Source organism: Scylla paramamosain, unplaced genomic scaffold (genome assembly GCF_035594125.1).
Source record: "Scylla paramamosain isolate STU-SP2022 unplaced genomic scaffold, ASM3559412v1 Contig124, whole genome shotgun sequence".
NCBI lineage: Eukaryota > Metazoa > Arthropoda > Malacostraca > Decapoda > Portunidae > Scylla > Scylla paramamosain.
Genome location: NW_026973789.1, coordinates 63,953 through 200,000, shown reverse-complemented (window position 1 = coordinate 200,000; position 136,048 = coordinate 63,953). Strand labels below are relative to the sequence as shown.

At 33.2% G+C, this 136,048-nt stretch overlaps 1 protein-coding gene across 1 annotated transcript; it reads right to left on the bottom strand.

The window, feature by feature from the left end:
- Positions 1 to 20,909: 20,909 nt before the first annotated feature.
- Positions 20,910 to 81,145, bottom strand: LOC135099400 (C-signal-like). The gene is given in 5 exon segments (XM_064001731.1): positions 20,910 to 21,903; positions 21,905 to 22,026; positions 28,133 to 28,324; positions 80,759 to 80,840; positions 81,027 to 81,145. Coding segments are annotated over 5 exon segments (612 nt in total). The 3' UTR covers positions 20,910 to 21,806.
- Between the last annotated feature and the right edge of the window lie 54,903 nt (positions 81,146 to 136,048).

Genomic DNA, 136,048 nt, shown 5'->3' with positions numbered 1-136,048 from the left:
AGCTTCTTGTGCAAGGTGAGACTCATAGGGGCTGGTTTCAAGTATGTGTTAATTTGCATTACCTTTACTTATTTTCATGGTTTACTTACTGTTATCAACTATGCTCATTCTGTAACATAACTTTTACTTGTTGAATCTTCTTTTCCACTTTTTTTTTCTTTATTTTCCAAAGGTGTAGATATCTTGCCTTGTTTCCTATATTCTTAATTCTTAATTTACTTACTTTTGGGAAAACTCTACAAGAGAGTGCACAAGTCATGGGGAAGTGTGGAGCACAAAAGTTTAACTTTTGGGGAAACTCTACAAGAGAGTACACAATTGTGAAGTGTAGCAAGATTAAACCCCTTGTAACATACTAGAGATAACATGATGATAACATCAGCTTGTAGCTTATTGTACAGCAGCTCTGGTTGTTACTTACAGTAGCTTCCTCCATTACCTTGGTCATTTTTAATTTGTGAACTATGACAGTAGGTAATTTCTACTTTTAGTAAGAAAATAGAACAAAATAAGGGAAGTCATGGAGAAGTGTGGAGCACAAAAGTTTAACTTTTGGGAAAACTCTACAAGAGAATGCACAACTGGGAAGTGTAGCAAGATTAAGCCCCCTTGTAACATACCAGAGATAACATGAGGTGCAGGTAAAGTACTCAGGCAGTCATTATATCTTTGACTGTTTGCGGAGATGATGCTTGTGATAAACTTCAAACAAGAACATTATACTTGAAATTATCACATTTGAGACATAGTTTATTAGCAACTTTTCTCTAAGAAAGTTGTTACTACCTTTATGATTTGTTTTCATTATACCCTCATATATTACTATTTTCCTTATGGTCTTTTCTGATGACCCATATAAGTTATCTACCCACATAGATGCAGCCAGCCACATATTCATATAGTCAGTAGTAAGGAGGTGGCATTTTGACATTTGTTAAGGCTGCTGTCTCTCACATGCATGTTTCCATTGGCCTGGTAAACTTTCAGTTCCCTTATCTATTAATTTTGTGATACCCACCTGGATCTCTCTTCTGGTATCTATTAATTGTGTGATAACCTAGTTATTGTTGTTGATGATCTGCTGATAATCTTTGGCTCTGGTATCTATTAGTCATGTGATAACCTTGTGGATCTTGTTGTCAACCTTGGTAATCTTCTATTGTCCCTTGTCTATCAGCTGGTGATAGCTTCTCATACTCTTAATAACTGGTTTTTGTGTCTTTGTTCATTCATTTTTGTCTCTTGCTGTTTTCTATTTTTTTTTTTCAGTGACTTTTTGTTCTTATATCTTCTAAGTTAGTATTTTTCTTTTTATCTATTTTTACATCTTTTAAGTTTACCACACATCCTACTGCTTGAGGTTGGGTTGGGTGGTGACATGTGGCAATTCTCCTGGTGTGGTAGTGTGGGAATTATGTGCTGCCTTGTGCTGACTTGACAGCATTGTTGTTTTGGTTTGCATCCTCCCAAGATGTCACTTCTTGTCCTTTAGTTCTGTACTGTATATGTTCAGAAGGAGGTAATAGACACCTACTGAAATCATAATTACTCCCAGTGAGGTGTGAAGCACTGGATCAGGAGGTGCTGTGAAATTATCAATAACCCAGCTGTGACCTCACTGTCTCACAACATAAAGGGGCAGTCACAGCCTGCCCTCTAAAGACAACTCTTCTTTCACATGCACCTAATTACATGCACCTCCTTCACTCAAAATTCAAAATTAAACATGGTGACTCCAACACAAGCCTCGAAGTTCCCATCTGGGGAATGGACCAGAAATGTCTACAAGTTGGACTGGTATCAACCCTCATTTTCAATCCAAAGGTGGATGTTGCATCTATGTTTGCAATGACTTAACCTTCTCTCATGCCTATGCTTTTGAATCTTCCAAATTTTTTAACATCTGGCTATGACTACAGAGTCACTCAGACTAAATTTATCTGTGCTGTATACCTCTCACCTGACTCCTCTGACTTTAAAAAACATTTTTTGACTACTTAACTTCCAAAGTGGAGCTTAATCTGACTTTCTTCCCTTTTGCAGAGATCTCCATTCTTGGAAATTTCAATGTTCACTACCAGCTTTGGCTTTCACTGATTATCCTGATGAACTAGCTTTTAACTTTACTACCCTTCATGATCTAAAGCAATTATTGCATCACTCTATTCATATTTCTGACTGGCTTGGAGATACACCCAATATTCTTGACCTTTTCCTAACCTCCAGTCCTGCTTATGCTGTCACTCTGTTTTCTCCATTGGGCTCCTCCGATCACAACCTTATATCTGTATTTTGTCCTATTGCTCCAGTCCTTCCTCAGGATCCATCAAAGGAGAGGTGCCTCTGGTGTTTTGTCTCTGCAAGTTGGGGAGACCTGAGGAGGTATTCTGATTTTCTTGGAATGAGTACTACATGCCAAGCCTTGGTTTAACGCAGCCTGTTCTCACCCTATACATGATAGAGAGTGGCCCACAAAAGGCACTTGAGCCTTCCATCACCTGAATCTCATGCACTTTATATTTCTGCCTGGAATCATGCCAAGTCTGTTCTCCAAGTAGCCAAAAATTCCTTCATTGATAGGAAGTGTTAAAATCTTTCAAGATCTAATTCCCCTTGTGACTTCTGGCACCTAGCCTAAAACACCTCAAATAACTTTACTTTTTCATCTTTCCCTCCTTTATTTCAACCTGATGGCACCGCTGTCATCTCATCTGTCTCTAAAGCTGAACTCTGCTTAAACCTTTCTTAAATACTCTGCCTTGGATGATTCACAGCTTGTTCCTCCCTCTCCTCCACCCGCCAACTGCTTCATGCTGCCTATCAAGATCCTTCGCAGTGATGTTTTCTATGTCCTTGCTGGCCTTAACCCTCAGAAGGTTCATGGACCTGATAGGGTCCCTCCTATTGTCCTATGAAACTGTGCCTCTGTACTTGCACCTCGCCTGAACAGACTCATCCAACTGTTCCTTTTTGCTGGAAGTTTGCCTATATTCAGCCTGTTCCTAAAAATGGTGACTGCTCTTTCAGACTGCCATCCTATTGCTTTAATTTCCTACCCCCTCTAAAGTTTTTGAATCTATCCTCAACAGAAGATTTTTAAACATCTATCACTTCACAACCTTATATCTGATTGCCTGTTTTGGTTCCACTGATGCTGCTCTACTGGTGATCTCCTGGTTTTCCTTTCTAAGTCTTGGTCATCCTGTTTTAGCAATTTTTGGTGAAATTTTCACTGATGCCTTAAGCATATCAAAAGCTTATGATAGAGTCTGGCACAAAATTTCAATTTCCAAACTACCCTCATATGGCTTCTGTCCTTCTCTTTGTAACTTTATCACAGGTTTCCTTTCTGACTATTCTGTTGCTGCTGTGATAGGTGGTCACTGTTCTTCTCCTAAATCTATAAACACTGGTGTTCCTCAGGGTTCTGTCCTGTCACCCACTCTCTTCCTATTATTCATCAATAATCTTCTAAACTTCTTGTCCTATTCACTGCGACACTAATGATACCACCCTGCACTTTTTTTTTTTTTTTGATTGGGGCAGAGTAAACTTGGTATTGTTCATTGCCTCAAAAACTCAATTACTCCATCTATGAACTCAGCACAAACTTTGAAATAACTATCTCCTCTTCTTCAATGTCACTTAACTGTCCCCTTCTTTTACACTGGACATACTTGGTCTGTCCTTTACTTATAATCTAAACTGGAAGAAGCAATCTTTTCTAACCAAAGGTAAAATGTCCTTAAGAGATTCCATCTTGAAATGAATGTATTCTATATACTCATTCAAACTCCAAACATCCAAACACTGCCATCCTTCTTCCGCCTAGGAAAAATATGTGAGCAAAAATCTGAGGAAACATCTTGTTTCCTCAACAATATGTTCATGAATAAAGCCAGTCATGGTTACATCTATGGCTTGTGTATTATCATTAGAAAAAGGTAATGGAAGAGAAATACAGGTCATTAAATGAAAACAAATTTTTCCCTGAACTGTATCTCTTTTTTCAAGGATCACTGGAAAATTTTTTCCCAAAGTTGAAGAGAATACTTAATTTTCTCTCCCTGAAAATCCTCAGGAATGTTAATCTAAAGTAAATCGCTCTGGACAAATATCAACTTAACCTTTGGTACTGGACAGTCTCTATGAACACCCTGCCCATCAGGCACCTCATATTGACCTCGTCCCCTGCCACCTCTCCCTTTTAAATTATCTTTTATTGTTGGTATTCTCAAGACCCTTGCCTCCTCTCCAAAAATTCTTGTTTCCCTTAACCTGTACACTGCTGTGCTGTGTCATAGTTAATTGCATTTTTTTTTTTTCTCATTTACCCCATAAAATGAGGAAAAAAATAAGTTTATATATATATATATATATATATATATATATATATATATATATATATATATATATATATATATATATATATATATATATATATATATATATATATATATATATATTCCAATTTCATGAATGGAAGTGTGGCTACCATACGATTTTGATTCTTGGATTTTTCCCTTCTCAGACCTTTTGATATCAGTCTGGGAATGCAGAATTTTATGTTTATATATTCTTATGACTTTTAATCTCTTCTTTACATACACTTTCCATAACCCTATAGTGTGTGCAATAAATAAGTATTTTTTTACATTACAAATAAATAAACAAGAAAATCAACAAAATGGTTGGATGTGCATCTGGCAACACCCTACCTCTCAAGGTTCTGGTTACTAAACCTGCAGTTCTCAAAGAAACAAACAAACATATATTTTTTTTACTTTCAGTTTTCCTTTCCAGTTACTCCAAAGTCTCATTTTCTATTTATGCTTTATTGATTATATATTTGAAAAATAACTTTCTGGGAGAAAGTAACTTAGCTTTTTGTCTGATGATTTTTGGGGAAACAGCAGCCCGTCCTGTGTAGCTAACACCACACAACAATGAAAGTGCGCCAAAACATTTATAAAAATATTATTCCTCTCTATTACCATAGCTTTCAACTTAATTTCATTGCTTTGATATTAATGCAAGTTGAAGTATACATCACAAAAATAAAATAACCCCCAAATATGTTTCATTTCCTACAGAAGTAATCAGTCCATAATAACTCTGAGGTGTGTATATATATATATATATATATATATATATATATATATATATATATATATATATATATATATATATATATATATATATATATATATATATATATATATGAAAACATTCACTCCCGACTTGTCAGAATATTTTTTGTTACTGTTAGTGACAAGTCATATATATACAAACAAAATTGAAGGATGTAAAATTGCTCGAAAAGCAAATCATATATATTATGCCGTGTGGATAACACGCCCACCCCTCACTCCGGGCGGGCGTGTTATCCACACGGGCACGGTTCAAGAAACAGGAGCAGCGGGGCCTCAAATAAGTCACACTCTGAATGCCGGGACAAGGCACACACACACACGAGGCCAGGGCACAAGGGAAAACACGGGCACTATTTCCTAGGTTTATTACATAAGAACATAAGAATATAAGAAATAAGGGAAGCTGCAAGAAGCGACCAGGCTTACACGTGGCAGTCCCTGTATGAAACACACCTACCTATTTCCATCTGTTATCCCCATCCATAAACTTGTCTAATCTTCTCTTAAAGCTCTCTAGTGTCCCAGCACTAACTACATGATTACTGAGTCCGTTCCACTCGTCTACCACTCTATTTGAGAACCAATTTTTCCCTATCTCCTTCCTAAACCTAAATTTTTCAAGCTTGAACCCGTTATTTCTTGTTCTACCCTGGTTGCTGATCCTAAGAATTTTGCTTACATCTCCCTTGTTATAACCCTTATACCACTTAAAGACTTCTATCAGGTCCCCTCTTAACCTACGTCTCTCTAAAGAATGTAAATTCAACAGCTTCAACCTCGCCTCGTAAGGAATACTCCTCATCCCCTGTATCCTTTTAGTCATTCTCCTCTGTACTGATTCTAATAGACCTATATCTTTCCTGTAATGTGGGGACCAGAACTGCACCGCGTAGTCTAGATGAGGTCTGATCAGCGCCAAGTATAACTTTAATATTACTCCCGGCCTTCTACTTTTAACACTCCTAAAAATAAATCCTAGTACCCTATTTGCCTTGTTTTTGGCTTCTATGCATTGCTTCCCTAGACTGAGTTCAGAGCTAACTATAACTCCTAAATCTTTCTCGTACCCTGTACCTACCAGAGTTTGGCTGTCTAATGTGTACCTATTGTGTGGGTTTCCTCTACCTACGCTAAGCACTTTGCATTTATTGATATTAAATTGCATTTGCCATCTATCCGTCCATTCATTCATTCTATCTAAGTCTGTCTGCAAGGCGATGGCATCCGATTCTGACCTAATTAATCTACCTATCTTTGTGTCATCCGCAAATTTACTAACATCATTACTAATTCCACTATCCAAGTCATTGATATACATTAGAAATAACAATGGCCCTAATACTGATCCCTATGGCACCCCACTAATTACATGACCCCACTCGGATTTCGAGCCGTTTATTACCACTCTCTGTCGCCTGTCACTAAGCCATGACTCTATCCTGCCTAACACCTTCCCATCTATCCCGTGTGCCCTAACCTTTCTCAGGAGCCTTTGATGGGGTACCTTGTCAAATGCTTTACTAAAGTCCAGATATAAGATATCATAACTATCACCATTATCTACTGCCTCGTACACCCTACTGTAAAAACTTAACAAGTTTGTCAGGCAAGACTTCCCCTTCGTGAAGCCATGCTGTTGACAAATCCTCCGCAAGTACACTGCTTTACAAGTTCACGGGGGCACCACAAGTCTCCCAGGGCACGACAGGCACTCAACAGGCAGGAAAACACTTCCAAAGCAGGCAGGCACACGCTCGCTTCCTCTCGGGCCATGCATCTCCGGTCTCTCTGCCTTCCCGCCTCTCCCAGTTCTACCACCTCCAGCAGTGCTGTCACCCGCACCCATACCCCTGGTGTAACAATGCTAAACACCTCCCTAAGAGGTACATATATATGAGGGCATCAGGACCATAGGGGCTGAAATGCCACCTCCCCAAATATGGAGTTACACATATCAAAAGAATTGGCAACTCTTCTTTCCAGCTGTGACATTTGCAATACTGTTTTCCAGCTTCCATATGGTTGAAAGTCCTGTAGTAGCAAGTGGAGTCACGACTTATTGACTTGATATTCACATGCTGTGTGCGGTGATTGAGCCAAGGGGCACGTTCATTCAGGACCAGCTGGGCTCAAGTCCAGTGAAAGGGAGCCACCCAGTGAGAGCCTGCGACATAGTGCATAACCATCTCTCGCCTAATCAGCTTTTTCCTCCCTAAGAAACATGTCACCTGGAGCCCATCACCACGCTACTTATTAGCCTTCCTCACGCTTCCTTCCCCAGTCCTGCCCAAACCTCCTTCATACTCAGTCTTTTCCTCTGACTAACCAGTGCCACCTGTTAATCATTTGTCTTACCATCATTACTAACTCATTATTTTAATGACTCCCACTAACATAATATTTATTTGCCCTTCAATTTTTTGCTTTAAGTAACTAATGTATTGTAGTATCAATACTAGTATTTTCTCCTATTTTTTTTTCAATACTCTGAGCCTATGATACTTTTCCTTCATGTAGTATATTGTATTATTGCTATCATTTCTATAATAATAATAATAATAATAATAATAATAATATTTGTTGGGGTGTGAAGGGTAGCAGAGACACCAGAATCTTGGTTGCGTTTATTTGTGGAGCGAGAGGGTACAAGGCACGCCATAACAGAGAGAGAGGTCTGGACTGACTCCTTGTTCCCATGGCGCCTGTATATATATATATATATATATTATACAAACATATCGTACCGCGCTTGGGTAAATACAAACTCCTACACTCTTCCCCCAATTACACAGGATGGTGTAATGATATAACTTAAAATATAATATGCGCTGTGGGGAGCAAAGGAAAAGTAAACATAATACATATCCTTGAATGACACAGTGAGTGAACCTACACAGGAGAGTTCAAGAAATAATCATCAAGGTGCCTTGGTGCTTGCTGGGTGCGACGGGGCCGTGGTGTTGTGATGCGCACAGGTGTAGGGGATTCATTCGAGTCATCCGACAGCTGTGGTTCACCAGTAAGAGGACGAAGATGACATCTATTCCGTATGGACGCTCTCCCACTGCCGTCTAGTCGTAGAAGATACTGACGGGGTGCGGATAGCTCGAGCACGGTTCCCACGGTTCCCACCCGATCCCACCATCTGCTAGATGGGTTTTGGATGCGCGCTCGCTGCCCGGGCCTTAAGGGTGTCAGACTGTGGGCTTGCTGGTCGTGCCATATTGATGAGTTGACTGATGTTTGGATCATGGCACGTTCCCGGTCGCGCAGTGTCCTGCCCCACTGCTCGTTGATGAGGTAGCGGGAGCTCTCTACGGGTATGGCGTCTCGCAGCTGTCTGCCTGTCAGCAGCTGTGCTGGGGATGCGTCGAGGCCGTGCAGGGGTGTGTTCAGCTACTGAAGGATCGCTCTGGCAGCGCTGTTGGTGTCTAAGGAGCCCCCGCGAGTTGTGTTGCCTCTTAACAGCCTCTTGGCCGACTTGACAGCTGCTTCTGCACACCCATTAGATTGGGCGTAGTGGGATGATGAGATTCGTAGGGTGACGCGCCAGTCCTCCAAGAACCTCCTCAATTCGTGGCTGGTGAGGTTGGTGCCCCCGTCTCATGAGAGCTCTTCAGGGATGCCGAAGCGTGTGAACCACCGCCGGAACAACGTGATGAGGCGGGAGCTGGTGGCTTCCCCAGACAGGTGTTCCACTTCTAGCCAGCCTGTCAGCCTGTCGGCGTATGCGATGTACACATTGCCTTGTAGGTGAAACAGGTCGGCCACGGCTTGTTGAAATGGGAACTGGGGTTGTGCGGTGGGCAGGAGCGGCTCGGCTGGTTGAGAGGGCGTGTGCGTCTCGCACACCTGGCACTGGCGTCATTTTTGCTCCACTTCTGCATCGATGCCGGGCCAGTATACAGACTGCCTGGCTCTGCGAAGCATTGAGTCTCTGCCCTGATGACCAGCGTGGAGATTGGCGGGCACGGTGCGTCTGAGGGTGGTTGGGATGACAAGGCGGGGGAATCTCTCATCGCTGGTGTAAAGCACAATGTCGCCTTGACATGACAAGTGCCGCCACATCCCGAAGTACGGGCGTAGCGTGGCCGGCTCGGCGTCCTTCCGCTCGCCCCAACCATCATTGGCCACGCACTCATGGAGGAGCTGATATTCGTCATCTTTGACTGCCTCCTCCTCCACATGACGTAGGTCTACCACATGACCCATGTCGTCTGTAGTGGCTTCTGCTGCCGCGGCGACCATGACAGTGCACACTACTTCATCGTCAGCCTTGTCTGAGTCCTCTGGTGCGCTTGCTAATGCTGGGTAGCGGGAGAGAGCGTCCACAGCGCAGTTGCTTTTCCCCTTGATATACTTGACACGGAAGTTATACATCAGGGTCCTTTCTTTTATGTTTAGGATGCGGGGTTGTGAATGTCCTTCAGCTCCTTGTCACTGAAGATTTTGGTGAGCACTTTATGATCGGTGATGAAGGTTAGGTTTTTGCAGCCTAAGAGGAACAAGCGGGCCTTCTTGAGACACCAGGCTATCGCGAGTGCCTCTCCCTCCAGTGTACTGTAGTTCTTTTCGGCCGCGGTCAGGTGCCAGCTGCCGCAGAGGACTAGCTTCCATCCGTTTGGGCAGCACATTGGTGCCTCCAGGGACACGCATTGGCAGTACTGCTGCGACACGATGAATCCTATACCTTGCCGGCTGTAATCAGTTAGGACGACTGTTGGGCGTGAGGTATCGTAGAACTTGAGACCTTCTGCTGCGAGATTCTTGATGGTGTCCTTCGCTGATGTGAAGACGGCGTCGAGTGTGTTGTCCCAATAGACTGTCTTCGCGGCTGGCTTCTTCAGGAGCTCACTGAAAGGCTCCATGATGGGGGCAACTGCTAAGAAGGGAGCCACCTGATTCACCAGGCCGAACCACGACCGGATATCCATCAGTGATGGGCTTGCAGGCATCGTGAATTCTGTGATGCTCTTGATGAGGTCGTGACTGGGCTGGTAGTCTTCCCAGCCGAGGAGATACCCGGCGAAAGTGATGTTTCTCTTGCAGAAGCTGAATTTATCTGGCCTCAGTGTTACCTCGTTGTCGCAGCACTTCTGCAGAAATCCATGCATGTGCCAGAAGGCTTCTGCCACACATTTGTCGTGCAGAAGCGTGTCATCAACACACTTGATTTTCCTGGGCACGTCACTCATGATGTTGTCGAGGCGCTTCGTGAAGGCGTCCTGCGCCGCACAGTGCCCCATGGGAGTCCTGCGGTAGCGGAATCTTCCCCAAGGGGTGATAAGTGTCGTTAACTTGCGGCTTTCACTGTCCAGGGGTATCTGGTGGTACCCGGAGTACGCGTCGGCAACCGTCTTGAAGGTGTGCTTGGGCACGCTGGAGATGAGATCAAAGGGAGTCCTGGTGTGGTGAGTCTCGCGCAGGCAAGCTTCGTTGAGCTTCTGGAAGTCCTCGGTTCTGCGCGGCTTCCCGTTTTTCTTTGGCACCACCACCATGCGCGCGCACCACTCGGTCGGCTCTCCGGCAGGCACTTCCTCTATGATACCTCTGGTGATGTCGTTGTCGAGCTGGCGCCGTACCTCGTCGTAGAAGTGGTATGGGACTGTGGCGGGGACGTGCACTGCGTGGGGGTGTGCGCCGGGGCGGAGGTGGATGTGGTGTGGCGGGCTACACATTTCTGATAGAGGCGTACGCTCTGTTGCGAACACCGTGCATCCAAACTCCTCCAGGAGCCATTTTTCTAGACGCCCCACGTTCTCTTCTACCAACTCGTAGGGTGGTGACAATGGGTGGACCGAGGTCTTGAGAGACGCAGGGGCTGTCAACGCGCTGATTCTGATTGCAGGGTGGGGAAAATCTTGCGGCACCAACTGAAGGGCTCTGCAAGCTCCGAGTGACAGGTACAGCCGCTGCACCCCTTCAGCTATGTATACGCACTCAGATGTGATGATGGCCCCCGCTGTCACCTCGCACATGAGGCTTCCCAGAAGCTTCACCCCTCCACCGGCGACGTGGCTGACTGTCCTGGGTGAGGCGTGAAGTTGCCCTGGGGGGATACCCAGACTGTCCAGCAGGGGCCGGCCAGCGATGCACACCTGAGCCCCTGTGTCGGCTACAGCCGTGGTGCAGCACTCCGCCTGCGGCCAGGGGCAGACAATCCGCACTGAAAAGTCTGCCGTCGCCACCACGCCTCCTACAATCACTGCGTTGGAGGTGGTGGGGACCCTGCCTGGTGTGAGAGCGCGGCACATACGCCAGAAGTGCCCTTTGCACTTACAATTGCGGCATGTGGCGTCGCGGGCGGAGCACTTATCAGTACCGCCACACCCACTGTCCCCGCAGCCCTTGCACCGCTTCCGGCTGCGCCCTGGGCCAGCACGACCGGGGGCGCTGCGGCTCCAGGCGCGGCGCTGGTGGTTCACAGCTGACACCTTGGTGGCGGGGGGTTGGGGGGTTGCGGTGGGTGGGGGGTGGACGCTCGTGCGTCCACCAGGGCTGCCACGTTCCCTGTGACCCGCCGCCCCGCCACTTTGTCTGTGACCTCTACGATCTCGCACTGATTCACTACATCACTCATGGATGCCAGGCGAGGGAAGCACCATAACACCTCAGCTTTCATGTTGCGATCACTAAGCCCCATGACCACTTTTCTGCTCATGATGTACTCGGTCAGTGAGCTATCACACTCTGGGCAGCGAAAATTGCAATCGGCTGCCAGGGCATGGCACCTCGACACGTATGCGTCGACACTATCTCCCGGCTCCTGGGAGTTCTGAAAGAGATCGGACCATGCACCTACCTCGCACCGCTGTCCAACCACCACACTTCTCACCACCTCTACCGCTGCACTGGTTGAGAGCTGCCAGAAGTCCTGCCTGTCGAAGCATGCGTCAATGCGCTGCTGGAGACTGCCGTTGCACAGGAGACCCACGTATGGGGCGGCGAGGGGCGGGAACCACCCGCAGATCAGGCCGTAGTCTTCGGCGCTAACGGCCCATGCCTCAAACGCCGCCGGTGACATGCCTTGAGTTGCTGTCCCTGGACCAGACGGGGGAGCCGACGGACGATGTGATGGTGAAGTTCCTTGTGCGCTAGGTGGTCGTGTTGATGCAGGTGGGGTGAGGGGTGCGCTGAAGGGCCCGGACCTGGGAGCTGTGGCGGGAGGGCTTGGTAATGGCGGATGAAACTCCACATGGTCTCTTGCCGGTGTGCCGGTGACTACTTCTTCCAGGGTTGCTTGCTCCATTTCTGGATTTCCTCTGACGCATCCTGGTGCCTCACCCCAGTTTAAATGATACTGCGCCATGTTGGAGTGTGAAGGGTAGCAGAGACACCAGAATCTTGGTTGCGTTTATTTGTGGAGCGAGAGTGTACAAGGCACGCCATGACAGAGAGAAAGGTCCGGACTGACTCCTGGTTCCCATGGTGCCTGTATATATATACACAAACATATCGTACCGCGCTTGGGTAAATACAAACTCCTACAATATTATTATTATTATTATTATTATTATTATTATTATTATTATTATTATTATTATTATTATTTATTTATTTATTTTTTTATTTATTTATTTATATTTTTTTATTATACTATATTCATTTTGTTGTGATATCAGGAAGGTGTTAAAAACTTCATTATTTACTTCAGGTAAAACATTTTATTAAGGTTTAAATCCCAGGTCATGCAAAAAATTGTACAGAAAGGGGGCTTAGATTTTACATGCTAGTGCACATACGCACACTACATTTTTTTTTTTTTTTTTATCTGAAGAGCAGGGCTTTCATCTGAAACTCAGCTGAAATTGATATCTTCTTAAAAAATGGTGTTGTTGATAAACTTTAGATGCAGTTTTCTCAATTTAAAAAAATAGCACTTGAGCCCCTATGGCCCTGATGCCCTCATATATGTACTAACTTTGTACGAGTTAACCTTGAACCATTTTGGTTTGATATGTTTCTTGTTCTTAAGCTGTTTGATGATATCAATGATATTAGTCCCAAATAACTTATCAACCATCATGTTTTTATTCTTAATTATCTTCTGAAGCATCTTTGCTTTGAGTTTGTCAGTAATAAGATGTTGTCTCATCAATTTAGATAATTAAAAACTGGCAATAACTTGTAAAGGATGTCATTGACATGTTTTTGTGAATTCGCATGTTGGTCAACAAATCTAATTAGTGGAATTAGTGCCTTCCCTAATAAGGAGTTGGTTTGGGATGACTTGCTCTCCATCCTCTGGCTTTGATAGTGAAGAGTTGAAAGGGCATTAGCATCTGATTCTGGGATCTTCAGTTCTTTAATATTTGATGGAATACCCTATTGTTCAGTTAGTGATCCTTTTTTTTTTTTTATCATCAGGAGTAAAATAAAAATAACCTGTGTAAGTAATAGTCAGTGACCACAAATTCATTTGAGAAGCAATTTGAGAAGGATTTATTATATTTTGACATAATACCACATTATCCAAACCATGAACCAAATCCTGAGACAGAACAGCTGGATTGACTATTTGTGTAACACCAATGACATTGTCCACATTATCTCCTTGACAACTGTTGTCACTCTCAACTAATTCCTCTAATTCTGAGCTGACCTTGTCATTTCTGAAAGCTTCCACTAAAGCTGTTAGAATTTTCTTGACTACTTAATTGCAGAAAGTATCATGGATTGGCTGGCGCAGGCCAGCATGTCATGCACAGTTTTACTGCCTCCCTGAGAAGTGCAAGAGGTACTGCTGTCATGCTAAACATCACTAATGTCATGTGATGAATAAGCCATTGGCGGGAGTAACTATGACTCCTGGAGGTCCCGGGATGGTGTCATGCTGTGACTCCCCGAGTGACGTGAAAAGCCTCCTTGAGACTTAGCTACTGAGGAAGCCTGCCTCCTAGTGGCGCCCGCTGGAAATGTAGGCACAAGCCTACCGAGGCAGGATTGGGCCTACGGCTAAAGTGCTTCCCCGCGAGATGAATGTGAAGCGGGGAATTGGACAAATATTCCATCCTCCCTTCTCAATGAACGTTCATAGAGTAATGGGGTTCCGCCAGGCTTCGGAGCCCAGAACAGCTTCACTGATCTGGAGTCCTTCTGCTCCTTCGAATTCTCTACCTCGTTGGGGTGCTGGGCCATCAGGGTGATTTGCCGAGTCGGTGGGTCAAACCCACTTACCCTCGACAGTGGTAGTAACTCTGGCGTTTCCGGGATGACGGCCCGCTGGTGGGGGGGTAGCGCTCTTCCTGCCCTCAAATACCAGTGGGTTCATGGCTTTGATAATGGGGTACACGGGGTGGATGGGGTCCCATTCCCCCCCAGGTCCAAGGGGCGTGCATAGAGCCTCTGTGCACGTCTTTAGGACCCAGGGCGTCCTAGCAGAGCTCGTAGTCTGCAAACTGATGTTTCGTGCTGCGGCGGGCCTAGTAGCTCAGGTAGCCAACTGCCTGGCTGAGGGTGGCGTCCTCAGAACCAGAATCCTTTCGGGGGTGACCTTGGCAGGTAGGTTTCGCATCACCTGTGCCGTTGAAGATGGTAGGTGTGAGTAGTGCTGGCTCTGCCCACTACCCTGTCGTCCCCCAAAGGGGTTGTCCTGGCCGCCGGTATCGGCTGCTTGGTCACCAAGCGCCGGTAAACGGCGGTCAAACAAAGCATGACTCGATCAAGGTAGCCACTGTCAAGGCCTCACTGTCGCCAGACCCAGAGAAGGATTGCCTACAAGCACTCGACAACTTAATTTAATCTCTGGGTTTAAGAAATCGTTCTCTGGGGAAGAGACGATAACCAGCATGACAAAACTGCATGGTTTTTGACAGCACATATTATGTAAGACAAAGTATTATGGGACAAGATATTAAAAATTGAGGATAAAATAATAGTAGTAATTATACATACCACCAAGAATAGGGATTTTGTGAAGTTTACAAATCACAGGCAGCTGCACAGTCACCTTGAGGAAATACCTTGAAGGTGAAACAGCCCTGATACCTTCCCCTGTTACTGTTCTTGCACACTGCACAATTACACTCTGTATGTGTTTCATAGAGCTTATAATGACACACCAATGCTATGTCCTGCACAGCCCAGTAATAGGCAACTGTGCAGCATGAGACACCAAGAAAACCACCATATGTAATAACAAATTGCAATGCAATCTGGTGGCCAGCAGGAAAAGGCCACATCTGAATACTAGAAATGCACACCAAATAGTGAATACTGAGATCATCGCACCATCAGTTATGCATTACACTGCTAGACAGCACAGCTGTGGAAGAATAGAGCTTTGTTCCTCAATAGATGTGTACAGTTCAGGTTTGCAGACTGTCAGGGCAGCACATGGAGTCTGATGTGAGTTTTGTTCCTGGATAGATATATACAGTTCTGGCTCACAGGCTGTCAGGGCAGCATGTGGAGTCTGACGTGACTTTTGTTCCTGGATAGATGTGTACAGTTCAAGCTCACAAACTGTCAGGGCAGCACATGGAGTCTGATGAGAGTTAGTGCTCACTACTGAATGACAGCTGGGCTGCCCAAATTGAGGCAGGCTGGTTGTTGGATATTTCTCTACTGTTCTGTTGTCCCATGGATATCACATGCACAGTGGTGCAGTGTATGCAGTAAATTCACTAAACAGCGTACCAGGCACTGTTAACATTGTGACCCTTTATAGAATCTTTAAGGTCCACAGGATAAGAAATACCTGTTTCTTATTTTCAGTTCAAAATCCAGGAGTCACTACAAACACACCAAGCAGTGTGTGGTGCAACTGGTGAATGGTCCCTAACTGACCATCAAGCTTAGAGTCTTTAAGTAACTAGCTCTCACCATGGAATGTGGAGCATGACAACTGTATAATATTCATGCAAACATTTAAATCTTCATTAAATGAACATAAAAAATATGAATCCAAACCAGAACCTTGAGCCCAAATCACCATAAAAACTAGTCAATGATACTGTATTTGCATTATCAATGGGTTCTGTACTTTACTCAAATGTGATGATAATGCTTGCTGTTCCCATGGTCATGATGAGCCTCTGGACATCATGACACTGCAAAGTTTTAAAGGGACTCATTTTTAAGCATGTAACGTGCATTTGCATCACAAATAATTATGGTAGTTCAGTGATGAAAAATTGAGTATTTTCACAAGAATTATTCATAATCATTTGGGTTTAAACAAAAAAAAGAAAAAGTGGTCATGTAAATAGTACTTGGTTGTTGGTAACCTACACAACAATTTTGAACTTGTGAGTAAGTAGAATTATGAAAGTGTATTCACTTTCACAGAATAAATTTGTGATCTCAGCATCAAGCAATGAATTATACCTGTAAACAAATCATTTGATAATTTTTCTTGTACTCTTTACTTCAAAATTACAATTACATCATTATGGAGACAACACTTATTACCAAATCCTGCTGTTTCACTCATAGGTGGTGAACATGCACTGCTTCCTGCACACATCATTAACATCACCCCTCTCATTTCTGATCTGGTTGGCTCACTTGTATGTGGTGGATTCAAGGAGGCAACGGCAGCATGGTGAGGAGCAGAGAAGATTGTGGCCCTTCTAGTTTGTAAGAGTATATTTAGGCATGAGAAAGGTGCAGTGCCAGGACAGCCCTTTCAGTTTGTAAGAGAAGTTTCCTGGCTACCCATAGCAGCTTGAGGGAAGGTGGTGAGAATGATGAAGTCTGTTAATTCCTGGTGCCCCAAACTTCACCCTAATAATGCCTTCCTTATTCCACAACACAATTGGTAACTCTGCACCATACAGCAAACACAACATATAACAATTAACAACCACTTGCCTCATTCAGCCTTTCAGACATGTGAGGCAATCAGTTACACTAGACTTATCCCTACTAGTACTACTACTATACTATGCAGTTGAGCTTTTGTTTGATATCATTCAAATGAAAAAAAAATATATCCTTATGTTTATTTTGTTGGGGACTGGAATCCAGATCTGCTTAGATTAGGTGATCCAGTAGTTGTAGATCTCTTTAATTTAATGAATTCACATGGATGTTATCCCCATACAACTGAACCTACAAGAGTGACTTACAATAGTCCTTCCTTGAGAGATCACATTTGGGCCTCCATTCTAGAAAGTAATGTAAAAACTATCCTTTACATTGATTTAATGGATCATTTTCCAGTTTTCTCAATTTGTAAAAAAAAAAGAAAAAAAGTCATTGAAGTGCCAACCAGAGGTGTGTGGTTGGCACAAACATCAACAAATTCATAATGATAACAAATACTAATTTTAATATTCAAGCCCCAAATGAGGTATTTGATAAAAATTCTATAGTCTTTACATTGAAAATTTTCATAAAAGCCCTCACATTGCAACAGGCCTAAGAAATGACATTACTGAAAAGCACAGACTGAGTAGGCTGGTGGCCAAATGGCCTTTAACATATGGAAATCAGTATAGAAAGTACAGAAACAAGCTTGTTTCCCCCTTCTTTGTTTTGCCAAAAATAATCATCTTAAAGATCAACTTAAATCTAGATAAGGTAATTAAGTCAGCTTGGACTGTTATAAACAATTTGAATGGCAGAAATAACAGTTGACAAAGTGATGAAATCAGATTACTAAAGGATAATTGTCCTGCTGTAAATATCTTCCAGGGACTTGCAGTTAGATTCCCATAAGCAATATTCTAATATTTCTACAGAAATATTATTATTCCTATATCCAACTACCACACAAGAAGTTCAACAGTACCTCAAGTCCCTGAAAAACACAGCACCAGGCCAACATGATATTCTCCCAAACTTCCTGTGACACACTGCCCATCCACGTCCAACTCAGCTATGTAATCAGTTAATGTTTTAGGGGAGGATGTTTTCCAGATAAATTAAAAATTACCAAGTAATTTCCACCAATAAATCAGGAGATAAAAACAATTATCAGCCAGTACCAATTTTACCATCATTAAGAAAAGTGCTTGGAAAAAATATTGTAAAAAAAATAGTGAATTTTTAAATTTTAGATTATTATCAAAAGATCAGTTCCACTTCTGTAAAAATAAATCCACAGAAAAAGCAATAATAAAACTCACAACAGTGCTTATTGGGAGTGGATGAAATTGGCTTGCATTTGCACTTAGCCATGCATCAACACAAGGGCAAATCACCTCCCTTCATGATTCTTGCCTTGTGTGGACTACCAGATGGAAAGTCAAGAAAAAGTGGTAGGGAGCAGCTTTTAAAAGTGTTGCCAAATAATGTTTAAAGCATTTCTCTATGTCTGGCACATAAATGCATCACCTGTTGTGGCCCTGAGATGCACATCACTGCATCACCTGTCACTTAGTGCTTAATATGAATAAATAGGGACTATAACAATCCTGTCATCAGTGGCGTACCCATAAATTTGAAAAGGGGGAGCAGGGGCCATTTATATATATATATATATATATATATATATATATATATATATATATATATATATATATATATATATATATATATATATATATATATATATATATATATATATATATATAAATCAGTCACAATCACTTGGTGACTGAGCTTGTAAAAGGGGGAGGGTGGGCATGGCTGCATGGCCCCCCCTTGGTATGCCACTGGCTGTCATGATTGACACATAAGGATGTTGTGTCCCCATGATGTGCTCACTTGACATAAATCAACAAGTTGCCTGGGCACCTGTGAGGCCTGTTGTGGCCAATGAAGGAATCTCACTATGGCTCATCATGGACCTGCCTGTGGATAGCAGTGATGTGGGATAACATCTTTTGTGAAAAAATGTTTGCCTTTGACTGGAACTCTAAATTGTCTTAGCTCAATCCAGCCACTGAACTTCACTTTTTTGCTAATATAACCATATTGTAAATATCCATTATCTTGTCTTGATGTGGTGACAATCATCCCAGTATATTTCCCTGCACTTATTATCTAAGGCAGTTGGTGATTATTGTATCATTGAAGATTGTGAATTCATAACTACTCTACATTCAGCAACTTATGCATACAGAACTCCTGCTAATGTGAGCATCACATTGCACAAACTGGCAACTCACTTCTTGGTCTGAAAAAATCTGCTGGGAGAAAATAACTACATGGCAACTTAGCTTAGCTACTCATATCTTTTTAAAAACATGGAATAACAGATTCAGTGTTTGACATATTGACATAAGGGAAAGTTATCTTTTGTGACTGCTCCTTGCTTCAGCTAACAAAACAGCCATGTTTTTTTTTTAAACAGTTTTATACTGAGGTGATGTGTGATGCCTGGAAAATATACAGGCCACAATTACATAGTACGAATGTTAGAGTTTCACTAGAATGGTGAAATTACTCTGCATAACTTTTGTCAGTGAAATGACTTTGAGTGCAGTGATAAAGAAAGGGGGTGATGAGTGATGTGAGGATGTGCTTCACCACAAGCATGGTGGTGGGCCATCCCAAAATCTTTGTTTTTTTACTTGTTTTGCTGTAAGCTGAGGATATACTTTTAACTGTCTTGTGTAAAGTGATCAAACATTTTGGGGCAGCTCACCACCATGTTTGTGGTGAGGCACATCCTTACATCTTTAATCACTCCATTTCTTCACCAATGCACTCATAGTCTTTTTATTGGCAATAGTTATGCAGTGTATTTTTCAGTTTGTTTCACCATTCTAGTGAAACTAACACTTATACTATGTAATCATGGTCTGTATATTTTCCAGGCATCGCACATCAGGTCAGTTTGTCATTTTGTTTAAAACAAAAGCAAGGAGCAGTCACAAAAGATAACTTTCCCTTATGTTAATATGTCAAACACTTAATTTCAAAAACATATGAGCGGCTAACCTAAGTTTCTATGTAATTATTTTCTTCTGGCAGATTTTTTTCAGACTGAGAATTGGCAAGTTGCCAGTTTGAGCAATGTGATACTCATGTCAGCAGGAGTTCTAATCATGAACGTCACTGACTGTACTTGAGAATCTTTGGAAGAGCAAAAATTCAAAGTGTAATCACTAATTTTAAGAATTAGGCAAACATAAGATACAATGTAATGATTTTGCATAGCTTTGAAAATAACATATCTTCTTAACTCCTCAGGTGTGGCAAGGGTTCCTGATACAGCAGCTGATCAGTGACATGAAGAAATCATTTAGGACAGTGAAGGTTGTGAAGCCACCAGCAAGTAGGGGAGATTCATCTGAAAAATTCTTGGTTGGGAAAGAATTATTCTATGAGCCAGACACATGATACAGTATGTGACAGTGCATAAAGGGCCTATCACACAGCAAAATTTCCATTCTTCAGTCAGACCCAGGATTACCGCTGGTATGGTCCTCATTATTGACAATTGACAGGGTATCCATAGTCTTCTAATGCTATGGTAGATTTCACCAGAGGACCACAATTTTTGTTTTGATATCCTGTTGAATACTGATGACTAATATAAACAATATGACTAATGAGAGAAACATGATGCACCATGAAAATGCTTGATGCAGGTCACTGGTGTTTTGCTTAATATTAGTTAGCCATGGAGTATGGTAACATGTCTGCAAAGGTCGTGGTAAAGTCATGCTTGTTTCCCATTTAATGATATTTGTGTTTAATTTACATCTAGAACAGCAGCTGTTTCATTCAATTTAAAAACATTGTTTGGCACACCAGACACACTATTTGTCTTTTTTTATACCTATATTGGGAGGTGTAGCAGAGAAGTAAAGGGTAAACCTTGGTTAGTCTGGGAAAATAGCTAATTTAGGACAGCTCTAGAACAGAGCCTCAAACTTTTTTTTTTTCCTTTTTTTTTTTTACTTAGTGATGCACTAAAGGTACATTTTGGATTTTGACATCCCTGTAGTTAGTGTAGTGTGGGTCTACTAAAAGGCTCAAACTTAAGAATACATACCTATCAAGGAAAATTAGGCAGCACGCTTTAGTGATAATCATGGCTCACAAGTATCTTTGGCTCTTAGAGCCAAAGATACTAAGTTTTGATGGCCAACTAGTATTGCACTGATGAATACCTTTAATTTTATCAAACATGCCTTGTTTTCTTATATGCTAGAAACTGACTGAAGAAAATGTAAATTGGCAGTTCTCATTCTATGGGATTAAGAGGTCATTCAATTTGAATAAAGTATGCTTTTCTCTTACTCACTTATCTGACCTAATTTATCTCCTGAATCTAACAGTATATTTTGTGTGTATGGATGTTACTAAATTAAATGTTACAATTTCTATTATATATATTTATTTCAGTATTATGAGATACCGTTGCTACACTAAAAGTGACTTCTGTTTTCATTACTGCTAATTGTTTCCCTGGATTACATGATTAAAATATTTTAAAACATGGCTGAAATTCACTTAGTCTAGTTGCTTGGTAAGGTAATAATGATTCTTCTTAAGTTCATGTATTTTAATAGACATCATGCTTTAAATGACTGTCAACCAATGGTGTACACAATACATTGGTTGGTTGGCACTTCTAGAATTGACATTCTGATGTTATTTGCATTGTTAAAATTAAGATGTGTTAAGATGATATGCAATACACCGTTCTTTATACAAGTAATACATTCTAGTTAATGGCAATTAACACTTGCTATTTAACTGAAACTTGCCAAAAAAACAAAATTAATAATGATGATGGTAATGGTGATATTATCACCAAGGCAGTTTGACACCATCATGTTGATGAAATTGCCCATGGTGGGTGTCATTCATGGTGTTAAGAAGATGCAGAACATTAGATATGCTCTGGAGTAAGAGAAGCATTCTTGCCACCCATATCTGTTTGTGCCCATCCAGGACATATGCTGCTCACCAAGATGTTTGAGTTCCTGAGATCAGTGCTTAACGATTTGGTGATGGCATTCAATGCAGCCTGGAAAAAAAATATTAAAATAAAAATAAATAAATAAATAAATAAACATCAACATAATAAACATGAATGTGGAGTACACACAAAATTATACCTCATGCCTTTCCATATATATATATATATATATATATATATATATATATATATATATATATATATATATATATATATATATATATATATATATATATATATATATATATATATATATATATATATTTTTTTTTTTTTTTCCAGTAACACTCAAATCTTGGCTTTAACTTAATTGAAAAAGTTAACTTAATTTAAACTAAAACAGTCAGATTTAATGACACAATAAACTCTTTAATTCTTAGGACTAAAAAAGAGGGGAGGTTGTTTGAAAAATCTGAAGATTACAATTTTCCAGTGTGAGTTTCAGTATATTCAATTCTGTGTTATCACAAGTGTGTTATACTACTGTGTTATGCCACTATCGAAGTGACTGGAAATTACTAAATCATGTTTATCATGGTTCTAAAATTGTCACTGAAACTCTTCTGATGGATAACCAAACAGAGTTTACCTTAGTCCTAAACTCATTATAGCAGCAGAAAATAATTAACCAGGTAATCAAATAATATTTCTTGTCATCCTAACCTTATTATAATGGTAAAAAAATAATGGCCAAATTACTATAATGAGCAACAATTGCTGGCCAAATATTCATCATTTTTATCCCCATCTTATGATCACCACAGTACTTGAGAAAATTCCTGCCCATATAATCAAAAACACATTTATACAATCGCAAAATCACACCAGTGGCTTAGTAGTAGTGTAGTTAAATTGCCACTGATCAAAATAATATCAATGAAGGATACTTATAATATGGTGTCATTACTAAGGCACAGTGAAATCCCTTCAGAATTAAATGTTCCTAGAGCTGAAGTGAGGATATCTATAGCGCCTTGAAAGAAGATGTTTATTTTTTTAAGATAGGTTGTCAGATGACCTAAATTGGACTTACAAATTTTGTCTACTTGATATGCAATAATAATATTTCAGAAAATTGCTCTGCAGAAGTTAACAGCATCATAAAGATAGTAAATGAAGTTGTAGACCTACATGATTTTAAGGTCCAGTTGTGTTTAACTTGGTGGGAGTTATGGGAATTACATTGATAAAAAAAATAAATGAAATAAAATAAATAAATAAATAAATAAATAAAAGGTTGAAACAGCACTTAGTGGGTACATTATTTAATAATTTTAACAATATCACTTATGTACAGAAGCTAGCAAGTGTTCAATGGAACAAGGAGGGAAAAAGAGCAAGCTAGGCAAATATTGTGGCCCATGTGGAAGACAGTAAATAGATCAATATTAGTCATGTGAAGTCTTTTTTTTCTTTTCTGTCTTCTTTATTGTAACTTGTTTTCACAACATTATTTACATCCAGTGTTATCAGCATTGTATCTATGACTATTCCTATGATCTTCGATAAACAACCCTTGGCCTGCTTCCCTACTCTAGTGGTCTGTATGTGACATCAACACAGCCTGGGATGTGGAGGTGGACTGCCTCCTGCTCTCCCTGCTGCCTAGATATTACCTCAAGTTGGCTTCACGTTCCTAATCCTGCAACACCACAGAGCCCTAAATCAAGGGGGTTATCAAACCATTGTTGGTGAAATCTCTTAGTTGAACTTTACTAGTGGTAGCTGGCATTTCTATAATAATCATAACACCTCCCTGCCAGCTGAGGCTTGCCTGAAGCTATTCAGAATCTCTTATTATCTGTAGTTAATAGCAATCATCTGTTCTATTTCTTCTCACATCATCAAGTATCAGAGTGGTTCTCTGTTTTTTTTCCCCTTTTTATCTTTTTTTGTTTTTGTTTTTTTGTTCTTCAGCTGAGACAGGAACTTTGGCACCTCTCCTGGATTTGCATCCTCTTCTATGCCATGATGAGAGCATAACTGACTGATGTGTTGACACCACACCTCATTTGGTCTCTTAGCAAGAATGTCAACACTATGTGCACTGGAATCCATGTGGTTGCTTGTTATGCTTCAGGCCAAAGTACAATTTCTACCACTGTGATCCCATCACAGAGATGAATCCTCTTGGAAACTAGTTGACTGTGTCCCACTCATTGCTTGTTTCCCTTAAGAAGTGTGAGAAAAAGGAAAATAGCATCCAGTTTGCATCAAATCTGGCATCTGTTGAGCAGACTGCTGAATGAGTGCACAGAAACCAGTGGCATACATCTGTATTGTAACAACAATTCCTCTAGTGTAATCATGGGCAGGAGTAACAATTTACACAAAGACTGTTTGAATGGCTGTATTAGATGTTCAACAGCGCTATCTGCAGTTGAATGATACAGTGCTCCTGTGAGGTGCACGATACTTACCTCATTCCCTGTATCGAGCATAGATTTCCTCAGACATGAAGGTAGCAACATTGTCTGTAACTATTGTGTGAGGATATCCACAGTGGCCAAAATCCTCCTCTTACAAATCCATTATGGCTCTGTTCCATGCAGAAAGTGTTGGCTGTATGCAGGATATTTAGAGTGAGTCTCTATGAGAATCAATTAGTTTGTACCCAGGAAGTTGATGACATGATCCACATGTAGTCTGCTCTAAGATTTCTCTAGTAGCATCCATGGATGGTTAGCTGACTTGGGTAGCATAAGCTGTTCAAGTCTAGCATAGGCTCAATGTACACTACCATGCATGCTTGTTGCTTCATTCTCTGTATCCCAAAATGGCCCAGGTGTATTAGTTATATTACTCTACTCCTCAGTCTGTCTGGAATGATGACCTTTGGTCTGAAAAGAAGACAACCATTCTCAGTAATCAGAGAATCCACCAGCTTTCACTGAAGCACCTCTTAGGAATTCATATTATGTAGCCATTCTTCCTTAATGTACCACATAATTGTAGGAATGAGTAGATCTCTGCTGGATTCCTTAGCCAACACTCCTGTCTGTAGGATTCAGCTGCCTGCTAATAACTTGTATAGTGCAGACCGCTGACACATCTGCTGCCTGCTTCTCATCGAACTTAGCATCCTTTCCTGCTGGTAGTCAGCTGAGGATATCTACATTACTGAGGTCCACTGTTTGCCTGTACTCATTGCTGTAGTCATACTGGCTTGGTGTGAGGGCCCATCAAGCAAGTTACTTGGTAGCTAAAGCAGGTGACACACTAGTGGGACTAAAAAAAGTGACACCATCAGTATGTGATCAGAGATAACTTTTGGCTGTATATGAACAAGTGAAACTTGTCTAGGCTGTAGATTATTGATAATACCTCCTTCTGTATTTGATTTTGTATTTGATTGTAATGATGCCGTGTATGAAAGTCTTTGAAGCATGAGCAATTGGACATTTAGTGCTGTCAGCATTGTTGGAAAGATATTAATTCCTGACAAAATATTAATGTTAATGTTGTTAATGTTAAATATCAAATTAAAATTAAAAATCCACCTCAAAGAATGGGTTAAATGGCAAGAATCCAAACCCTTATCCCAGTGCTCATAAGCCCACTTTCAGCACTTCCCAAAATCAGTTATGCACCAGCACAGCAACCAACCACTCCACACATCAGCCAACTCTCTACTATCACACAGACAACTACAGCTATCCTTACTCAGGCCTCTGTACTGTTAAATGCTTAGTATTATCAAAGGTCTGCATGTTTATATGGTAAACACCATATATAACCTGGGCTTGGTAACACATACAGTGGTACCAAGTCTCCAAAATTGGTTCTTTGAACTGGATCCTCATTATAATGAAACATATCTAAATATTTATGCCTGCCCTCATGTGCCTCCAAACCCTTTGCTGTGTATTGCTAAAGTCTATCACAGCAAAGGCTGAGGCTAAAACTTACTTCCAAGTTATCATAGTGAGAGGGGGATGTTGAGTGCAGGTTGAACCTTGCACCTTGTTGCCAGCAAACAATGAAGCTGTGAACCAGAATGTGGTCATTTCGGTCATATGTAGCTACGCGGCCAATCTATATCCAACACCAAAGATAATTCAAGCAGCACTTACATTCATAATAAGTTTACTGTATCAAGTAGCAGCAAAATCTATTCACTCAGCTCAGTGGTGCAGCTTGGCAGCAACTTGTTTGCTGATATTGGTACTTTGAACAACAATTCACATAAATACTCTGATCTGTGTTATATTGATGTATCAGATATCTGCATCTGCAGTGAGGATACTATTAGCTTTACTATCTGCATCAGAATTTTAGTACAACAAAAGATCTGCATCAATATCTCCAACTACATTTTCTGATAAGAAAAAAAGCTCTGCCTCCACCTCCACCTCTGTAATGTAGAAATGTGGAGATTGTGGACCTGTGTGTGTGTGTGTGTGTGTGTGTGTGTGTAAGTATGAGGTGAAAGACTGATTGAGAGTGTGAAGAACACTAAAAATGTAAAAGAGAGAGAGAGAGAGAGAGAGAGAGAGAGAGAGAGAGAGAGAGAGAGAGAGAGAGAGAGAGAGAGGGGGGAGTCATGAACATGTGACTTTAATTAGTTGAATAAGTGAGAGTGAGAGTAAGCATAAATGAGTTGAACAGAAAGTAAGCATGAGTGAGTTGAGGGATTAATAGCTAGGGTAAGAATAGCTGTGGATAGGAAGAAGTAAGTGAGAAAAAAGCATGAGTGAAGGAAATGAAGGAAATGTAATGGTGAATAAGAACAATCTTGAGGTTTGATAAACAGAATGACACAGAATAGGAATAGAATTATTCAAGAGGGTGTGAGGGAGTGAGGAAGGATGGAGAGTAAATGTTATGGCAATGATAGTCAACCTGGGTGCATGGTTCAACCAAGGGTGCATGAATTTTTCAAAGGGTACTCATAAATAATGGGGTACATGGAACAGTGTGTGATGTTTTAGAGAGAAAATTGTGTTTCATGTACCATGTACATAATATGGCCAGTGTGTATGTACAAGAGTGCACAATAGGAAAAGATGTTTTCTGGAAGGAAACTGTGTCATGTAAGTGTATTGCCAAGGGATGCGTAGGGACTTGAAGGGATGCCAAGGGACCCCAAGGGATGCCCAGACTCCAGTGGAAACTTGTGGCATTGGTTACCCCTTCACCCTCAACATCTCTGATGAGGCCAGGTGGCCACACACCAGCCACCCACCCTAGACCCTAGACCTGCCTTAGAGGAATGCTGTCAGCTGCATCTTTGCAAGCGACATGCTCATCCATCCCCATTGTTACTGATCAGATAAGCATGAACAGGATCTCTGAGTTCCTTAGGGTAGTGAGGCAGGTAGCCCCACCTCCTAGTAGGCAACAGAAGGGAAAGAGATAGGTAGGGATTCTCCTCAGCCTTGCCAAAATTAAGACTTCAATCTTGTGAATATGACAAAATAATGGGACTTCCCTGTATGATTTTATGCACAAATTACTGTTGTAAAAGTTTAAAAAGGATTAATCTATTTTGTATTGATTCCTATGGGGAGGAAAAGTTTCAATTGCTGAATATTTTTGATTTTAGATGGCATTCAGGAATGAATTAAGTTTGAAAATGAGGTTTCACTATACATATATAAATATGATATATAAATTATAAATAAGTTTCACATATCAAAAGAACTGGTAATTAATGCTACTTGTACATTTACACCTACTACTTCTTTCCCTCCCCTCCCCCTCCTGCTCCTTGTAGCTGGAGCCACAATCAGTCAGTACTGGGCCACCCACTCTTTCCCCCACTAACCCTGGGACTCCTCTTTCTCTCTTTTCCCCCTACAACACTCCCCTTCACTCTCATCCAAGGGTTGATGGGGGTAAGAGTGGGTGGCTTGTTCAAGCAAGCCCCCAGTACTGAATGGATGTCACTCTGGACTGAAGTAAAGAGGAAGTTAAAGCTATGAGGATGGAGGTTTGAGTTGGTTAAAAATTTGCTTAAGAGTGTAAGGATCTGAGTGATCTCTGTTAAGTAGCTCAGCTAAAAGTTTTGAATTTATGTCTAAATCTGTTTGGTAAAGACAATAATATTCATCACTCATAGCATTCTCAGCTGACTATCAGATGGGATTACAGTCTCAGTTACAGGAGCATAGGATAATGAAAGAATAGGTAACAAGTATTTTAAAAGACATACCTTGCTGGCTCTATAAGGATAGATACCCCCTTTGTCATTCTTCTCTATGGAGCCGAGCACTGAGGAGATGTTGATGATGGCTGCTCGCTTTACAGACAGCCCACTACCTTCTGCCTGTGTGGCTGCAATCTTCAGGATTGGTAAAAGTGCCTGAAAACAGAAACAAACACTGTTATAAATGTATTTCCATAGCTAGAGTATATAAAAGAGTCATGAAGATACTGGCCCTTGCAGTTGAAAGTTTGAGTAAGCAATGCAGTGATTCTTAAATTTTTATTGTGATTCCAATTGTTTTCCAAGAATTTTTTTTCCTTATTTAAGGATGGTCTATTATTTTGCAATAATGTTTGTTTGATAATAGAGGCACATGGCCATGAATATAACACTTATAGGTGGCTCTTACTTGCTGGCCCATCAAAAGTAAGGTAAAAACAATTCTACTCCACAATAGAAATAAGTTCCTCTCTGTTTCTGTGGCTCACATGTATCACCTCAAGCTAGGGCATTCCCAATGATATTGCCTCAAACAAGGACATAACTGTTAGGGCACATAAGTTGTGACTTGCTTATTATTAATATATATTTATTTCTCTCCTTGCTCCTCTCCTCTGGTCAAGAGGGGAGTTGGGTGATTAATATTCATTGTGCATTTTGTGTTTGCTAGTATCAGCAGGTGAACCAAGAGACTTGTTAGCTTATTCTAAGATTAACTACCACATTCTCTGATGTATCAGGTTCACTTTTTTCCTCTGCTCAGAAAATCACTCTACACTTTCTATGCTGAAGGTCAAGCTTTGGGTAGGCTTGGGCTACTGACAAGTGGTAGTTTCAGTGTTATAGTAGAAGAATTTGTACTGTATATGAACTTCATACATCTTGGAATATACTTGCCTTTAAGTGTTTTTGAGCTCCTTACATACCAAAACGCTAAAACGCATGTAAAACATCCTTTATGGAGAAACAGAAAAACATTACCAAAAACATGTTTTTTGAGTGTTTTTGATCATGTTACCTATAAAAACGCTTAAATGCATGCAAAGAACCCTATGTTTGGGAAACGAAAGGACATTACGAGAAACGTGTATTATGAGTGTTTTTAAGTTCCTTAAGTACCAAAAAGCTAAAACCCTCAAATAACACTCTTTATAAAGAAACCAAAGAAAAAAAAAGTAAAATGAAAAATATACCAATTTTTTTTTTATCTTCATAGGTACCGAGATGCCAAAATTCTGTTAAAATTCAGTGAAATTATGTGAAAAAAAGAACATTATCGAAAAAGTTAATTTTAGCTTTTTTTTTCGGACTGTTATGTACCAAACCATAAAGTGCATGCAAAGCCATCTATATGAGGAAATTAAACGATTTTCCAAGAAAACTGTCTTTTGAGTGTTTTTCAACTTGTTAGGCACCAAAACGATAAATAATATGGAAGTCTCTCTATATGGGAATGTAAAAGAAAATTACTGAAAACGTGTCTTTTCAGTGTTTTAGAAAAACGCTAAAACGGATGCAAACCAAACAATATCAAGAAATCGAAAAACATTACCAAAAAGGTATATTTTGAGTGTTTTTGAGCTTGTTACCTACAAAAAACACGAAAATGGATGCTAAGCACTCTATATTGGGCAACAAAACGATATTACGAGAAACGTGTATAATGAGTGTTTTATAGTTTCACAAGAACCATAAGGCAAAAAACGCAAAAAACTCGTTTGTATGGAGAAGTTTCTTAGATACCAAAGTGCTGAAACTCATGAATATCACTATTAATTGAGAAACAGAACAACCTTACTATATGCGTGTATTTTGAGTGTTTTTCACATTCTTAGTTACCAAAAACCCAAAATTGCATGCGAAACTAACTTTATTTGGGAAAAAATGATATTACCAGAAAAGTGTCTTTTGAGTGTTTTTGAGCGTGTTAGGCAATAAAGCACTAAAAAGCCCGGCAATCACATTACATGGGGATAAAACCAACTTTTACCAAGAACTTGTTTTTGATCTCTTTACATACCAAAACACTAAAACGCATGCAAAACACCCTTTATGGAGAAACAGAATAACATTACAAAAACATATATTTTGAGTGTTTTTGATCATGTTATCTATAAAAACACTTAAATACCTGCAAAGAACCTTATGTTTGGGAAAGGAAAGGACATTACGAGAAACGTGTATTATGAGTGTTTTTAAGTTCCTTAAGTACCAAAAAGCTATAAACCACAAATAACACTCTTTATTTAGAAAAATAAATAAATAAATAAATAAAAAAAATTTTTTTTTTTTTTGTCATTCATCTTCATAGGTACCGAGATGCCAAAATTCTGGCAAAATTCAGGGCAATTATATGATAAAAGAACATTATCCAAAAAGTTAATTTTAGCTTTTTTTTTTCGTACTGTTATGCACCAAACCCTAAAGTGCATGCAAAGCCACCTACATGGGAAAATTAAACGACTTTACCAGAAACCTGTCTTTTGAGTGTTTTTCAGTATGTTAAGCAACAAAACGATAAATAATATGGAAATAAATCAATATGGGAATACAAAACAAAATTACTGAAAACGTGTCTTTTCAGTGTTTTACGTAGAAAAACGCTAAAACGGATGCAAACCAACCAATATGAAGAAATAAAATAACATTACCAAAAATATGTATTTTGAGTGTTTTTGATCATGTTACTTATAAAAACGCTTAAATACATGCAAAGAACCCTATGTTTAGGAAAGGAAAGGACATTACGAGAAACGTGTATTATGAGTGTTTTTAAGTTCTTTAAGTACCAAAAAGTTAAAACCCAAAAATAACACTCTTTATAGAGGAAAAATAAATAAATAAAAAATAGCATTTTTTTTTATTAATTTTCATAGGTACAAAGGTGCCAAAATTCTAACAAAATTCAGGGAAATTATGTGAAAAAAGAACATCATGAAAAAAATTAATTTTAGCTTTTTTTCGGACTGCTATGTACCAAACCCTAAAGTGCATTCAAAGCCACCTATATGGGGAAATTAAACGACTTTACCAGAAACCTGTCTTTTGAGTGTTTTTCAGCATGTTAGGCACCGAAACGATAAATAATATGGAAGTGTCTCTATATGGGAATCCAAAACAAAATTACTGAAAACATGTTTTTTTCAGTGTTTTACGTATAAGAACGCTAAAACGGATGCAAACCAACCAATATGAAGAAATAGAATAACATTACCAAAAAGGTATATTTTGAGTGTTTTTGAGCTTGTTACCTACAAAAACGCGAAAGCACTCTATATTGGGAAACAAAAGGACATTACGAGAAACGAGTATAATGAGTGTTTTATATTTTCACAAGAACCACAAGGCAAAACACGCAAAAACTCGTGTATATCGAGAAGTTTCTTAGATACCAAAATGCTGAAACTCATGAATAACACTCTTGATTGAGAAACAGAACAACCTTACCAAATGCGTGTATTTTGAGTGCTTTTCATATTCTTAGTTATCAAAACCCCAAATTGCATGCGAAACTAGCTTTATGTGGAAAAAAAATGACATTACCAGAAAAGTGTCTTTTCAGTGTTTTTGATCGTGATAGGTAATAAAGCACTAAAAAGCTGGGCAATCACATTACATGGGAATAAAACCAACTTTTACCGAGAACTTACCTTTAAGTGTTTTAAAGCTCCTCACATACCAAAACGCTAAAACGCATACAAAACGCCCTTTATTGAGAAACAGAAAAACATTACCAAAAACGTGTGCTTTGAGTGTTTTCCAGCTTGTTATATTTAAAATTTTCAAAATATATGTAAAGGACCCTATTTCGGGTAACGAAACGACATTCCCGGAAACATGTTGTTTTTTTACTTTTAAGCATAGTAGGCATCTAACGCTAGAAAAAAAAAAAGGTATGGAAAATACTCTATATAGGAAAACAAAACTTCATGAAAAAAAAAATTTGTGTTTTGAGCTTATTACGTACCGAAACTCTAAAATGCGTCGAAACCACCCATTATTAAAGAAACAGAAGAACGTTAGCAAAAAGGTGTGTTTTGATTTTTTTCTTGAGCTTATTAGGTAATAAAACGCCAAAATTCATGCAAAATACCTTATACAGGGAAACGAAACGATATTAACAATATTCCCCATGTCAGGTACCAAAACGAGAAAATGCATACAAAGAACCCTAAATGAAGAAACAGAACAACATTACCAGTATCTTGTGTTATGAAAATTTTGGAGCTTGTTAGGTACTAAAACGAGAAAGTGCAAGCAAAGCACCCTATATGGGAAAAAAAAAAATAAAACATTTTTTTTTCTCTTTGTAATGTACAAACACGTTAAAACACATACCAAATAACGTGTAATGGAGAAACAGGACAACATTGCCAGAAACGTGTATTTTGAGTGTTTTTGAGCTTCATAAGTACCAAAATGCCAAAATACATGCAAAGAACCCTCGTTGCAGTAACGGAACGATATTACCAGAAAATTGTCATATGGGTTGTTTTAGGGTATATTAAGCACCATATCGCTGAAATTTTTTTTTTTTTTTTAGTTTCTTGCGTACCAAAAAACTCAAACACGTGGAAAATAACTTTTTAAGGAGAAACAACATTTGTGTTGAATGTTTTTCAGCTTTTTTAGATCGCAAAACACCAAAATGCATGCATATTACCCGATATTAGGAAAGAAACGATATTAACAGAGAAGTGCATTATGAGATTTTGTCCAAAACTCAAAAATATATGAATAACACTCTATATAAAGAAACAGAAAAATATTACGAAAAACGTGTATTACAAGTTTTTTTTTTCGCAATGTTAGATAATAAAACTCCAAAATGCATACAAATCACCCTATCGAAGAAACAGAACATTACTAAACACGTGTATTATGAGTGTTTTTCCCTGTGTTAGGTACTAAAACGCCAAAATGCATACAAAGTAGCCAATATGAAGAAACAGAACAAATTTATTAGAAAAAAAATATATAATGAGTGTTTTTGTGCTTGTTAGGTACCAAAACGCTTAAGTGCATGCAAAGCACGTTGTATGGGAAAAATAAAGAACATTCTTTTGATTGTTTTTTTTTTTCTGCTTACGTACTAAAACGTTAAAATGCATGCAAAACGCCATTCATGGGCAAGTAGAACAACATTACGAACTTGTGTGTTTTAAGCGTTTTCCATCTTGTTAGGTACAAAGACGACAAAATGCATGCAAAATATCCTATTTGGGGTAATAAAACGATTTTACCAGAAACGTGTCATTTGGGTGTTTTTTTTTTTTTACATCAAAACGCTGAAAAGAATGGAAAACACTATACATGGGAAAATAAAACATTATCAAAAACGTGTTTTTTGCGTGTATTTGAGCTTATTACGTACCAAATCGCTAAAACACTCCAAAACAATCTTTATGGAGGAACAGAACATTACCCGAAACGGGTGTTTTGAGTGTTTTTGAACTTGAAAAGTACCAAAACGCAAAAATGCATGCAAATTACCCGATATTTTGAAATAAAACGATATTAACAGAAAAGTCTATTAAGAGTGTTTTTTTTGAGCTTGTTATGTACCAAAACGATAATGTGCATGCAAAGCACTCTATTTGAGAAAAGCAAACAACATTGCAAAAAAAAAAACTTGTCTTTTAACAACGCGTGCAAAACACCTCTTATTGAGAAACCTATCAACATTACTGAAAACGTGTGTGTTTAATATTTTCCAGCTGGTTAGATATTAGTACGACATTAACAGAAAACGTGCCATTTGGATGTTTTTGAGCATATTAAGCACCAAAACTCTAAAACACATGAAAAATACTTTACATGGGAAGGCAAAATAACATTATCATCGTGTGTATTTTGAGGGTTTATCTTCTTATGTACCAAAACGCTAAAACGCGCGAATATTTGTATACCAAAAAGATATATTTTTGGTTGTCTTGTTCTTTCATATAGGTAGCTTTCCATGCTTTTTATAACTTTGGTACCTACCACGTTCATCAACACTCAAAAGACATGTTTCTGGAAATGTCGTTTCATTTTCCCATAGATGGTGCTCTGGAGGCATTTTGACGTTTTGGTACATAAAATTGTGAAAAACACTCAAAAGAAACGTTTTTGGTAATGTTCTGTATGTACCAAAACGCTAAAATGCGTGCAAAACAACCATCATAAAGTAACGTGTATTTCATAAATAAAAAAAAATAAAATAAAAAAACGACTATTTCTAGTGTTTTTTCAGCTTCTTACGTACAAAAAGACCAAAATGCATCCAAAGCACCCTATATGATGAAGCAAAACGACATTACAAAAACACGTATTATGAGTGTTTTTGAGTTTCTTAGGTACCAAAACGCTACTAAGCGTGAACAGCACTCTTAATGGAGAAAAAGAATATTTTATTTTTTATTTTCATTTATTTATTTATTTTTTTTGTGTGTGTGTATGTGTGTGTCTGTGTGTGTATTTTTAACCATCTCAGGTACCGAAACGACAAAATGCATGCAAAAGCATCCTATATGGGGAAACGAAAAGATATTACGAGAAACGTGTATTATGAGTGATTTTGCGCTTCTTAGGCTCGAAAACGCTAAAACGCATGAGTAGCACACTGTTTGGAGAAACAGTACATAATTACGAAAAAAAAAAACGTGTAATCTGAGTGTTTTTCACATTGTTAGGTTATAAAATGCCAAAGTGCTTGCAAATTCCTCCACAGGGGTAAATGAAACGACATGACAAGAAAAATGTCTTTTGTATTTTTTCAACACATCCTAATTAGCATGGAAAGTATCCTATATGAGAATACAACATAACCACCAAAAACGTGTCTTTTAAGTGTTTGCTTCTTACATTCCAAAATGCTAAAACACATCCAAAACACCTTTTATGGAGGAACAGAATAACATCACCAAAAACGTGTATTTTGAGTGTTTTGAGCTTGTTACATACAAAAACACCAAAAAACATGCAAAGGGGAAACGAAAAGGAAAGGAAATTACGAAATTACGAAATTACGAAAGGAAATTACGAGAAACGTGTATTATGAGTGTCTGAGTTTCTTAAAGTACAAAACATTAAATCAACTGAATAGCACTCTTAATGGAGAAACATAATAACATTACCAAAAACGTGTTTTTTGAGTGTTTTCACCATGTTATGTAACGAAACACTAAAAATGCATGCATAGCATCCTATATGGCGAAACCAAAGGATATTACGAAAAATGTGTATTATAAGTGTTTTAGAGCTTCTTAGGTACCAAAACGCTAATACGCATAAATAGCGTTCTATGGAGAAAAATTACATTACCAAAAACGTGTAATTAAAATATTCTTTACAGTGTTAGGTACCAAAACGCCAAAATGGATGCAAAATTCCCTATATAGGGAAATGAAACTATAATTCCAGAAACGTCTTTTGCGTGATTTTCAACAAAACGCTAAATAGCATTCAAAACACCGGATATGGGAATACAAAAGAACATCACCAAAAACGTGTCTTTTGAATATTTTCAAAATCCTTAAAACGCATGTAAAACACCCTTTATAGAGAAAAGAATAACATCACAAAAAAAAAAAAAAAAATTTTCTTTTCCTTACAAAAACGCCAGAATGCATGAAAAGCACTCTATATGGAGAAACAAAAGGACATTACGAGACACATGTATTATTATAGGACCAAAGGCTCCTATGTGCGGAAACGAAAGGACATTACGAGAAAGGATGTGTTTTGAATGTTTTTGAGAGTGGTAGGCACCAAACCGCCAGATAGCAGGGGAATAACCCTATATGGGAATAAAAACATTACTCTTTTGAGTGTTTTTGAGCTTCTTACGTACCAAAACGTTAAAACCCATACAAAATTTGTGCAGAAACACAATAACGTGAATTTTGAGTCTTTTTAGCTTGTTATCTAAAAAAAACGCTAAAATGATTGCAAAGCACCATATATGGAAAAAAAAAAGTATATTTTGAGAAATGTGCATTGTTTGTTTTTTTTGTTTTTGTTTTTTTAATTTCTTAGGTACCAAAACGCTAATGCTTGTGAATAGCACTCTTCATGGAGAAACAGAACAACATTATCAAAAACATGTTTTTAAGCGTTTTTAACATTGTTAAAGGAACGTATCTTTTCAGTGTTTATGAACGTGTTGAGCACCAAAAGACTAAAAGAATGCAAAGCACCAAATATGGAAAAAACAAAACGACTTAACCAAAAACGTGTATTTTGAGTGTTTTTTGAGCTAGTTATGTATCAAAACGCTAAAACACATGTAAAATACCCTTTATGGGGAACAGAACAACCTTATCAATAAACGTGTGTTTAGAGTTTTTGAGCTTGTTACATAGAAAAACGTCAAAATGGATGCAAAGTATCCTATATACTGAAAAGACACCTTTTTAGTAATACTGTTCTCTTTTAACATATAAAATGCCATGCATGAACAGTTGCTTTTTCGTACCTAAGAAAATAACACGTTTTTCGTAGTGTTTTTCTGTTTCTCCCTATAGATTACTATTCATATGTTTTATCGGTTTGTTACCTAAGAAGGTGGAAAATACTCATAAAACAAAATTCTGTTAATATCGTTTCGTTTCCCCATATCGGGACATTTGCATGCATTTTTGCGTTTTGGTAACTATTAAGCTGGAAAACACTTATGTTATGGGTAAAGTTTCCCCATAAAGGATATTTTGCCCGCGTTTTATTGTTTTGGTACGTACTCGTAAGAAGCTGAAAAATACTCAAAAGTCACGTTTATTTTAATGTTTTCTTTTTCCCAAACAGTGTTTTATATACTATTCTGCGTTTTGTTGCCTAATACGCTCAAAAACACCCAAATGACACGTTTCTGGTAAAGTCCTTTCGTTACCCCAAATAGGGTGTTTTGGAAGCATTTTGGAACTTTGGTAAATACCAAGCAAGAAAAAACTCGAAACACATGTTTTTGGTTATGTTGTTCTGATTCTCCATAAAGGGTGTTTTCCATGCGTTTTAGCGTTTTGGTACGTAAGAAGCTAAAAAGGAAAAAAAAAAAAAAACACTGATAAGATACGTTTTTGGCAATGTTCTCTTCTTTTCCCATATCGGGTGCTTTGCATGCACTTTGGAATTTGTGGTACCTAACAAGATCAAAAACATTCATGATACACGTATTTGGTAATTTTTTTTTTTTTTTTCATAGAGTTCTTTGCATGTATTTCGTCGTTTTGGTAAGCAATATGTGGGAAAACTCATAATAAACGTTTTTGGTATTGTTATTCGGTTTCCCCATATAGACTGATATTCACAAGTTTTAGCCTTTTGGCACATAATAAGCTGAATAAAGCTTCTAGCGTTCTAGCGTTTTGCTACATAAGCTGTAAAACAATCATAAAACACTTTTGTGTTAATATCGTTTCGCTTCCCAATATCAGTTAATTTGCATGCATTTTGGCGTTGTGTCACCTAACAAGCTCAAAACTTTCAAAACTTCCGTTTTTAGTAATGTAATTCTTTTTCCTCATACAGGGTATTTTGCACGCGTTTTAACTCTTTGGTACGTAAGAGGCTCAAAAAGCCTCTTACGTACCAAAAAGTTAAAACGCGTGCAAAATACCTCAAAAGACACTTAAAAGACACTTTTATAATAATGCCCTTTAGCGTTTTGGTACCTAACAACCTCAAAAATACTCAATACACATTTTTGGTAATGTTGCTTTGTTTCTTCATATAGGGTGCTTTGTATGCATTTTTGCATTTTGGTACCTAATATGAGGAAAAACTCTCATAATAAAAGTTTTGGTAATGTTCTATTTCTCTATATAGAGTGCTATTCACGTGTTTAAGCGTGTTGGTACATAAAAAGCTGAAAAACGCTCATAATGGAAGTTTCTGTTAATATCGTTTTGTTTCCCAATGTCCGGTGATTTTCATGCATTTTGGTGTTTTGTTACCTAACATGCTCTAAAAAATCTCAAAGTACACTTTTTTGCTAATGTTTTTCTGTTTCTCCATGAAGAGTGTTTTGTATGCGTTTCAATGTTTTGGTAAGTAAGAAGCTGAGAGATACTCAAAACACAAATTTTTGGTATTGTTTGCTTTTCCCATACAGGATGCTCTGCAGGCACTTTAGCATTTTGATACCTAACAAGCTCAAAATTATTGTTAATACACATTTTTGGTAATGTTGTTTTATTTCTTCATATAGGGTGCTTTGCATGAACTTTACCGTTTTGGTACCTTACAAACTCAAAAATATTCATAATACACGTTATTGGTGATATTGTTCTGTTTTTCCATTTATTGTGCTATTCACGTGTTTTAGCATTTTCTTACCTATGAAGTTCAAAAACACTTATAATACATATTTATGTAATATCGTTTCGTTTCTCAGTATGTATTGCATTTATTCTGGCGTTCTCGTACCTAACAAGCTCAAAACTTTCAATACACCCGTTTTTGGTAATGCTGTTCTGTTTCTTCATAAATGGTGTTATCCATGCGTTTTAGCACGTTTGGTACGTAAGAAACTCAAAAAAGTTTCAAAAGACACATTTTTAATAATGTTCTTTTCTTTTCCCAAATGGAGTGTTCTCCAAGGATTTAATTTAATATGCTCAAAACTCCCAAATGACACGTTTCTGTTAAAGTCATTCCGTTACCCGATTGAGGGTGTTTTGCATGCTTATTGGTGTTTTGTTACCTAAGGAGCTTAGAAACTCTAAAAATGCATGTTTTTGGTAATGTTCTTTTTCTCCATAAAGAGAATGCATTACATAAAACGTGTATTATGAGAGTTTTTCCAGTTATTCCAAAACGCCAAAATGCAAACAATGCACCCTATAAAAAGAATTACAACAACCTTACCAAAAACATATATTATAAGTGTTTTCGAATTTCTTAGGTACCAAAACGTCAAAGTGCATGCAAAGCATCCTATATGGGAAAAGAAATAAAACATTACCTAAAACGTGTGTTTTTAATGCTTTCAGCTTCTTAGGTACAAAAACGTATGTAAAACATCCATCATGGAGAAACAGAACAGCCTTACCTTACGTATGCTTCGAGTGTTTCCCAGCATGTTAGGATCAAAACGCTAAAATGCTTGCAAAGCACGCTAATTTGGACAACGAGACGATATTACCAAAAACGTGTCATATGGGTGTTTTTGACCATATTAGGCATAAAAACGCTAAAAAAAAAAGCATAGAAAACACTATACATGGGAAAACAAAACATTATCAAAATATGTCGATTTTTTTTTTTTTTGAGCTTCTAATGCACCAAAACCATAAAACGTTTGCAAAATACCCTTTATGGAGAAACAGAATAGCATAACCAATAACGGGTGTTTTGAGTATGCATGCAAAAATGCATGCAAATCACATGATATTTAGAAATTAAACGATATTAACGAAAACAAGTATTATGAGGTTTTTTCAGCTTCTTATGTGCCAAAAGGCTAAAACTTGTGAATACCAGTCTGCATTGAGAAACAGAACAACATTGCCAATCTTCTTTTTTACCAAAATCCTAAAATACATGAACAGCAGTCAATATCGAGAAACACAACATTACCAAAAACGTTTATTATGAGATTTTTTTTTCCCGATGTTAAATATTAAAACTCCAAAATACATACAAAGTACCTTATATGAAGAAACAGAAGAATATTACCAAAAAACAAAAAAAATATTACCAAAAAACATGTATTCTTTTTAAGGTTGTCAGATATCAAAACGCCAAACTGCATGCAAAAGAATCTGTATTGAAAAAGAAAAGATCTTTACCGAAAATTCTTATGAATGTTTTTTTTTACTAATTTTCTTACGTACGAAAACTCTAAAACGAATGCAAAACGTCTTTATTGACAAATAACGTGTGTCTTGAGTGTTTTTCAGCTTTTTAGGTACCAAAACGACAAAATACATGCAAAACACCCTACTTTGTGTAATGAAATGACATTACCTGAAACGCCCCATTTGAGTTTTTCTTTTTTTTTTTTTTTTGCATATTAGACACCAAAAGGGTAAAAGGAATATAAAACTTATATTACCGGAAAAGAAAAGAAACCAACATTATCAAAAAAGTGTCTTTTGAGTGTTTCAAACTTATTACGTACCAAATCGCTAAAACGCTCAAAAACTCAATGGGAAAACAGAATATCATTACCAAAAACTAGTATTTTGAGTGTTTTTGAACTTGTTAGGTACTAAAACGCCAAAATGCATGCAAATTAAATGATATTGGGAAATGAAAAGATATTATTATTTTTGTGCTTGTTACTTAACAAAACACTAAAGTGCATGCAAAGAACCGTATTTGGGACAATCAAACAACATTATAAAAAAACTTCTTTTGTGTGTTTTCTGCTTCTTATGTACCAAAACGTTACAACGCGTGGAAAACACCACTTATGGAAAAACAGAACAACATTAACAAAATCATGAGTTTTTTTTTATTTTTCCTACAAAGTTAAGAAGCAAAACCCGAAAATGCATGCAAATCACTTTATTTGGGGTAAGGAAATAACATTACCAGAAACGTGCTTTTTTATTATTATTATTATTATCATATAAGGCATCAAATGCTAAAAAAAAAAAAATCGTAGAAAACACTCTATATGGAAAAATAAAAATGCTTGATTAAAAACGTGTCATTTGAGTGCTTCCTACGCACCAAACTGCTAAAACGCATCCAAAACACCATTTATGGAGAAACAAAAACATCAGCAAAAAATATTTCGAGTGTTTTTGAGCTTGTTAGGTACCAAAACACCAAAATGCATGCAAATTACCAGATATTGGGAAAAGTAACGATTTTAACAGAAATGTTATGTCTTTTCAACTTCTTATGCAATAAAATTCTAAAATACATGAATAACACTCTATATGGAGAAACGGAGTAACATTATAAAAAACTTGTATTATGAGGGTTTTTTTTACATATTAGATACTAAAACTCGAAAATGCATTTAAAGAACCAACATTACCTATGATGTAATGTACTATGTAATGTACGTGTACTATGAGTGTTTTTCCTCATGTTAGGTACGAAAACGCCAAAATACATACATGAAGAAAAAATTAACAACATTAACCAAAAACGTGTATTAAAAGATTTTTGAGCTTGTTAGGTACAAAAGCGCCAATGTGCATGCAAAACATCCTTTATGGGAAAAGAAAAGAACATTACTAAAACTTGTCTATTGAGTGTTTTACGACTTCTTGCGTACCAAATCGCTATAACGCATGCAAAGCGCTTTTTTTTTTTTTTTTTATGGAGAAATAGAACATTACCAAAAATGTGTATTTTGAGCGTTATCCAGCTTTTTAGGTACTAAAACGCCAAAATGCACGTAAAGCACTCTATTTGGGGTAACGAAATGACATTACAGGAAACCTGAGTATTTTCTAGCTTATTTTTACCAAAACGCTAAAATGGATGCAAATCACCCTATTTGGGGAAAACAAACAACATTTTAAAAAACGTGTCGTTTGAGTGTTTTTCTTCTTACGTATCCAAACGCTAAAATGCATGCAAAACATCCTTTATGGAGAAACAGAACAAGATTACCAAACCTGTGTTATAAGTGTTTTACAGCTAGTAAGCAAAACTCCAAAATGCATGCAAAGCAACTTATTTGGGTTAAGGAAACGACACCACCAGAAACATGTTACATGCGTGTTTTTGAGCATATTAGGCAACAAACGATAAAGAGCATGGAAAACAATCTATATTTGAAAACAGAATATTATGAAAAACGTGTCTTTTGAGTGTTTTTTTTCTTTTTTTTAGTTTCTTACGTACCAAAACGCTAAATCGCGTCCAAAACACCTTTTATTGGGAAAAAAAACCCTGGAAAAATGTTTTTTTTCTTTTTTTTTTAGCTTGTTAGTTAACAAAACGCAAAAAAATGCAAGCAAAGGAACCGATATGGGGAAACGAAACGATATTAACAGAAACGTGTATTAGGATTATTTTTTTTCGGATTTTTAGATGAGAAAAGGCTAAGACAAGTTTATGGCATTCTATATGGATAAGCAAAACAACATAAAAGAAAAAAAAAACGTGTATATTGAATGTATTTAAAGGCCAAATTCCATGCACGACACATTTAATGGTAAAAGAAAACAACGTTACCAAAAACGTGTCTTTTCAGTTTTTTTTTTTTTTCTTTTTTTTAAGCTTGTTTGGTACATAATCACCGGTGTATGCAAAAATTCCCTTTATAGGAAAAGAAAACTCAATACTAAAAAAAGGTATCTTTTCTTTGTTTTTTTTTCAGCATATTACATATTAAAACGTTAAAACGCATGCAAAACGCCCTTCATGGAGAAATAGAACAGCATTGTCAAAAACATGTGTTTTGAATTTTTTTTAAGATTGTTAGGTACTAAAACGCAAAAAATGCATGCAAAGCACTCTATTTAACGGTAATGAAACGATATAACAAGGAACATGTCATCTGGGTGTTTTGAACATATTATGCACCAAAAAACTAAAATGCGCGGAAAGCACGCGAAAACAAACATGTTTTTGGAAATGGTGTTCGGTTTTTCCACATAGCAGGTATTCACACGTTTTAGCGTTTTGGTACCAAAGAAACTCAAAACATACATAATATACGTTTCTCATAAATTCCTTTCTTTTCTCCATATGGGGTGATTTTCAAACATTTTAGTGTTTTGGTACATAATGTGAAAAAAAAAACACTCAAAGAGCACATTTTTGTTAATTTTATCATCTCTCATCCTTTTTAGCGTTTTGGTATCTAAAAAGCTCTAAAACTCTCATAATACATGGTTCTTGTAATGTTTTTTTTTTTCGTTTCCTAATAGTGCTTTCCATGCATTTTTATTTTTTTTCTACGTAACAGGCTCAAAAACATTTAAAATACAATTTTTTTTTCTGTTTCTCTGTCAAGCGTGTTTTGCATGTGTTTTAGGGTCTTAGTAGGTAAGTAGCTCAAAAACACTCAAAAGTTACATGGTTTCATTTCCTATACAGTGAGCTTTCGATGGTTTTTCGCGTTTTCGTGCCATGGCTATAAACATTCAAAAGACATGTTACTGGAAATGTCGTTTCGTTGCCCAGTACATGGTGCTTCACATACATTTTAGCGTTTTAGTACATAACATTGTGGAAAAAAAAAAAAAACTCAAAATACACTTTTTTGGTAATTTTGATCTTTTTATTCATATAGAGTGCTATTCGTATTTAGGTACCTAAGAAGCTCTAAAACACTCAAATTACTCGTTTCTCGTAATATCTTTTCGGTTCATTATATAGGATACTTTGCATCCATTTTGACGTTTTTCTATGTAACAAGCTCAAAAACTCTAAACACACGTTTATTGATAAGGTTGTTCTGTTCCCCATAAAGGGTATTTTACATGTGTTTTAGCGTTTTGATACATAACTAGCTCAAAAAACACTCAAAATACACGTTTTTGGTTAAGTCGTTTTGTTTTTTCCATATTTGGTGCTTTGCATTCTTTTAGTCTTTTGGTGCTCAACACGTTCATAAACACTGAAAAGATACGTTCCTTTAACAATGTTAAAAACGCTTAAAAACATGTTTTTGATAATGTTGTTCTGTTTCTCCATGAAGAGTGCTATTCACAAGCATTAGCGTTTTGGTACCTAAGAAATTAAAAAAACAAAAACAAAAAAAACAAACAATGCACATTTCTCAAAATATACTTTTTTTTTTTCCATATATGGTGCTTTGCAATCATTTTAGCGTTTTTTTTAGATAACAAGCTAAAAAGACTCAAAATTCACGTTATTGTGTTTCTGCACAAATTTTGTATGGGTTTTAACGTTTTGGTACGTAAGAAGCTCAAAAACACTCAAAAGAGTAATGTTTTTATTCCCATATAGGGTTATTCCCCTGCTATCTGGCGGTTTGGTGCCTACCACTCTCAAAAACATTCAAAACACATCCTTTCTCGTAATGTCCTTTCGTTTCCGCACATAGGAGCCTTTGGTCCTATAATAATACATGTGTCTCGTAATGTCCTTTTGTTTCTCCATATAGAGTGCTTTTCATGCATTCTGGCGTTTTTGTAAGGAAAAGAAAAATTTTTTTTTTTTTTTGTGATGTTATTCTTTTCTCTATAAAGGGTGTTTTACATGCGTTTTAAGGATTTTGAAAATATTCAAAAGACACGTTTTTGGTGATGTTGTTTTGTATTCCCATATCCGGTGTTTTGAATGCTATTTAGCGTTTTGTTGAAAATCACGCAAAAGACGTTTCTGGAATTATAGTTTCATTTCCCTATATAGGGAATTTTGCATCCATTTTGGCGTTTTGGTACCTAACACTGTAAAGAATATTTTAATTACACGTTTTTGGTAATGTAATTTTTCTCCATAGAACGCTATTTATGCGTATTAGCGTTTTGGTACCTAAGAAGCTCTAAAACACTTATAATACACATTTTTCGTAATATCCTTTGGTTTCGCCATATAGGATGCTATGCATGCATTTTTAGTGTTTCGTTACATAACATGGTGAAAACACTCAAAAAACACGTTTTTGGTAATGTTATTATGTTTCTCCATTAAGAGTGCTATTCAGTTGATTTAATGTTTTGTACTTTAAGAAACTCAGACACTCATAATACACGTTTCTCGTAATTTCCTTTCGTAATTTCGTAATTTCGTAATTTCCTTTCCTTTTTGTTTCCCCTTTGCATGTTTTTTGGTGTTTTTGTATGTAACAAGCTCAAAACACTCAAAATACACGTTTTTGGTGATGTTATTCTGTTCCTCCATAAAAGGTGTTTTGGATGTGTTTTAGCATTTTGGAATGTAAGAAGCAAACACTTAAAAGACACGTTTTTGGTGGTTATGTTGTATTCTCATATAGGATACTTTCCATGCTAATTAGGATGTGTTGAAAAAATACAAAAGACATTTTTCTTGTCATGTCGTTTCATTTACCCCTGTGGAGGAATTTGCAAGCACTTTGGCATTTTATAACCTAACAATGTGAAAAACACTCAGATTACACGTTTTTTTTTTTTCGTAATTATGTACTGTTTCTCCAAACAGTGTGCTACTCATGCGTTTTAGCGTTTTCGAGCCTAAGAAGCGCAAAATCACTCATAATACACGTTTCTCGTAATATCTTTTCGTTTCCCCATATAGGATGCTTTTGCATGCATTTTGTCGTTTCGGTACCTGAGATGGTTAAAAATACACACACAGACACACACATACACACACACACAAAAAAAAAATAAATAAATAAATGAAAATAAAAAATAAAATATTCTTTTTCTCCATTAAGAGTGCTGTTCACGCTTAGTAGCGTTTTGGTACCTAAGAAACTCAAAAACACTCATAATACGTGTTTTTGTAATGTCGTTTTGCTTCATCATATAGGGTGCTTTGGATGCATTTTGGTCTTTTTGTACGTAAGAAGCTGAAAAAACACTAGAAATAGTCGTTTTTTTATTTATTTATTTTTTTTATTTATGAAATACACGTTACTTTATGATGGTTGTTTTGCACGCATTTTAGCGTTTTGGTACATACAGAACATTACCAAAAACGTTTCTTTTGAGTGTTTTTCACAATTTTATGTACCAAAACGTCAAAATGCCTCCAGAGCACCATCTATGGGAAAATGAAACGACATTTCCAGAAACATGTCTTTTAAGTGTTGATGAACGTGGTAGGTACCAAAGTTATAAAAAGCATGGAAAGCTACCTATATGAAAGAACAAGACAACCAAAAATATATCTTTTTGGTATACAAATATTCGCGCGTTTTAGCGTTTTGGTACATAAGAAGATAAACCCTCAAAATACACACGATGATAATGTTATTTTGCCTTCCCATGTAAAGTATTTTTCATGTGTTTTAGAGTTTTGGTGCTTAATATGCTCAAAAACATCCAAATGGCACGTTTTCTGTTAATGTCGTACTAATATCTAACCAGCTGGAAAATATTAAACACACACGTTTTCAGTAATGTTGATAGGTTTCTCAATAAGAGGTGTTTTGCACGCGTTGTTAAAAGACAAGTTTTTTTTTTGCAATGTTGTTTGCTTTTCTCAAATAGGGTGCTTTGCATGCACATTATCGTTTTGGTACATAACAAGCTAAAAAAAAACACTCTTAATAGACTTTTCTGTTAATATCGTTTTATTTCAAAATATCGGGTAATTTGCATGCATTTTTGCGTTTTGGTACTTTTCAAGTTCAAAAACACTCAAAACACCCGTTTCGGGTAATGTTCTATTCCTCCATAAAGATTGTTTTGGAGTGTTTTAGCGATTTGGTACGTAATAAGCTCAAATACACGCAAAAACACGTTTTTGATAATGTTTTATTTTCCCATGTATAGTGTTTTCCATTCTTATCAGCGTTTTGATGTAAAAAAAAAAAAACACCCAAATGACACGTTTCTGGTAAAATCGTTTTATTACCCCAAATAGGATATTTTGCATGCATTTTGTCGTCTTTGTACCTAACAAGATGGAAAACGCTTAAAACACACAAGTTCGTAATGTTGTTCTACTTGCCCATGAATGGCGTTTTGCATGCATTTTAACGTTTTAGTACGTAAGCAGAAAAAAAAAACAATCAAAAGAATGTTCTTTATTTTTCCCATACGTGCTTTGCATGCACTTAAGCGTTTTGGTACCTAACAAGCACAAAAACACTCATTATATATTTTTTTTCTAATAAATTTGTTCTGTTTCTTCATATTGGCTACTTTGTATGCATTTTGGCGTTTTAGTACCTAACACAGGGAAAAACACTCATAATACACGTGTTTAGTAATGTTCTGTTTCTTCGATAGGGTGATTTGTATGCATTTTGGAGTTTTATTATCTAACATTGCGAAAAAAAAAACTTGTAATACACGTTTTTCGTAATATTTTTCTGTTTCTTTATATAGAGTGTTATTCATATATTTTTGAGTTTTGGACAAAATCTCATAATGCACTTCTCTGTTAATATCGTTTCTTTCCTAATATCGGGTAATGTGCATGCATTTTGGTGTTTTGCGATCTAAAAAAGCTGAAAAACATTCAACACAAATGTTGTTTCTCCTTAAAAAGTTATTTTCCACGTGTTTGAGTTTTTTGGTACGCAAGAAACTAAAAAAAAAAAAAAATTTCAGCGATATGGTGCTTAATATACCCTAAAACAACCCATATGACAATTTTCTGGTAATATCGTTCCGTTACTGCAACGAGGGTTCTTTGCATGTATTTTGGCATTTTGGTACTTATGAAGCTCAAAAACACTCAAAGCTAAGAAGCATGGAAATAGCTCTATATGAGAAAATAAAACAACATTGTCGAAAACGTTTCTTTTTAGTGTTTTTGAGCGTACAAAACGCTAAAATGTGAGCAAAGAAACATTTATGGGAAACTTTAGCAAAAAATTCTTATTTCAGTGTCTTTTAACTTGTTAGGTACTAGACCCGATATTGCATGCAAAGAACCCTATTTAAGGAAACGAAACGATATTAACAGGAACGTGTATTATGAGTGTTTTTATTTTTATTTTTTTATGTACCAAAACGCTAAAACACGTGAATATTACTCTATATGAGAGAGAGAGAGAGAAAAAAAAAAACATTCACAAAACCAGTAGCAAAACCACCAGAAACTTGTCATTTAGGTGTTTTGAGCGTATTAGGCAGCAAAACGCCAAAAAAAATGCAAGGAAAACACCCTATATGGGAAAACAAGATAACATTAACAAAATCTAGTGTTTTTGAGCTTTTTACGTACCAAAACGATGAAAGGCGTCCAAAACAATATTAGCAAAAACGTATGTTCTGAGAATTTTTTTAGCTTGTTAGGTAACAAAACTCCAAAATGTATGCAAATTACCCTATATAGGTAAAAGAAACGATATTAACATAAAGGTGTATTATGTCTTTTTCAGCTTCATATATACCAAAAGTCTAAAACACGTGAATAATACTATATTTGCAGAAACAAAACATTACCAAAAGCGTACTTTATGAGTTTTTTTTTTTTTTCCATGATAGGTACCAAAACGCCTAAAAGCATAGTGAACACCATACATTAAAAAAAAAAAAAAAAAAACAGACCAACATTACGAAAAACTTGTTTGCTGAGTGTTTTTGAGCTTGTTAGATACAAAAACACCAAAGTGCATGCAAGACAACCTGTATAGGAAAAGCAATCAATATTAACAAAAACTTGTCTTTTGAGTGTTTTTCAGTTTCTTACGTACTAAAACTCTAAAACGCATGAAAAACACCCTTTATGGAGAAAGAGGACAACATTACTATAAACGCGTGTTTTGAGAGTTTTCCCGATCATTAGCTACCAAAACGCCAAAATGCAGACAGCACACTATTTGATGTAAAGAAATTATATTACCGGAAACGTGTCATTTGAGTGTTTTGACCATATTAGAAACCAACCCCACAAAAAAACAAAACAAAAAAAGAACATGGAAAACACTCTATAGAGCAAAAAAAAATATAACATCGAAAACGTGTCTTTTGAATGTTTTTGAGCTTCTTACGTACCGAATTTCTAAAAAGCGTGCAAAACATCCTTTATGGTGAAATAGAACTTACCAAAAAGGTGTGTTTTGAGTGTTTTTGACCTTGTTCGGTACGAAAACGCCAAAATGCACACAAATTAACGGACATTGAGAAACGAAAAGTTATTAAGAAAAAATATTATTATGAGTGTTTTTCAACATCTTATGTACGAAAACACTAAAACACGTGAATATCACTCTATATGGAGAAAAAAGCATTAACCAAACAAATGGGTTTTTTCCTCATGTTAGGTACGACAATCTATACAGAATACCATATATAAAAAACAGAACATTACCAAAAACGTATATTATAAGTGTTTTTGAGCTTCTTAGGTAATAAAATACTGAAACACGTGATTAGCACATCCATTTAGGCGTTTTGGTTTCTAAAAAGCTGGAAAACGCTTAAATCATACGTTTTTGGTAATGTCTCCCGATAAAGGCTATTGTGCACGCGTTTTAGCATTTTGGAACGTAAGAAGCTCAAAAACACTCAAAAGACACCATTTTGATAATGTTGTTTTGATTTTTATAAAGAGTGTCTTCCATGCTCTTTAGAGTTTTGGTGCCTAACGCTGAAAAGCCCCGAAATAACATTTTTTCTGGGAATGTCGTCTCTTTACCCTATAGAGGGTGAAATGGATGAATTTTTGCGTATTGGTACGTAATAAGCTGAAAAACATTCAAAATACACGTTTTTGGCAATATTATTCTGTTTCTCCATGAAGTTTCTTTTCTATGCATTATAGTGTTTTGGTACGTAAAAAGCTGAAAACACTCAAAAGACACGTTTTTGTTTGTTTCTCCAGTATAGCTTACTTTGCATGCACTTCGGCGTTTTCGAAAACACTACTAATACATGTTTTTGTACCCTAAATGAGGAAAGGAAACGCGATTTCCAGAAAAGTGCCTTTTGAATGTTTATTGGCATGCTAGGCACCAAAACGCTAAAAAGTATGGAAAGCACCCTATAAAGGAAAACAAAACAACTTAACCAAAAACGTCTGTTTTCAGTGTTTTTGAGTTTCTTACCTACCGAAACGCTAAATCGCATGAAAAAAAAAAAAAAAAAAACACAGAGAAATAATATTATCAGAAACAAATATTTCGAATGTTTTTGAGTTAGTTAAGTAGAAAAACGCCAAAATGCATATATAGTATCTTAACTGGGAAAATGAAAAGACGTTACTAAAATGTGTACTATTGTTTTTTTTTTTTTTTAACTTATTAGGTACGAAGTCGCTAAAATGCATGAATATACATACATTACATATACATAACATTACCAAAAACGTATATTTTCAGTGTTTTCACATTGTTATGAATGAAAACGCCATAATGCATGTAAAGCCCCCTATTTGGGGAAAGGAAACGAGATTTCAGAAACGTGTTTAAAATATGTTCTTCAGCGTGTTAGGCACAAAAATGCTAAAAAGCATACAAATCACCTGATATGGGAATATAAAACAACAATAAGAAAACGTTTCTTTTGAGTGTCCTACGTACCAAAACGATAAAAAAACATAGAAAACATCCTTTATGGAGAAACAGAATAACATTACCAAAAACAAGTATTTTTTTTTTATGTTTTATAAGATTGTTACATAAAAAAATGCCTAAATGAATCGAAAATACCCTATATGGGAAAAATCAAAAGACATTACGAGAAACGTGTATTATGAGTGTTTTTGACCTTCTTAGTATCAAAAGGGTAAAACGCATGAATAACGTTCTATATGGAGAAAAAGAACAATATTGCCAAAAAAAAAAAAAACGAGTATTTTGAGTGTTATGACATTGTTAGTTACCAAAAAGCCAAAATGCATGCAAAGACCCATATATAGATATATGAAACATCAAAAACGCATGAAAATACCCTATATGGAGAAACAGAATACATTTACCAAAAACGTGTATTTTGAGTGTCTTTGAGCTTATTATGTACAAAATTGCCTATCATCAAACAAAACACCCTGCATATGGAAATGAAAGGACATTACGAGAAACGTTTGTTGTTTGTTTTTTTTTTTTTACTCTCTTAAGTACCAAATCAGTAAAAAGCTTCAATAGTGCTCTGAAGAAAAAGAACAACCTTACCAAAAACGTGTATTTTTTTACATTGATAATTACCAAATTGCCAACATGCATATAAAGCAACCTATATGAAGAAATGAAACGAAATCACTAGAAACTTGTCTTTTGTTATTTTTTGAGCGTGTTAGGCACCAAATCAGTAAGAAGCAACGAAATCACCCTATAGGGGAATACAAAACTACTAAAACGTCTCTTTAGAGTGTTTTTTTAGGTTCGTACGAAATAAAATGTCAAAATACATGCAAACACCCTGTTAGGTACCAAAGCACCAAAAAGAGCCTATATGAGGAAATGAAAGGACATGACAAAAAACGTGTATTATGAGTTTTTTTTTCAGCTTCTCAGGTACCAAAACGCTAAAATAAATGAGAAGCACACTGTATGGAGAAAGAGAAAAATATTACCAAAATCGTGTAATTTGAATGTTTTTTTTCACATTGTCAGGTAGCAAAACACCATAATGTTTGCTCGCTATACGAGAAAATTAAACAACAATGTAAAAAATGTTTTTTATGTGTTTTTCAGCGTGTTATGCACGAAAACGCTAAATAGCATAGAAAGCACTTTATATAGAAATGCAAAATAACATTACTAAAAGCATGTCTTTTAAGTGTTTTAAACTTTTTACGTTTCAAAACGCTAAACCACGTGCAACAAACACGAATAACCCTACCAAATAGAAAAACCTTACCAAAAACGTTAGTGTTTTTGAGCTTCCTAAGTACCAAAACGCTAAAACGCATAAATAGCACCCCATATAGAGAAAAAGAACAACATTACCTGAAACCTTTATTTTGAGCGTTTCTCATATTATGTAGCAAAACATCATAATGCATGCAGATCCCTATATGAAGAAGCAAAACTATATTACAGGAAACGTGTCTTTTGAGTGTTTACTTGAGTGTTAGGAATCAAAATGCTAAAAAGCATTGAAAGCACCCTATTTGGCAATATAAAATAACATTACCAAGAAAGTATCTTTAGAGTGTTTTTGACCTTCTTACGTCCAAAATCGCTGAAACGCATGCAAAACAACCTTTATGGAGAAACAGAATAACATTACCAAAAACATGTATTATGATTGTTTTTGTGCTTGTTAAGTACAAAAATGCCAAATTACACGCAAAGCATCCTACATGGAGAAAACAAAGGACATTACGAGAAAAGTGTATTATGAGAGATTTTGAGCTTTTTAGGTACCAAGACTCAAAAACACATGATTAGCACTTTATATGGAAAAACAACTCTACCGAAAACTTTTACTTAAACTCTTTTTCATATTGTTAAGTACCAAAAGACAAAATGCATTGGAAGCCCCCTTTATCGGGAAACGAAACGACATTATCATCAACGTGTCTTTTGAGTGTTTTTCAACGTGTTAGACACCAGAACGCTAAAAAAAAAAGCATGGAAAGCACTCTATAAAGGAATACAAAACAACATTACTAAAAACGTGTTTTATAGGTTCTTCTGTACAGAAACGCTAAAACCCAAGCAAAACACCCTTTATGGAGAAGCAAAATAAATATTTCGTTGATAAATTACATTCAGGACAGTTAGGGAACATCCCTTACAGAAGAATAAGATCGCAAAAGAATGATCCTAAATGGATGACTGAGGTTAAAATATTACATAGGGCGAAAGAGAAGTATATATGAGATTAAAGACAGGGGAAGTGGTTTTAAGGCCACAATATAATGAATTAGAAAAGTCAGGAGTTTAACAAGGAAAGCTAAAAATAGTTATGAATTAAAGGTAGCCAGCCAAGCGATGATGGACCCCAAGGGATTTTATCAGGCATATAAGACGAAGAATAGAGAAACAATAGTTCCTTAAAGACAGCAGAATGGGACCTGCTTAGTTGTTGGGAAGAGATTAGTAAAACTGTGAGCGAGTATTTTTTAATTGTCTTTGCCCAGGAAAACATGCAGGATTTGCCGAATAGTGAGAAGATATTTAGAGTAGAAGAGGATGAGAAGCTGACAGATATTACCATAACTAAAAGAGATAGTGGAACAGGAAATAGATAAGTTGAAAAGTTCAAGTCACCAGGACCAGATGAAATATATTCCACAGTATTTAAGGAAAGGAAAAAGGTTATAAGTAATCTGTTAGTTTCTGTCCTTAGGAAATCACTTTAGTCATGTGAGGTATCGGTAATTTGAAGGCAGGCGAATATAGTACCTACCTTTAAGAAAGGAGATAAAACTTTAACGTCTAACCTGTCAGCTTAACTTCTGTTGAATGTAAAATAATGGAGTCAATAATAGCAGATTCTTCTTGCAGATTTACTTATTTCTTATGTTCTTATGTTCTTATTACCAAAAGCGTGTATTTTCAGTGTTTTTTTGCTATTACGTGAAAAAAATGCCAAAATGCATGCATAGCACCCTATATGAAGAAAACGAGCGACATTACGAGAAACATGCATTATGAGTGTTTTTGAGATTCTTAGGTACCAAAACGCTGAAACTCATGAATAACACTCTTAATTGAGATACAGAACAACCTTACCAAATGCGTGTATTTTGAGTGTTTTTCACATTCTTAGTTACCAAAACCCGAAATTGCATGCGAAACTAGCTTTATGTGAAAAAAAAAATGACATTACCAGAAGAGTGTCTTTTGAGTGTTTTTGAGCGTGTTAGGCAATAAAGCACTATAAAGCAGGGCAATCACATTACATGGAAATAAAACCAAATTTTACCAAGAACTTGCTTTTTAAGTGTTTTTGAGCTCCTTACATATTGAAACGCTAAAACGCATGCAAAACACCCTTTATGGAGAAACAGAAAAACATTACAAAAAAACATGTATTTTGAGTGTTTTTGATCATGTTACCTATAAAAACGCTTAAATACATGCAAAGAACCCTATATTTGGGAAACGAAAGGACATTATGAGAAACGTGCATTATGAGTGTTTTTAAGTTCCTTAAGTACCAAAAAGCTAAAACCCACAAATAACACTCTTTATAGAGAAAAAAAAATAAATAAAAAAATAGCAATTTTTTTTTTTTGTTATTCATCTTCATAGGTACCAAGATGCCAAAATTCTGGCAAAATTCAGGGAAATTATGTGGAAAAAAGAACATTATCAAAAAAGTTAATTCTAGATTTTTATCGGACTTATGTACCAAACTCTAAAGTGCATGCAAAGCCACCTATATATGGAAATTAAACGACTTTACTAGAAACCTGTCTTTTGAGTGTTTTTTTTAGCATATTAGGCAACAAAACGATAAATACCATTGAAGTAACTCAATATTGGAATCCAAAACAAAATTACTGAAAACATGTCTTCTCAGTGTTTTACGTAGAAAAACGCTAAAACGGATGCAAACCTACCAATACGAAGAAATAGAAAAACATCCCCAAAAACGAATATTTTGAGTGTTTTTAATCTTGTTACCTACAAAAAACGCGAAAAAGAATGCAAAGCACTTTATATCGGGAAACAAAAGGACATTACGAGAAACGTGAATAATGAGTGTTTTATAGTTTCAGAAGAACCAAAAGGCAAAAAACGCAAAAACTCGTGTATATGGAGAAGTTTCTTAGTTACCAAAATGCTGGTACTCATGAATAACACTCTTAAATGAGAAACATAATAACCTTACGAAATGCGTGTATTTTGAGTGTTTTTCACATTCTTATTTAGCAAAACCCCAAATTGCATGTAAAACTAGCTTTATGTTGGCAAGAAATGACATTACCAGAGGAGTGACTTTGAGTGTTTTTGAGCGTGTTAGGCAATAAAGCACTAAAAAGCAGGGCAATAACATTACATGAGAATGAAACCAACTTTTACCAAGAACTTGCCTTTAATTTTTTTTTGAGCTCCTTACATACCAAAACGCTAAAACGAATGCAAAACACCCTTTATGGAGAATTAGAATAACATTACCAAAAACATGTATTTTGAGTGTTTTTGATCATGCTACCTATAAAAACGCGAAAATACATGCAAAGAATCCTATGTTTGGGAAACGAAAGGACATTACGAGAAACGTGTATTATGAGTGTTTTTAAGTTCCTTAAGAACCAAAAAACTAAAACCCACAAATAACACTCTTTATAAAGAAGAAATAAATAAATATATAAAAAAAGGCAATTTTTTTTTTGTTATTCATCTTTATAGGCCAAAATTCTGGGAAAATTCTGGTCAATTATGTGATAAAAAAATATTATCAAAAAAGTTAATTTTAGCTTTTTTTTTCGGAATGTTATGTACCAAACTCTTAAGTGAATGCAAAGCCACCTACATGAGGAAATTAAACGACTTTACGAGAAACCTTACTTTTGAGTGTTTTTCAGTATGTTAGGCACCAGAAAGATAATAACATGGAAGTCACTCAATATGGGAATCCAAAACAAAATTACTGAAAACGTGTCTTTTCAGTGTTTTTTCGTAGAAAAACGCTAAAAAGGATGCAAACCAACCAATATGAAGAAATAGAATAACATTACCAAAAATGTATATTTTGAATGTTTTTCAGCTTGTTACCTAAAAAAAAATGCAAAAATGGATGCAAAGTATTGCAAAACAAAAGGACATTCTGAGAAACGTGTATAATGAGTGTTTTATAGTTCCACAAGAACCAAAAGGCAAAAAACGCAAAAACTCGTGTACCTAGAGAAGTTTCTTAGATACCAAAATGATGAAACTCATGAATAACACTTTTAATTGAGAAACAGAATTACCTTACAAAATGTGTGTATTTTGAGTGTTTTTCACGTTCTTAGTTACGAAAATCTCAAATTACATGCGAAACTAGCTAGTTTCCTAGATACAAAAATGCCGAAATTCATGAATAACACTCTTAATTGAGAAACAGAAAAACCTTACTAAATGCGTGTATTTTGAGTGCTTTTCACATTCTTAGTTACCCAAAAACCCAAATTGATTGCGAAACCAGCTTTATGTGGTAAAAAAAAAAAAAAACGAAGCGTGATAGGCAGTAAAGCACTAAAAAGAAGGGCAATCACATTACATGGAAATAAAACCAATGTTTACCAAGAACTTGCCTTTAAGTGTTTTTGAGCTCCTTATATACCAAAACGCTAAAACGCATGCAAAACACACTTTATGGAGAAACAGAATAACATTACTAAAAACATGTATTTTGAATGTTTTTGATGATGTTACCAATAAAACGCTTCAATACATGCTAAGAACCCTATTTGTGGGAAACGAAAGGACATTACAAGAAACTTATATTATGAGTGTTTTTAAATTCATTAAGTACCAAAAAGCTAAAAGCCACAAATAACTCTCTATTGAGAAAAAATAAATCAATAAATAAAAAAATACGATATTTTTTTTTCTTTCTTATTCATCTTCACAGGTACCGAGGTGCCAAAATTCAAGCAAAATTCATGAAATTTTCTGAAATAAGAACATTATCAAAAAAGTTAATTTTAGCTTTTTTTTTCTCAACTGTTATGTAGCAAACCCTAAAGTGCATGCAAAACCACCTATATGGGGAAATCAAACGTCTTTGCCAGAAAACTGTCTTATGAGTGTTTTTCAGCATGTTAGGCACCAAAACGATAAATAACATGGAAGTCACTCTATATGGGAATCCAAAACAAAATTACTGAAAACGTGTCTTTTCGGTGTTTTACGTAGAAAAACGCTAAAACAGATGCAAACCAACCAATATGAAAAAAAAATAGAATAACATTACAAAAAAACTATATTTTGAGTGTTTTTAAGCTTGTTACCTACAAAAAAAGTGAAAATGGATGCAAAGCACTCCCTATTGGAAAACAAAAGGACATTACGAGAAACGTGTATAATGAGTGTCTTATTATTTTCGAAAGGATATTACGAAAAACGTGTATTATGACTGTTTTGAAGTTCCTTAAGTACCAAAACGTTAAAACCCACAAATAACACTCTTTAAAGAGAAAAAAAATAAAAAAAATAATAAAAAATTCTGCCAAAAGTCAGGGAATTTATGTGGAAAAAAGAACATTATCAAAAAAGTTAATTATTGCTTTTTTTCGGATTGTTATTTACCAAACCCTAAAGTGCATGCAAAGCCACCTATATGAGGAAATTAAACGACTTTACCAGAAACCTGTCTTTTCAGTGTTTTTCAGCATGTTAGGCACCAAACCGATAAATAATATGGAAGTCAGTCAATATGTTAATGCAAAACAAAATTACTGAAAACGTGTCTTTTCAGCATTTTACGTAGAAAAAACGCTAAAACGGATGCAAAGCAACGAATATGAAGAAATAGAATAACATTACCAAAACGTGTTTTTGAACTTTTTACCTATAAAAAAACGCGAAAATGGATGTAAAAGCACTCTATATTGGGAAGAAAAAAGGACATTTAGAGAAAGGTGTATAATGATTGTTTTATAGTTTCACAAGAACCAGAAGACAAAAACCGCAAAAACTCGTGTATATAGAGAAGTTTCTTACATACCAAAATGCTAAAACTCATTAATAACACTTTTAATTGAGATACAGAACTACCTTACCAAATGTGTGTATTTTGAGTGTTTTTCACATTCTTAGTTACGAAAATCCCAAATTACATTTATAGATTATTTTGTTACATTATTTTGAGTGTTTTTGATCATGTTACCTATAAAAAAGCTTAAATACATGCAAAGAACCCTATGTCTGTGAAACGAAAGGACATTACGAAAATCGTGTATTATGATAGTTTTTAAGTTCCTTAAGTACCAAAAAACTAAAACCCACAAATAGAGAAAAAATAAATAACTAAAAAAATTGAATTTTTTTTTTTTGTTATTCATCTACATAGATATGAAGATTGCAAAATTCAGGCAAAATTCAGGGAAATTATGTAAAAAACACATTATCAAAAAATTTTTTTAGCTTTTTTCCGGAATTATGTACCAAACCCAGAAGTGCATGCAAAGCCACCTATATGGGGAAATTACACGAATTTTTGTCTTTTGAGTTTTTTTTCAGGAATTTCAACAATATTACTGAAAACGTGTCTTTTCAGTGATTTACGAAAAAAAACGCTAAAACGGATGCAAGCCAACCAATATGAAGAAATAGAATAACATTACCAAAAAGATATATTTTGAGTGTTTTTCAGCTTGTTACCTACAAAAAATGCGAAAATGGATGGAAAGCACTCTATATTGGGAAACAAAAGAACATTACGAAAAACGTGTATAATGAGTGTTTTATAGTTTCACACGAACCACAATGCAAAAAACGCAAAAAATCGTGTATATAGAGAAGTCTCTTACATACCAAAATGCTGAAATGCATGAATAACACTTTTAATTGAGAAACAGAACTACCTTACCAAATGTGTGTATTTTGAGTGTTTCTTACATTCTTAGTTACGAAAATTCCAAATTACATGCGAAACTACCTTCATGTGGGGAAAAAAATGACATTACCAAAAAAGTGTCTTTTTAGTGTTTTTGAGCGTGATATGCAACAAAGCTGTAAAAAGCAGAACAATCACATTACATGGGAATAAAACCAACTTTTACGAAGAACTTGCCTTTAAGTGTTTTTAACTCTTTACATACCAAATCGCTAAAAAGCATGCAAAACACCCTTTATGGAGAAAGAGAATAACATTACCAAAAGCATGTATTTTGAGTTTTTTTGATCATGTAACCTATAAAAAAGCTTAAATACATGTAAAGGACCCTATGTTTGTATAACAAAAGGACATTATGAAAATCTTGTATTATGAGTGTTTTTAAGATCCTTAAGTACCAAAAAGTTAAAACCCACAAATAACACTTTATAGAGAAAAAAAAAAAAATTTTGTTATTCATCTTCATAGGTACTGAGATGCTAAAATTCTGGCAAAATTCATGGAAATTTTGTAAAAAAATCTTTATAAAAAGAATAATTTTAGCTTTTTTTCCGGAGTTATGTACAAACCCTGAAGTGCATGCAAATCCACCTATATAGGGAAATTACACGACTTTACCAGAAACCTGTCTTTTGAGTGTTTTTCAGCAATTTCAACAATATTACTGAAAACGTGTCTTTTCAGTGATTTGCTTAAAAAAACGCTAAAACGGATGTAAACCAACCAATAAGAAAAAATAGAATAACATTACCAAAAAGATATATTTTGATGTGTTTTTGAGCTTGTTACCTACAAAAAATGCAAAAAATGGATGGAAAGCACTTTATACTGGCAAAGGAAAGGACATTACGAGAAACGTGTATGAGTGTTTTATAGTTTGACAAGAACCACAAGGTAATAAACTCAAAAACTCGTGTACATAAAGAAGTTTCTTACATACCAAAAAGATGAAACTCATGAATAACACTTTTAATTTTGAAACAGAAATACCTTACCAAATGTGTGTATTAGAAAAGTTTCTTACCTACCAAAATGCTGAAACTCGTGAATAACACTTTTAATTAAGAAATAGAAAAATCTTATTAATGCCTGTGTTTTGAGTTTTTTCACATTCTTAGTTACCAAATTCCCAAATTCCATGCAAAACTAGCTTTATGTGGCAAATAAATTATATTATCAGAAAAGTGTCTTTTGAGTGTTTTGAGCGTGTTAGGTAATAAAGCAATAAAAAGCAGGGCAATCACATAACATGGGAATAAAAACAACTTTTACCAAGAACTTGCCTTTAAGTGTTTTTGAGCTCATTACATACCAAAACGCTAAAACGCATGCAAAAAACCTTTTATGGAGAAACAGAATAAAATTACCAAAAACATATATTTTGAGTGTTTTTGATCATGTTATCTATAAAAACACTTAAATATATGCAAAGAACTTTATGTTCGCGAAACGAGAGGACATTACGAGAAATGTTTATTATAAGTGTTTTTAAGTTCCTTAAATACCAAAAAGCTAAAACCCACAAATAACACTCTTTATTTAGAAAAAAAAAATTAAGATAATAAAAAAAATAGGATTTTTTTTATTTTGTTTTTCATCTTCATAGGTACCGAGATGCCAAAATTCTTGGAAAATTCAGGGCTATTATATGATCAAAGAAAATTATCAAAAAAGTTAATTTTAGCTTTTTTTTTCGGACTCTTATGTACCAAAACCTAAAGTGCATCCAAAGACTCCTATATGAGGAAATTGAGCGACCTTATAAAAAAAAAGTTTTTTGAGTTGTTTCAGTATGTTTTGCACCAAAACGATAAATAATAAGGAACTCACTCTATATGAGAATCCAAAACAAAATTGCTGAAAACGTGTTTTTTTTGTTTTACGTAGAAAAACGCTAAAACGGATGCAAACCAACCAATATCAAGAAATAGAAAAACATTACCAAAAAGGTATATTTTGAGTGTTTTTGAGCTTGTTGCCTACAAAAAAAAAAACGCGAAAATTGATGCAAAGCACTCTATATTAGAAAACAAAAGAGCTTTGTAAGAAAAGTGTATAATGAGCTTTTTATAGTTCAAAAGAACCAAAAGGCAAAAAAACACAAAATCTCGTGTATATGGAGAAGGTTCTTAGATACCAAAATGCTGAAACTCATGAATAACACTCTTAATTGACAAACAGAACAACCTTACTAAATGCGTGTATTTTGAGTGCTTTTCACATTCTTAGTTACCAAAACCCCAAATTTCATGCGAAAATAGATTTGTGGGAAAAAAAAAATACTTTACCAGAAAAGTGTCTTTTGAGTGTTTTTGAGCGTGATAGGCAATAAAGCACTAAAAAGCAGGGCAATCATATTACATTGCAATAACACCAATTTATACCAAAAACTTCCCTTTAAGTGTTTTTGAGCTCCTTATATACCAAACCGCTAAAACGCATGCAAAACAAACTTTATGGAGAAACAGAATAATTACGAAAAACATGTATTTTGAGTGTTTTTGATCATGTTATCTATAAAAACGCTTAAATACATGCAAAGAACATTATGTTTGGGAAACAAAAGGACATTGTGAGAAACGTGTATTATGAGTGTTTTTTTAAGTTCCTTAAGTATCAAAAAGCTAAAACCCATAAATAACACTTTTTATTTAGAAAAAAAAAAAAAAAGGATTTTTTTTTTTTTTGTTATTCATCTTCATAGGTACCGAGATGCAAAAATTCTGGGAAAATTCAGGGCAATCATATGATAAAAGAATATTATCAAAAAAGTTGATTTCAGCTTTTTTTTTCGGACTGTTATGTACCAAACCCTAAAGTGCATGAAAAGCCTCCTATATGAGGAAATTAAATGACCTTACCAGAAATCTTTGTTTTGAGTGTTTTTTTTTTTAGCATGTTAGGCACCAAAACGATAAATAATAAGGAACTCAATCTATATGGGAATCCAAAATAAAATTACTGAAAACATGTCTTCTCAGTGTTTTACGTAGAAAAACGGTAAAACGGATGCAAAGCAACCAATATCAAGAAATAGGAAAACGTTACTAAAAAGATATATTTTGAGTGTTTTTGAGCTTGTTACCTACAAAAAACGCGGAAATTAATGCAAAGCACTCAAAATTCAGAAAAAAAAGAACATTGCAAGAAAAGTGTATAATGAGTGTTTTATAGTTGAAAAGAACCACAAAGCAAAAAACGCAAAATCTCGTGTATATGGAGAGGTTTCCTAGATAGAAAAATGCTAAAATTCATATATAACACTCCTAATTGAGAAACAGAACAACCTTAATAAATGCGTGTATTTTGAGTGCTTTTCACATTCTTAGTTACCAAAACCCCAAATTGCATGCGAAAATAGATTTATGGGAAAAAAAAAGACTTTACCAGAAAAGTGTCTTTTGAGTGTTTTTGAGCGTGATACGCAATAAAGCACTAAAAAGGAGGGCAATCACATTACATTGGAGGAAAACGAATTTTTACCAAGAACTTGCCTTTAAGTGTTTTTGAGCTCCTTATATACCAAAACACTAAAACGCATGCAAAACACTCTTTATGGGGAAACAGAATAACTTTACCAAAAACATGTATTTCGAGTGTTTTTGATCATGTTACCAATAAAAACGCTTAAATATATACAAAGAACAGTATTTTTGGGCAACGAAAGGAGATTACGAGAAACGTGTATTATGAGTGTTTTTAAGTTCATTAATTACCAAAAAGCTAAAAGCCACAAATAACACTCTTTATTCAGAAACAATAAATAAATAAAAAAAATACAATATTTATTTTTTCATTCTTATTCATCTTCACAGGTACCGAGATGCCAATATTCGGACAAAATTCAAGAAATTATGTGAAATAAGAACATTATCAAAACAGTTAAATTTAGCTTTTTTTTTTTTCGGACTGTTATGTAGCAAACCCCTAAAGTGCATGCAAAGCGACCTATATGGGAAAATTAAACGTCTTTGCCAGAAAATGGTCTTATGAGTGTTTTTCAGTATGTTAGGAACCAACACGATAAATAACATAAAAATCAATCTATATGGGAATCCAAAACAAAATTACTAAAAACGTGTTTTCGGTGTTTTACGTAGAATAACACTAAAACGGATGCAAATCAACCAATATGAAGAAATAAAATAACATTACCAAAAATGTATATTTTGAGTGTTATTGAAATTGTTACCTACAAAAAACGCGAAAAATGGATGGAAAGCACTCTATATTGGGAAGGAAAAGGACATTACGAGAAACGTTTATAATGAGTTATTATTCACAAGAACTAAAAGGCAAAAAACGCAAAAACTCGTGTATATAGAGAAGTTTTTTACATTCCAAAATGCTGAAACTCTGGAACAAACGTCTTAATTGAGAAACAAAACAATCTTACTAAATGCGTGTATTTTGAGTGCTTTTCACATCCATAGTTACCAAAACCCTAAATTGCATGCCAAACCAGCTTTATGTGGGAAAAAAATGACATTACCAGAAAAATATCTTTTGAGTGTTTTTGAGCGTGTTAGGCAAGAAAGCACTAAAAAGCATGGCAATCACATTACATTGGAATAAAACCAATTTTTAACAAGAACTTGCCTTTAAGTGTATTTGAGCTCCTTATATACCAAAACACTAAAATGCATGCAAAATACACTTTATGATGAAACATAATAACATTACCAAAAACATGTATTTTGAGTGTTTTTGATCATGTTACCAATAAAAACGCTTAAATACATGCAAAAAACCCTATTATTGGGAAACGAAAGGACATTACGAGAAACGTGTATTATAAGTACCAAAAAAGCTAAAACCCATAAATAACACTTTATAGAGAGAAAAAAAAAGTATAATTTTTTTTAATTTTTATTATTCATCTTCATAGGTACTAAGATGCCAAAATTCTTGCAATATTCTTTGGGAATCGAAAACAAAATTACTGAAAACTTGTCTTTTCGGTGTTTTACGTAGAAAAACGCTAAAACAGATGAAAACCAACCAATATGAAGAAATAGAATAACATTACCAAAGAGGTATATTTTGAGTGTTTTTGAGCTAGTTACCTACAAAAAACGGGAAAATGCATGCACTCCCTATTGGGAAAGAAAAGGACATTACGAGAAACAAGTATAATGAGTGTCTTATTATTTTCGGGCAAAAGAACTTGTGGTTCACAAGAACTACAAGGCAAAAAACGCAAAAACTCGTGTATATAAAGAAGTTTCTTAGATTCCAAAATGCTGAAACTCATGAATAACAATCTTAATTGAGAAACAGAACATTACCAAATGCGTGTATTTTGAGTGTTTTTTCACATTCTTCGCAAAACCCTAAATAGCATGCGAAACTAGTTTTATGTGGAAAAAAAATGACATTACCAGAAAAGTGTCTTTGAGTGTTTTTGAGCGTCTTAGGCAATAAAGCACTAAAAAGCAGGGCAATCACATTACATGGGAATGAAACCAACTTTTTCGAAGAACTTGCCTTCTAGTGTTTTTGACACGCATTTAGTAAGGTTGCTCTATTTCTCAATTAAGAGTGTTATTCATGAGTTTCAGCATTTTGGTATATAGGAAACTTCTCCATATACACGAGTTTTTGCGTTTTTTGCCTTGTGGTTTTTTTTGAACTATAAAACATTCATTATATACTTTTCTCGCAATGTCCCTTTGTTTCCCAATATAGAGTGGTTTGTATCCATTTTCGCGTTTTTTTTTTTTTTTGTAGGTAACAAGGTCAAAACACACAAAATATACATTTTTGGTTATGTTTTTCTGCTTCTTGATATTGGTTGGTTTGTATCAGTTTTAGCGTGTTTCAGCATGTTAGGCACCAAAACGATAAATAATATGGAAGTCAGTCAATATGTGAATCCAAAACAAAATTACTGAAAACGTGTCTTTTCAGTGTTTTTCGTAGAAAAACGCTAAAGCGGATACAAACCATCCTATATGAAGAAATAGAATAGCATTTCCAAAAACATATATTTTGAGTGTTTTTGAGCTTGTTACCTACAAAAAAACGCAAAAATGGATGTAAAGCACTCTATATTAGTAAACAAAAGGACATTACGAGAAACGTGTATAATGAGTGTTTTATAGTTTTAAAAGAACCACAAGGCAATAAATGCAAAAACTCGTGTATATAGAGAAATGTCTTACATACCAAAATGAATAAATGCATGAATAACACTTTTAATCGATAAACAGAACTACCTTACTAAATTGTGTATTTTGAGTGTTTTTCACATTCTTAGTTACGAAAATGCCAAATTACATGCGAAACTACCATCATTTGGGAAAAAAAATGACATTACCAGAAAAGTGTCTTTTGAGTGTTTTTCAGCGTGATATCCAACAATGCCCTAAAAAGCAGAACTATCACATTACGTAGGAATAAAACCAACTTTTACGAAGAATTTGCCTTTAAGTGTTTTTTAACCCCTTATATACCAAATCTTTAAAACGTATGGAAAACAAAAATTATAAAGAAACTGAATAACATTAACAAAAACATGTATTTTGAGTGTTTTTGATCATGTTATCTATAAAAACGCTCAAGTATATGCAAAGAATATTATGTTTAAGAAACAAAAGGACATTACGAGAAACTTGTATTATGAGTGTTTTTTTTAAGTTCCTTAAGTACCAAAAAGCTAAAACCCACAAATAACACTCTTCATTTAGAAAATAAAAAAAATAAAAAATGAAATAAATAGGATTTCTTTTTTTTTGTTATTCATCTTCATAGGTACCGAGATGGCAAAATTCTGGGAAAATTCAGGGCAATTATGTGATAAAAGAATATTATCAAAAAAGTTACTTTCAGCCCTTTTTTCGGACTGTTATGTACCAAATCCTAAAGTGCATGCAAAGCCTCCAATATGAGGAAATGAAACGACCTTACCAGAAATCTGTGTTTTGAGTGTTTTTTAGCATGTTAGTCACCAAAACGATAAATAATAAGCAACTCACTCTATATGGGAATCCAAAACAAAGTTACTGAAAACGTGTCTTCTCAGTGTTTTACGTAGAAAAACGTTAAAACGGATGGAAAGCAAACAATATCAAGAAATAGAAAATCGTTACCAAAAAGGTATATTTTGAATGTTTTTGAGCTTGCTAGGAATTTTTTTTCTTTTTTTTTTTTTTGTTATTCATCTTCATAGGTACCGAGATGCAAAAATTATGGGAAAATTCAGGGCAATCATATGATAAAACAATATTATCAAAAAAGTTCATTTCAGCTTTTTTTTCGGAATAGGAATTTTTTTTTTCATCTTCATAGGTACCGAGATGCCAAAATTCTGGGAAAATTCAGGGCAATCATATGATAAAACAATATTATCGAAAAAATTAATTTCAGCTTTTTTTTTTCGGACCAAACCCCAAAGTGCATGCAAAGCCTCCTATATGAGGAAATTAAACGACCTTACCAGAAATCTGTGTTTTGAGTGTTTTTAGCATGTTAGGCACCAAAACGATAAATAATAAGGAAATCACTCTATATGGGAATCCAAAACAAAGTTACTGAAAATGTGTCTTCTCAGTGTTTTACGTAGAAAAACGCTAAAACGGATGCAAAGCAACGAATATCAAGAAATAGAAAGACGTTACTAAAAAGGTATATTTTGAATGTTTTTGAGCTTGCTACCTATAAAAAAAACACGAAAATTGATGCAAAACACTCTATATTGGGAAACAAAAGGACATTGCAAGAAAATGTGTATAATGAGTGTTTTATAGTTCAAAAGAACCACAAGGCAAAAAACGCAAAATCTTGTGTATATAGAGAGGTTTCCTAGAAACAAAAATGCTAAAACTCAAGTATAACACTATTAATTGAGAAACAGAACAACCTTAATAAATGCGTGTATTTTGAGTGCTATTAACATTCTTAGTTACCAAAACCCCAAATTGCATGCGAAAATAGATTTGGGAAAAAATTACTTTACCAGAAAAGTGTCTTTTGAGTGTTTTTGAGCGTGATAGGCAATAAAGCACTAAAAAGGAGGACAATCACATTACATTGGAGTAAAACGAATATTTACCAAGGACTTGCCTTTAAGTGTTTTTGAGCTCCTTATATACCAAAACACTAACACGCATGCAAAATACACTTAATGGTGAAAGAGAAGAACATTACCAAAAACATGTATTTTGAGTGTTTTTGATCATGTTACCAATTAAACCGCATAAATACATACAAAGAACCCTATTTTTGGGAAGAGAAAGGACATTACGAAAAACGTGTATTATGAGTGTTTTTAAGTTCCTTAAGTACCAAAAAAGCTAAAACCCATAAATACCACTTTATACAGAAAAAAAAAATTTTTGTTTGTTTTTTTATTCATCTTCAAAGGTACTAAGATGCCAAAATACTGGGAATATTCTTTGGAAATCGAAAACAAAATTACTGAAAAAGTGTCTTTTCGGTGTTTTACGTAGAAAAACGCTAAAACAGATGAAAACCAACCAATATGAAGAAATAGAATAACATTACCAAAGAGGTATATTTTGAGTGTTTTTGAGCTTGTTACCTACAAAAAACGCGAAAATGGATGCAAAGCACTCCCTATTGGGAAAGAAAAGGACATTACTAGAAACATGTATAATTAGTGTCTTATTATTTTCGGGCAAAAGAACTTGTGGTTCACAGGAACCACAAGGCAAAAAACGCAAAAACTCGCGTATATAAAGAAGTTTCTTAGATACCAATATGCTGAAACTCATGAAAAACAATCTTAATTGAAAAACAGAACAACATTACCAAATGCGTGTATTTTGATTGTTTTTTTCACATTCTTCGCAAAACCCTAAAAAGCATGCGAAACTAGTTTTATGTGGGAAAAAAATGGCATTACCTGAAGTATCTTTTCAGTGTTTTTGAGCGTGTTAGGCAATAAAGCACTAAAAAGCAGGGCAATCATATTACATTGTAATAAAACCAACTTTTACGAAGAACTTGCCTTGAAGTGTTTTTCAGCTTCTTACATAACAAATCGCTAAAACGCATGTAAAACACTCCTTTATGGAGAAGCAGAATAACATTACCAAAAACAAGTGTTTTGAGTGTTTTTTATCATGTTACCTATAAAAACGCTTAAATACATGCAAAGATCCCCATATTTGGGAAACGAAAGAACATTACGAGAAATGTGTATTATGAATGTTTTTAAGTTCCTTAAATACCAAAACGATAAAACCTACATATAACACTCTTAATAGAGAAAAAAAAAATAAAAAAATAGCATTTTTATTTTTTTTGTTATTGATGTTCATAGGTACCTAGATGCCAAAATTCTGCCAAAATTCAAGGAAATTATGTGGAAAAAACATCATCAAAAAAGTTAATTTTACCTTCTTTTTCGGAGTTATGTTCAAAACCATAAAGTGTATGCAAAAGCCACCTATCTGATAAAATTTAACGACTTTACAAGAAACCTGTCTTTTGAGTGTTTTTTCTGCATGTTAGGCACCAAAACGATAAATAATATGAAAGTCACTCTATATGGAAATACAAAACAAAATTACTGAAAACGTGTCTTTTAAAAGATTTTCGTAGAAAAACGCTAACACGGATGCAAACCAACCAATATGAAGAAATAGAATAACATTACCAAAAAAGTCTATTTTGTGTGTTTTTGAGCTTGTTACATAAAAAAAAAAAAACGCGAAAATGGATGCAAAGCACTCTATATAAGGAGAAAAAAAAGGACATAACGAGAAACGTGTATAATGAGTGTTTTGTAGTTTCACCAGAATCACAAGGCAAAAAACGCAAAAACTCGACTCTGGAGAAGTTTCTAAGATACCAAAATACTGAAACTCATGAATAACACTCTTAATCAAGAAACCGAAGAACCTTACTAAATGCGTGTATTCTGAGTGTTTTTTTACATTCTTAGTTACCAAAACCCCAAATTCCATGCGAAACTAGCTTTATGTGGGAAAAAAATTACCCTGAGGCATTTGGGAAGAGTAAGAGAAAATTACAAATTTATGGATGGGGATGATAGGTGGAAATAGGTAGGCATATTTCATACAAGTACTGCCACTTGTAGGCCTGATGCCTTCTTGCAGATTTATTTATTTCTTATGTTCTTATGTTCTTATTACCAAAAGCGTGTATTTTCAGTGTTTTTCAGCTATTACGTGAAAAAAAAAAATGCCAAAATGCATGCAAAGCACCCTATATGAAGAAAAGAGCGATATTACGAGAAACGTGCATTATGAGTGTTTTTGAGATTCTTAGGTACCAAAACGCTGAAACTCATGAATAACACTCTTAATTGAGATTTTTGCAGAACAACCTTACCAAATGCGTGTTGATTTTGAGTGTTTTTCATCATTCTTAGCGTTTTACCACGTAAAACCCTGAGAAGACAAATTGCATGCGAAACTAGCTTTGGTGCCTAACATGCTGAAAAACACTCAAAAGACAGATTTCTGGTAAGGTCTCTTATTTCCTCATATACGAGGCCTTGCATGTCTTTTGAGTGTTTTTGAGCGTGTTACGCAATAAAGCACTAAAAGGAAGGGCAATCACATTACATGGGAATAAAACGAAATTTTACCAAGAACTTGCCTTTAAGTGTTTTTGATCTCCTTACATACCAAAACACTAAAACGCCTGCAAAATACATTTTATGGAGAAACAGAATAATATTACCAAATACATGTATTTTGAGTGTTTTTGATCATATTATCTATAAAAACACTTAAATACATACAAAGAACCGAGAAACGACATTACGAGAAACGTGTATTATGAGTGTTTTTTAAGTTCTTTCAGTACCTAAAAGCTAAAACCCACAAATAACACTCTATATTTAGAAAAAAAATAATAAACAAAAAAAAACAAAAAATTGGATTTTTTTTTTTGTTATTCATCCTTATAGGTACCGAGATGCCAAAATTCCGCAAAAATTCAGGGAATTTATGTGGAAAAAAGAACATTAACAAAAAAGTTAATGATAGCTTTTTTTTTCGGATTGTTAAGTACCAAACCTTAAAGTGCATGCAAAGACACCTATATAGGGAAGTTAAACGACTTTATCAGAAACCTGTCTTTTCAGTGTTTTTCAGCATGTTAGGCACCAATACGATAAATAATATGGAAGTCAGTCGATATGTGAATCCAAAACAAAATTACTGAAAACGTGTCTTTTCAGTGTTTTACGTAGAAAAACACTAAAGCGGATGCAAACCAACCTATATGAAGAAATAGAATAACATTACTAAAAAAGATATATTTTGACTGTTTTTGAGCTTGTTACCTACAAAAAATGCAAAAATGGATGTAAAGCACTCTATATTAGGAAACAAAAGGACTTTACGAAAAACGTGTATAATGAGTGTTTTATAGTTTTAAAACAACCACAAGGCAATAAACGCAAAAACTCGTGTATATAGAGAAATTTCTTACAAACCAAAATGATGAAATGCATGAATAACACTTTTAATCAATAAACAAAACTACCTTACCATATTGTGTATTTTGAGTGTTTTTTCACATTCTTAGTTACGAAAATCCCTTCATGTGGGGAAAAAAAATGACAATACCAAAAAAGTGTCTTTTTAGTGTTTTTGAGCGTGATATGCAACAATGCCCTAAAAAGCACAACAATCACATTACATGGGAATAAAACCAACTTTTACGAAGAACTTGCCTTTAAGTGTTTTTTAACTCCTTACATACCAAATCTCTAAAACGTATGGAAAACACCCTTTATGGAGAAACAGAATAACATTACCAAAAAACATGTATTTTGAGTGTTTTTGATCATTTAACCTATAAAAACTCTTAAATACATGTAAAGGACCCTATGTTTGTATAACAAAAGGACATTACGAAAATCGTGTATTATGAGTGTTTTTAAGTTACTTAAGTACCAAAAAGCTAAAACCCACATATAACACTCTTTATAGAGAAATTTTTTTTTTTTATTCATCTTCATAGTTACCGAGATGCCAAAATTCTGGCAAAATTCATGGAAATTTTGTAAAAAAAAAAAAAATAATAATGTTAACTTTTTTCCGGAGTTATGTACAAACCCTGAAGTGTATGCAAATTCACCTATATGGGGAAATTACACGACTTTACCAGAAACCTGTCTTTTGAGTGTTTTTCAGCAATAATAACAATATTACTGAATACGTGTCTTTTAAGTGATTTACGTAGAAAAACGCTAAAACGGATGTAAACCAACCAATATGAAGAAATAGAATAACATTACCAAAAAGATATATTTTGATGTGTTTTTGAGCTTGTTACCTACAAAAAATGAAAAAAAATGGATGGAAAGCACTTTATATTGGCAAAGAAAAGGACATTACGAGAAACGTGTATGAGTGTTTTATAGTTTGACAAGAACCAGAAGGAAAAAAATTCAAAAACTCGTGTAAAATAAAGAAGTTTCTTGCATACCAAAAAGCTGAAACTCATGAATAACACTTTTAATTTTGAAACAGAAATACCTTACCAAATGTGTGTATTAGAAAAGTTTCTTACATACCAAAATGCTGGAACTCATGAATAATATTTCTAATTAAGAAATAGAACAACCTTACACTATGCCTATGTTTTGAGTTTTTTTTTTCACATTCTTAGTTACCAAAAATCCAGATTTCATGCAAAACTAGCTTTATGTAAGAAAAAAAATGATATTACAAGAAAAGTGTTTTTTGAGTGTTTTTGAGCGTGTTAGGCAATAAAGCACTAAAAAGCAGGGTAATAACATTACATGGGAATAAAAACAACTTTTACCAAGAACTTGCCTTTAAATGTTTTTGAGCTTATTACATAGCAAAACGCTAAAACGCATGCAAAACACCTTTTATGGAGAAACAGAATAAAATTACCAAAAACATATATTTTGAGGGTTTAGATCATGTTATCTATAAAAATGCTTAAATACATACAAAGAACCTTATGTTTGCGAAACGAAATGACATTACGAGAAATGTGTATTATAAGTGTTTTTAAGTTTCTTAAGTACCAAAAAGTTAAAACCCACAAATAACACTCTTTATTAAAAAATAAAAATAAAGAAAATAAAAAAATAGGAATTTTTTTTTTTGTTATTCATCTTCATAGGTACTGAGATTCCAAAATTTTGGGAAAATTCAGGGCTATTATATGATAAAAGAAAATTATCAAGAAAGTTAATTTTACCTTTTTTTTCGGACTGTTATATACCAAACCCTAAAGTGCATCCAAAGATGAGAAAATTAAACGATATTACCAGAAGTTTGTTTTTTGAGTGTTTTTCAGCATGTTAGGCACCAAAACGATAAATAATAAGGAACTCACTCTCTATGAGAATCCAAAACGAAATTGCTGAAAACGTGTCTTTTCAGTGTTTTACGTAGAAAAACGCTGAAACGGATGCAAACCTAACAATATCAAGAAATAGAAAAACATTACCAAAAAGGTATATTTTGAGTGTTTTTGAGCTTGTTACCTACAAAAAACGGGAAAATTGATGCACAGTACTCTATATAAGAAAAGAAAAGGACTTTGCAAGAAAAGTGTATAATAAGCTTTTATACTTCAAACGAACCAAAAGGCAAAAAACACAAAAACTCGTGTATATGAAGAATGTTCCTAGATACCAAAATGCTGAAACTCATGAATAACAGTCTTAACTGAGAAACAGAAGAACCTTCCTAAATGCGTGTATTTTGAGAGCTTTTCACATTCTTAGTTATCAAAACCCCAAACTGATTGCGAAACCACCTTTATGTGAGGAAAAAAATGACATTACCAGAAAAGTGTCTTTTAAGTGTTTTTGAGCGTGATAGGCAATAAAGCACTAAAAAGCACGGCAATCCTATTACATTGGAATAACACCAATTTATAGCAAAAAAAAATTGCCTTTAAGTGTTTTTGAGCTCTTTATATAACAAACCGCTAAAACGCATGCAAAACAAACTTTATGGAGAAACAGAATAACATTACCAAAAACATATATTTTGAGCGTTTTTTGATCATGTTATCTATAAAAATGTTTAAATACATGCAAAGAACATTATGTTTGGGAAACAAAAGGACATTACGAGAAACGTGTATTATGAGTGTTTTGTAAGTTCCTTCAGTACCAAAAAGCTAAAACCCACAAACAACTTTCTTTATTTAGAAAATAAAAAAAATATAAAAAATATAAAAAATAGGAATTTTTTTTTGTTATTCATCTTCATAGTACCGAGATGCCGAAATTCTGGGAAAATTCAGGGGAATTGTATGATAAAAGAATATTATCAAAAAAGTTAATTTCAGCTTTTTTTTTTCAACCTGTTATGTACCAAACCCTTAAGTGCATACAAAGCCTCCTATATAAAGAAATTTAACGATCTTACCAGAAATCTGTGTTTTGAGTGTTTTTTAGCATGTTAAGCACCAAAACGATAAAAAATAAGGAACTCACCTCTATATGGGAATCCAAAACAAAGTTACTGAAAACGTGTCTTCTCAGTGTTTTATGTAGAAAAAAGCTAAAACGGATGCAAAGCAACCAATATCAAGGAATAGAAAAACGTTATTGAAGAGATATATTTTGAGTGTTTTTGAGCTTATTGCCTATAAAAAAACGCGAAAATTGATGCAAAGCACTCTTTATTGGTAAACAAAAGGACATTGCAAGAAAAGTGAATAATGATTGTTTTATAGTTCAAAAGAACCACAAGGCAAAAAACGCAAAATCTCGTGTATATGGAGAGGTTTCCTAGATACAAAAATACTAAAACTCATGTATAACACTCCTAATTTAAAAACAGAACAACCTTAATAAATGCGTGTATTTTGAGTGCTTTTCACATTCTTAGTTACCAAAACCCCAAATTGCATGGGAAAATAGATTTGTGAGAAAAAAAAATGACTTTACCAGAAAAATGTCTTTTAAGTGTTTTTGAGCGTGATAGGCAATAAAGCACTAAAAAGGAGGGCAATCACATTATATTGGAGGAAAACGAATTTTTACCAAGAACTTGCCTTTAATTGTTTTTAAGCTCCTTATATACCAAAACTCTCAATAACCTGCAAAACACTCTTTATGGTGAAACAGAATAATATTACCAAAAACATATATTTTGAGTGTATTTGATTATGTTACCAATGAAAACGTTTAAATACATGCAAAGAACACTATTTTTGGGAAACGAAAGGAGATTACGAGAAACGTGTATTATGAGTGTTTTTAACTTCATTAATTACCAAAAAGCTAAAAGCCACAAATAACACTCTTTATTGAGAAACAATAAATAAAAAAAAAAAAATACGATATTTTTTTCTTTCTTATTCATCTTCACTGGTACCGAGATGCCAAAATTCGGGCAAAATTCAGGAAATTATGTGAAATAGGAACATTATCAAAAAAAGTTAAATATAGCTTTTTTCGGACTATTATGTACCAAACCCCTAAAGTAGCAAAGCCACCTATATGGGGAAATTAAATGTTTTTCCCAGAAAACGGTCTTATGAGTGTTTTTCAGCATCTTAGGAACCAACACGATAAATAACATGGAAGTCAATCTATATGGGAATCCAAAACAATATTACTAAAAACGTGTCTTTTCGGTGTTTTACGTAGAAAAACGCTAAAACGGATGCAAACCAACCAATATGAAGGAATAAAATAACATTACCAAAAAGGTATATTTTGAGTGTTTTTGAAATTGTAACCTAAAAAAACGCGAAAATAGATGGAAAGCTCTCTATATTGGGAAGCAAAAGGACATTACGAGAAACGTGAATAATGTGTGTATTATAATTTCACAAGAACTACAAGACAAAAAACGCAAAAACTCGTGTATATAGAGAAGTTTCTTACATTCCAAAATGCTGAAACTCTGGAACAACACTTTTAATTGAGAAACAGAACAATCTTACTAAATGCGTGTATTTTGAGTGCTTTTCACATCCTTAGTTACCAAAACCCAAAATTGCATGCGAAACCAGCTTTTATGTGGGAAAAAAATGACATTACCAGAAAAATGTCTTTTGAGTGTTTTTGTGCGTGTTACGCAATAAAGCACTAAAAAGCAGTGCAATTACATTACATTGAAATAAAACCAATTTTTAACAAGAACTTGCCTTTAAGTGTATTTGAGCTCCTTATACACCAAAACACTAAAATGCATGCAAAATACACTTTACATTGAAACAGAATAACATTACCAAAAACATGTATTTTGAGTGTTTTTGATCATGTTACCAATAAAAACGCTTAAATACATGCAAAGAACCCTTTTTTTTGGGAAACGAAAGGACATTATGAGGAACGTGTATTATGAGTGTTTTTAAGTTCATTAAGTACGAAAAAGCTAAAAGCAACAAATTACACTCCTTTTTGAGAAAAAATAAAAAATAAATAAAAAAATACGATATTTTTTTTTTCTTCCTATTCATCTTCACAGGTAGAGGTGCAAAAATTCGGGCAAAGTTTAGGAAATTATATAAAATAAGAACATTATGAAAAAAGTTACATTTAGCATTTTTTTTTTAACTGTTATGTATCAAACCCCTAAATTGCATGCAAAGCCACTATATAGGGAAATTAAACGTCTTTGCCAGAAAACTGTCTTATGAGGGTTTTTCAGCATGTTAAGAACCAACACAATAAAACCCAAGGAAGTCAATCTATATGGGAATCCAAAACAAAATTACTGAAAACATGTCTTTTTGGTGTTTTACGTAGAAAACGCTAAAACGGATGCAAACCAACCAAAATGAAGATATAGAATATCATTACCAAAAATGTATATTTTGAGTGTTTTTTAAATTTTGTATTTTGAGTGTTTTTTAACATTCTTAGCTACGAAATTGGCAAATTAAATGCGAAACTACCTTTATATGGGTAAAAAAAATGGCATTACCACAAAAATGTCTTTTCAGTGTTTTTGAGCGTGATATGCAACAAAGAACTAAAAAGCAGAACAATCACATCACTTGGGAATAAAACCAACTTTTACGAAGAACTTGCCTTTAAGTGTTTTTTAACTACTTACATACCAAAACACTAAAACGCATGTAAAACACCATTTATGGAGAAACAGAATAACATTACCAAAAATATGTATTGTGAGAAACAGAACTACCTTACCAAATGTGTGTTTTTTTTAGTGTTTTTCACATTCTTAGTTAAGAAAATCTCAAATTACATGCGAAACTAGCTTTATGTTGGAAAAAAAGTGTCTTCTGAGTGTTTTTGAGCGTGATATGAAACAGAGCACTAAAAAGCAGAACAATCACATTACATGGGAATAAAACCAACTTTTACGAAGTATTTGCCTTTAAGTGTTTTTTTTAACTCCTTACATACCAAAACGCTAAAACGCATGCAACACACCCTTTATGGAGAAACAGAGTAACATTACCAAAAACATGTATTTTGAGTGTCTTTTTATCATATTACCTATAAAAACGCGAAAATACATGCAAACATTGTTTGGGAAACGAAAGGACATGAAGAGAAACGTGTATTATGAGTGTTTTTAAGTTCCTTAAGTTCCAAAAAAGCTAAAACCCACAAATAACACTCTTTATAGAAAAAAAATAATAATATAATTTTTTTTTTTGTTATTCATCTTCATAGGTACTAAGATGCCAAAATTCTGGCAATATTCTTTGGGAATCGAAAACAAAATTACTGAAAACGTGTCTCTTCGGTGTTTTACGTAGAAAAACGCTAAAACGGATGCAAACCAACCAATACGAAGAAATAGAATAACATTACCAAAAAGGAATATTTTAAGTGTTTTTGAGCTTGTTACCTACAAAAAACGCGAAAATGGATGGAAAGCACTCCTTATTGAGAGAGAAAAGGACATCACAAGAAACGTGTATAATGAGTGTCTTATTATTTTCGGGCAAAAGAACTTGTGGTTCACAAGAACCACAAGGCAAAAAACGCAAAAATTCGTGTATATAAAGAAGTTTCTTAGATACCAAAATGGTGAAACTCATGAATAACAATCTTAATTGGGAAACAGAACAACATTACCAAATGCGTGTATTTTGAATGTTTTTTTCACATTCTTACCAAACCCCAAATAGCATGCGAAAGTAGCTTTATGTGGGAAAAAAATGTCATTACCAGAAGTGTCTTTTGAGTGTTTTTTGAGTGTGTTAGGCAATAAAGCACTAAAAAGCAAAGCAATCATATTACATTGGAATAAAACCAACTTTTACCAAGAACTTGCCTTGAAGAGTTTTTCAGCTCCTTACATACCAAATCGCTAAAACGCATGCAAAACACTCCTTTATGCAGAAGCAGAATAACATTACCAAAAACAAGTTGTTTTTGAGTGTTTTTTATCATATTACCTATAAAACCACTTAAATACATGCAAAGATCCCTATAATTGGGAAAGGAAAGGACATTACGAGAAATGTGTATTATGAATGTTTTTAAGTTCCTTAAGTACCAAAACGTTAAAACCTTCAAATAATACTCTTTATGAAGAAAAAATAATAAACAAAAAAATAGTATTTTTACTTTTTTGTTATTGATGTTCATAGGTACCAAGATGCCAAAATTCTGCCAAAATTCAGGAAAATTATGTGGAAAAAACATTATCGAAAAAGTTAGTCTTACCTTTTTTTTCGAAGTTATGTTCCAAACCATAAAGTGTATGCAAAGCCACCTATCTAATAAAATTTAAGGACTTTACAAGAAACCTGTCTTTTGAGTGTTTTTCTGCATATTAGGCACCAAAACGATAAATAATATGAAATTCACTCTATATGGAAATCCAAAACGAAATTACTGAAAATGTGTCTTTTAAAAGATTTACGTAGAAAAACGCTAAAACGGATACAAACCAACCAATATGAAGAAATAGAATAACATTACCCAAAAAGTATATTTTGTGTGTTTTTTAGCTTGTTACATAAAAAAAAAACGTGAAAATGGATGCAAAACACTCTATATAAGAAAAAAGAGGACATAACAAGAAACGTGTATAATGAGTGTTTTATAGTTTCACCAGAATCACAAGGCTGAAAACGCAAACACTTGACTGTATGGAGAAGTTTCTAAGATATCAAAATACTGAAACTCATGAGTAACACTCTTAATCAAGAAACAGAACAACCTTACTAAATGCGTGTATTTTGAGTGTTTTTTTTTACATTCTTAGTTACCAAAACCCCAAATTCCATGCGAAACTAGCTTTATGTGGGAAAAAAATGACATTACCAGATAAGTGTCTTTTAGTGTTCTTGAGCCTGTTAGGCAATAAAGCACTAAAAAGCAGGGCAATCACATTACATGGGAATAAAACCAACTTTTACGAAGAACTTGTCTTTTAGTGTTTTTGACACGCATTTAGTAAGGTTGCTCTGTTTCTCAATTCATGAGTTTCAGCATTTTGGTATATAGGAAACTTCTCCATATGCACGAGTTTTTGCGTTTTTTGCCTTGTGGTTATTTTGAACTATAAAATATTCATTATACACTTTTCCCGCAATATCCCTTTCTTTTCCAATATAGAGTGCTTTGTATCAATTTTCGCGTTTTTTTGTAGGAAACAAGCACAATAAAACTCAAAATATACATTTTTGGTAATGTTATTCTGCTTCTTGATATTGGTTGGTTTGTATCAGTTTTAGCGTTTTTCTACATAAAACACTAAGAAGACACGTTTTCAGTAATTTTCTTTTGGATTCCCATATAGAGTGAGTACCTTATTATTTATCGTTTTGGTGCCTAATATGCTGAAAAACACTCAAAAGACAGATTTATTGTAAGGTCTTTAATTTCGTCATATGGGAGGCTTTGCATGTCTTTTAAGTGTTTGTGAGCGTGATACGCAATAAAGCCCTAAAAGCCAGGGTAATCACATTACATGGGAATAAAACCAAATTTTACCAAGAACTTGCTTTTAAGTGTTTTTGAGCTCGTTACATACCAAAACGCTAAAACGCATGCAAAATACATTTTATGGAGAAACAGAATAACATTACAAAATACATGTATTTTGAGTGTTTTTGATCATGTTATGAAATTAACTTTTTTGATGATATTCTTTTATCACATAATTGCCCTGAATTTTCCCAGAATTTTGGCATGTCGGTACCTATGAATATGAATTACAAAAAAAAAAATCCTATTTATTGAATTTTTTTTATTTTCTTTATTTTCTAAATAAAGTGTTATTTATGGGTTTTAGCTTTTTGCTACTTAAGGAACTTAAAAAACACTCATAATACACGTTTCTCGTAATGTCCTTTTGGTTCCCAAACATAATGTTCTTTGCATGTACTTTAGCGTTTTTATAGATAACATGATCAAAAACACTCAAAATACATGTTTTTGGTAATGTTATTCTGTTTTTCCATAAAGTTTGTTTTGCATGCGTTTTAGCAGTTTGGTATATAAGGGGTTAATAAACACTTAAAGGCAAATTCTTCGTAAAAGTTGGTTTTATTCCCATGTAATGTGATCGTTCTGCTTTTTAGTGCTTTGTTGTATATCACACTGAAAAAAAGACACTTTTCTGGTAATGTCATTTTTTTTCCCAAATGATGGTAGTTTCGCATGTAATTTGGCATTTTCGTAAGTAAGAATGTGAAAAATACTCAAAATACACAATTTGGTAAGGTAGTTCAGTTTACCTAAAAAAAAAGTGTTATTAATGCATTTATTCATTTTGGTATTTAAGAAATTTCTCTATATACACGAGTTTTTGCATTTATTGCCTTATGATTCTTTTAAAACTATAAAACAATCATTATACACGTTTCTCCTAATGTCCTTTTGTTTCCTAATATAGAGTGCTTTACATACATTTTTGCACTTTTTATAGGTAACAAGCTCAAAAAACATTCAAAATATATCTTTTTGGTAATGTTATTCTATTTCTTCATATAGGATGGTTTGTATCCGCTTTAGCGTTTTTCTACGTAAAACACTGAAAAGACACGTTTTCAGTAATTTTCTTTTCGATTCACATATTGACTGACTTCCATATTATTTATCGTTTTAGTGCCTAACATGCTGAAAACACTGAAAAGACAGGTTTCTGGTAAAGTCCTTTAACTTCCTTATATAGGTGGCTTTGTATGCACTTTAGGGTTTGGTACATAACAATCCGAAAAAAAGCTACAATTAACTTCTATAATAATATTCTTTTTCCACATAAATTCCGTGAATTTTGGCAGAATTTCAGCATCTCGGTACCTGTGAAGATGAATAACCAAAAAAAAAATCCCATTTTTTTTATTTATTTATTTTTCTAAAGAGTGTTATTTGTGGGTTTTAGCTTTTTGGTACTGAAGGAACTTAAAAATCACTCATAATACACGTTTCTCGTAATGTTCTTTCGTTTCCCAAACATAAGGCTCTTTGTATGTGTTTAAGCGTTTTTATACATAACATGATAAAAAAAAACACTCAAAATACATGTATTTGGTAATGTTATTCTGTTTCTCCATAAAATGTATTTTGCATGCGTTTTAGCGTTTTGGTATGTAAGGAGCTCAAAAACACTTAAAGGCAAGTTCTTGGTAAAATTTGGTTTTATTCCCATGTAATGTGATTGCCCTGGCTTTTAGGGCTTTATTACGTAACACGCTCACAAACACTGAAAAGACATGCAAAGCCTCCCATATGAGGAAATTAAAGACCTTACCAGAAATATGTCTTCTGAGTGTTTTTCAGCATATTAGGCACCAAAACGATAAATAATAAGGAACTCACTCTAAGTGGGAATCCAAAAAAAAATTACTGAAAACGTTTGTTCTCAGTGTTTTACGTAGAAAAACGCTAAAAATGATAGAAACTAATCAATACCAAAAAGCATAAAAACATTACCAAAAATGTATATTTTAAGTATTTGTGTGCTTGTTTCCTACAAAAAAAAAGCGAAAATTGATAAAAAGCACTCTATATTGGGAAAGAAAGGGATATTGCGAGAAAAGTGTACAATGAATGTTTTATAGTTTAAAAAAAATACAAGGCAAAAAACGCAAAAACTCGTGTATATGGAGAAGTTTCCTATATACCAAAATGCTGAAACTCATGAATAACACTCTTAATTGAGAAACAGAGCAACCTTACTAACTTACGTGTCAAAAACACTAAAAGACAAGTTCTTCGTAAAAGTTGGTTTTATTCCCATGTAATGTGATTGCCCTGCTTTTTAGTGCTTTATTGCCTAACACGCTCAAGAACACTCAAAAACACTATTCTGGTAATGTCATTTTTTTCCCACATAAAGCTAGTTTCGCATGGATTTTGGGGTTTTGGTAACTAAGAATGTAAAAAAAAACACTCAAAATACACGCATTTAGTAAGGTTGTTCTGTTTCTTGATTAAGAGTGTTATTCATGAGTTTCAGTATTTTGGTATCTTAGAAACTTCTCCATACAGTCGAGTGTTTGCTTTTTTTGCCTTGTGATTCTGATGAAACTATAAAACACTCATTATACACGTTTCTCGTTATGTCCTCTTTTTTCTCATATAGAGTGTTTTGCATCCATTTTCGCGTTTTTTTTTTTATGTAACAAGCTAAAAAACACACAAAATATACTTTTTTGGTAATGTTATTCTATTTCTTCATATTGCTTGGTTTGCATCCGTTTTAGCGTTTTTCTACGTAAATCTTTTAAAAGACACGTTTTCAGTAATTTTGTTTTGGATTTCCATATAGAGTGACTTTCATACCTTGAGAGAGTCATACTTAATTCTGCCGCCGTTCACCGGCGCTTGTTTACCAAGCAGCCGGCACCGGCGGCAAGAATTACCCCTTTGGAGGGGACGATAGGGTAGCGGGCTAAAGCCAGCACTACTCACGCCTACCGTCTTCAACGGCACAGGCGATGCGAAACCTACCTGCCGAGATCGCCCCCGACAGGATTCCGGTTCTGAGGACGCCACCCTCAGCCACACGGTTGGCTACCTGAGCTACTAGGCCCACCGCAGCATGACAAACCGTTCGCAGACTACGAGCTCTGCTAGGACGCTCTGGGTCCGAGAGGACGTGCACGAAGGCTTATGCACGCCCCTCGGACCCGAGGGGGACTGGGACCGCATCCACCCCGTGTACCCCATTTCAAAGCCATGAACCCGCTGGCCCTTGGGGGCAGGAAGAGCGCTACCCCCCAAACCAGCGGGCCGTCATCCCGGAAACGCCAGAGTGACTACCGCTGTCGAGGGCTAGTGGGTTTAGCACACCGACTCGGCAAATCACCCTGACGGCCCACCACCCAACGAGGTAGAGAACTCGAAGGAGCAGAAAGGACTCCGGACCAGTGAAACTGTTCTGGGCTCCGAAGCCTGGCGGAGCCCCATTACTCTATGAACATTTATTGAGAAGGGAGGATGGAATATTTGTCCAACTCCCCGCCCCACATTCATCTCGCGGGGTAAGCACTTTAGCCGTAGGCCCAATCCCTCGGGCTTGTGCCTACGTTACCAGCGGGCGCCACTAGGAGGCAGGCTTCCCCTGTAACTAAGTCTCAAAGAGGTTTTTCACGTCACTCGGGTAGTCACGGCATGACACCATCCCGGGACCTCAGAGAGTCATAGTTACTCCCGCCTAACATGCAGAAAAAGACTCAAAAGACAGGTTTCTTGTAAAGTCGTTAAATTTTATCGGATAAGTGGCTTTGCATACACTTTATGGTTTGGAACATAACATAATTTTGGCATATTGGTACCTATGAACATCAATAACAAAAAATAAAAATGCTATTTATTATTTATTATTTTTTCTTAATAAAGAGTGTTATTTGTAGGTTTTAACGTTTTGGTACTTAAGGAAATTAAAAACATTCATAATACACTTTTCTTGTAATGTCCTTTCGTTTCCCAAATATGGGGATCTTTGCATGTATTTATGCGTTTTTTAGGTAACATGATAAAAAACACTCAAAACACTTGTTTTTGATAATGTTATTCTGCTTCTCCATAAAGGAGTGTTTTACATGCGTTTTAGCGATTTGGTATATAAGGAGCTGAAAAACACTTGAAGGCAAGTTCTTAATAAAAGTTAGTTTTATTCCATTGTAATATGATTGCCCTGCTTTTCAGTGCTTTATTGCCTAACACGCTCAAAAACAATGAAAAGATACTTCTGGTAATGTCATTTTTTCCCACATAAAACTAGTTTCGCATGCTATTTAGGGTTTTGCGAAAAATGTGAAAAAACTCTCAAAATACATGCATTTGGTAATGTTGTTCTGTTTCTCAATTAAGATTGTTATTCATGAGTTTCAGCATTTTGGTATCTAAGAAACTTCTTTATATACACGAGTTTTTGCGTTTTTTGCCTTGTGGTTCTTGTGAACGAAAAGTTCTTTTGCCCGAAAATAATAAGACACTCATTATACATGCTTCTCGTAATGTCCTTTTCTTTCCCAATAGGTACTGCTTTGCATCCTTTTTCGCTTTTTTTGTTGGTAACAAGCTCAAAAACACTCAAAATATACCTCTTTGGTATTGTATATTGGTTGGTTTTCATCTGTTTTAGCGTTTTCCTACGTAAAACACGAAAAGACACATTTTCAGTAATTTTTTTTCGATTCCCAAAGAATTTTGCCAGAAATTTGACATCTTAGTACCTATGAAGATGAATAACAAAAATAAAAAAATATATATACTTTATTTTATTTTTTTTCTCTATAAAGAGTGTTATTTCTGGGTTTTAGCTTTTTTGGTACTAAAGGAACTTAAAAACACTCATAACACATGTTTCTGGTAATGTCCTTTCGTTTCCCAAAATTAGGGTTCTTTGCATGTATTTAAGCGTTTTTCTTGGTAGCATGATCTAAAACACTCAAAATACATGTTTTTGGTAATGTTATTCTTTTTCTCCATAAAGGGTGTTTTGCATGCGTTTTAGCGATTTGGTATGTAAGGATTTAAAAAACACTTAAAGACAAGTTCTTCGTAAAAGTTGGTTTTATTCCCATATAATGTGATTGTTCTGCTTTGTAGTGCTTTGGTGCATATCACACTCAAAAACACTAAAAAGACACTTTTTTGGAAATTTCATTTTTTCTTCCCACATGTAGGTAGTTTCGCATGTAATTTGACATTTTCGTAACTATGTGAAAAACACACAACTTTTTTCGTAATGTTCTTTTTTCCACATAAATTCCCTTAATTTTGACAGAAATATGGCATCTCGGTACCTATGAAGATGAATAAAAAAATTTTTTTTTAAATCCCATTTTCTTATTTTTTTATTCATTATTTTTTTTTCTAATGAGTGTTATTTGTGGGTTTTAGCTTTTTGGTACTGAAAGAACTTAAAAACCACTCATAATCCACGTTTCTCGTAATGTTCTTTCGTTTCCCAAACATAAGGTTCTTTCCATGCATTTAAGCGTTTTTATAGATAACATGATCAAAAACACTCAAAATACATATATTTGGTAATGTAATTCTGTTTCTCCATAAAATGTATTTTGCATGCGTTTTAGCGTTTTGGTACGTAAGGAGCTCAAAAACATTTAAAGGCAAGTTTTTGGTAAAATTTGGTTTTATTCCCATGTAATGTGATTCCCCTGGCTTTTAATGATTTATTGCGTAACATGTCCAAAAACACTGAAAAGACATGCAAAGCGTCCCATATGAGGAAATTAAAGACCTTACCAGAAATCTGTCTTTTGGGTGTTTTTCAGAATGTTAGGCACCAAAACTATAAATAATAAGGAACTCACTCTATGTGGGAATCCAAAAGAAAATTAGTGAAAACGTGTCTTTTTCAGTGTTTTATGTAGAAAAACGCTAAAACTGATACAAACAAACCAATATCAAGAAGGAGAAAAACATTACCAAAAATGTATATTTTGAGTGTTTTTGAGCTTGTTACCTACAAAAAAACGGGAAAATGGATACAAAGCACTCTATATTGGGAAACAAAGGGACATTGCGAGAAAAGTGTATAATAAATAATTTATAGTTCAAAAAACCACAAGGCAAAAAACGCAAAAACTCGTGTATATGCTGAAACTCATGAATAACACTCTTAATTGAGAAACAGAGGAACCTTACTAAATGCGTGTCAAAAACACTAAAAGGCAAGTTCTTCGTAAAAGTTGGTTTTATTCCCATGTAATGTGATTGCCCTGCTTTTTAGTGCTTTATTGCCTAACACACTCAAAAACACTCAAAGACACTTTTCTGGTAATGTGATTTTTTTCCCACATAAAGCTAGTTTCGCATGGAATTTGGGGTTTTGGTAACTAAGAATGTAAAAAAAACACTCAAAATACACGCATTTAGTAAGGTTGTTCTGTTTCTTGATTAAGAGTGTTATTCATGAGTTTAAGTATTTTGGTATCTTAGAAACTTCTCCATACAGTCGAGTTTTTGCGTTTTTTGCCTTGTGATTCTGGTGAAACTATAAAACACTCATTATACACGTCTCTCGTTATGTTTTTTTTTTTTTTCCTTATATAGAGTGCCATATATTTTCGAGTTTTTTTTTTATGTAACAAGCTCACGAAAACAGAATATATTTTTTGGTAATGTTATTCTATTTCTTCATATTGGTTGGTTTGCATCCGTTTTAGCGTTTTTCTACGTAAATCTTTTAAAAGACACGTTTCCAGTAATTGTGTTTTGGATTTCCATATAGAGTGACTTTCATATTATTTATCGTTTTGGTGCCTAACATGCTTTTTGGTGCCTTTTGTGTCCCAATATAGAGTGCTTTCCATCCATTTTCGCATTTTTTTGTAGGTAACAACTTCAAAAACACTCAAAATTTACCTTTTTGGTAATGTTATTCTATTTCTTCATTTTGGTTGGTTTGCAACCGTTTTAGCGTTTTCTATGTAATACACAAAAAAGACACATTTTCAATAATTTTCTTTTTGATTCCCATATAGATTGACTTCCTTGGGTTTTATCGTGTTGGTTCCTAACATGCTGAAAAACCCTCATAAGACAGTTTCCTGGCAAAGACGTTTAATTTCCCCATATAGGTGGCTTTGCATGCAATTTAGGGGTTTGGTACATAACAGTCCAAAAAAAAGCTAATTGTAACTTTTTTGATAATGTTCTTATTTTATATAATTTCCAGAACTTTCCCCGAATTTTGCCACCTCCTTACCTGTGAAGATGAATAAGAATGAAAAAAAAAATATCGTTTTTTTTTTTCTCAATAAAGAGTGTAATTTGTGGCTTTTAGCTTTTTCGTACTTACTGAGCTTAAAAACACTCATAATACACGTTTCTCGTAATGTCCTTTCGTTTCCCAAAAATAGGGTTCTTTGCATGTATTTAAGCGGTTTTATTGGTAACATGATCAAAAACACTCAAAATACATGTTTTTGGTAATGTTATTCTGTTTCACCATAAAGTGTATTTTGCATGCATTTTAGTGTTTTGGTATATAAGGAGCTCAAATACACTTGAAAGCAAGTTCTTGTTAAAAATTGGTTTTATTTCAATGTAAGTTGATTGCACTGCTTTTTAGTGCTTTATTGCCTAACACGCTCAAAAACATTCAAAAGACATTTTTCTGGTAATGTCGTTTTTTTCCCACATAAAGCTCGTTTCGCATGGAATTTGGGGTTTTGGTAACTAAGGACTTGAAAAGCACTCAAAATACATGCAATTAGTAAGATTGTTTTGTTTCTTAATTAAAAGTGTTGTACCAGAGTTTCAGCATTTTGGAATGTAAGAAACTTCTCTATATACACGACTTTTTGCGTTTTTTGCCTTGTAGTTCTTGTGAAACTATAAAACACACATTATACACGTTTCTCGTAATGTCCTTTTGCTTCCCAATATAAAGAGCTTTCCATCTATTTTCGCGTTTTTCTGTAGGTAACAATTTCAAAAACACTCAAAATATACCTTTTTGGTAATGTTATTTTATTCCTTCATATTGGTTGATTTGCATCCGTTTTAGCGTTTTTCAACGTAAAACACCGAAAAGACACGTTTTTAGTAATATTGTTTTGGATTCCCATATAGATTGACTTCCATGTTATTTATCGTGTTTTTTCCAAAGATGCTGAAAAACACTCATAAGACCGTTTTCTGGCATAAACGTTTAATTTCTCCATATAGGTGGCTTTGCATACACTTTAGGGGTTTGGTACATAATAGTCCAAAAAAAAGCTAAATTTAACTTTTTTATAATGTTCTTATTTCACATAATTTCCTGAATTTTGCCCGAATTTTGGCATCTCGGTACCTGTGAAGATGAATAAGAAAGAAAAAAAATATCGTATTTTTGTATTTATTTATTGTTTCTCAATAAAGAGTGTTATTTGTGGCTTTTAGCTTTTTCGTAATTAATGAGCTTAAAAACACTCATAATACACGTTTCTCGTAATCTCCTTTCGTTTCCCAAAAATAGTGTTCTTTGCATGAATTTAAACGTTTTCATTGGTAACATGATCAAAAACACTCAAAATATATGTTTTTGGTAATATTATTCTGTTTCACCATAAAGAGTGTTTTGCAGGCGTTTTAGTGTTTTGGTATATAAGGAGCTCAAAAACACTTAAATTCAAGTTCTTGGTAAAAATACGTTTTCCTCCAATGTAATGTGATTGCTTTCCTTATTAGTGCTTTATTGCCTATCACGCTCAAAAACACTTAAAAGACACTTTTCTGGTAAAGTCATTTTTTTTCCCAAAAATCTATTTTCCCATGCAAATTGGGGTTTTTATAACTTAGAATGTGAAAAGCACTCAAAATACACGCATTTATTAAGGTTGTTCTGTTTCTCAATTACATGAGTTTTAGCATTTTTGTATCTAGGAAACCTCTCCATATACACGAGATTTTACGTTTTTTGCTTTGTGGTTCTTTTCAACTATAAAACAATCATTATACACTTTTCATGCAATGTCCTTTTGTTTACCAATATAGAGTGCTTTGCATCAATTTTCGCGTTTTTTGTAGGTAATAAGCTCAAAAACACTGAAAATATACCTTTTTAGTTACGTTTTTCTATTCCTTGATATTGGTTGCTTTGCATCCGTTTTAGTGTTTTTCTACGTAAAACACTGAGAAGACACGTTTTCAGTAACTTTGTTTTGGATTCCCATATAGAGGTGAGTTCCTTATTATTTATCGTTTTGGTGGTTAACATGCTAAAAAACACTTAAAACACAGAATTTTGCTAAGGTCGTTAAATATGTTCATATAGGAGTCTTTGCATGCACTTTAGGGTTTGGTACATAAAAGTTCGAAAAAAAAAAAGCTGAAATTAACTTTTTTGATAATATTCTTTTTTTCATACGATTTCCGTAATTTTCCCACAATTTCGGTATCTCGGTACTATGAAGATGAATAACAAAAAAAAATTCCAATTTTTTATATTTTTATATTTTTTATTTTCTAAATAAAGAAAGTTATTTGTGGGTTTTAACTTTTTGTTACTGAAGGAACTTAAAAAACACTCATAATACACGTTTCTCGAAATGTCCTTTTCTTTCCGAAACATAATGTTCTTTGCATATATTTAAACGATTTTATAGATAACATGATTAAAAACGCTCAAAATATGTTTTTGGTAATGCTATTCTGTTTCTCCATAAAGTTTGTTTTGCATGCGTTTTAGCGGTTTCTTATATAAGGAGCTCAAAAACACTTAAAGGCAAGTTTTTTGGTATAAATTGGTATTATTCCAATGTAATATGATTGCCGTTCTTTTTAGTGCTTTATTCCCTATCACGCTCAAAAACACTTAAAAGACGCTTTTCTGGTTATGTCATTTTTTTCCTCACATAAAGGTGGTTTCGCATGCAATTTGGGGTTTTGATAACTAAGAATGTGAAAAGCTCGCAAAATACACGCATTTAGTAAGGTTGTTCTGTTTCTCAATTAAGAGTTTTATTCATGAGTTTCAGCATTTTGGTATCTAGGAACATTCTCCATATACACGAGTTTTTTGTGTTTTTTGCCCCCTTGGTTCGTAAGATCTATAAAAAACTCATTATACACTTTTCTTGCAAAGTCCTTCTCTTTTCTTATATAGAATGGTTTGCATCAATTTTCCCGTTTTTTGTAGGTAACAAGCTCAAAAACACTCAAAATATACTTTTTTGGTAATGTTTTTCTATTTCTTGATATTGGTTGGTTTGCATCAGTTTCAGCGTTTTTCTACATAAAACACTGAAAAGACTTTTTTCAGCAATTTTGTTTTGGATTCCCATATAGAGTGAGTTCCCTATTATTTATCGTTTTGGTGCCTAACATGCTGAAAAACACTCAAAAAACAGATTTCTGGTAAGGTCGTTTAATTTCCTCATATAGAAGTCTATGGATGCACTTTAGGGTTTAGTATATAACAGTCCGAAAAAAGCTAAAATTAACTTTTTTGATAATTTTCTTTTATCATATAATAGCCCTGGATTTTCCCAGAAGTTTGGAATCTCGGTACCTAATGAAGATGAATAACAAAAAAGAAAAATTCATATTTTTTTATTTTCTTACATTTTTTTTTTTTTTAATAAAGAATGTTATTTGTGGGTTTTAACTTTTTGGTACTTAAGGAACTTAAAAACTCTTATAATACACATTTCTCGTAATGTCCTTTCGTTTCGCAAACATAAGGTTCTTTGTATGTATTTAAGCGCTTTTATAGATAACATGATATAAACCCTCAAAATATATGTTTTTGGTAATTTTATTCTGTTTCTCCATAAAAGGTGTCTTCCATGTGTTTTAGCGTTTTGGTATGTAATGAGCTCAAAAACACTTAAAGACAAGTACTTGGTAAAAGTTGTTTTTATTCCCATGTAATGTTATTACCCTGCTTTTTAGTGCTTTATTGCCTAACACGCTAAAAAAAAACACTCAAAAAACACTTTTCTTGTAATATAATTTTTTTTTTCCCACATAAAGCTAGTTTTCCATGGAATTTGCGGTTTTGGTAACTATGAATGTGAAAAAAAACTCAAAACACAGGCATTTAGTAAGGTTATTCTATTTCTTAATTAAAAATATTATTCATGAGTTCCAGCATTTTGGTATGTAAGAAACTTTTATAATACACACATTTGGTAAGGTATTTCTGTTTCAAAATTAAAATTGTTATTCATAAGTTTCAGCTTTTTGGTGTGTAAGAAACCTCTTTATTTTACACGAGATTTTGAGTTTTTTTTCCATCTGGTCCTTGTCAAACTATAAAACACTCATACACGTTTTTCGTAATGTCCTTTTCTTTGCTAATATAAAGTGCTTTCCATCCATTTTTTTTTCATTTTTTGTAGATAACAAGCTCAAAAACACATCAAAATATATCTTTATGGTAATGTTATTCTATTTCTTCATATTGGTTGGTTTGCATCCTCTTTAGTGTTTTTCTACGTAAAACAAAAAATGCAAAAAAGGATGTAAAGCACTCTATATTAGGAAACAAAAGGACTTTAAGAGAAACGTGTATAATGAGTGTTTTATAGTTTTAAAACAACCACAATGCAATAAACGCAAAAAATTCGTGTATATAGAGAAATTTCTTACAAACCGAAATGATGAAATGCATGAATAACACTTTTAATCACTAAACAGAACTACCTTACCAAATTGTGTATTTTAAGCGTTTTTCACATTCTTAGTTACGAAAATGTCAAATTACGTGCGAAACTACCTTCATGTGGGAAAAAAAATTACATTACCAAAAAAGTCTTTTTAGTGTTTTTGAGCGTGATATGCAACAATGCCCTAAAAAGCAGAACAATCACATTACATGGGAATAAAACCAACTTTTACGAAGAACTTGCCTTTAAGTGTTTTTTAACTCCTTACATACCAAATTTCTAAAACGTATGGAAAACACCCTCTATGGAGAAACCGAATAACATTACCAAAAACATGTATTTTGAGTGTTTTTGATCATTTAACCTATAAAAACGCTTAAATATATGTAAAGGACCCTATGTTTGTATAACAAAAGGACATTACGAAAATCGTGTATTATGAGTGTTTTTAAGTTACTTAAGTTCCAAAAAGCTAAAACTCACAAATACTCTTAATAGAGAGAAATTTTTTTTTGTTATTCATCTTCATAGTTACCGAGATGCCAAAATTCTGGCAAAATTAATGGAAATTTTGAAAAAAAAAAACTATATAAAAAATAATTTTAGCTTTTTTCCGGAGTTATGTACAAACCCTGAAGTGTATGCAAATCCACCTATATGGGGAAATTACACGACTTTACCAGAAACCTGTCTTTTGAGTGTTTTTCAGCAATATCAACAGTATTACTGAAAACGTGTCTTTTCAGTGATTTACGTAGAAAAACGCTAAAAAGGTGTAAACCAACCAATATGAAGAAATAGAATAACATTACCAAAAAGATATATTTTGATGTGTTTTTGAGCTTGTTACCTACAAAAAATGAAAAAAAATGGATGGAAAGCACTTTATATTGGCAAAGAAAAGGACATTACGAAAAACGTGTATGAGTGTTTTATAGTTTGACAAGAACCAGATGAAAAAAAAAACTCAAAAACTCGTGTAAAATAAAGAAGTTTCTTACACACCAAAAAAGTTGAAACTTATGAATAACAATTTTAATTTTGAAACAGAAATACCTTACCAAATGTGTGTATTAGAAAAGTTTCTTACATACCAAAATGCTGGAACTCATGAATAACATTTTTAATTAAGAAATAGAATAACCTTACTAAATGCCTGTGTTTTGAGTTTTTTTTCACATTCTTAGTTACCAAAACCGCAAATTCCATGCAAAACTAGCTTTATGTGGGAAAAAAAAAATGATATTACAAGAAAAGTGTTTTTTGAGTGTTTTTTTAAGCGTGTTAGGCAATAAAGCACTAAAAAGCAGGGTAATAACATTACATGGGAATAAAAACAACTTTTACCAAGAACTTGTCTTTAAGTGTTTTTGACCTCATTACATACCAAAACGCTAAAACACATGCAAAACACCTTTTATGGAGAAACAGAATAAAATTACCAAAAACATATATTTTGAGGGTTTAGATCATGTTATCTATAAAAGCGCTTAAATACATACAAAGAACCTTATGTTTGCGAAACGAAAGGACATTACGAGAAATGTGTATTATAAGTGTTTTTAAGTTCCTTAAGTACCAAAAAGTTAAAACCCACAAATAACATTCTTTATTAAAAAAAAAAAATGTAAGAAAATAAAAAAATATAAATTTTTCTTTTTTGTTATTCATCTTCATTAGGTACCGAGATTCCAAACTTCTGGGAAAATCAAGGGCTATTATATGATAAAAGAAAATTATCAAAAAAGTTAATTTTAGCTTTTTTTTCGGACTGTTATATATTAAACCTTAAAGTGCATCCAAAGACTCCTATATGAGGAAATTAAACGACCTTACCAGAAATCTGTTTTTTGAGTGTTTTTCAGCATGTTAGGCACCAAAACGATAAATAATAAGGACCCCACTCTATATGGGAATCCAAAACAAAATTCCTGAAAAAAAGTCTTTTCAGTGTTTTACGTAGAAAAACGGTGAAACAGATGCAAACCAACCAATATCAAGAAATAGAAAAACATTACCAAAAAAGTATATTTTGAGAGTTTTTGAGCTTGTTACCTACAAAAAACGGGAAAATTGATGCAAACCACTCTATATAAGAAAACAGAAGGACTTTGCAAGAAAAGTGTATAATGAGTTTTTTTATAGATCAAACGAACCAAAAGGCAAAAAACACAAAAAACTCGCGTATATGGAGAATGTTCCTAGATACCAAAATGCTGAAACTCATGAATAACACTCTTAATTGAGAAACAGAACAACCTTACTAAATGCGTGTATTTTGCGAGCTTTTCACATTCTTAGTTATCAAAACCCCAAATTGCATGCGAAACCACCTTTATGTGAGGAAAAAAATGACATTACCAGAAAAGCGTCTTTTAAGTGTTTTTGAGCGTGATAGGCAATAAAGCACTAAAAAGCACGGCAATCCTATTACATTGGAATAACCAATTTATACCAAAAAACTTGCCTTTAAGTGTTTTTGAGCTCCTTATATAACAAACCGCTAAAACGCATGCAAAACAAACTTTATGGTGAAACAGAATAGCATTACCAAAAACATATATTTTGAGCGTTTTTAAACATGTTATCTATAAAATCGTTTAAATACATGCAAAGAACATTATGTTTGGGAAAGAAAAGGATATTACGAGAAACGTGTATTATGAGTGTTTTTTAAGTTTCTTCAGTAACAAAAAGTTAAAACCCACAAATAACTTTATTTAGAAAATAAAAAATAAAAAAATATAAAAAAAAGGAATTTTTTTTGTTATTCATCTTCATAGTAACGAGATACCGAAATTGTGGGAAAATTCAGGGAAATCGTATGAAAAAAAAGAATATTATCAAAAAAGTTAATTTCAGCTTTTTTTTTTCGAACTGTTATGTACGAAACCCCAAAGTGCATGCAAAGACTCCTATATGAACATATTTAACGACCTTAGCAAAAATCTGTTTTTTCAGTGTTTTTTAGCATGTTAAGCACCAAAATGATAAATAATAAGGAACTCACCTCTATATGGGAATCCAAAACAAAGTTACTGAAAACGTGTCTTCTCAGCGTTTTACGTAGAAAAACACTAAAACGGATGCAAACCAACCAATATCAAGAAATAGAAAAACGTAACTAAAAAGGTATATTTTCCGTGTTTTTGAGCTTATTGCCTACAAAAAACGAGAAAATTGATGCAAAGCAATCTATATTGATAAACAAAAGGACATTGCATGAAAAGTGTATAATGATTGTTTTATAGTTGAAAAGAACCACAAGGCAAAAAACGCAATATCTCGTGTATATGGAGAGGTTTCCTAGATACAAAAATGCTTAAACTCATGTATAACACTCCTAATTGAGAAATAGAACAACCTTAATAAATGCGTGTATTTTGAGTGCTTTTCACATTATAAGTTATAAAAACCCCAATTTGCATGGGAAAATAGATTTGTGGGATAAAAATGACTTTACCAGAAAAGTGTCTTTTAAGTGTTTTTTGAGCATGATAGGCAATAAAGCACTAATAAGGAGGGCAATCACATTACATTGGAGGAAAACGTATTTTTACCAAGAACTTGCCTTTAAGTGTTTTTGAGCTCCTTATATACCAAAACACTAAAACGCCTGCAAAACACTCTTTATGGTGAAAAAGAATAATATTACCAAAAACATATATTTTGAGTGTTTTTGATCATGTTACCAATGAAAACGTTTAAATACATGCAAAGAACACTATTTTTGGGAAACGAAAGGAGATTACGAGAAACGTGTATTATGAGTGTTTTTAAGCTCATTAATTACGAAAAAGCTAAAAGCCACAAATAACACTCTTTATTGAGAAACAATAAAAAAATAAAAAAAATACGATATTTTTTTTTTTCTTTCTTATTCATCTTCACAGGTACCGAGATGCCAAAATTCGGGCAAAATTCAGGAAATTATGTGAAATAAGAACATTATAAAAAAGTTAAATTTAGCTTTTTTTTTCGGACTATTATGTACCAAACCCCTAAAGTGCATGCAAAGCCACCTATATGGGGAAATTAAACGTTTTTGCCAGAAAACGGTCTTATAAGTGTTTTTCAGCATCTTAGGAACCAACACGATAAATACCATGGAAGTCAATCTATATGGGAATCCAAAACAATATTACTAAAAACGTGTCTTTTCGGTGTTTTACGTTGAAAAACGCTAAAACGGATGCAAATCAACCAATATGAAGGAATAAAATAACATTACCGAAAAGGTATATTTTGAGTATTTTTGAAATTGTTACCTACAAAAAACGCGAAAATAGATGGAAAGCTCTTTATATTGGGAAGCAAAAGGACATTACGAGAAACGTGTATAATGTAGTGTTTTATAGTTTCACAAGAACTACAAGGCAAAAAACGCAAAAACTCGTGTATATAGAGAAGTTTCTTACATTCCAAAATGCTGAAATTCTGGGACAACACTTTTAATTGAGAAACAAAACAATCTTATTAATTGCGTGTATTTTGAGTGCTTTTCAAGTCCTTAGTTACCAAAACCCCAAATTCCATGCGAAACGAGCTTTATGTGGGAAAAAAATGACATTACTAGAAAAATGTCTTTTGAGTGTTTTTGAGCGTGTTAGGCAATAAAGCACTAAAAAGCAGTGCAATCACATTACATTGAAATAAAACCAATTTTTAACAAGAACTTGCTTTCAAGTGTATTTGAGCTCCTTATATACCAAAACACTAAAATGCATGCAAAATACACTTTATGGTGAAACAGAATAACATTACCAAAAACATGTATTTTGAGTGTTTTTGATCATGTTACCAATAAAACCGCTTAAATACATGCAAAAAACCCTATTTTTGGGAAACGAAAGGACATTACGAGAAACGTGTATTATGAGTGTTTTTAAGCTCATTAAGTACGAAAAAGCTAAAAGCCACAAATTACACTCTTTATTGAGAAAAAAAAAACGATATTTTTTTTTCATTCTCATTCATCTTCACAGGTAAGGAGGTGCCAAAATTCGGGAAAAGTTCTGGAAATTATATAAAATAAGAACATTATCAAAAATGTTACAATTAGCTTTTTTTTTTGGACTATTATGTACCAAACCCTTAAATTACATGCAAAGCCACATATATGGGGAAATTAAACGTCTTTGCCAGGAAACTGTCTTATGAGGGTTTTTCAGCATGTTAGGAACCAACACGATAAAACCCAAGGAAGTCAATCTATATGGGAATCAAAAAGAAAATTACTGAAAATGTGTTATTTGTGTGTTTTAGCTTTTTGGTACTTAAGGAACTTAAAAAAAATACTCACAATACACCCTTCTCGTAATGTCCTTTTCTTTCCCAAACAAAATGTTCTTTGCATGTACTTAAGCGTTTTTAAAGATAACATGATCAACAAATCTCAAAATACATGTTTTTGGTATATGTTATTCTGTTTCTCCATAAAGTTTGTTTTGCATGCGTTTTAGCGGTTTGGTATATAAGGGGTTAAAAAATACTTAAAGTCAAATTCATGGTAAAAGTTGGTTTTATATACATGTAATATGATCGTTCTTATTTTTAGTGCTTTGTTCCATATCACGCTGCAAAACACTCAAAAGACACTTTTCTGGTAATATCATTTTTTTTCCCACATGAAGCTAGTTTCGCATGTAATTTGGCATTTTCGTAACTAACGATAGGAAAAACACTCAAAATACACAATTTGGTAAGATAGTTCTTTTTATCGATTAAAAGTGTTATTCATGCATTTATTCATTTTTGTATGTAAGAAATTTCTCTATATACACGAGTTTTTGCGTATATTGCCTTGTGGTTCTTTTAAAACTATAAAACACTCACTATACACGTTTCTCGTAATGTCCTTTTGTTTCCTAATATAGAGTGCTTTACATCCATTTTTGCATTTTTTGTAGGTAACAAGCTCAAAAACACTCAAAATATATCTTTTTCGTAATGTTATTCTATTTCTTCATATAGGATTGTTTGTATCTGCTTTAGCGTTTTTCTACGTAAAACACTGAAAAGACACGTTTTCAGTAATTTTCTTTTGGATTCACATATTGACTGACTTCCAAATTATTTATCGTTTTGGTGCCTAACATGCTGAAAAACATTGAAAAGACAGGTTTCTGGTAAAGTCGTTTAACTTCCCTATATAGGTGGCTTTGCATGCTGTTTAGGGTTTGGTTCATAACAATCCGAAAAAAAAGCTATAATTAACTTATATGATAATGTTCTTTTTTCCACATAAATTCCCTGAATTTTGGCAGAATTTTGGCATCTCGGTACCTATGAAGATGAATAACAAAAAAAATTCCATTTTATTATTTTTTTATTCATTATATTTTATTTTCTAAAGAGTGTTATTTGTGGGTATTAGCTTTTTGGTACTGAAGGAACTTAAAAATCACTCATAATACACGTTTCTCGTAATGTTCTTTCGTATCCCAAACATAAGGTTCTTTGCATGTATTTAAGCGTTTTTATAGATAACCTGATCAAAAACACTCAAAATACATGTATTTGGTAATGTAATTCTGTTTCTCCATAAAATGTATTTTGCATGCGTTTTAGCGTTTTGGTACATAAGGAGCTCAAAAACACTTAATGGCAAGTTCTTGGTAAAATTTGGTTTTATTCCCATGTAATGTGATTGCCCTGACTTTTAGTGCTTTATTGCGTTACACGCTCAAAAACACTGAAAAGACAAGCAAAGCATCCCATATGAGGAAATTAAAGACCTTACCAGAAATCTGTCTTTTGAGTGTTTTTCTGCATATTAGGCACGAAAACGATAAATAATAAGGAACTCACTCTATGTGGGAATCCAAAAGAAAATTACTGAAAACGTGTCTTCTCAGTGTTTTACGTAGAAAAACGCCAAAAACTGATACAAACCAACCAATATCAAGAAGCAGAAAAACATTACCAAAAATGTATATTTTTGTATATTTTTGTATATTTTTGAGCTTGTTACCTACAAAAAAACGCAAAAATGAATACAAAGCACTCTATATTGGGAAACAAAGGGACATTGCGAGAAAAGTGTATAATGAATGTTTTATAGTTCAAAAAAACCACAAGGCAAAAAACGCATAAACTCGTGTATATGCTGAAACTCATGAATAACACTTTTAATTGAGAAACAGAACAGCCTTACTAAATGCGTGTCAAAAACACTAAAAGGCAAGTTCTTCGTAAAAGTTGGTTTTATTCCTATGCATTGTGATTTCCCTGCTTTTTAGTGCTTTATTGCCTAACACGCTCAAAAACACTCAAAGACACTTGTCTAGTAATGTCATTTTTTTCCCTCATAAAGCTAGTTTCGCATGGAATTTGTGGTTTTGATAACTAAGAATATAAAAAAACACTCAAAATACACGCATTTAGTAAGGTTGTTCTGTTTCTTGATTAAGAGTGTTATTCATGAGTTTCATTATTTTAGTATCCTAGAAACTTCTCCATACATACGAGTTTTTGCGTTTTTTGGCTTGTGATTCTAGTGAAACTATAAAACACTCATTATAGACGTTTCTCGTTATGTCCTTTCTTTTCCTTATATAGAGAGCTTTGCATCCATTTTAGCGTTTTTTTTTTATGTAACAAGCTCAAGAACACACAAAATATAGTTTTTTGGTAATGTTATTCTATTTCTTCATATTGGTTAGTTTGCATCCGGTTTAGCGTTTTTCTACGTAAATCTTTTAAAAGACATGTTTTCAGTAATTTTGTTTTGGATTTCCCTATAGAGTGACTTTCCTACTATTTATCGTTTTGGTACCTAACATGCTTTTTGGTGCCTTTTGCTTCCCTAAATAGGGTGCTTTCCATCTATTTTCGCGTTTTTTGTAGGTAGCAATTTCAAAAACACTCAAAATATACCTTTTTGGTAATGTTATTCTATTTCTTCATTTTGGTTGGTTTGCATTCGTTTTAGCGTTTTCTACGTAAAACACCGAAAAGACACGTTTTCAGTAATTTTGTTTTGCATTCCCATATAGATTGTCTTCCATGTTATTTATCGTGTTGGTTCCTAAGATGCTGAAAAACACTCATAAGACCGTTTTCTAGCAATTTCCCCATTTAGGTGGCTTTGCATGCAATTTAGGGGTTTAGTACATAGTCCGAAAAGAAGCTAAATTTAACTTTTTTGATAATGTTCTGATTTCACATAATTTTCTGAATTTTGCCCGAATTTTGACATCTTGGTACCTGTAAAGATGAATAAGAAAGAAAAAAATTTTTTTTTATTTATTTATTGTTTCTCAATGAAGAGTGTTATTTGTGGGTTTTAGCTTTTTGGTAATTAATAAACTTAAAAACACTCATAATACACCTTTCTCGTAATCTCCTTTCGTTTCCCAAAAATAGTGTTCTTTGCATGTATTTAAGCGTTTTCATTGGTAACAAGATCAAAAACACTCAAAATACATGTTTTTGGTAATGTTATTCTTTTTCACCATAAAGAGTGTTTTGCATGCCTTTTAGTGTTTTGGTATATAAAGAGCTCAAAAACACTTAAAGGCAAGTTTTTGGTAAAAATTTGTTTTCCGCCAATGTAATGTGATTGCCGTTCTTTTTAGTGCTTTATTGCCTATCACGGTCAAAATACTCAAAAGATACTTTTCTGGTAAAAACTTTTTTTTTCCCACAAATCTATTTTCGCGTTGAATTTGGGGTTTTGGTAACTAAGAATGTGAAAAGCACTCAAAATACACGCATTTATTAAGGTTGCTCTGTTTTTCAATTAAGAGTGTTATACATGAGTTTAGCATTTTTGTTTCTAGGAAACCTCTCCATATACACGAGATTTTGCGTTTTTTGCCTTGTGGTTCTTTTGAACTATAAAACACTCATTATACACTTTTCTTGCAATGTCCTTTTTTTTCCCAATATAGAGTGCTTTGCATCAATTTTCAAGTTTTTTATAGGTAACAAGCTCAAAAACACTCAAAATATAACTTTTTAGTAACGTTTTTCTATTTCTTGATATTGGTTGCTTTGCATCCGTTTTAGCGTTTTTCTAAGTAAAACACTGAGAAGAGACGTTTTCAGTCACTTTGTTTTGGATTCCTATATAGAGTGAGTTCCTCATTATTTATCGTTTTATTGCCTAAAATGCTAAAAAAAAAAACAAAACAGATTTCTGGTAAGGTCGTTTAATTTCCTCATATAGGAGGCTTTGCTTGCACTTTATGGTTTGGTACATAACAGTCCGAAAAAAAAGCTGAAATTAACTTTTTTCATAATATTCTATTATCATATGATTGCCCTGAATTTTCCTAATATTTTGTCATATCGGTACTATGAAGATGAATAAGAAAAAAAAATTTCTATTTTTTTTATTTTTTTATTTTTTTTCTAAATAAAGAGTGTTATTTGTTGGTTTTAGCTTTTTGGTACTTAAGGAACTTAAAAAAACACTCATAATACACGTTTCTCGTAATGTCCTTTTGTTTCCCAAACATAATATTCTTTGCATGTATTTAAGCGTTTTTATAGATAACATGATCAAAAACACTCAAAACACATGTTTTATAGTAATGTTATTCTGTTTCTCCATAAAGTTTGTTTTGCATGCGTTTTAGCGGTTTCGTATATAAGGAGCTCAAAAACACTTAAAGGCAAGTTTTGGGTATAAATTTGTGTTATTTCAATGTAATATGATTGCCCTACTTTTTAGTGCTTTATTGCCTCTCACGCTCAAAAACACTTAAAAGACACTTTTCTGGTAATGTCATTTTTTTCTCACATAAAGGTGGTTTTGCATGCAATTTGGGATTTTTGGTGACTAAGAATGTGAAAAGCACTCAAAATACACGCATTTAGTAAGATTGTTCGGTTTCTCAATTAAGAGTGTTATTTATGAGTTTCAGCATTTTGGTATCTAGGAACCTACTCCATATCCACGAGTTTTTGTGTATTTTGCCTTTTGGTTCGTTTGAACTATAAAAAACTCATTATATACTTTTCTTGCAAAGTCTTTTTGTTTTCTAATATAGAGTGCTTTGCATCAATTTTCCCGTTTTTTGTAGGTAACAAGCTCAAAAACACTCAAAATATACCTTTTTGGTAATGTTTTTCTATTTCTTGATATTGGTTGGTTTTAATCCGTTTTAGCGTTTTTCTTCGTAAAACACTGAAAAGACAAGTTTTGAGCAATTTTGTTTTGGATTCTCTTATAGAGTGAGTTCCTTATTATTTATCGTTTTGGTGCATAATATGCTGAAAAACACTCAAAAAACAGATTTCTGGTAAGGTCGTTTAATTTCCTCATATTTGGATGCACTTTATGTCTTTGGATGCACTTTATGGTTTGGTATATAACAGTCCAAAAACAAAGCTAAAATTAACTTTTTTAATAATTTTCTTTTATTATATAATAGCCCTGAATTTTCCAAGAATTTTGGCATCTCGGTACCTATGAAGATGAATAACAAAAAAAAAAATCCTATTTTTTTATTTTCTTACTTTGTTTCTAAATAAAGTGTTATTTGTGGGTTTTAACTTTTTGGTACTTAAGGAACTTAAAAACACTTATAATACACATTTCTCGTAATGTCCTTTCGTTTCGCAAACATAAGGTTCTTTGTATGTATTTAAGCGTTTTTTTTTAGATAACATGATGAAAACCTTGAAAATATATGTTTTTGGTAATTTTATTCTGTTTCTCCATAAAAAGGTGTTTTGCATGCGTTTTAGCGTTTTGGTATGTAATGAGCTCAAAAACACTTAAAGGCAAGTTCTTGGTAAAACTTGTTTTTTTTCCCATGTAATATGATTACCATGCTTTTTAGTGCTTTATTGCCTAACACGCTCAAAAACACTCAAAAGACACTTTTCTTGTAATATGATTTTTTTTTTCCCACATAAAGCTAGTTTTGCATGGAATTTGGGGTTTTGATAACTAAGAATGTGAAAAACAAACTGAAAACACATGCATTTAGTAAGGTTTTTCTATTTCTTAATTAAAAGTGTTATTCATGAGTTCCAGCATTTTTGTATGTAAGAAACTTTTCTTCTACACACATTTGGTAAGGTATTTCTGTTTCAAAATTAAAAGTGTTATTCATGAGTTTCAGCTTTTTGGTATGTAAGAAACTTCTTTATGTACACGAGATTTTGAGCTTTTTACCTTGTGGTTCTTGTCAAACTAAAAAACACTCATACACATTTCTCGTAATGTCGTTTTCTTCGCCAATATGAAGTGCTTTCCATCCATTTTTGCATTTTTTGTAGGTAACAAGCTCAAAAACACATAAAAATATATCTTTTTGGTAATGTTATTCTATTTCTTCATATTGGTTAGTTTATATCCGTTTTAGCGTTTTTCTACGTAAATCACTGAAAAGACACGTTTTCAGTAATATTGTTGAAATTGCTGAAAAACACTCAAAAGACAGGTTTCTGGTAAAGTCGTGTAATTTCCCCATATAGGTGGATTTGCATACACTTCAGGGTTTGTACATAACTCCGGAAAAAAGCTAAAATAATTTTTTTATATAATGTTTTTTTTTTTTACAAAATTTCCATTAATTTTGTCAGAATTTTGCCATCTCGGTACCTATGAAGATGAATAACAAAATTTTAATTTTCTCTCTATAAAGAGTGTTATTTGTGGGTTTTAGCTTTTTGGAATTTAAGTAACTTAAAAACACTCATAATACACGATTTTCGTAATGTCCTTTTGTTATCCAAACATAGGGTTCTTTACATGTATTTAAGCGTTTTTATAGGTTACATGATCAAAAACACTCAAAATACATGTTTTTGGTAATGCTATTCTGTTTCTCCATAAAGGGTGTTTTGCATGCGTTTTAGAGATTTGGTATGTAAGGAGTTCAAAAACACTTAAAGCCAAGTTCTTCGTAAAAGTTGGTTTTATTCCCATGTAATGTGATTGTTCTGCTTTTTAGTACTTTGTTGCATATCACGCTCAAAAACACTAAAAAGACACTTTTTTTGTAATGTCTTTTTTTTTCCCACATGAAGGTAGTTTCGCATGTAATTTGGCATTTTCGTAACTAAGAATGTGAAAAACACTCAAAATACACAATTTGGTAAGGTAGTTCTGTTTATCGATTAAAAGTGTTATTCATGCATTTCATCATTTCGGTATGTAAGAAATTTTCTATATATACGAGTTTTTGCGTTTATTGCCTTGTAGTTCTTTTAAAACTATAAAAAAAAAAACTCATTATACACGTTTCTCGTAATGTCCTTTTGTTTCCTTTTTGTTGGTAACAGGCCCAAAAACACTCAAAATATATCTTTTTGGTAATGTTATTTTATTTCATCATATAGGTTGGTTTGCATCCGCTTTAGCGTTTTTCTACGTAAAAGACTCGTTTCCAGTTATTTTGTTTTGGATTCACATATTGATTGACTTCCATATTATTTATCGTTTTGGTGCGTAACATGCTGAAAAACACTGAAAAGACAGTTTTCTGTTAAAATCGTTTAACTTCCCTATATAGGTGTCTTTGCATGCACTTTAGGGTTTGGTACATAACAATCCGAAAAAAAAAGCTATAATTAACTATTTTGGTAATGATCTTTTTTCCACATAAATTCCCTGAATTTTGGTAGAATTTATGCATCTAGGTACCTATAAGGATGTATAACCAAAAAAAAAAAAATAAAAATTTTTTTATTTTTTAGTTCATTATTTTTTTTCTTTCTAAATAAAGAGTGCTATTTGTGGTTCTTAGCGTTTAGGTACTGAAGGAACTTAAAAAAATACTCTTAATACACGTTTCTCGTAATGTCCTTTCGTTTCCCAAACATAAGGTTCTTTGCATGTATTTAGGCGTTTTTATAGATAATATGATCAAAAACACTCAAAATACATGTATTTGGTAATATTATTCTGTTTCTCCATAAAATGTATTTTGCATGCGTTTTAGCGTTTTAGTATGTAAGAGCTCAAAAACACTTAAAGGCAAGTTCTTGGTAAAATTTGGTTTTATTTCCATGTAATGTGATTGCCCTTCCTTTTAGTGCTTTATTGCGTAACACGCTCAAAAACACTCAAAAGACATGCAAGGCCTCGCATATGAGGAAATTAGAGACCTTAAAAGAAATCTGTCTTTTGAGTGTTTTTCAGCATGTTAGGCACCAAAACGATAAATAATAAGGAACTCACTACATATGGGAATCCAAAAGGAAATTACTGAAAACGTATCTTCTCAGTGTTTTACGTAAAACTGATGCAAACCAACCAATATCAAGAAGCAGAAAAACATTACCAAAAATGTATATTTTGAGTGTTTTTGAGCTTGTTACCTACAAAAAAAAAAAACGCAAAAATTGATACAAAGCACTCTATATCGGGAAACAAAGGGACATTACGAGAAAAGTGTATAATTAATGTTTTATATTTAAAAAAAAAAAACACAAGGCAAAAAACGCAAAAACTCGTGTATATGGAGAAGCTTCTTAGATACTAAAATGCAGAAACTCATGAATAACACTCTTAATTGAGAAACAGAACAACCTTACTGAATGCGTGTCAAAAACACTAAAAGGCAAGTTCTTCGTAAATGTTGGTTTTATTCCCATGTAATGTGATTGCCCTGCTTTTTAGTGCTTTATTACCTAACACGCTAAAAAACACTCAAAGACACTTTTCTGGTAATGTCATTTTTTTCCCACATAAAGTTAGTTTCGCTTGGAATTTGGGGTTTTGGTAACTAAGAATGTAAAAAAACACTCAAAATACATGCATTTAGAAAGGTTGTTCTGTTTCTTGATTAAGAGTGTTATTCATGAGTTTCAGCATTTTGGTATCTTAGAAACTTCTCCACACAGACGTGTTTTTCCGTTGTTTGCCTTGTGATTCTGGTGAAACAAAAAAACACTCATTATACACGTTTCTCGTTATGTCCTTTTTTTTCCTAATATACAGTGCTTTGCATCCATTTTTGCGTTTTTTTTTTATGTAACAAGCTCAAAAACACACAAAATATACTTTTCTGGTAATCTTATTCTATTTTTTCATATTGGTTGGTTTGCATCCGTTTTAGAGTTTTTCTACGTAAATCTTTTAAAAAACACGTTTTCAGTAATTTTGTTTTCGATTTCCATATAGAGTGACCTTAATATTATCTATCGTTTTGGTGCCTAACATGCGTAAAAACACTCAAAAGACAGGTTTCTTGTAAAGTCGTTAAATTTTCCCAAATATGTGGCTTTGCATATACGTTATGGTTTGGTAAATAACTCCAAAAAAATGGTAAAATTAACTTTTTCGATAATGTTCTTTTTTCCACATAATTTCCCTGAATTTTGGCAGAATTTTGGCATCTTGGTACCTGAGAACATGAATAACAAAAAAAAATAAAAATGCTATTTTTTTGTTTATTAATTTTTTTTCTTTATAAACAGTTATTTTTAGGTTTTAACGTTTTGGTACTTAAGCAACTTAAAAACATTTATAATACACATTTCTCATTTCGTTTCCCAAATATAGGGATCTTTGCATGTATTTAAGCGTTTTTATACGTAACATGATAAAAAAACACTCAAAACACTTGTTTTTGGTAATGTTATTCTGCTTCTCCATAATGGAGTGTTTTGCATGCGTTTTAGCGATTTGTTATGTAAGGAGCTGAAAAACACTTCAAGGCAAGTTCTTGGTAAAAGTTGGTTTTATTCCAATGTAATATGATTGCCCTGCTTTTTAGTGCTTTATTGAATAACACGCTCAAAAACACTCAAAAGACATTTCTGGTAATGTCATTTTTTTCCCACATAAAGCTAGTTTCGCATGCTATTTGAGGTTTTGCTAAGAATGTGAAAAACACACAAAATACACACATTTGGTAATGTTGTTCTGTTTCTCAATTAATATTGTTATTCATAAGTTTTAGCATTTTGGTATCTAAGAAACTTCTTTATATACACGACTTTTTGCGTTTTTTACCTTGTGGTTCTTGTGAACCACAAGTTCTTTTGCCCGAAAATAATAAGACACTCATTATAGACGTTTCTCGTAATGTCCTTTTCTTTCCCAATAGGGAGTGCTTTGCATTCATTTTTGCGTTTTTTCTAGGTAACAAGCTCAAAAACACTCAAAATATACCTTTTTGGTAATGTTATTCTACTTCTTCATATTGGTTGGTTTGCAGCCGTTTTAGTGTTTTTCTACGTAAAACACCGAAAAAAACACGTTTTCAGTAATTTTGTTTTCGATTCCCAAAGAATATTGCAAGAATTTTGGCATCTTAGTACCTATGAAGATGAATAACAAAAAAAAAAAAAAAAAATATATATATATATATATATATATATATATATATATATATATATATATATATATATATATATATATATATATATATATATATATATATATATATATATATATATATATATATATATATATATATATATATATATATTTTATATTATTTTTTTTTCCCTCTCTAAAGAGTTTTATTTTTGGGTTTTAGCTTTTTTGGTACTTAATTAACTTTAAAACACTCATAATACACGTTTCTCGTAATGTCCTTTCCATTCCCAAACATAAGGTTCTTTGCATATATTTAAGCGTTTTTATAAATAACATGATCAAAAACACTCAAAATACATGTTTTTGGTAATGTTACTCTGTTTCTCCATAAAAGGGTGTTTATGCATGCGTTTTAGCGTTTTGGTATGTAAGGAATTAAAAAAAAAAACACAAAGGCAAGTTCTTCGTAAAAGTTGATTTTCTTCCCATGTAATGTGATTGCCCTGCTTTTTAGTGCTTTGTTGCATATCACGCTCAAAAACATTTATAAGACACTTTTCTGGTAATATCTTTTTTTTCCCCATATAAAGCTAGTTTTGCATGTAATTTGGGATTTTCGTAACTAAGAATGTGAAAAACACTCAAAATACACACATTTGGTAAGGTAGTTCTGTTTCTCAATGTTTCATGCATTTCAGCATTTTTGTATGTAAGAAACTTCTCTATATAAACGAGTTTTTTGCGTTTTTTGCCTTGTGGTTCGTGTGAAACTATAAAACACTCATTATACACGTTTCTCGTAATGTTGTTTTGTTTCCAAATATAGAGTGCTTTCCATCCATTTTCGCGTTTTTTCTAGGTAACAAGCTGAAAAACACTCAAAATATATATTTTTGGTAATGTTATTCTATTTCTTCATATTGATTGGTTTGCATCCGTTTTAGCGTTTTTCTTCGTAAATCACTGAAAAGACATGTTTTAAGTAATATTGTTAAAATTGCTGAAAAACACTCAAAAGACAGATTTCTGGTAAAGTCGTGGAATTTCCCTTCTGGGTTTGGTACATAATTCCGGAAAAAAGCTAAATATTTTTTTTTTATATGTCCTTTCGTTTCACAGACATAGAGTTCTTTGCATGTATTTAAGCGTTTTTATAGTTAACATGATCAAAAACACTCAAAATACATGTTTTAGGTAATGTTATTCTGTTTTTCAATAAAGGGTGTTTTCCATGCGTTTTAGAGTTTTGGTATGTAAGGAGTTAAAAACGCTTAAAGGCAAGTTCTTCGTAAAAGTTAGTTTTATTCCTATATAATGTGATTATTCTGCTTTTTAGTGCTTTCTTGCATATCACGCTCAAAAAACACTCAAAAGGCACTTTTCTGATAATGTCATTTTTTTTCGCACATAAAGCTAGTTTCGCATGTAATTTGGGATTTTCGTAACTAAGAATGTGAAAAACACTCAAAATACACACATTTGGTAAGGTTGTTTTGTTTCTCAATTAAAATTGTTATTCATGAATTTTAGCATTTTGGTATGTAAGAAACTTCTCTATATACACGAGTTTTTGCGTTTTTTGTCTTGTGGTTCTTGTGAAACTATAAAACAATCATTATACGCGTTTCTGTAAATGTCCTTTTGCTTCCCAATATAGAGTGCTTTTACATCCATTTTCCCGTTTTTTGTAGGTAAAAAGCTCAAAAACACTTTTTGGTAAAGTTATTCTTTTTCTCCATATTCGTTGCTTTGCATCCGTTTTAGCGTTTTTTCTACGTGAAACATTGAAAAGACACGTTTTCAGTAATTTTGTTTTGGATTTACATATTGACTGATTTCCATATTATTTATCGGTTTGGTGCCTAACATGCTGAAAAACACTGAAAAGACAGGTTTCTGATAAAGTCGTTTAATTTCCTCATATATGTGGCTTTGCATGCAATTTAAGGTTTGGTAAATAACAATCCGAAAAAAAAACTTTTTTGATGATGTTCTTTTTTCCACATAAATTCCCTGAATTTTGGCAGAATTTTGGCATCTCGGTACTTATGAAAATCAATAAAAAAAAAAATGCAATTTTTTTATTAATTTTTTTTTTCTTTAAAGAGTGTTTTTGTGGGTTTTAACGTTTTGGTTTTTAAGGAACTTAAAAACAGTCATAATACACGTTTCTCGTAATGTCCTTTCGTTTCCCAAGAACACGGTTCTTTGCATGCATTTAAGGTAAAATAATAAAAAACACTTAAAACACATGTTTTTTGTAATGTTTTTCTGCTTCTCCATAAAGGAGTGTTTTGCATGCGTTTTAGCGTTTTGGTATGTAAGGAGCTCAAAAAAACATAATGGCAAGTTCTTGGTCAAAGTTGGTTTTATTCCCATGTAATGTGATTGCCCTGCTTTTTAGTGCTTTTTTTGCCTAACACGCTCAAAAAACATTCAAAAGACACTTCTGGTAATGTCATTTTTTTCCCAAATAAAGCTAGTTTCGCATGCTATTTAGGATTTTGCTAACTAAGAATGTGAAAAACACTGAAAATACACGCTTTGGTAAGGTTGTTCTGTTTCTCAATTAAGATTGTAATTCATGAGTTTCAGCATTTTGGTATCTAAGAAACTTCTTTATATACGAGAGTTTTTGCGTTTTTTGCCTTGTGGTTCTTGTGAACCACAAGTTCTTTTGCTCAAAAATAATGACACTCATTATACACGTTTCTCGTAATGTCCTTTTGTTTCGCAATAGGGAGTGGTTTGCCTCCATTTCTACCTTTTTTGTAGGTAACAAGCTCAAAAACACTCAAAATATACCTTTTTGGTAATGTTATTGTTTTTTTTTTTTTCATTTTGGTTGGTTTGCATCTGTTTTAGCGTTTTTCTACGTAAAACACAGAAAAGACACGTTTTCAGTAATTTTGTTTTAGATTTCCATATAGAGTGACTTCCATGTTATTTAACGTTTTGGTGCCTAACATGCTGAAAAACACTCATCAGACAGTTTTCTGGTAAAGACGTTTGATTTCCCCATATAGGTGGTTTTGCATGCACTTTAGGGTTTGCTACATAACAGTCGAAGAAAAAAAAGCTTAAATTAACTTTTTTTAATAATGTTATTTCTTATTATAATCTTATTTCACAAAATTTCATGAATTATGCCCGAATTTAGGCATCTCGGTACCTGTGAAGATGAATAAGAAAGAAAAATAAATATCGTATTTATTTATTTATTTATTTTTTCTTAATAGAGAGATATTTGTGGCTTTTAGCTTTTTGGTTCTTAATTAATTTAAAAACACTCATAATACACATTTCTCGTAATGTCTTTTCGTTTCCCACAAATAGGGTTCTTAGCATGTATTTAAGCGTTTTATTGGTAAAATGATCAAAAACACTCAAAATACATGTTTTTAGTAATGTTATTCTGTTTCTCCAAAAAGTGTGTTTTGCATGCGTTTTGCATAGTTTTGCGTTTTGCATAGTGTTTTGGTATATAAGGAGCTCAAAAACACTTAAAGGCAAGTTCTTGGTAAACATTGGTTTTATTCCCATGTAATGTCATTGCCCTTCTTTTTAGAGCTTTACTGCCTATCACGCTCAAAAACACTCAATAGATACTTTTCTGAAAATGTCTTTTTTTTTTTTACCACAAAAAGCTGGTTTCGCAATCAATTTTTTTGGTTTTGCGTAACTAAGAATGTGAAAAGCACTCAAAATACACGCATTTAGTAAGGTTTTGTTCTGTTTCTCAATTAAGAGTGTTATTCATGAGTTTCAGCATTTTGGTATCTAGGAAACTTCTCCATATAAACGAGTTTTTGCGTTTTTTGCCTTGTGCTTATTTTGAACTAGAAAACATTCATCATACACTTTTCTCGCAATGTCCCTTTCTTTCTCAATATAGACTGCTTTGCATCAATTTTCGCGTTTTTTTTTTGTAGGTAACAAGCTCAAAAACACTCAAAATATACATTTTTGGTAAAATTTTTTCTATTTCTTGATATTGGTTGGTTTGCATCTGTTTTAGCGTTTTTCTACATAAAATACTGAGAAGATACGTTTTAAGTAATTTTGTTTTTGGATTCCCATATTGAGTGAGTTCATTATTATTTATCATTTTGGTGCCTAACATGGTGAAAAACACTCAAAAGACAGATTTCTTGTAAAGTCATTCAATTTCCTCATATAGGAGGCTTTGCATGCTCTTTAGGGTTTGGTACATAACAGTCCGAAAAAAAAGCTAAAATCACCTTTTTTTATAATATTCTTTTATCATATAATTGCCCTGAATTTTCCCAGAAATTTGTCATCTTGGTACCTATGAAGATGAATGAAAAAAAAAAAATTTATATATTTTTTTATTTATTTATTATTATTTTTTTTTTTTTAATAAAGAGTGTTATTTCTTGGTTTTAGCTTTTTGGTACTTAAGGAGCTTAAAAAACTCTCATAATACACGTTTCTCGTAATGTCGTTTCGTTTCCCAAACATAAGGTTCTTTTTATGTATTTAAGCGTTTCTATAGATAACATGATCAAAAACACTCAAAATACATGTTTTTGGTAATGTTATTCTGTTTCTCCATAAAGTGTATTTTGCAGGCGTTTTAGCGTTTTGGTATATAAGGAGCTCAAAAACACTTAAAGGCAAGTTCTTGGTAAAAATTGGTTATATTCGAATTTAATGTGATTCCCATGCTTTTTTTGTGCTTTATCACGCTCAAAAACACTCAAAAGACACTTTTCATGTAAAGTTATTTTTTCCCACATAAATCAGGTTTCGCATGCAAATTGGGGGTATTGGTAACTAGAAATGTGAAAAGCTCTCAAAATACACGCATTTAGTAAGGTTGTTCTGTTTCTCAATTAAGAATGTTATTAATGAGTTTCAGCATTTTGGGATCTAAGAAACTTATCCATATATACAAGGTTTTGGTAATGTTATTCTGTTTCTCCATAAAGTGTTTTGCATGCGTTTTAGCAGTTTTGTATATAAGTAGCTCAAAAACACTTAAAGGCAAGTTATTGGTAAAAAATGGTTTTATTCCAATGTAATGTGATTGCCCTGCTTTTGATTGCTTTATTACCTATCACGCTGAAAAACACTCAAAATACACTTTTCTGGTAATGTCATTTTTTTTTCCCACAAAGCTATTTTCGCATGTAATTTGGATTTTTCGGTAACTAAGAATGTGAAAAGCACTCAAAATACACGCATTTAGTAAGGTTGTTCTTTGTTTGCTTTGTGGTTCTTTTGAACTATAAAACACTCATTATACACTTTTCTTGCAATGTCCTTTTGTTTCCCAATATAGAGTGCTTTGCATCTATTTTCGCGTTTTTATAGGTAAAGAGCTCAAAAACACTCAAAATATACCTTTTTGGTAACGTTTTTCTATTTCTTGATATTAGTTGGTTTGCATCCGTTTTAAAATTTTTCTACGTAAAACACTGAGAAGACACGTTTTCAGTAACTTTGTTTTGAATTCCCATATAGAGTAAGTTCCTTATTATTTATCGTTTTGGTGCCTAACATGCTAAAAAAAACACACAAAACACAGATTTCTGGTAAGGTCGTTTAATTTACTCATATTGGAGGCTTTGCATGCACTTTAGGGTTTCGTACATAAAATTCCGAAAAAAAAGCTGAAATTAACTTTTTTGATAATATTCTTTTATCATATAATTCCCCTGAATTTTTCCAGAATTTTGGTATCTCGGTACCTATGAAGATGAATAACAAAAAAAAAAAGGAGAAAAAAATCCTATTTATTTTATTTTTTTATTTTTCACTTTCTAAATAAAGAGTGTTATTTGTGGGTTTTAGCTTTTTGGTACTTAAGGAACTTATAAAAACACGTTATAATACACGTTTCTCGTAAAATCCTTTTATTTCCCAAACATAATGTTCTTTGCATGTACTTAAGCGTTTTAATAGATAACATGATCAAAAACACTCAAAATACATGTTTTTGGTAATGTTATTCTGTTTTTCCATAAAGTTTGTTTTGCATGCGTTTTAGCTGTTTGGTATATAAGGGGTTAAAAAACACTTAAAGGCAAATTCTTCGTAAAAGTTGTTTTTTTTTCTCATGTAATGTGATTGTTCTGCTTTTTAGTGCTTTGTTGCATATCACGCTCAAAAATAGTCAAAAGACACTTTTCTGTTAATATCATTTTTTTTCCCACATGAAGCTAGTTTCGCATGTAATTTGGGCATTTTCGTAACAAAGAATGTGAAAAACACTCAAAATACACAATTTGGTAAGGTAGTTCTGTTTATCGATTAAAAGTGTTATTCATGCATTTCATCATTTTGGTATGTAAAAATTTCTCTATATACACGAGTTTTTGCGTTTATTGCTTTGTGGTTCTTTTAAAACTATAAAATACTCATTATACACCTTTTTCGTAATGTCTTTTTGTTTCCTAATATAGAGTGCTTTACATCCATTTTTGCATTTTTTGTAGGTAAGCTCAAAAACACTCAAAATATATCTTTTTGCTAAAGTTATTCTATCTCTTCATATAGGTTGGTTTGTATCCGCATTAGCGTTTTTTTACGTAAAACACTGAAAAGACACGTTTTCAGTAATTTTGTTTTGGATTCACATATTGACTGATTTTTATATTATTCATCGTATTGGTGCCTAACATGCTGAAAAAACACTGAAAAGACAGGTTTCTGGTAAAGTCGTTTAACTTCCTATATAGGTGGCTTTGCATGCACTTTAGATTTTGGTACATAACAATCAGAAAAAAAAACTTTCATGATAATGTTTTTTTTACACATAAATTCCCTGAATTTTAGCAGAATTTTGGCAATTCGGTACCTATGAAGATGAACAAAAAAAATTATAAAATTTTTTTATTCTTTAATTTTTTAATTTTTTTTCTAAAAAGTGTTATTTGTGGGTTTTAGTTTTTTGGTAGAAAAGGAATTTAAAAAAACACTCATAATACACGTTTCTCGTAATGTCCATTTGTTTCCTAAACATAAGATTCTTTGCATGTATTTAAGCGTTTTTATAGATAACATGATCAAAAACACTCAAAATACATGTATTTGGTAATGTTATTCTGTTTCTCCATAAAATGTATTTTGCATGCGTTTTAGCGTTTTGGTATGTAAGGACCTCAAAAACACTTAAAGGCAAGTTCTTGATAAAATTTGGTTTTATTCCCATGTAATGTGATTGCCCTGGTTTTTAGTGCTTTATTGCGTAACACGCTCAAAAACACTGAAAAGACATGCAAAGCCTCCCATATGAGGAAATTAAAGACCTTACCAGAAATCTGTCTTTTGAATGTTTTTTCAGCATGTTAGGCACCAAAATGATAAATAATAAGGAACTTACTCTATGTGGGAATCCAAAACAAAATTACTGAAAACGTGTCTTCTCAGTGTTTTACGTAGAAAAACGCTACAACTGATACAAACCAACCAATATCAAGAAGCAGAAAAACTTTACCAAGAATGTATATTTTGAGTGTTTTTGAGCTTGTTACCTACAAAAAAACGCGAAAATGGATTTAAACCACTCTATATTGGGAAACAAAGGGACATTGCGAGAAAAGTGTATAATGAATGTTTTATAGTTCAAAAAAAAACAAAAGGCAAAAAACGCAAAAAACTCGTGTATATGGAGACGTTTCCTATATAACAAAATGCTGAAACTCATGAAAAACACTCTTAATTGAGAAACAGAGCAACCTTACTAAATGCGTGTCAAAAACACTAAAAGGCAAGTTTTTCGTAAAATTTGGTTTTATTCCTATGTAATGTGATCGCCCTTCTTTTTTTAGTGCTTTATTGCCTAACATGCTCAAAAACACTCAAAGACACTTTTCTGGTAATGTCATTTTTTTCCCACATAAAGCTAGCTTTGCATGGAATTTGGGGTTTTGGTAACTAAGAATGTAAAAAAAACACTCAAAACACACGCATTTAATAATGTTGTTCTGTTTTTTTTTAAGAGTGATATTCATGAGTTTCAGTATTTTTGTATTTTAGAAACTTCTCCATATAGTCGAGTTTTTGTGTTTTTTGCCTTGTGATTCTGGTGAAACTATAAAACACTCATTATACACGTTTCTCGTTATGTCCTTTTTTTTCCTTATATAGAGTGCTTTCCATCCATTTTCGCGTTTTTTTTATGTAACAATCTCAAAAACACACAAAATATACTTTTTTGGTAATGTTATTCTACTTCTTCATATTGGTTGGTTTGCATCTGTTTTAGCGTTTTTCTACATAAATTTTTTAAAAGACACGTTTTCAGGAATTTTGTTTTGGATTTCCATATAGAGTGAGTTTCATATTATTTATCGTTTTGGTGCCTAACATGCTTTTTGGTGCCTTTTGCTTCCCAATATAGAGTGCTTTCCATCCATCTTCGCGTTTTTTGTAGGTAACAATTTCAAAAACACTCAAAATATACCTTTTTGGAAATGTTATTCTATTTCTTCATTTTTGTTGGTTTCCATCCCTTTTAGCGTTTTCTACGTAAAACACCGAAAAGACACGTTTTCAGTAATTTTGTTTTGGATTCCCATATAGATTGACTTCCTTGGGTTTTATCGTGTTGGTTCCTAACATGCTGGAAAACACTCATAAGACAGTTTTCTGGCAAAGACGTTTAATTTCCCAATATAGTTGGCTTTCCATGCAATTTAGGGATTTGGTACATAACAGTCCGAAAAAAAAAGCTAAATTTAACTTTTTTGATAATATTCTTATTTCATATACTTTCCTGAACTTTGCCCAAATTTTGGCACCTCGTTACCTGTGAAGATGAATAAAAATGTAAAAAAAAATATCGTATTTTTTTATTTATTTATTTTTTTCACAATAAAGAGTGTAATTTGTGGCTTTTAGCTTTTTCGTAATTAATGAACTTAAAAACACTCATAATACACGTTTCTCGTAATGTCCTTTCGTTTCCCAAAAATAGGGTTCTTTGCATGTATTTAAGCGTTTTTATTGGTAACATGATCAAAAACACTCAAAATGTATGTTTTTGGTAATGTTATTCTTTTTCACCATAAAGTGTATTTTGCATGCATTTTAGTGTTTTGGTAAATAAGGAGCTCAAATACACTTAAAGGCAAGTTCTTGTTAAAAATTGGTTTTATTCCATTGTAATGTGATTGCCCTGCTTTTTTAGTGCCTTTTTTGCCTAACACGTTTTTTTTAGTTTTTAAATTTATAATGTACCAAAACGATAAGACATGCAAAACACCCTTCCTGCAGAAACAAAAACATTACCAAAAACGAGCATTTTGGGCGATTTTTCAGCTTGTTATGTACAAAAGCATCAAAATGCATATAAAGTACCCAAATAAGAAAACGAAAAGACATTAAGAGAAACCAGTATTATGAGTTTTTTTTTTTTTTTTAGCTTATTAGGTACCGAAACGATAAAACGCACGATTTGCCTTCTTATGGAGAAAACGTGCATTTTAAGTGTATTTAGCTTTGTTAGGTATCAAAACGCCAAAATGCATGCAAAGCACCCGATATTGGGAAAATAAACGACATTTCCAGAAACATGTCTTTTGAGAGTTTATGAGTGTGTTAGGCACAAAAGCTCTTAAAAAGCATGGAAAGTGTCGTAAATGGGAAAACATTAAGTGTTTTCAGGTACTTACATACCAAACCGCTAAAACGGTTGTAAACACACTTTATGGAGAAACTCAATAGTTTTACCAAAAACATGCATTTTGAGAGGTTTTACGCCTGTTACGTACAAAAACGATGAAATACATGCAAATAACCCTAAAAGGAGAAAAGAAAACATTAAAAGAAACGTATATTTTGAGTGGTATTGAGCTTGATAGGTACCAGAACACTAAAACGTATGAATAATACTCTATATAGAGAAACGGAACAAGATTAACCAACCCTTGTGTTTTAAGGCTTTTTTCACGTTATTAGGTACCGCAACGCGAAAAAGCATGCAAAGCATACTAAATGGGGAAAGGAAACATTTCCAGAAACATGTCCTTTCACTGTTTATAAGCATGTTAAGTACCAAGAAGCTAAAAACCAAGGAAAGCACCCTATAAGAGAACACAAAAGATTACAAAAACTTTTAATTTCAGTGCTTATGAGCTACTTACATACAAAAACACTTAAACGCATCCAAAACGCTTTGGAAAAACTGAATAAAATTACCAAAAAAGCGTGTATTTTCAATGTTTTGAGCTTGTTACGCAAAAAAAAAAGTAACCTACGACATTATGAGAAACTTATATAAAGAGTGTTTTTGAGCTTCTCAGGTACCAAAACGCGAAAATACATAAATAATACTCTCATTAGAGAAACAAAACAATATTAGATACCAAAACGCTAAAAAGCAACGAAAGCTCCCTATTTGGAAAAGCAAAACATTACCAAAAGCGTGTCTTTTGAGAGTTTTTACAGCTACTTACGTACCAAAACGCTAAAATGCATGCAAAGCACATTTTATGGAGAAACAGAAAAACATTACCAGAAATGTGCATTTTGAGTTTTTTTTTTATCTTACGTATAAAAAAAAAGCAAAAATGCATGCAAAACATCCTATATGGCGATACGAAAAGAAATAAAAAGACACTTCATTTATCAGTGTTTCTGAGATTTTTAGGTAGCAAAATGCACAAACGCATGTATAACATTATATATGAAGAAACAGAAGAACGTTACCGAAAACGTATATTTTGAGTGTTTTTTCACATTATTACGTAACAAAACGCCAAAATGCATGGAAATCACCCAATATGGATAAAATAAAGGACATTACGAGAAAGATGCCATTAGTGTTTTTGAGCGCCTTAGGTACCAAACGCGAAAACTATTTAGTACCACTGTATATGGAGAAACAGAACATTACCAAAAACGTTTATTTTGTGTTTTTTCACAATTTTATGTACAAAAACGTCAAAATGACTCCAGAGCACCATCTATGGGGAGATGAAACTATATTTCCAGAAACATGTCTTTTGAGTGTCGATAGTTGTTGTTAGGTACCAAAGTTATAAAAAGCATGGAAAGCTACCTATATGAAAGAAAAAGTCAACCAAAAATTTATCTTTTGGGTATTTTTCAGCTACTTACGTACCAAAACGCTGAGATGTATGCAAAACACTCTTTATTACCATAAACAAGTTTTTTTTCTTTTTACATATAAAAAGAAACATAAATGCATGCAAAATACTTTGCATGAGGAAACGAAAAGACATTAGAAGAAACTTTTATAATAAGTGTTTTTTTTTTATTTCTTATGTACCAAGATCTATTTGACGCATTGAAGAACAGTCTATATGGAGAAAAGAACAAGATTACTAAAAATGTGCTTTTTGAGTGTTTTTCACATTGTTAGGTACGAAAACACTCTATAAAGAGTGTTTTAGCTTTCTCATACTTAACGAACTTAAAAAAAAACTCATAATACACGTTTCTCGTAACGTCCTTTCATTTTCCAAACATAGGGTTCTTTCCATGTATTTTTTTATAGGTAACATGATGAAAACACTCAAAATACATGTTTTTTGGTAATATTATTCTGTTTCTCCATAAAGGGTGTTTTGCATGCGTTTTAGCGTTTTGGTATGTAAGGAGCTCAAAAACACTTAAAGGCAAGTTCTTGGTAAAAGTTCGTTTTATTCCCATGTAATGTGATTCCCGTACTTTTTACTGCTTTATTGCCTATCACGCTCAAAAACTATTTGGTAATGTCATTTTTTTCCCACATAAAGCTAGTTTCGCAAGCAATTTGGGGTTTTGGTAACTTAGAATGTGAAAAGCACTCAAAATACACGCATTTGGTAAAGTTGTTCTGTATTCTTAATTAAGAGTGTTATTCCTGAGTTTCAGCATTTTGGTACCTAAGAAAATTCTTTATATGCACGAGTTTTTGCGCTTTTTTGCCTTGTGGTTCTTGTGAAACTATAAAACACTCATTATACACATTTCTCGTAATGTCCTTTTGTATCCCAATATAGAGTGCTTTCCATACATTTTCGCATTTTTTGAAGGTAAGAAGCTCAAAAACATTAAAAATATACCTTTTTTTTAAATTATTCTATTTCTTTATATTCGTTGGTTTGCATCCTGTTTAGCGTTTTCTACGTAAAACACTTAAAAGACTTTTTTTCAGTAATTTTGTGATGGATTCTAATTTTGAGTGACTTCCATATTATTTATCGTTTTGGTGCCTAACATGCTAAAAAACACTCAAAAGACAGGTTTCTGGTAAAATCGTTTAATTTCCCAATATAGGAGGCTTTGGATGCACTTTAGGGTTTGGTACATAACAGTCCGAAAAAAAAGATATATTAACTTTTTTTCATAATGTTCTTTTTTCACATAATTTCCCTGAATTTTTCCAGAAATTTGGCATCTCGGTACCTATGAAGATGAATAACAAAAAAAAAAAATTCCTATTTTTTTACTTATTTTTTTCTTTATGAAGAGTGTTATTTGTGGGTTTTAGCTTTTTGGTACTTAAGAAACTTAAAAAACACTCATAATACACGTTTCTCGAAATATTCTTTCGTTTCTCAAACATAAGGTTCTTTGCATGTACTTAAGCGCTTTTATAAGTAACATGATCAAAAACACTCAAAATACATGTTTTTGGTAATGTTATGATGTTTCTCCATGTAGGGTGTTTTGCATGCTTTTTTTTTAGCGTTTTGGTATATAAGGAGCTCAAAAACACTTAAAGGCAAGTTCTTGCTAAAAGTTGGTTTTATTCCTATGTAATGTGATTACCCTGCTTTTTATTGCTTTATTGCCTATCATGCTAAAAAAAAAAAAAAAAACACCTAAAAGACACTTTTCTGGTAATGTCATTTTTTTTCCCACATAAAGCTACTTTCACATACAATTTGGGGTTTTGGTAACTAAGAATGTGAAAAACACTCAAAATACACGCATTTGGTAAAGTTGTTCTGTTTCTCAATGAAGAGTGTTATTCAGGAGTTTCAGCATTTTGGTATCTAAGAAACTTCTATATATATACGAGTTTTTGCGTTTTTTGCCTTGTGGTTCTTCAGAATCTATAAAACACTCATTATATACATTTCTCGTAATGTCCTTTTGTTAACCAATATAGAGAGCTTTGCATCCATTTTCACGTTTTTTATAAGTAAAGAGCTCAAAAACACTCAAAATGTAAATTTTTGGTAATGTTATTCTATTTCTTCATATTGGTTGGTTTGCATCCGTTTTAGCGTTTTTCTACGTAAAACACGGAAAAGAAATGTTTTCAGTAATTTTGTTTTGGATTCCCACATAGAATGACTTCCATATTAATTATTGTTTTGGTGACTAACATGCTGAAAAACACTCACAACACAGGTATCTCGTAAAGTCGTTTAATTTCCTCATATAGTTAGCTTTGCATGCACTTTAGGGTTTGGTACATAACAGTCCGAAAAAAAAGCTTAAATTAACTTTTTTGATAATGTTCTTTTTCACATAATTTCCCTGAATGTTGCCAGAATTTCAGCATCTCGGTACCTATGAAGAAGAAAAACAAAAAAAAATCCTATTTTTTATTTATTTATTATTTTTTTTATCTCTATAAAGAAGTTTTAGCACGAGTTTTTGTTTTTTTTGCCTTGTGTTTCTTTTGAACTATAAAACATTCATTATACACTTTTCTCGCAATGTCCCTTTGTTTTCAAATATAGAGTGATTTGCATCAATTTTCGCGTTTTTTTTTTCTAGGAAAGAAGCTCAAAAACACTCAAAATATACCTTTTTGGTAATGTTTTTCTACTTCTTGATATTGGTTGGTTTCCATCCGTTTTAGCGTTTTTCTACGTTAAACACTGAGAAGACACGTTTTCAGTAATTTTGTTTTGGTTTGCCATATGGAGTGAGTTCATTATTTATCGTTTTGGTGCCTAACATGCTGAAAACACTCAAAACACATATTTCTGGTAAGGTCGTTTAATTTCCTCATATGGGAGGCTTTGCATGCACATTAGTGTTTGGTACATAACAGTCCGAAAAAAAGCTAATAACAATCTTTTTGATAATATTCTCTTATCATATAATTGCCCTAATTTTTCCCAGAATTTTGGCATCTCGGTACCTATGAAGGTGAATAAAAAAAAAAATCTTTTATTTATTGATTTCTTTTTTATTTTTTTCTAAATAACGAGTGTTATTGGTCGGTTTTAGCTTTTTGGTAGTTAAGGAACTTAAAAACACTCATAATACACGTTTCTCGTAATGTCCTTACGTTTCCCAAACATAAGGTTCTTTGCATGTATTTAAGCGTTTTCATAGATAACATTATCAAAAAAACTCAAAATACATGTTTTTGGTAATGTTATTCTGTTTCTCCATAAAGTTTGTTTTCCATGCGTTTTAGCGGTTTAGTATGTAAGGAGCTCAAAAACACATATTGGCAAGTTCTTAGTAAAACTCTTGGTTTTATTCCCATATAATGTGATTACCCTGCATTTTAGTACTTCATTGCCTACCACGGTCAAAAACAATTAAAAGACACTTCTGGTAATGTTATTTTTTTCCCTCATAAAGCTAGTTTCGCATGCTATTTTGGGTATTGTTAACTAGGAATATGAAAAACACTCAAAATACAGGCATTTGTTGTTCTGTTTCTGAATTAAGATTGTTATTCATGTGTTTCAGCATTTTGGTATCTAAGAAACTTTTTAATACACACGAGTTTTTGCGTTTTTCTACGTAAAACACTGAAAAGATACATTTTCAGTAATTTTGTTTTGGATTCCCATATAGAGTGAGTTCTTTATTATTTATCGTTTTGGTGCCTAACATGATGAAAAACACACAAAAGACCGATTTCTGGTAAGGTCGTTTAATTTTCTCATAGAGGAGGCTTTGCATGCACTTTAGTGTTTGGTATATAATTGCCTTGAATTTTCCCTGAATTTTGGCATTTCGGTACCTATGAAGATAAATAACGAAAAAAAAAATTCCTATTTTTTTTTATTTTTTTATTTATTTTTTTCTAAATAAAGAGTGGGTTTTAGGTTTTTGGTTCTTAACAAACTTAAAAACACTTATAATATACGTTTCTCGTAATGTCCTTTTGTTTCCAAAACATTAGGTTCTTTTCATGTATTTAAGCGTTTTTATAGATAACATGATCAAAAACACTTAAAATACATGTTTTGATAATTTTATTCTGTTTTTCCATAAAGTTTGTTTTACATGCATTTTAGCGGTTTAGTACATAAGGAGTTCAAAAACACTTAAAGGCAAAAATTGGGTTTATTCAAATGTAATGTGATTGCCCTGCTTTTTAGTGCTTTATTGCCTATCAGGCTCAAAAACACTCAAAAGACATTTTTCTGGTAATGTCATTTTTTTCTCACATAAAGCTGGTTTCGCATGCAATTTGGGGTTTTGGTAACCAAAAATGTGAAAAGCTCTCAAAATACACGCATTTAGTAAGGTTGTTCTGTTTCTAAATTATAAATGTTATTCATGAGTTTCAGCATTTTAGTATCTAGGAAACATCTCCATATCAACAAGTTTTTGCGTTTTTTGCCTTTTGGTTCTTTTGAACTATAAAACACTCATTATACACTTTTCTTGTAATGTCCTTTTATTTCCTAATATAGAGTGCTTTGCATCAATTTGCGCGTTTTTTGTAGATAACAAGCTCAAAAACACTCAAAATATACCTTTTTGGTAATGTTTTTCTATTTTTTTTATATTGGTTGGTTTGCATCCGTTTTAGCGTTTTTCTACGTAAAACACTGAGAAGACACGTTTTCAGTAGTTTTATTTTGGATTCCCATATAGAGTGAGTTCCTTATTTATTGATCGTTTTGGAGCCTAACGTTCTGAAAAACACTGAAAAGACAGATTTCTTTTAAGGTCGTGTAATTTCCTCATATAGGAGCCTTTGCATGCACTTTAGGGTTTGGTATATAACAGTCCGAAAAAAAAGCTAAAATTAACTTTTTTGATAATTTACTTTTATCATATATTAGCCCGGAATTTTTCCAGAATTTTGGCATCTCGGTACCTATGAATATGAATAACAAAAAAAAAAAATATCCTATTTTTTATATTTTTTTATAATTTTTTTTTTTCTAAATAAAGTGTTATTTGTGGGTTTTATCTTTTGTTACTTAAGGAACTAAAAAACACTCATAATACATATTTCTCATAATGTCCTTTCGTTTCCCAAACATAAGGTTCTTTGCATGTATTTTAACGTTTTTATAGATAACATGATCAAAAACACTCAAAATACATGTTTTTGGTAATGTTATTCTGTTTGTCCATTAAAGGTGTTTTGTTCTTGGTAAAAGTTGGTTTTATTTAAATGTAATGTGATTGCCCTGCTTTTTAGTGGTTTATTGCCTAACACGCTCAAAAACACTCGAAAGACATTTTCTGGTAATATTATTTTTTTCCCATATAAAGCTAGTTTCATATGGAATTTGGGGTTTTGGTATCTAAGAATGTGAAAAACACTCAAAATACAGGCATTTAGTAAGGTTGTTCTGTTTCTTAATTAAAAGTGTTATTCATGAGTTTCAGCATTTTGGTATGTAAGAAATTTATCTAATACACAAATTCGGTAAGGTAGTTCTGTTTCTCAATTAAAAGTGTTATTCATGAGTTTCAGCATTTTGGTATGTAAGAAACTTCTTTATGTACACGAGCTTTTGAGTTTTTTGCCTTGTGGTTCTTGTGAAACTATAAAACACTCATTATACACGTTTCTCGTAATGTCCTTTTCTTTCCTAATATAGAGTGCGTTTCATCCATTATCGCATTTTTTTGTAGGTAACAAGCTCAAAAACACATCAAAATATATCTTTTTCGTAATGTTATTCTATTTCTTCGTATTGGTTGGTTTGCATCCGTTTTAGCGTTTATCTACGTAAATTACACGAAAAGACACGTTTTCAGTAATATTGTTGAAATTGCTGAAAAAAACACTCAAAAGACAGGTTTCTGGTAAAGTCGAGTAATTTCTCCATATAGGTGGCTTTGCATGCACTTCAGGGTTTGGTATATAACTCCGGAAAAAAGCTAAAATTATTTTTTTATAATGATTTTTTTTTTACAAAATTTCCCTGAATTTTTCCAGAATTTTGGTATCTTGGTACCTATGAAGATGGATAACAAATAAATAAATAAATAAAGTGTTATTTGTGAGTTTTGGCTTTTTGGTACTTAAGAAACTTAAAAACACTCATAATACACGATTTTCGTAATGTCCTTTTCTTATAGAAACATAGGGTTCTTTACATGGTTTTATAGGTAACATGATCAAAAACACTCAAAATACATATTTTTGGTAATGTTATTCTGTTTCTCAATAAAGGGTGTTTTACATGCGTTTTAGTGTTTTGATGTGTAAGGAGTTAAAAACACTTAAAGGCAAGTTTTTCGTAAAAGTTGGTTTTATTCCCAAGTAATGTGATTGTTCTGCTTTTTAGTGCTTTTGTTGCATATTACGCTCAAAAACACTCAAAAGACACTTTTCTGCTAATGTCATTTTTTTTCCCACATAAAGCTAGTTTCGCATGTAATTTGGCAATTTCGTAACTATGAATGTGAAAAACACTCAAAATACACAATTTGGAAGGGTAGTTCTGTTTCTCGATTAAAAGTGTTATTCATCACTTTGGTATGTAAGAAACTTTTCTATATACACGAGTTTTTGCGTTTATTTCCTTGTGGTTCTTGTGAAACTATAAAACACTCATTATACATGATTCTCGTAATGTTCTTTTGTTTCCTAATATAGAGTGTTTTCCATGCATTTTTGCATTTTTTTGTAGGTAACAAGCTTAAAAACACTCAAAATATATCTTTTTGGTAATGTTATTCTATTTCTTCATATTGGTTGGTTTGCATCCGTTTTAGCGTTTTTCTTCGTAAATCTCTGAAAAGACTCGTTTTCAGTAATATTGTTGAAATTGCTTCTGGTACAGGTTTCTGGTAAACTCGTGTAATTTCCCATATAGGTGGCTTTGCATGCACTTCAGGGTTTGGTATATAACTCCGGAAAAAAGCTAAAATTATTATTTTTTTTTCTTTACCTACCTTCCCTGAATTTTCCCAGAATTTTAGCATCTCGGTAGCTATGAAGATGAATAACAAAAAAAAAATTGTTGTATTCATTTATTTATTTTTTTTTCTCTATAAAGAGTGTTATTTGTGTGTTTTATCTTTTTGGTACTTAAGAAACCTAAAAACTCTCATAATACACAATTTTTTGTAATATCCTTTCGTTTTACAAACATAGGGTTCTTTGCATGTATTTAAGCGTTTTTATAGGTAACATGATCAAAAACACTTAAAAATCATGTTTTTGGTAATGTTATTTTGTTTCTCCATAAAGGGTGTTTTGTATGCGTTTTAGCGTTTTGTTATGTAAGGAGTTAAAAACACTTAACGGCATGTTTTTGGTAAAAGTTGGTTTTATTCCCATGTAATGTGATTGTTCTGCTTTTTAGTGCTTTGTTGCATATCACGCTTTAAAACTCTCAAAAGACATTTTTCTGGTAATGTCATTTTTTCCCACATAAAACTAGTTTTGCTTGTAATTTCGGATTTTCGTAAGTAAGAATGTGAAAAACACTCAAAATACTCACATTCGGTAAGGTAGTTCTGTTTCTCAATTAAAAGTTTTATTCAAGAGTTTCAGCACTTTGGAATGTAAGAAACTTCTTTATATACACGAGTTTTTGCGTTTTTTGCCTTGTGGTTCTTGGGAAACTATAAAACACTCAATATACACGTTTCTCCTAATGTCCTTTTGCTTCCCCATATAGAGTGCTTTCCATCCATTTTCGCGTTTTTTGTAAGTAACAATTTCAAAAACACTCAAAATATACCCTTTTGGTAATGTTATTCTATTTCTTCATTTTGGTTGGTTTGCATCCGTTTTAGCGTTTTTGTAAGTAAAACACCGAAAAGACACGTTTTCAGTAATTGTGTTTTGGATTCCCATATAGACTGACATCCTTGGATTTTATCGTGTTGGTTCCTAACATGCTGAAAAACTTTCATAAGACATTTTTCTCGCAAAGAGGTTTAATTTCCACATATAGGTGGCTTTGGAAGCACTTTAGGGGTTTGGTACGTAACAGTCCGAAAAAAAAAAGCTGAATTTAACTTTTTTGATAATGTTCTTATTTCATATAATTTTCTGAACTTTGCCCGAATTTTGGCACCTCGTTACCTGTGAATATGAATATGAATGAAAAAAAATATAGTATTTATTTATTTATTTATTTATTTATTCTCAATGTAATAAGTGTAATTTGTGGCTTTTAGCTTTTTCTTACTTAATGAACTTAAAAACACTTATAATACACGTTTCTCGTAATGTCCTTTCGTTTTAAAAAAAATAGGGTTCTTTGTATGTATTTCAGTGGTTTTATTTTTAACATGATCAAAAACACTCAAAATACATGTTTTTGGTAATGTTCTGTTTCACCATAAAGTGTATTTTGCATTCGTTTTAGTGTTTTGGTATATAAGGAGCTCAAAAACACTTAAAGGCAAGTTCTTGTTAAAAATTGGTTTTATTCAAATGTAAAGTGTTTGCCCTGCTTTTTAGTGCTTTACTGCCTAACACGCTCAAAAACACTCAAAAGACATTTTTCTGGTAATGTCATTTTTTTTCTCACATAAAGCTGGTTTCGCATACTATTTTGGGTTTTGGTAACTAAGAATGTGAAAAGCAATCAATATACACGCATTTAGTAAGATTGTTCTGTTTCTCAATTAAGAGGTTTGTTCCAGAGTTTCAGCATTTTTAATGTAAGAAACTTCTCTATATACACGAGTTTTTGCGTTTTTTGCCTTGTAGTTCTTGTGAAACTATAAAACACTCATTATACACGTTTCTCGTAATGTCCTTTTGCTTCCCAATATAGAGTGCTTTCCATCCATTTTCGCGTTTTTTGTAGGTAAGAATTTCAAAAACACTCAAAATATACCTCATTCGTAATGTTATTTTATTTCTTCATATTGGTTGGTTTTCATCCGTTTTAGCGTTTTTCTACGTAAAACACAGAAAAGACACGTTTTTAGTAATTTTGTTTTGGATTCCCATATAGATTGACTTTCATGTTATTTATCGTGTTCGTTCCTAACATGCTGAAAAACACTCATAAGACCGTTTTCTGGCAAAGACGTTAAATTTCCCTTTATAGGTGGCTTTGCATGCACTTTAGGGGTTTGGTACATAACAGTCCGAAAAAAAAGCTAAATTTATTTTTTTTGATAATGTTCTTATTTCATATAATTTCCTGAATTTTGCCCGAATTTTGGCATGAATATGAAAGAAAAAAAAAATGTATTTTTTTTTTTTATCTATTTATTGTTTCTCAATAAAGAGTGTTATTTGTGGCTTTTAACTTTTTGGTAATTAATGAACTTAAAAACACTCATAATACACGTTTCTCGTAATCTCCTTTCGTTTCCCAAAAATACTGTTCTTTGCATGTATTTAAGCGTTTTTATTGGTAACATGATCAAAAACACTCAAAATACATGTTTTTGGTAAAGTTATTCTGTTTCACCATAAAGAGTGTTTTGCATGCGTTTTAGTGTTTTGGTATATAAGGAGCTCAAAAACACTTAAAGGCAAGTTCTTGGTAAAAATTCGTTTCCCCAATGTAATGTGATTGCCTTCCTTTTTAGCGCTTTATTGCCTATCACGCTCAAAAACACTCAAAAGACACTTTTTTAGCATTTTTGTATCAAGGAAACCTCTCCATATACACGAGATTTTTTGTTTTGCCTTGTGGTTCTTTTGAACTATAAAACACTCATTATACACTTTTCTTGCAATGTCCTTTTGTTTGCCAATATAGAGTACTTTGCATCAATTTCTGCGTTTTTTGTAGGTAACAAGCTCAAATACACTCAAAAAATATCTTTTTAGTAACGTTTTTCTATTTCTTGATATTGGTTGCTTTGCATCCATTTTAGCGTTTTTCTACCTAAAACACAGAAAAAACATGTTTTCAGCAACTTTGTTTTGGATTCTCATATAGAGTGAGTTCCTTATTATTTATCGTTTTGATTCCCTGAATTTTTCCAGAAATTTGGCATCTCGGTACCTATGAAGATGAATAACAAAAAAAAAAAATTCCTATTTTTTTACTTATTTTTTTTCTTTATGAAGAGTGTTATTTGTGGGTTTTAGCTTTTTGGTACTTAAGAAACTTAAAAAACACTCATAATACACGTTTCTCGAAATATTCTTTCGTTTCTCAAACATAAGGTTCTTTGCATGTACTTGAGCGCTTTTATAAGTAACATGATCAAAAACACTCAAAATACATGTTTTTGGTAATGTTATGATGTTTCTCCATGTAGGATGTTTTGCATGCTTTTTTTTAGCGTTTTGGTATATAAGGAGCTCAAAAACACTTAAAGGCAAGTTCTTGCTAAAAGTTGGTTTTATTCCTATGTAATGTGATTACCCTGCTTTTTATTGCTTTATTGCCTATCATGCTAAAAAAAAAAAAACACCTAAAAGACACTTTTCTGGTAATGTCATTTTTTTTTCCCACATAAAGCTACTTTCACATACAATTTGGGGTTTTGGTAACTAAGAATGTGAAAAACACTCAAAATACACGCATTTGGTAAAGTTGTTCTGTTTCTCAATGAAGAGTGTTATTCAGGAGTTTCAGCATTTTGGTATCTAAGAAACTTCTATATATATACGAGTTTTTGCGTTTTTTGCCTTGTGGTTCTTCAGAATCTATAAAACACTCATTATATACATTTCTCGTAATGTCCTTTTGTTAACCAATATAGAGAGCTTTGCATCCATTTTCACGTTTTTTATAAGTAAAGAGCTCAAAAACACTCAAAATGTAAATTTTTGGTAATGTTATTCTATTTCTTCATATTGGTTGGTTTGCATCCGTTTTAGCGTTTTTCTACGTAAAACACGGAAAAGACACGTTTTCAGTAATTTTGTTTTGGATTCCCACATAGAATGACTTCCATATTAATTATTGTTTTGGTGACTAACATGCTGAAAAACACTCACAACACAGGTATCTCGTAAAGTCGTTTAATTTCCTCATATAGTTAGTTTTGCATGCACTTTAGGGTTTGGTACATAACAGTCCGAAAAAAAAAAGCTGAAATTAACTTTTTTGATAATGTTCTTTTTCACATAATTTCCCTGAATGTTGCCAGAATTTCAGCATCTCGGTACCTATGAAGAAGAAAACAAAAAAAAATCCTATTTTTTTATTTATTTATTATTTTTTTTATCTCTATAAAGAAGTTTTAGCACAAGTTTTTGTTTTTTTTGCCTTGTGTTTCTTTTGAACTATAAAACATTCATTATACACTTTTCTCGCAATCTCCCTTTGTTTTCAAATATAGAGTGATTTGCATCAATTTTCGCGTTTTTTTTTTGTAGGTAAGAAGCTCAAAAACACTCAAAATATACCTTTTTGGTAATGTTTTTCTACTTCTTGATATTGGTTGGTTTCCATCCGTTTTAGCGTTTTTCTACGTTAAACACTGAGAAGACACGTTTTCAGTAATTTTGTTTTGGTTTGCCATATGGAGTGAGTTCATTATTTATCGTTTTGGTGCCTAACATGCTGAAAAACACTCAAAAAACAGATTTCTGGTAAGGTCGTTTAATTTCCTCATATAGGAGTCTTTGCATGCACTTTAGGGTTTGGTGCATAAGAGTCCGAAAAAAAAGCTAAAATTAACTTTTTTGATAATTTTCTTTGATCATGTAATAGCCCTGAATTTTTCCAGAATTTTGGCATCTCGGTACCAAAGAAGATGAATAACGAAAAAAAAAAAATCCTATTTCATGAGTTTCAGCATTTTGGTATCTAGGAACCTTCTCCAAATACACGAGTTTTTTTTTTTTCTAAATAAAGAGTGATATTTGTGGGTTTTAGCTTTTTGGTACTGAAGGAACTTAAAAAAACACTCATTTTACACGTTTCTCGTAATGTCCTTTTGTTTCCCAAACATAAGGTTCTTTGCATGTATTTAAGCGTTTTTATAGATAACATGATCAAAAAAACACTCAAAATATATGTTTTTGGTAGTTTTATTGTTTCTCCATAAAAGGTGTTTTAAATGCGTTTTGGCATTTTGGTATGTAATGAGCTCAAAAACACTTAAAGGCAAGTTCTTGGTAAAAGTTGTTTTTATTCCCATGTAATGTGATTGCCCTGCTTTTTATTGCTTTATTGCTTAACACGCTCAATACACTGAAAAGACACTTTTCTGGTAATATCTTTCTTTTTTCCCACATAAAGCTAGTTTTGCATGGAATTTGGGGTTTTGGTAACGATGAATGTGAAAAAAACTCAAAACACTGGCATTAATAAGGTTAATCTATTTCTTAATTAAAAGTGTTATTCATGAGTTTCAGCAATTTGGTATGTAAGAAACTTTTCTAATATACACATTTGGTAAGGTATTTCTGTTTCAAAATTAAAAGTGTTATTCATGAGTTTCATCTTTTTGGTATGTAAGAAACTTCTTTATGTACACGAGTTTTTGAGTTTTTTACCTTGTGGTTCTTGTCAAACTATAAAACACGTTTCTCGTAATGTCCTTTTCTTTGCCAGTATAAAGTGTTTTCCATCCATTTTCGCATTTTTTGTAGGTAACAAGCTGAAAACACTCAAAGTATATCTTTCTGGTAATGTTATTCTATTTCTTCATATTGGTTGGCTTGCATCCGTTGTAGCGTTTTTCTTCGAAAATCACTGAAAAGACACGTTTTCAGTAATATTGTTGAAATTGCTGAAAACACTCAAAAAACAGATTTCTGGTAAATTCGTATAATTTCCCCATATAGGTGGCTTTGCATGCACTTCTGGGTTTGGTACATAATTCCGGAAAAAAGATAAATTTTTTTTTAATGTGTTTTTTACATAATTTCCCTGAATTTTGCCTGAATTTTGGCATCTTCATACTTATGTAGATGAATAACAAAAAAATAAAAATATTTTTTTTAGTTATTTATTTTTTCTCTATTTGTGGGTTTTTAGTTTTTTGGTACTTAAGGAACTTAAAAACAATCATAATACACGATTTTCGTAATGTCCTTTCGTTTCACAGACATAGGGTTCTTTGCATGTATTTTCGCGTTTTTATACGTAACATGATCGAAAACACTCAAAATACATGTTTTTGGTAATGTTATTCTGTTTCTCCATAAAGGGTGCTTTCCATGCGTTTTAGCTTTTTGGTATGTAAGGAGTTAAAAACACAAAGGCAAGTTCTTCGTAAAAGTTGGTTTTATTCCTATATAATGTGATTATTCTGCTTTTAAGTTCTTTGTAGCATATCACGCTCTAAAACACTCAAAGACACTTTTCTGATAATGTCATTTTTTTTCCACATAAAGCTAGTTTCGCATGTAATTTGGGATTTTCGTTACTAAGAATGTGAAAAACACTCAAAATACACACATTTGGTAAGGTAGTTCTGTTTCTCAATTAAAAGTGTTATTCATGAGTTTTAGCATTTTTGTATATAAGAAACTTCTCTATATACACGAGTTTTTGCGTTTTTTGTCTTGTGGTTCTTGTGAAACTATAAAACAATCATTATACACGTTTCTCTAAATGTCCTTTCTTTTTCCAAATATAGAGTGCTTTTACATCCATTTTCGCGTTTTTTGTAGGTAAAAAGCTCAAAAACACTTTTTGGTAATGTTATTCTATTTCTTTATATTTGTTGTTTTGCATCCGTTTTAGCGTTTTTTTACGTAAAACATTGAAAAGACATGTTTTCAGTAATTATGTTTTGGATTCACATATTGACTGGTGCCTAACATGCTGACTGGTGCCTAACATGCTGAAAAACACTGAAAAGACAGGTTTCTGGTAAAGTCGTTTAATTTCTTCATACAAGTGGCTTTGCATGCACTTTAGGGTTTGGTAAATAACAATCCGAAAAAAAGCTATAATTAACTTTTTTGATAATGTTCTTTTTTCCACATAAATTCCCTGAATTTTGGCAGAATTTTTTAATTTTTTTTTTTCTCTTTAAAGAGTGTTATTTGTGGGTTTTAACGTTTTGGTACTTAAGGAACTTAAAAACAGTCATAATACACGTTTCTCGTAATGTCCTTTCGTTTCCGAAAGATAGGATTCTTTGCATGTATTTAAGCGTTTTTATAGGTAACATGATCAAAAACACTTAATAACACATGTTTTTTGTAATGTTTTTTTGTTTCTCCATAAAGGAGTGTTTTGCATGCGTTTTAGCGTTTTGGTATGTAAGGAGCTCAAAAACACATAATGGCAAGTTTTTGGTCAAAGTTGGTTTTATTCCCATGTAATGTGATTGCCTTGCTTTCTAGTGCTTTATTGCCTAACACGCTCAAAAACACTCAAAAGACACTTCTGGTAATGTAATTTTTTTCCCACATAAAGCTAGTTTCGCATGCTATTTGGGATTTTGCTAACTAAGAATGTGAAAACACTGAAAATACACGCTTTTGGTAAGACTGTTCTGTTTCTCAATTAAGATTGTTATTCATGAGTTTCAGCATTTTGGTATCTAAGAAACTTCTTTATATACACGAGTTTTTGCGCTTTTTGCCTTGTGGTTCTTGTGAAATACAAGTTCATTTGCTCGAAAATGATAAGACACTCATTATACACGTTTCTCGTAATGTCCTTTTGTTTCCCTTTAGAGAGTGCTTTGCATCCAATTTCACCTTTTTTGTAGGTAACAAGCTCAAAAATACTCAAAATATAGCTTTTTTGTAATGTTATTCTATTTTTTTTTTTTTATATTGGTTGGTTTACATCCGTTTTACGTTTTTTTACGTAAAACACCGAAAAGACACGTTTTCAGTAATTTTGTTTTGGATTCCCATATAGAGAGACTTCCATGTTATTTATCGTTTTGGTGCCTAACATGCTGAAAAACACTCATGAGACAGTTTTCTGGCAAAGACGTTTGATTTCCCCATATAGGTGGTTTTGCATGCACTTTAGGGTTTGCTACATAACAGTTGAGAGAAAAAAAAGCTTAAATTAACTTTTTTGATAATGTTCTTATTTCACAAAATTTCATGAATTTTACTGGAATTTTGGCATCTCGGTACCTGTGAAGATGAATAAGAAGGAAAAAAAATATTGTATTTTTTTTATTTATTTATTTATTTTTTCTCAATAGAGAGTTATTTGTGGCTTTTAGCTTTTTGGTACTTAATGAATTTAAAAACACTCATAATACACGTTTCTCGTAATGTACTTTCGTTTCCCACAAATAGGGTTCTAAGTATGTATTTAAGCGTTTTATTGGTAACATGATCAAAAACACTCAAAATACATGTTTTTTTGTAATGTTATTCTGTTTCTCCATAAAGTGTGTTTTCCATGCGTTTTAGCGTTTTGGTATATAAGGAGCTCAAAAACACTTAAAGGCAAGTTTTTGGTAAACATTGATTTTACTCCTATGTAATGTGATTGCCCTTCTTTTTAGTGCTTTACGACCTATCACGCTAAAAAACACTCAATAGACACTTTCCTGAAAATGTCGTTGTTTTTTTTACCACATAAAGCTAGTTTCGCAATCAATTTGGGTTTTGGGTAATTAAGAATGTGAAAGGCACTCAAAATACACACATTTAGCAAGGTTGTTCTGTTTCTCAATTAAGAGTTTTATTCATGAGTTTCAGCATTTTGGTATCTAGTAAACTAGCTAGTTTTGCATGTAATTTGGGATTTTCGTAACTAAAAAGGTGAAAAACACTCAAAATACACACATTTTGTAAGATAATTCTGTTTCTCAATTAAAAGTGTTATTCATGAGTTTCACCATTTTGGTATCTAAGAAACTTCTCTAGGTACACGAGTTTTTGCGGTTTTTGCCTTTTGGTTCTTGTGGAACTATAAAACTATAAAACTTCTCTAGGTACACGAGTTTTTGCGTTTTTTGCCTTTTGGTTCTTGTGGAACTATAAAACACTCATTATACACGTTTCTTAGAATGTCCTTTTGTTTTGCAATACTTTGCATCCATTTTTGCATTTTTTTTAGGTAACAAGCTCAAAAACATTCAAAATATCCATTTTTGGATTTTGGATTTTCTTCATATTGGTTGGTTTGCATCCTTTTTAGCGTTTTTCTACGTAAAACACTGAAAAGACACGTTTTCAGTAATTTTGTTTTGGATTCCCATATTGAGTGACTTCCATGTTATTATCGTTTTGGTACCTAACATACTGAAAAACACTCAAAAGTAAAGTTTCTCGTAAAGTCGTTTAATTTTCTCATGTAGGTGGCTTTGCATTCACTTAAGAGTTTGGTACATAACATTCCGAAAAAAAAAAGCTAAAATTACCTTTTTTGATAATATTTTTTTATCACATAATTGCCCAGAATTTTCCCAGAATTTTGGCATCTCGGTACCTATGAAGATGAATAACAAAAAAAAAATATTGCCGTTTTTTTATATATATATATATTTTTTTTTTCTTTATAAAGAGTGTTATTTTTGGGTTTTAGTGTTTTGGTTCTTAAAGAACTTAAAAACGCTCATAATACACGCTTCTCGTAATGTTCTTTCGTAACCCAAACATAGGGTTTTTTGCAAGTATTTTCGCGTTTTTATAGGTAGCATGATCAAAAACACTCAAAATACATGTTTTTTTGTAATGTTATTCTAATTCTCCATAAAGGGTGTTTTGCATTAGTTTTAGCGTTTTGATATGTAAGGAGCTCAAAAAAACTTAAAGGCAAGTTCTTGGTAAAAGTTGGTTTCATTCAAATGTAATGTTATTGCCCTGCTTTTTAGTGCCTAACACGCTCAAAAACTCCCAGAATCACTTTTCTGGTAATGTCATTTCTTACCAACATAAGGCTAGTTTTGCTTGCAATTTGGGGTTTTGGTAAATAAAAATGTGAAAAACACTCAAAATACATGCATTTCGTAAGGTTGTTATGTTTCTCATTTAAGAGTGTTATTCATGAGTACCAGCGTTTTGGTAACTAAGAAACTTCTCCATATACACGAGTTTTTGCGTTTTTTGCCTTGTGGTTCTTGTGAAACTATAAACCATTCATTATTCACGTTTCTCGTAATGTCCTTTTGTTTCCCAATATAGAGTGCTTTGCATCCTTTTTCATTTTTTGTAGGTAACAAGATTAAAAACACTCAAAATATACCATTTTGGTAACATTCTATTTCTTCATATTTGTTGGTTTGCATCCGTTTTAGCGTTTTTCTACCTAAAACACAGAAAAGACACGTTTTCAGTATTTTGTTTTGGATTCTCATATAGAGTGACTTCCATATTATTTATCGTTTTGATGCCTAACAAGCTGAAAATCACTTAAAAGACAGGTTTCTGGTAAAGTCGTTTAATTTCCTCATATATGTGGCTTTGCATGCACTTTAGAGTTTGGTAAATAACAGTTCGAAAAAAAAGCTAAAAATAACTTTTTTGATAATGATCTTTTATCATATAATTGCCCTGATTTTTGCCAGAATTTTGGCATCTCGGTACCTATGAAGATAAAATAAAAAAAATATAAAAATTCCTGATTTCTATTTATTTATCTTTTTTTTCTAAATAAAGAGTGTTACTTGCGGGTTTTAGCTTTTTGGTTCTTAAGGAACTCATAATACACATTTCTCGTTATATCCTTTCCTTTCCCAAACATAAGGTTCTTTGCATGTATTTAAGCGTTTTTTATAGATAACATGATTAAAAAACACTTAAAATACCTGTTGTTTGTTATGTTATTTTCTTTCTATATAAAGTGTGTTTTGCATTCGTTGTAGTGCATATAAGGAGCTGAAAAACACTTAAAGGCAAGTTCTTGGTAAAAGTTGGTTTTATCCCGTGTAATGTGATTGCCCTGCTTTTTAGTGCTTTATTGCCTAACACTCTCAAAAACACTCAAAAGACACTTTTCTGGTAATGTAATTTTTTTCCCACATAAAGGTGTATTCATATGGAATTTCGTTTTTTTTTTAACTAAGAATGTGAAATAACACTCAAAATACACGCATTTAGTAAGGTTGTTGTGTTTTTCAATTAAGAGTTTTATTCATGAGTTTCACCATTTTGGTACCTAAGAAACTTCTCCATATATACGAGTTTTTGTGTTTTTTGCCTTGTGAATCTTGTGAAACTGTAACACACTCATTATACACGTTTCTCGTAATGTCCTTTTCTTTCCAAATATAGAGTGCTTTGCATGCATTTTGGCGTTTTTTTGTAAGTAACAAGTTCAAAAACACTCAAAATATACGTTTTGGGTGATGTTTTTCTATTTCTTCGTATTGGTTGATTTGTATCCGTTTTAGCGTTTTTCTACGTAAAACACTGAGAAGACATGTTTCCCAGTAATTTTGTTTTGGATTCCCATATTGAGTGACTTTAATAATATTTATCGTTTTGGTGCCTAACATGCTAAAAAACACTCAAAAGACAGGTTTCTTGTAAAGTCGTTTAATTTCCATATGTAGGTGGCTTTGCATACACTTTAGGGTTTGGTACATAACAGTCCGAAAAAATTAAAATTAACTTTTTTGATAATGTTCTTTTTTCCACATAATTTCCCTGAATTTTTCCAGAATTTTGGCATCTTGATACCTAAGAAGATGAATAACAAAAAAAAAAATTGCTATTTTTTTTTCTCTCTATAAAGAGTGTTTTTTGTGGGATTTAGGTTTTTGGTACTTAAGGAACTTAAAAACACTTATAATACACGTTTCTCATAATGTCCTTTCGTTTCCCAAATATAGGGTTCTTTGCATGTATTTAAGCGTTTTTATAGGTAACATGATCAAAAACACTCAAAATACATGTTTTTGGTAATGTTTTTCTGTTTCTCCATAAAGGGTGTTTTGCATGCATTATAGCGTTTCAATATGTAAGGAACTCAAAAACACTTAAAGGGAAGTTCTTGGTAAAATTTGGTTTTATTCCCATGTAATGTGATTGCCCTGCTTTTTAGTGCTTTATTGCCTAACACGCTCAAAAACACTCAAAAGACACTCTTCTGGTAATGTCATTTTTTTTTTTCCACATAAAGCTAGTTTCGCATGCAATTTGGGGTTTTGGTAACTAAGAATGTTTTTCTGTTTCTTCGTATTGGTTGGTTTGCATCCATTTTAGCGTTTTTTTACGTAAAACACTGAGAAGACATGTTTTCAGTAATTTTGTTTTGGATTCCGATATTGAGTTACTTCAATGGTATTTATCGTTTTGGTGCCTAACATGCTAAAAAAACACTCAAAAGACAGGTTTCTTGTAAAGTCGTTTAATTTCCATATATAGGTGGGTTTGCATGCACTTTAGGGTTTGGTACATAACAGTCCGAAAAAAATCTAAAATTAACTTTTTTGATAATGTTCTTTTTTCCACATAATTTCCCTGAATTTTGCTAGAATTTCGGCATCTTGGTACCTATGAAGATGAATAACAAAAAAAAAAATATATGTTTTTTTTATTTATTTTTTTTTTCTCTATAAAGAGTGTTATTTGTGGGTTTTAGGTTTTTGGTACTTAAGGAACTTAAAAACACTCATAATACACGTTTCTCATAATGTCCTTTCGTTTCCCAAATATAGGGTTCTTTGCATGTATTTAAGCGTTTTTATAGGTAACATGATCAAAAACACTCAAAATACATGTTTTTGGTAATGTTTTTCTGTTTCTCCATAAAGGGTGTTTTGCATGCATTATAGCGTTTCAATATGTAAGGAACTCAAAAACACTTAAAGGGAAGTTCTTGGTAAAATTTGGTTTTATTCCCATGTAATGTGATTGCCCTGCTTTTTAGTGCTTTATTGCCTAACACGCTCAAAAACACTCAAAAGACACTCTTCTGGTAATGTCATTTTTTTTTTTTTTCCACATAAAGCTAGTTTCGCATGCAATTTGGGGTTTTGGTAACTAAGAATGTGAAAAACACTCAAAATACACGCATTTGGTAAGGTTGTTCTGCATCTCAATTAAGAGTGTTATTCATGAGTTTCAGCGTTTTTGTACCTAAGAATCTCAAAAACACTCATAATGCACGTTTCTCGTAATATCGTTCTTTTCTTCATTTAGGGTGCTTTGCATGCATTTTGGCATTTTTTTCACGTAATAGCTGAAAAACACTGAAAATACACGCTTTTGGTAATAAGAACATAAGAACATAAGAAATAAGTAAATCTGCAAGAAGGCATCAGGCCTACAAGTGGCAGTACTTGTATGAAATATGCCTACCTATTTCCACCTATCATCCCCATACATAAATTTGTAATTTTCTCTTACTCTTCCCAAATGCCTCA